Genomic DNA, 121,896 nt, shown 5'->3' with positions numbered 1-121,896 from the left:
GCAGGTACATTCAGTGATATATGTGAATACTGCATGAAAAATCTATTGTGAATAGAGTTAGCTGAAAAGCAATAATAAATTAAAAGCTCATGCCTGGTGTGACGGTTTTACTGCTTGAACAGCGAAAATGTAGTAAGCGACAAATTTTCTTTTTCCTTTAGTAATCATGTAAGGGTGTGAACGAAAAAAAGTCTCGTAAAAGTTTGAAATTATATGCAAAGTCTGTTGCAAGTCACTATGAGCTCTTATTCTCAAATCCTGCATGAATATAGTCTGGCTAATTGCGCATCCTGAGCTACGTTTGTTTTCATCCCCAACCCTCTGAAAGGATAGGTGGTTCTTACTCGCACAGTAGTTCTTTTCAGACAGCAAGTGATATGTGTGTCAAGTGTGGTTGAAATCGGTTCAGTGGTTTAGGAGGAGATGTGAAATATACATACATTCAGATTACGGCTCGGGAACTTCCTGATATCAAACGCGCGGCACACAGTCGGCGTTAGTCATTCTTGGGCGGGATTGAGAAGATTAGAAATGGCAGGACCTAGAGAGGAGCGTGCGTTCGCCGTAGCAACTTACTTTTCCAATGGCCGTTCGGTCATCGCAAAACAGCATGTATTCAGGGAAAAATTTTATATCACGCCTCAAGGTCGTGTTTCTGATAGGAACTCGAATGTTATGTGGATGGACACGATTATGGTTACTGATAGCGTGCAAAAAAAAAAAAAGAAGCCAGGACATTCAAGATCCGCCAGGACACCAGAAAACGTCAAGACAGTAAGACGCGATTTTTAATTCCCCCTTGCGATTTGCTCGCAATCACGCAGTTGCTCTTGAAATTACTGCTCTCACAGTGAGATGAATTCTTCATGAAGACTTGAAATTTCATCCATTCAAACTGGCAATGGTGTATACACTTAACCCACAGAACTGTTTCACAAAAAATGCATATGAAGCCATGACGGAAAACCTGCCTCATGTTGCCCATGTGTTCTTCAGCAGCGAGGGACATTTTGATTTGTCTGTATGCTTGAATAAAAAAGCATACGGTCAGTTCTGAGCGCTATATCCAAGTGATAGAAGAGTTTTTTCTTCCCGAACTAGAAGAAATCGATATGGGGGGATGCCTGGTTCCCACAAGACGGCGCCACGGCTCACACTGCATGAACGTCAATGATACTCTTGGGCGAACACTTCCCGACCGTCTCATCTCTCAGCGGCCAACTTGCTTCCCAGATTTAGCCCCCTACGACTTTTTCTTATGGGACCATCTTAAATTGATGGTGTATACCAATCGTCCACGGACTCTGGGTGAGCTGCGGAACAATATTCCTGCTGCTGTTGCCAATACAGACAGACACGTGCTGGACGAAGTGGACCGAAACTTCCGATTTCAACACTACAATAATTTAGGTTTTGTGAATTTTGTTAAATAAGGAAGTTCTCGCGCCATACCCTATCACACACTTTTAAAATATGTATGGATAATATGTTAAGTATGGCACATAATGTTTTACACGTGTGGTTATAGAAAACCATCGTAATGTGACATGTCTTGTATGTAGCGCTATTTAGTGCATATCAACGATGGTATTTCGTGATAATCTTATAATAATATGACTGTATGATTTATATATGCATATGATCCGTGGTCTAAGGAAGGGTCTACCTCAGGGAAGTCCCTTATCCGTATCACTCTTTATTTTGTTGTTCAAACCCTTGCTTCGTAGTATTGTCATGCAACTACGTGGCTGGACTATATTGGGAAAACGATTCTCGGTCTGCGCTTACGCCACTGACGTCATGGTTTTAGCACGAAATGTTGACGACATTTCAGGGCCCAAGGATGTCTTGGATTCGTTTTGTCGTATTGCTGGAGCCCACATTAATGATCGCAAATGCACGTTCCTGCCATCGCGGGGCTTTAACCAAATAATAAATCCTTGGCCGACGGTGGTCGATCGCCACAAGATTGTAGGTATCATAGTAGATCGCAACCCGACCAAAATGGCGGCACTTAACTGGCTAGAAGTTACGACTCGTGTTCAAGGAGCGATTCTTGAACACGCACGTCGTTCCCTCAGCCTCCTTCGCCAAGGCCGGGTCTTAGACATCTATATTTTCAGTACAGTGTATCATATTGCACAGGTATTCCCGCTTTCCGTGATGATGGCCCGCAGACTCGAACAACTATCCGGTCGATTCTTGCGGCGACGACACATCCTTCGAGTTCAGTATGAAGTGGCGGCCAGGCCCTACAAGCTCGGAAAATTGGATCCTCCTGATATTAAAGTGAAGGAGTCCATCTTATTTGTACGACGCAGTGTCTTAACATGAACACGCCGGCTGGTGTGGCCTGGCGGTTCTAGGCGCTTCAATCCGGAACCGCATGATCGCTACGGTCGCAGGTTCGAATCCTGCCTCGGGCATGGATGTGTGTGATGTCCTTAGCTTAGTTAGGTTTAAGTAGTTCTAAGTTCTAGGGGACTGATGACCACAGATGTTAAGTCCCATAGTGCTCAGAGCCATTTGAACCATTTGAACACGTACACAGGAGCCGTATTAAATTACGAGGTGCATTCAAGTTCTAAGGCCTCCGATTTTTTTTCTAATTAACTACTCACCCAAAATCGATGAAACTGGCGTTACTTCTCGACGTAATCGCCCTGCAGACGTACACATTTTTCACAATGCTGACGCCATGATTCCATGACAGCGGCGAAGGCTTCTTTAGGAGTCTGTTTTGACCACTGGAAAATCGCTGAGGCAATAGGAGCACAGCTGGTGAATGTGCGGCCATGGAGAGTGTCTTTCATTGTTGGAAAAAGCCAAAAATCACTAGGAGCCAGGTCAGGTGAGTAGGGAGCATGAGGAATCACTTCAAAGTTGTTATCACGAAGAAAGTGTTGCGTAACGTTAGCTCGATGTGCGGATGCGTTGTCTTGGTGAAACAGCACACGCGCAGCCCTTCCCGGACGTTTTTGCTGCAGTGCAGGAAGGAATTTGTTCTTCAAAACATTTCCGTAGGATGCACCTGTTACCGTAGTGCCCTTTGGAACGCAATGGGTAAGGATTACGCCCTCGCTGTCCCAGAACATGGACACCATCATTTTTTCAGCACTGGCGGTTACCCAAAATTTTTTTGGTGGCGGTGAATCTGTGTGCTTCCATTGAGCTGACTGGCGCTTTGTTTCTGGATTGCAAAATGGCATCCACATCTCATCCATTATCACAACCGACGAAAAGAAAGTCCCATTCATGCTGTCGTTTCGCGTCAACATTGCTTGGCAACATGCCACACGGGCAGCCATGTGGTCATCCGTCAACATTCGTGGCACCCACCTGGATGACACTTTTCGCCTTTTTAGGTCGTCATGCAGGATTGTGTGCACAGAACCCACAGAAATGCCAACTCTGGAGGCGATCTGTTCAACAGTCATTCGGCGATCCCCCAAAACAACTCTCTCCACTTTCTCGATCATGTTGTCAGACCGGCTTGTGTGAGCCCGAGGTTGTTTCGGTTTGTTGTCACACGATGTTCTGCCTTTGTTAAACTGTCGCACCCACGAACGCACTTTCGACACATCCATAACTCCATCACCACATGTCTCCTTCAACTGTCGATGAATTTCAATTGGTTTCACACCACGCAAATTCAGAAAACGAATGATTGCACGCTGTTCAAGTAAGGAAAACGTCGCCATTTTAAGTATTTAAAACAGTTGTCATTCTTGCCGCTGGCGGTAAAATTCCATCTGCCATACGGTGCTGCCATCTCTGGGACGTATTGACAATGAACGCGGCCTCATTTTAAAACAATGCGCATGCTTCTCTCTCTTTCCAGTCCGAAGAAAAAAAATCGGAGGCCTTAGAACTCGAATGCACCTCGTACATCTCACTCATTTACCTGTCTCCAGCCGGTACTGACTCTTCCCGTTGAAGTTGGACGGATTAATCCTAAATTGCGACATATCCGCGAATACTTTATAATTGTCAGTTTCGTTGGTGCTGATACTCTTTCAAAGACGCATCTCACTACCGGAGACTCCTTATCCCCTGTCGAAATAACTTCGGCAACATCCTGGAAAACTGTCTGGTGTCATATTAGTCTTTCTATATTGCCGATAGAGATTGTTTCGCCATGGCATCACTCATCGTTTGATACTGACTGGCGTCCGTCCTTCCCGCATAGGCCTTCGCATGACTGATCAATGCGACGAATGTCATCACACTGATACCTTACTTCACAGTCTGGTCTGTTGTGGACGGTATCATTGGCTCTGGATTTTTCGAAATCTCGTTTTTCTATTCCGTGGGCTTGAATGCGGCTTTTCGGATGAATTTCTTATTCTTCCGGATGTATCCTTTTTTTCTTCTGTCGAAAACGAATACGATCGTCTGCCTCCTGGATCACTACGATTACTACGTTGTTGGAGGAGGCCACGACCCTGATTCCCTGGTCTTTCACCAGTACCTGGAGACCGCGCATCGGAAGTGGCTGCGGCTCCAACGTTATCGAGCGCCTTTGGCAGATATGCTTTCTCTTGTTTTTAATCGACAAGGTGTTGGTTAAGTTCACCTTTGGTCTTTGATTACTGCCTGTTTCTGATGGCCAATCATGCAAAGTCTTACTTTGTTCACTTTTCTTCCTTATACACATACAAAATAAAAAGATTAAAAATAAAAATAAAAATAAAAATAAAAAATAAAAATAATAAAAATAAAAAATAAAAATAAAAAAATTATTTAAAAGCAAAAAATAGTTTAAAAATAAAAAATAATTTAAAAAATTAAATAAATAAGAAAGACAGCATAGTGAATGCATTATTGTGGCCAAGATAGACACAAAGCCCATGCCTACTACAGTAGTACAAGTTTATATTCCAACTAGCTCTGCAGATGATGAAGAAATAGATGAAATGTATGACGAGATAAAAGAAATTATTCAGGTAGTAAAGGGAGACGAAAATTTAATAGTCATGGGTGACTGGAATTCGTCAGTAGGAAAAGGGAGAGAAGGAAACATAGTAGGTGAATATGGGTTGGTGGAAAGAAATGAAAGAGGAAGCCGCCTTGTAGAATTTTGCACAGAGCATAACTTAATCATAGCTAACACTTGGTTCAAGAATCATAAAAGAAGGTTGTATACCTGGAAGAATCCTGGAGATACTAAAAGGTATCAGATAGATTATATAATGGTAAGACAGAGATTTAGGAACCACGTTTTAAATTGTAAGATATTTCCAGGGACAGATGTGGATTCTGACCACAATATATTGGTTATGAACTGCAGATTGAAACTGAAGAAACTGCAAAAAGGTGGGAATCTAAGGAGATGGGACCTGGATAAACTGAAAGAACCAGAGGTTGTAGAGAGTTTCAGGGAGAGCATAAGGGAACAATTGACAGGAATGGGGGAAAGAAATACAGTAGAAGAACAATGGGTAGCTCTGAGAGATGAAGTAGTGAAGGCAGCAGACGATCAAGTAGGTAAAAAGGCGAGGGCTAATAGAAATCCTTGGGTAACAGAAGAAATATTGAATTTAACTGATGAAAGGAGAAAATATAAAAATGCAGTAAATGAAGCAGGCAAAAAGGAATACAAACGTCTCAAAAATGAGATCGACAGGAAGTGCAAAATGGCTAAGCAGGGATGGCTAGAGGACAAATGTAAGGATGTAGAGGCTTGTCTCACTAGGGGTAAGATAGATACTGCCTACAGGAAAATTAAAGAGACCTTTGGAGAGAAGAGAACCACTTGTATGAATATCAAGAGCTCAGATGGCAACCCAGTTCTAAGCAAAGAAGGGAAGGCAGAAAGGTGGAAGGAGTATATAGAGGGTTTATACAAGGGCCATGTGCTTGAGGACAATATTATGGAAATGGAAGAGGATGTAGATGAAGACGAAATGGGAGATAAGATACTGCGTGAAGAGTTTGACAGAGCACTGAAAGACCTGAGTCGAAACAAGGCCCCGGGAGTAGACAACATTCCATTAGAACTACTGATGGCCTTGGGAGAGCCAGTCATGACAGAATTCTACCATCTGGTGAGCAAGATGTATGAGACAGGCGAAATACCCTCAGACTTCAAGAAGAATATAATAATTCCAATCCCAAAGAAAGCAGGTGTTGACAGATGTGAAAATTACCGAACTATCAGTTTAATAAACGAGGATAATGGAATGTAGTCAAATTAAATCGGGTGATGCTGAGGGAATTAGATTAGGAAATGAGACACTTAAAGTAGTAAAGGAGTTTTGCTATTTAGGGAGTAAAATAACTGATGATGGTCGAAGTAGAGAGGATATAAAATGTAGACTGGCAATGGCAAGGAAATCGTTTCTGAAGAAGAGAAATTTGTTAACATCGAGTATAGATTTAAGCGTCAGGAAGTCGTTTCTGAAAGTATTTGTATGGAGTGTAGCCATGTATGGAAGTGAAACATGGACGACAACTAGTTTGGACAAGAAGAGAATAGAAGCTTTCGAAATGTGGTGCTACAGAAGAATGCTGAAGATAAGGTGGGTAGATCATGTAACTAATGAGGAGGTATTGAATAGGATTGGGGAGAAGAGAAGTTTGTGGCACAACTTGACTAGAAGAAGGGATCGGTTGGTAGGACATGTTCTGAGGCATCAAGGGATCACCAATTTAGTATTGGAGGGCAGCGTGGAGGGTAAAAATCGTAGAGGGAGACCGAGAGATGAATACACTAAACAGATTCAGAAGGATGTAGGTTGCAGTAGGTACTGGGAGATGAAGAAGCTTGCACAGGATAGAGTAGCATGGAGAGCTGCATCAAACCAGTCTCAGGACTGAAGACCACAACAATAACAATAACAACAACAACATAGGTCTGGTTACTCAGCTTCTTTCTTTTGTTTTGTTACTAATAATTATTTAGTTTCTCAATTTTCAGCTAATATTACATGATGATTTTGACTATGGTTGTCTGAATGTTCATGAGCTGCACGGGATTAGCCGAGCGGTCTAAGGCGCTGTAGTCATAGACTGTGCGGCTGGTCCCGGTAGAGGTTCGAGTCCTCCCTCGGGCATGGGTGTGTGTGTTTGTCCTTAGGATAATTTAGGTTAAGTAGTGTGTAAGCTTAGGGACTGATGACCTTAGCAGTTAAGTCCCATAAGATCTCACACACATTTGAATGTTCATGAAAGTACCAAGTCAACATGATGATAAAAAAGGGAGTAGCGTCCTTGATTAATAATCAAAACGTCCTCGGTCCCGGGTTCGTATACCGCTACTGCTTACACTTAGAATAAAAATCAACAGGAATGGCGGCCGAAGACTTCCAGCATAAGAGGTCACCCTCGTTCTGACAATGGCCATATGAAACTGGGTGGACAGAGGTTCAGGGCACTCTCTTGCACTTGGGGTGGAAAAAAACTAAACTAAACTCCACCCAAACAGGACATGAAGGCTCAACGTTACCGACCGGCCGCCGTGTCGTCCTCAACCACAGGCATCACTGGATGTGAATATGGAGGGACATGTGGTTGGCACACTGCTGACCCGGCCGTATGTCAGTTTACAAGACCAACTTGGGGTGGAAAACTGCCCGTAAGAGACGGAATAATCAGGAATGATCAACAGCATAAGGAGGCAGAAGAACATGGAAACTACTGCATTAGTGTGTGTGTGTGTGTGTGTGTGTGTGTGAGGAACAGGAGCTCATTCTTCTTCAAGAGACTGTTCGTCGAACTGGGGACTGCGGACCGCATGTGACCCTATTGAAGCATTCGTGTGGCCCGCAGTACTCAGCTGTATTTTATCCGTTATATACTTCTTGCTCAGAATCTATTACCGCTCTTACAACAAGCTAACAGCTTGTACGGTATCTTTTCCGATTTTTCGTACAACAGGAGAGCTCTTAACCTCATAAGAGTGCTGTTACAAACAGGACCCTAGTTCGAATCGACACCACGAAAATTCATTAACATTATGGGCACACATAGGGAGCAGTGCGCCAGGAAAACGCGAAGAACGGGTGCGTGTCGGCTTGCCCAGCGGCCCCGTCAACTTTGCTGTGGTAGTTAGTGTCAGTCGCGCGCTAAGGCCGTGTCCTATGTGAGCGACAGAAGCGAGCGACAGCTTCAGGCGACAAAACACAACCGCAGATGTAGTTATGGAAGTGTCCTGCGTGAGCGACATCTGTGTCGGTGCCTGTCTCCCGCTGCAACTGGCGACGTTTGTATTCAAACGTGTTTTGATCTTGTCGCTGCAGCACGCGCGACACAAAGCGACAGCCACGTGTCTTCTTGGCAAAGCAGTGGAGCGGACGCGACGGCAGCTATAAATTACTTAACATCCGATTTTAAGAAAACTATTCTGTGAAAAAATTTGATTCTTACGCAACCTATAGCTTGATATCCTTAAATGATAAAGGTCAGAATTTATTTCGTTATTCGTCATAGTTACTGTGGTGCACGAAATTGAGTACATGGCTGCACGAAATTTTTAAGAATTTGCACAAAACCTAAATTATTGTAGAATCACATTGTGTAGACTTTCTGTACAGTTCGTTTAAGGCCATACATTATTGCGTATGAAATGTGTGGTGTCACCGCCAGACACCACACTTGCTAGGTGGTAGCTTTTAAATCGGCCGCGGTCCGCTAGTATACGACGGACCCGCGTATCGCCACTGTCAGTGATGGCAGACCGAGCGCCGCCACACGGCAGGTCTAGAGAGACTTACTAGCACTCGCCCCAGTTGTACGGACGACTTGCTAGCGACTACACTGACGAAGCCTTTCTCATATGCAGAGAATATAGTTAGAATAGCCTTCAGCTAAGTCAATTGCTACGACCTAGCAAGGCGCCATTTATCCTTTGCTATGTATCTAATGACGCATATACTGTATCAACAAGACCAATGTTCACCAATTGTGGATTAAAGTTAAGTATTCCAGCAGCTACGTACTTTTCTTTATAGCATTCATTACGTATCCTGTTTCAGACCTCACGCCATCCTGCGTGAGCTTATAGCGTGCATTTCGGCTTCCTCAAACAACACGGTGTTGGCACTTCTGCCGACACTTCAAAATGTAACCAATATATTTAAACTGTATTTAAAGTTGAGACCGGAATGGTATCTCTTTTCATTCTTGAGTATTGGTTGTTATATACGCGGACGGGTCGCTCGCGTCGCGTCCGAACCTTTCCTGCTCTTCGGGAATCAAGCGGTCGTAAAAATCGTCGTATCTCATAAAGGGTTCAAGATATCGAAACGATTTTTGGAAATGACAGCACGCAGAAAGGACTATTTTATCAAATGATTAACGCTCCATACGTTTTTGTAAACGCATGAGCAGAGCGAAAACAAGACTTCCTATAACTTACACCATGAGGTTTTGTCCAAATTTTCATAGGCAAACAAAGGGAGAGAAACAGGTAAACGGGGTATCAAAGTGACCACCATGAGGTCTAGTTTGGCATGAAAATATTTAACTGTTTGAAAGTAATCAGGGTAATGAACGAAAACTTAATTAATAAGCTGAGAAAAAAACTGAAATAAAGCTGCTTTAAATGAAGTGTCAAAAATGTCATCTGTTTAAGACCTAGCTATGTTTTCCAAATAAAAAGATACATTGGTGCGGTATTTAAATGTCAAAAAGGCTTTCGTCGAATCAAGTACGTCAGGAAGGCAAAGGAGGAGTCAGTAAGATCATGCTTTCTGAATGAAACTTGAAATTTAAAAAATGGAAGAAATCACTCAAATACCTTATGAAATTATTTGTGTAAGAGAAATAAGTAGATCAGAGAAACGTTCTACGTGCCTCTGACTGATGCTCGAAATCATGAACAGAAAATGAGGTGCACCAAACGTTTCCCTTATATTTTTTATTTCATACTTTTAGACAAATCATTACACAAAACGTTTGACTTTCTTTTCAAAAATTTTGTAAGCTTTACTTTTACAGACTATTTAGAGTAAAAGTTTCGGTGTTGCTGCGTTCGTGGCGTGTACTCGTTCCTGTTGTGATTATTAGAATTAATAATGTCTGGTGTACCGTCACAGTTACTAGGAGGAAGACAAGTGAGGAGAATAGAAGTTGCCAAGAAAAATGGGAAGAACAATTTTGTTTTGTAAGTGGACACAAGGAAGAAACTGCTATTTGCTTAGTACACTGGACAATGGTTGAATGAAGAGAGAGTTTATTTCGCGATTACATAAGGAAGCATAGTTCATTTACTCTGGCTTTTCCTTTAGATTCGAGTGAAAGAAAAGATTGCGCATTTAAAACCAGTAATTTGTCGTCAATAAAACATTATGGCAGTAACAGTTAAGAAAAATGAAGCTGTCACGAAAGTATCATACGACGTACGTAAAATGTAAAAATATGCATATTATTTAGTCTTGCAAGTGATTCCAGTACAGACAGAGATTCGATGGTTCAGTTTTCATTGCCTACTTGTGCGTTACTGCACAAATGATGCGATAGTAGAAGACTTCTTAGTGGTATAACCATGACAGGTCATACGAGAGGTTGCGATTTTATGGATGCAATTATCGATTTTGTAGGAAAAAAAGGGCTTACCTGTGAGCAGCTTTAATATGAGTGTGCACAGACGACTGTCTGTCAACTAAGAGCGAGACAATCATTTGGTAGCATTGATTAAAAGGGAATGGAATTTGAAAATTTATTATCCAATCACTACTTACTGCAGCAAGAAAGCGTGACATGTGAAATTTCTAATAACAGATTGAACGACGCTATGGAAACCGACATAACCGTTATAAACTTTATTAGTGCACGAGTACTTAATCACTGAAAATTTAAACAGCTGCTGTGCGAATTGCTGGCTTGTTATGGTGATGATGTCCTACATACTGCTGGGCAGATGGCTAAGCACAGGAAGAGTGTAGGAGCGGTTTGTCAATTTGAAATCTGAAATTATTTTATTCTGACAATGCAGAAGTAAAAATAATGCTTAATTTGGTAATAATGAATGATAGTCACTTACGGCTTTTTGTCCAGTATCACACAAAAATTCAATGAACGTAATTTGGAACTGCAAGAACCAAAAAAGATAATTGGGCACATGACTGACAAAACATCTGCATGTGAAGCCAACCAGCAATTTTATATAAATGAACTTAAAAAAAGACTTGTCTGTTTTACTAACTGTTGTTATGGTCAAATCTGACTTAACTATTGCCGAAAGTATTCACCAAAACGTGGTGTCCAATTTGAAAGAATATTTGGAAGAAATAGGGGGTAAAAAAGCAAACCTGTAGACGTTACAAATATTCGGGGTTGTTTCATTCTTGCCTTTGGCGTGCTGAAGATGACCATCTTAATTTATTCTATCAATTTGGTTTTCATAAAACTTATTTGACAAATGAAATAATCGAACTTCAACCCGACACACAGCTTAAAGCTCAATTTATAGAACATTGTGAAACGCAGTAGAAGGTTGGATTTTGGAGGTGAGTGCCTAACAATTATAAAAATTTATGAGACTGTGCACAGTTTATTTTAACACTATTTCCTTCAACCTGCCTTTTTGAAGCTTCGTTTTCGAAAATAAACTACTCGAAAAATACATCTCGTACTCGGTTGTCCACTCTTTTAAAACACGCAATGAGGACTGCCTGCAGTCCAAACGACGCACATACAGACGAAATAGCCGCAATGTACAATAAGTCACACTAAATTTTTATTTTTGTACATAAGTTTATTTTGTAGTTAGGAATAAAAATCTAGTTTCAAGAACGGAAGGTTTTTTTAATAGCCTTTGGAATGTGACAGATATAGGAAGTAAAGATATTCATCGGCTTTTTGTTATTTTACAACTTTGAGATTAATTGCATTAGAATAAACTTTATGTGACTATATGAATAATGCAACTTAATTTTTTAACGATACATCTGGCTGATCTTGCATAAAAGTAGTTTGAACTCAACTTCACGGAAAAATACACTGATCCCAGACCCGTTTTTGACGGTGACTCAAAATAATCCAATTAATACTGAGTCCCTTCCTTTCCTGCGTCAAGCGACGTGAACATATCGCGATTATGCAGGACTGGTGAAATTTATTGTCACAGGGATGAGGTAGACTGGACTCCGACAGACGCATTGAATTCTTTCTTTTAGTTCATTGAAAATTGGTCAGCAACACTTTGTCATTTTATACACTCGCATCATGGTGGCAGTCATCCTGTGAAAAAGTCGGTGTCGAATCCCCGTCGTTGTGCCACGCTACCACAACGATTATTCTAGTCAGCGCCAAAGTTCAACTCCAGTGGATACGTCACTAAAAACTAATTTTTGTGAAAACAGGACGTGGCAATTTAGAATTCTTATTCCCTATATTGAACGATTTTAATATCACAAACATGGCTGATCACTGTCAGCAACAGCACAACAATTTTATTCGACGGAATGAGGCTCAGCCAATAGCCAATAGTTGCGAACTGTATGTTTTTTTTTTGTTTTTTTTTTTACCAGTTTCGAAAATATATTTCCATTTGTAACTCGTGTTAACGTTTAATTACTTCCAAATGATAACTTTTATGTATCCAGAACCGATAAACGATAAATACTTAGGATTTGCAATTGTTGACTGTACCTGACTCCTTCGCCGAATCAAAAATATCCTGGAGAAATCTTAGTAGGCGCGCGAGAAATGATCCGGTCACCTCAGGGGCAAAGCTGGGCGCAGGAGCGACGTAAGAGGACGTGGGGGGAATATGCTTCCTTTTTCGCCTTCCAGTGCTGGTCGTGTATGCCTTGCATCCATCTGCTGCTATGATATAAATTTCAAACGGAAATAACATGGATTCGTTAACGCGCATATAGAAACAGTCATCTTCAAATTCAGTACATATTTCTAGCAAGAAATTGAAATTAAGGCTGTTGTAATACAACACAATTAATAGAAGAAAAATGAAAATAACATTTGACAGTGATCGTGTCTCATACTGCCTAATATATTTAAATATAAGAGGAGTTATTGATATTAATCAACTCATTATCCGCTAATGCAGACAGCACAACATTTTGTCAGGCAATAACAGTATCACAACTTTGGAATCGCTGAGGGTGGCAGTAATCCGAAACAGATAACAGTCGACCTGGAGTGTCCCGGATCGTGGCAACTTTTAACGATCAGTACTTGGGGGCCGGAGGTTGGGTTGTTTTGGGGGAAGAGACCAAACTGCGAGGTCATCGGTTTAGGGAAGGACGGGGAAGGAGGTCGGCCGTGCCCTTTTCAAGGAACCATCCCGGCATTTGCCTGGAGCGATTTAGGGAAATCACGGAAAACCTACATCAGGTTGGCTGGACGCGGGATTGAACCGTCGTCCTCCCTCGGGGGCCGGAGGCCAGCTTATCGCGCACTTACTGTAGATAGTCTATTGGATACTCATAATGTACTAACTTACGTGAGTTGCCAATCAATAATCTAATAAGATCGGTACATATGCGACCCGAGGTGGCGCCTACAATGTCAATATTGGCTCTCGAGCAAAAACGTTTCACAGCTACTGTTCTAACGCATCCCAAACCTGTTTCATTGGGTTCAGGATGGGATTCTGGACAGGGAAGTAAATTTCAAGAACGTTGTCCACTAACCACTTCCCCCCCGTAAGCTCCTTTATGACAGGATGCACTGTCGTGCTGATAACAACCAATCATCTCCGAACTGTTCCTCGACTGTACACAGTAAACAGCGCTGTAAAGTATGTTGATATACTACCGCATTTAGCGTTCCCTTAAGCGCAATAAGGGGACCACAGCCTAAACACGAAGACCACCCCCAACACCCTGAAACCATCTCCTCCATACTTTCCTGTTGCCACAACACATGACGATCGATAATGTTCATCATTTGCAAACCAAAACCCTACAATCCTACTACCACAGGATATAGCGTGATTCGTCACTCCAAATCACTCGTTTCAAGTCACCTACTGTCACTTAGCACTAACGACAAAACTATGCAGCTTGTGAGCAGCTGTTGGACCATTGTACCCCATTGCGTTTAACTACTTACGCATAGTCTGGACTGCTGGCAGCACTTTAAAACTCAAGAGTGATCCCCTCCGCTGATTTCCTCCTATGTTCCCAACAACCCTCCGCAATGCCTGACGGTCCCTGTCCTTCAGTTTATAAGGTCTACCTGGACTTTGTTTAGCCGTGCTTGCTTGTTGGTTTGGATTTCCACTTCACAACCACATCACCGAAAGTCGAATAGGATGGCTTTAGAAGGATTTAAATGTCCCTGATGGATGAGTTGTTCAGGTGACGTCTAATGACCACTCCACGTTCGAAGCCACTGAGCTCTTCTCCTGTTACTGCTTCTCTGCTGTCAACATAATACGCCTCGCCACCTTTTGTAGTGCCGGGTCTGCCTCTCTCGACTGCTGCTTGTCAGTTCCGCATTGCATAGGGGTGTCCTGCCACTTTTGATCAGATGGTGTACGTGCAATCGGTATAAGAAATTTTTACGAGGAAATTTGTCAGTAGCATTTTCTGTACGTGGAAAGTAACATACAATGTTACTTCTAATTTGTATTATCTCTGTTAACAGAACAAATAAATCAATAAATACTTGGGAAATTTTCGACGAAGTTTTTGCTCTACAGATCGGTCTATTCTATGTAAGTATGCTACGCACTACAGTAATTTTCTTTGTAGAAGCCTTATGTAATTACTTCCTTGTCTGCCTATCTTTTCTCGTAGTTACATTAATGTTCAAATGTATTCATAATTGGGTATTTCGCCTTTTGTGTCTGACGAATCTTTGGGGGAACAATAACTTTCGTCTCAATTTATTGAGTCGGTAATGTTGATAAAGAATAAGACATTTTATCAAATAAAATACTCCTTTAAGCAATCGTCAGTTGTAGGCGCATAACAAGTATTTGGACACACTGTGTTTAATTTTAATAGTTCCTGGTGGCCCAGTTATTGTGTTAACATTGATTGGATGTATCTGAAAACAATGTTGTTTGGTACGAATGAAATTTGTCGTTGAAAACTGTGTGGAGAAGAATTACTGTAACAGTATCTACACACACACACACACACACACACACACACACATCGCGCGCGCGATGTTGGGTGCAATAGTGTGGTGTCTAGGGGTCGAATAGTGTTCTTGTGATAGAAGTAGTGGAAAGCTGAAAAGAGTTACTGCAAGCCTTTGAGACGATGGCACATGGAGCCTCTCATTTGGTGAAGATGTTTGCTGTGGCCTGGACCACTCTGCAATGTGGTGGTTGTCATCTGGGTAAAATATGTAGGGTCAAAGAGGGTGCTCACAATAATCAACCACCACAGCTGCCATAAATGGGTACAGAATGTCTGTATCCATTCATCTCCATGGTGCTCTGATGTGGGCCAAGGAGAGTACCACTTCTGAGATGCCATCTGGTTCTGCCTTCAAGTGGTGCAAATCCAGACTGCAAGGTCTGTTGATGTCAATGCCTGACCATTAAACACGTGGCATGGCCAGAGCATTCATCCAGCACATCCCTTGTTGTGACTTATGGGATTCACTACCTTGCATGTCAAAACAGTAGGGAGCTGTTGGAATCACTGTGGTGTGCAGTTAGTCTATAATGACCTTTGTTCAGCGTAGTTGTCTAATTACTTTGAAACCTATTATTTTAATCAAATTGTGAAGATGTTTAACTTCAAAGCATATTATTGAATTATGAGACCTATTGCAAATTTTCAGTGGTATCCTTTTACAGAGATCTGTTCATGCATGTATTAACTGACAAACTTCCACAGGCAGGGCAGGCCAAGTGAATAAAAGGCCAAGGTGGTAACTTGAAGGCAAGTTTAGGATCCATGAGTCTTATCTAGATCCCCAGGCAGAGGAATGCAAGCTGAAGAGAGTAGTACAGCATAATTTCTCTGTCAGAATACCTTCTGGGAAAAATCATCTACCTAATCCCTAGAAATAGTGTGCCCTACTTTTTTTTATGAAGACATACTTATTTTGAACATGAAGTATTGATTGTGCTGATCAGTGCTGTTTTCTGGGGGAAAGATGGGTGATGCGTACCCCTAAAATTTTTCGTCTACAAAGTAGTTTTTTGTTGTATTGTGTCTTTTGGTGGTGTTTTATAGGTTAAAAAAGTGTGTTCGATAATATTTCCTTGTATTGTTTTGTATGTTGGAGGGTTGATTGGACTCAGCTGATTCATTTGAGATGTATTACAGGTCAATTGAAATGTACGATACCATTTTATTTTATTGTTCAGGTGTTGATTGGAATCGCATGCTTCATTTGATGTGATGTAAACTGAAGTGTTTGATGCCACATTCTCTTGTATATTTGGGTGTTTCTTGATATCGCCTGCCTCATTTCAGTTGTTGTAAAGTCAACTGAAGAGTCCGATACCATTTTTTTGTAGTTCGACATGTTGACGTCATGGCTAAAAGCAGACGGGTGGTATCACACGCTTCTGTTGTAAGTAATTTTCACTGCATTATATTCAATGTGAGTACCCTCAACCTTTTTTTTTTTATAGAAAGAAAGCACTGAATACGATGTATTCTATTCTATTCTATTGCTTGTGCCTTACCCCGGGGTTGCGCAGGGTTGGCCATGGTTATACGGATTTGGCACGTTAATTTTAAGGGGTGGCCGGATGCCCTTCCTGCCGCCACCCCATACCCCCTCACCCCCACCCCCCACCCCCGAGACGGAAGTAGTATACCCCAACTGTCTGCGTGTAATGTAATCCATGGAGTAGTGCAAATGTTTTCAGACGTCTGCGAGCTGTGTAACAGACGGAACGTGGGGACCAGCCCAGTATTCACCTAGTAGGATGTGGAAATCCGCCTAAAAACCACATACAGGCTGGCTGGCACACCGGCCCTCGTTGTTAATCCACTGGGCGGACTTGATCTGGAGCTGGCGCACCTACCCGAATCCAGGAAGCAGCGCGTGAGCGCTCTCGGCTATGCTGGTGGGTTAGAGAAATATGATGTATAAAGGATACAAATTCAAGAAGTGCTTAAGAGGCTTGTATAAGCTGGCACTCACACGCCATGAATGGAGAAGGAAGCTGATGGTAGACGAGAAGAGATGCCCGCGTTACGGATCTCACATTATTGTCCTTGCTTCCGGCCCTCCGCCTTCAGGTGAGGCAAGAGTAGAACACAGCTGGAGCATGTCAGTTGCTGACTGCACCACTGTTGAACATGTGTTACTTCCACATAGTATGTTCTTCAGTAGCTTCACTATCGAGTGGCTAATGCAGATGACACTGAGTCACACCTCCAAGTGGCTGTGTGCTGGCCATATGAAATTTTAAATAGTAAACACATTCATTTCTACTATTTTTTGTTAGGACACTGAGAACACCTATCATTGAATGCCCACACAAATCTTCTTCAGTCTCCTATAAAAATCCTTATGTTTATAAAAAACTCCAGCCAATTTTACACTGATATTTTCTGTTTGCTTATCGAAGGTAGAATCATATAGGTTGGTTTGTGGGATTGAAGGGACCAGACTGCTATGGTCATCGGTATAGGGTAATAAGCAAAATTTGTGTTCTAATTAAAGATTTCTTGGTAGGATGGATGAAGTATGTTATCTTGAATCAGGAGTCATCACCAGATGTAGAAGTAACTTCGAGTGTGTGCAAGGAATGTATGTAGGGACCGTTGCTTTTCATGTTGTATCTCAGTGATGTAATCGACAATATTAACAGGGCTATCACACTTCTTGCACATGATGGAATTACCTGTAAGGAAGAATTATGTGAACCAGCTGAATAAATACCTAATTAGATCTTGGTAAGATTTCAAAGAGGTGCAAGGAATGGCAACTTGCTTTAAATGTTCAGAAATGTTAAATACTGCACTGCACAAAATTAAAAAAACAGTACACTTATCCAACTAATACAAATACCTGGGTGTATCAGTTTGTAAGAGTATGAAATGGACTAATCCCATAGGCTCAGTCATAGGCAAAGCAAATGAGAGACTTCAGTTCACTGCTCCCTGGGGCACTCCCGATGATACCCTTGTCTCAAACACTCATCATGGACAACATACTGGGTTCTATTATTTAAGAAATCTTTGAGCCACACACATAGCTGAACTTATTAAATATGCACAGACCTTCGTTAACAGCCTTCAATGAGGCACCATGTCAAATGCTTTCCAGAAATCTAGAAATATTGAATCTACCTGTTACCCTCTTCCATAGTTCTCAATGTATCAGGCGAGAAATGCGCAAACAGTTTCGCACAGGCAGTGCTTTTTAAAACCACACTGATTTGTGAACATAAGCTTCTCAGTCTCAAGAAAGTTTATTGTATTCAAACTGAGAATATGTTCAAGCATTCTGCAGCAGACAGAAGTTAGCGATATTGTCTGAGATTTTGCAGGTCCATTCTTTTACCCTTCGTATGTACTGGACTCACCTGCACTTTCTTCCAGTTGCTTGGGACTTTGTGCTGGGTGAGAGACTTGCAGTAAATAAAAGCTAGCTAAGGGGCCAAAGCTGCAGAGAACACTTTGTAAAATCAAATTGGGATTCCATCGAGACCTGGTGCTGTATCTGCTTTCAAATCTTTCAGTTGTTTCTCTACTCCAGGTATGCTTATTACTATATCGTCCTTATCAGTGTGTGTCCGATGGTCAAATGACTGTATGATGTAAGAGTCTCCTGTGTTAATGATTTCTTGATTGTGAAATTTAACACTTCGGCTTTTGTTTTGCTATCTTCCACCGTCACACCAGACTGGTCATTGTTATGTTTCGCGCATAGATCTGGGCATGCGCACGCACACAAAAATGCTAACCTTTGCTTGTCATTTGTGTGTTCCCTTTTGAACTGAGAGTGCAACAGCCTCTGCTTCCTCAGCAACCATCAAATTTCATTATTAAACCATGATGGGTCTTTTCCATACTGTATCCACTTACTACACGCATAACTCTCCACACCACACTTTTCAATCTGCTTAAACTTTGCCCATAGTTCCCCTACATCCATCTTACTGGAACAAAGTGATGCCAATTCACTGTCTGAGATGCTAGTAAGTGCTTATCTGCTCTGTCTAGTAGGAACACACTCCTAGCCTTCTTGACCGATTTATTAATTTTCGTAGTCATAGTTGCTATAATGACATGATCACTCTTCCCCATTTCTGTACTGACACTGTTGATAAGGTCCAGCCTATTTGTAGCTACAAGGTCTGAGATATTTCCATTGCATGTGGGCTACCGAGCTAGCTACTCAAGACAATTTTCAGAAAACATGTTCAAAGGTAATTCACACAACTATCTGTCTGAATCCCTCCACAATGAATCCATAGACATCCTAGTTGACACTCGGCAGGTTAAAATCACTTCCAACTAGTATCGCATGATCTCGGTATTTACACACTATTGACCATAGACTTTCTTTGAATGACTAAAACCATAACAGCAGAATCAGGTGGCCAGTAAAAACGTTCAACAATGAACTTGGTTTCACCTACACCTGTTATGTAAGACCAGATGACCTGACTGCCACACACAATTTCAACCACAATACAGACAATACATCTGGTAACTGCAGTAAACACTCCCCCTCCTATGGCCTTTGATCTGTCTTTCAATGTATGTCCTATGACTTGCTAAATATCTCAGAGCTTTCCACTTTGGTTTTCAGCCAGCTCTTGGTCCCAAGATTAATTTGAGAATGAGAACTTTATTATGAATACTTTGACAGTTTACTGACAAAATTGTGACAGTTGAATTGTCTTTATTCTGAATGCTGTCCGACTTCCCTGGCTGCATATCGACTGGCGAGTGTTAATCAGGGCACCTCAAACTACTGCCTAGCCTAAAAACGCCACATGTGCAACCCAAAAGTACTGTACTACCCAAGAAGCTGCTCTTTGTGTAGTGCACGCCTGACCTATCAAGGGGAGCTCTACAGATCCCCACATGATAACGCAGCCAAGACCATCACAGCTTCTACGAAGCCTTTGGTTGAGACACTCCACTGAACTGCAAAGCAAAGGACTCCAATCAACTCTGGGAACGCCGCTGCAAATTGCGAGCTCTGCTTGCAACCCACACGCAAGGCGAGCAGTCTTTACCACCTGTGCCAGCTACCTGTAGGAACTGAGGATCTCTCAGAATCCATGAGACAGGTGTCATTCGGTGTCTATGTTAGCCACAATACGCAGATGACTGCACCCTGCACGCTGAATAGCCACAGGCAAGGTCACGTCCACACCTCAAATGAGACCCCCAGCAAACATACTGAATACACATTGACTTTTTGAACACTACCTGCCTAACGGGCTCACATAATGCAACCCCCCCCCCCCCATCCACCTGATGTTCCTGCTTGGACCCCACTAAAGAAATGGTCATGTGTCCACTCACATGGTGAATGGATGAGGCCAGGCAGCCAGTCTCCATATGGCTGTCCACCTCAAGCAATGCAAACACATTACCACCAGCCACTCACTGCTGTGTGGGCAGCGTCCAGTGCACTAGGTGGTGCCTCGGAAGCAGAGCCCACGGGCAAAACAAGCGACACCTGTGTTCCATGTGACGTGCCAGATTCTCCACCACTGCTGCAGCCTGAGGCAGCAGTGTGAAGGTGACTGACCGTAGCCCGAAGCACGTCAGCTGTTCACGAACTGCGGCCAGCTCCTCCTGCGTCTGCACACATCCTAGCCATCCTATCAAGACCTTCCTTACGAATTTTTACTTTTATTTAAGTAATGAAAGTACAAATATAGTATAGCCTCATATGTACAGCTCTGGAACGGGTTGCAAAGATAAGATGAGACTCATGACAGCGCACACAGAGGTGTTTAAAAAATCTATCATTCCGTGCTCTATACTTGAATCAAACAGAAAGCAGTTCTAATAACTGGTACAATGAGAAGTACCCTCTACCAGGCACTTGACAAAGTGTCAAGGGCTGAAGACAACCTTATAGCTGTAGGAATATGTCATCTGACCAGATTTCAAAAGGCACTTTCTAAATCAGGGACAGCCAAGAAGAACTCTGCTCATGTGAGGCACTCAGGCATGCATGCTAATCCTCCCCTCCCCCCCCCCCCTTGAAGAGGAGAAGTAATTGTTTGTTGTCTGCCTGTGTGCTATGCGCGTTAGTTCGTACAGGAGCTTGCACTTAAAATCATTCAATGCTTTGGCACCTCTGCACAACACCACACCCTATGCTACCCTAATAGCCACTTCATGCATGTAGTGCACCCCTGATTTTCTAAGGGGCTCCTAAAGTTTCTCCATCCGATATCAGAGGTAGAAAAATAAACATCAAATATCACAGAATTGTCCTAAGCACCTGGTTTAAGCCTTCGACTTCGCTCTAAATCAGAGGACTGCGATTGGTTATGGGATCAATGTTACAAAATGATAGCTCTACTTCCATCCCGGGACTGAGGCTAGATGTCTTCAAGTCCGTCAGCTGCCTGTAAGAACTGAGGACAGCTTCTGACTCATGCAGCAAGCGTCATTCATGCCAACTGGAGCCACGATTTGCAGCCAGGTGCACCAAGTAGTGCTCAATCGCAGCCAGTAGAGCCTCCACATCTTTGAAGAATACCCCCACCTTCCCCTTCTTAGCAAGCAGAGTGGATGCTTATCTGCTATCCTACCAGCCTGCAATATCCTTGGGAGACTTATCATCTGTTTAGCATTGGAGTTTCCAATGACACTGTCTCACCCTCTGCTTGTCCACATCTCCCAGGAACATCAACCACAGTCACAACAGGTGAGGCATCCCATGCTGTCCCACATGTAATTTTAGAAGTGAGCATGTTTCAGATCTCACAACCAGTATCCCTTTTCCCCTTCTACGCAGAGATTCATGATCCTGGCACTGTTTGCCAACTGCCAACAAGTAACTGTCAACCAGCTAGGACTTAATAATCTGTAGGCTGTAGGCGCAATGGCATCGGGGATCACGGCTCACATCTGCTATTAGGGTACAGGTAGGTGTAGGTGTGTGTGTGTGTGTGTGTGTGTGTGTGTGTGTGTGTGTGTGTGTTTCTTGGCCTAGAGAAATCCATCCACAGGCTAACTATGATGCCTTCCGAGTCCAGACAGAGTAGCATTTTTCATAGGAGACTGGAGAAAGAGAACGTTAATGTAGTACTTGTTAACTGCGGGAAAGATTCCAGAACAAATCTCATTTATTAACAGTAACAATGCCCTCATACTATTAGGGACAGAAAGCTGGCTGAAGCCAGAGGATAACAATGAAATTTTAAGCTCTGACAGGAATGTTTATTGCAAAGATAGGTTGAACATTAGTGGTGGAGGCATGTTTATAACAAAAAACATACGATAATATCTAGTGAAATTAGTACAGATTCAGAATGAAAAATAATTCGGGCAAATTGTTGAAGGTGGATCAAACATTGACATCATATGCTTTTATAGACCCCTCCCTCAGTAGCAGGAGTGCCAGAACAGTTGAGGGGAAACATGGAGAATATTTCATATAAATTTTCTGGTCGTGTTATAGTTTTAGGTGGATATTCTGACATACTAGCTATAGGCTATGAGACAGAAAGGGTCAAGTGATTAGGATAGGTAGTAGGGACAGACAGTCACGGGAAATTATTCTAAGTGTCATTTCTGCAAATTATCTTGAATAGTTAATCAGAAAACCTACTCGTGAAGACTTGTTGGTGACAAACAGACTGGAACTTTTCAACTCGGCATAGAATACAGAATTTATGATCATAAGCTCATTACAGCATCACTGAATGCACCAATACATAGGAATACAAAGAAAGTCAGGAAGATTGTTCTGCTCAGCAAGAGCAAAACAGGATTCAAATTACCTTACAGGTCAACATGAAAATTTCATCTCCAGCACTGACAATGTCTAGCATCAATTGACAAAGTTCAAGCGCATTGTACAATACAAGTAAGTACCAAGCAACATTGTGAGGAGTAGGAAAGACCCACTATGGTTTGGCAACACTGTTAGGAAGCTGCTACAAAAGCACAAAACTTCACTGCAAATTTAAATATATCCAAATCCTCACAGACAAAGTTAATAAAGTGAAAAATTAGTTTAAGGAAGACAATGTGGGAAGCATTCACTGAATACGAAAGTAAAGCAGTCTACCAACTTGACAAAAAATCCTAAGAAATTCTGGTCCTACATTAAATCAATAAATGGATCAATAGAATCTGTCCAGACACACTGACCACAACTGCAAACAGAGAATGTTGGGAAAGGCTGAAATACTAAAAGTCTTTCCAAATCTCTCACGGTGGAAGATTGCGATGTAGTTCCTCCTCCAAATGGTCGCACTAACAACAAAATGATGCGAGACCGAAATACATGACCAAGGGACAGAATAGCAACCAAAATCTTTCAACAGAGAAAGGCCAATGGACCTGAGGGGACACCAATCTAATTCTACAGAGAATGTGAAAGAACTCACCACCGCCATCTCCTTTTAGCAACAGTGTACTGTAGGGCTATAGAGCAAAGTGATCCTAATGATTGGAAAAATAAAAAAAATAGCACTGGACATTCCCGTTTTCAAAAAGTCATTGGACATATGCATAAAACTGTATGCTTGTATCTCTGACGTAAGTCTGTTGCAGATTTTTTGAACATATTTTCTTCTTCCACGTGACATTTCTGGAGAATAAAAATAGCCTCTATATGAACCAACATGTGTTCCAAGAACAGTGACTGCGTGAAACCCAGCTCGCTCTGTTCATCCACAAGACCCAGAAAGCACTAGATACAGATATCCAGACAGATGCCATCTTCCTTGACTTCTGGAAATTATTCAACACAATCTTGCACTGAAACCTAATTAACGAAACAAGCATATGGAGTGTTGGACAAACTGTGAGATTGGGTTGAAGAGTTTCCAAACAGAGCACATCATGTCACTCTGGGCAGGGAGAAGTCTTCAGATGTAAAAGTAACTTAGGGAGCATGCCCTGAGGAATGTTATAGGACCATTACTTTTTACAAAATTATGACCTGGTAGATAATGTTGAAATTGCATGGGGTTTTTTGCAGATGATTTTTTTATACAGAGAAGACAACAGAAGACCTGCAGAGGATTGACGCTTAGTGAAAACAGAGAAAGCCCATTTATTGTATAGTTATATAATTGCAGAACGATCAGTGGAAGCAGTTACCTCCATAAAGTATCTAAGAGTATGTGTATGGAGTGAGATTTGAAGTGGAACAACAGCATAAAATTAATGGCAAGTAAGGCAGATGCCAGACAGATTCATTGGAAGAATCCTCCGGAAATTGGTCCAACACAGGAAGTAGCTTACAGAACACTTGCTCATTGATATGGAATCTATATGAGATAGGACTGATTAGATGAAATGGAGAAGATCAAGAAGAGCAGTGTGTTTCATTACACGTTCATTTTAATGAAGTGCGAAAGCGTCATGGAGATGCTCAATCAACTCCAGTGTCAGTTTCTGCGAAAGAGGCATTCTGCATCACGGTATAGTCTACTGTTGAGGTTCCGAGAATGTACGTTCCTAGAAGTGTCAACCAAACAAAGCACCCTCTGCCACATACTCAAAGGTGGCTTGTGAAGTATAGATGTAGGTTGATGACTAAGTGCATAGCATCCTGGGATCTTGAGAATATTTTTCCTTATTAATGATTTATCCAGCATACTATGCAGAGAAAGGAAATTCACCTCAAAAATACTCCTACCACAAAAATGTTAGATTTGTTGTAGAGAGTAAGGAAGCAAAACCATTCACCAGGGCTTGTTGCAATATTCAATATTCAGTCTTGTTTCATATGTTTTTTTATATGTAATAGAAGTGTACAAAGAAGCTATTGTGCCTCCTAATACTATGAAACATTCACTACTGGGAACTGCTAACTGCACTGCATACCACAACGAACTCTGATCTCAAGTGAACTTTCATTATTACTTGAAGTTAAAACTACACACAACATTACATATGTAAGCTTCTGGTTTCAATGATGCTTCTAGTTATGTAGAACAGGTTTATTTGAGTGAAGCATACAGGTGAACAATTTTCCATGATACACTTACAAGTTCCATTTTTATTCTGACGAAGAAAAAACTACTGTTAGAATCAGATACTTCTCAAAAATCATTTTTCATGGTTAAAAATAAAGCAACAAAATAAAAAGTATAAACATAATCTTTTTTTCAAATTGAGAACGATATAATGCAGCACCATGTGTAAGGCAAACAATTAGCCAAAGTTCATGATATGCAGCCTTAATTTTCATTCCAGAGACTAAACTAATTATCAAACAATAATTAACTTCATTATTAACATACAATTTTAGAGGATGTTTTCATATACAGTACACAAATATTACCCATCATACACAATTTATTTTCTCATTATTCACCTTATGTTAAAACTCAAATTCAATATACACATGTGACTTGTCTGACACTACAACCATAATATCCTGGTCTATAATTTAACTATACCTGTTCTCTCACAGGCATAAATTTATAAATTACCAAAAAGGAATTTACATTAATGCAGAACATAGTTCTGATGTTTTTAATACCAACAATGCATACTTATTTTCCTGTAAGCACCTACTGTCGCACAGACAATGCTTTAAGATCTGCAATGCACTTCCTTAAAGATTGCTTCTCCTGTTCAGGTGTTATTGATTTAAGGACATTGCTGACAATCCAGCTGACCATATGACGCTGGGCAATCCTCCGGTCTACTGCATCTTTTTCCACCTGGTAGTCCAGCCGTCTCTTCACCTAGTAAAAAAAGATCATGAAATGATAAGTAATTACGGATGCAGTGATATTTAACACATGAAGTGAACACTGTGTGAGTAATAGAACAGGTATACTAGGAACCTAAGCTAGCAGCAGCAAACTTTTTTTTTGTTTCTGTATGCTGGTGCATAGTGAGTAACTTTTGACAGCACTATAGGAAACATGTGAATAAGTAGTAGATGACAATGTAAAACTGTAGTCAACAAAGCTGACTCAACAGAACAGCCCACTACCGTAGGATTACCATTCTTTCTTTGGTCACTTCCAGTCTCTTTCTAGTCTGCACATTTAGTAAGTGATATGGTTTTAAACCCAATGTTTTACCTTTTCTGTCAACACTTACTAATTTATTCCCTTACTTTTAACATCTTTGGCATTGTGGAATATTTCTCCCCATATCATCCTCCTCTATTTCTTCAATCTGTTTTTGATTATTTGCTTAAAATCTTGTCAACAAAAATTGCCTTTTCTTTTGAAACACATTTTACTGACACCACAAATTGGATACATTTTAATAGTTTCATCACAGCTGTCTAGTTGCTTACAGTAACTCCACAACAATTTATTTCCCTAAAACTTATTCAAAAACTAATAATGTATTCATTTTCAATTGTCTCGATATAACTGGACACACAATTCTAACAAGACATTAGAGTCAGTTGACAAGATAGACTGTTTAATCCGTGTTTGCTTTCCAACTGACAGCACAGTGCAATGCCATAAGTACAAAAATATGTGCTCTATTCAAGGTCATTCAAACTTCAGCTCTTTAAGAAATACAGTTGTTTAAATGTAGTACAAGTTCTTGCAGAATGTAAATAATGCAGTGGAAGAGCTGAGTCCTCGACAGACTTTTTTTTTAAAAAAAAAAAAAAAGAGGAAGAAGAATAATTTCAAATGCAACCACATAGGCTGAAAACTGCAACACTGACTATTCATTTACAACTTCTCAATATGATCATCCATTTCCACAATTCTGGTCTGCCTTTTAACAACCGCATGTGTTCCAGTGTGGTAAAATGCACAGTTCTGCTTCTGAAGCCACTGACACATGGACTTTTAAAGACCTTCGAATCTTCAAAGTGAATCCTGTGATGAGCTGTTCGTAGTGGTCCAAACAGATGGAAGTCTGATAGTGTTAGGTCAGGACTGTATGGAGGATTATGTAGTACTTTCTATCCAATTTCCATAATCTTTTCAAGTGGTGTGACAGTTGGCATGAGGCCTTACACTATCAAGCAGAAGAATAGGAGTGAACTTGCTGAAGAGGCAATCTAAGCTGTTTAAGGGTTCTAATGTATTTGATAATTTATTGTCCATTCCTGCTCCAAAAAATTAACCATAATCACAACCTCTGCAGCCCAGAATACCATAGCAATAACTTCTTCAGTGAGTTTCTGTGATGCCGTTTCACTGATTGCCTCATTTCAGTTCAAAATGTGAACACACATTTCTTCTCTGGTCATTATTATTATTATTATTATTATTATTATTATTTCTTTCTTGTCTCAGACGTTATGTCTGGTTAAAAATGGATCAAGTGTGACTTCCTTTTAACTGTACAGTATATGTTACATTGCATTTAGGAACTTTCGGGTAATTGAACAAGTGTTAATAATTACAGATTTCTGTAGTTGTATATATAAGTTTGGATGTAGCTGTATTGCATTGATGTACTGGTGGATATTGTGTGGTATGACTCCTGTAGTTGATAGTATAATTGCTATAATGTCAACTTTATCCTGATGCCACATGTCCTTGACTTCCTCAGCCAGTTGGATGTATTTTTCAATTTTTTCTCCTGTTTTCTTTTGTATATTTGTTGTATTGGGTATGGATATTTCAATTAGTTGTGTTAATTTCTTCTTTTTATTGGTGAGTATGATGTCAGGTTTGTTATGTGGTGGTGTTTTTTCTGTTATCTGTTTATGTTATAATGGTCCAGTACATTTTGTGGTGCATACTTGTATGTGGGAACGTGTTGTTTTATTAGTTTATATTGTATGGCAAGTTGTTGGTGAATTATTTTTGCTACATTGCCATGTCTTCTGGGGTATTCTGTATTTGCTAATATTGTACATCCGCTTGTGATGTGATCTACTGTTTCTATTTGTTGTTTGCAAAGTCTGCATTTATCTGTTGTGGTATTGGGATCTTTAATAATATGCTTGCTGTAATATCTGGTGTTTATTGTTTGATCCTGTATTGCAATCATGAATCCTTCCGTCTCACTGTATATACTGCCTTTTCCTAGCCATGTGTTGGATGCGTCTTGATCGATGTGTGGCTGTGTTAGATGATACGGGTGCTTGCCATGTAGTGTTTTCTTTTTCCAATTTACTTTCTTCGTATCTGTTGATGTTATGTGATCTAAAGGGTTGTAGAAGTGGTTATGAAATTGCAGTGGTGTAGCCGATGTATTTATATGAGTGAGTGCTTTGTGTATTTTGCTAGTTTCTGCTCGTTCTAGAAAGAATTTTCTTGAATTGTCTACCTGTCCATAATGTAGGTCTTTTATATCAATAAATCCTCTTCCTCCTTCCTTTCTGCTTAATGTGAACCTTTCTGTTGCTGAATGTATGTGATGTATTCTATATTTGTGGCATTGTGATCATGTAAGTGTATTGAGTGCTTCTAGGTCTGTATTACTCCATTTCACTACTCCAAATGAGTAGGTCAATATTGGTATAGCATAAGTATTTATAGCTTTTGTCTTGTTTCTTGCTGTCAATTCTGTTTTCAGTATTTTTGTTAGTCTTTGCCTATATTTTTCTTTTGGTTCTTCTTTAATATTTGTATTATCTATTCCTATTTTTTGTCTGTATCCTAGATATTTATAGGCATCTGTTTTTTCCATCACTTCTATGCAGTTGCTGTGGTTCTCCAATATGTAATCTTCTGGTTTAGTGTGTTTTCCCTTGACAATGCTATTTTTCTTTCATTTGTCTGTTCCAAAAGCCATATTTATATCATTGCTGAATACTTCTGTTATCTTTAGTAATTGGTTGAGTTGTTGATTTGTTGCTGCCAGTAGTTTTAGATCATCCATGTATAGCAAATGTGTGATTTTGTGTGGGTATGTTCCAGTAATATTGTATCCACAATTTATATTATTTAGCATGTTGGATAGTGGGTTCAGAGCAAGGCAGAACCAGAAAGGACTTAATGAGTCTCCTTGGTATATTCCACACTTAATCTGTATTGGCTGTGATGTGATACTATCTGAATTTGTTTGGATATTAAGTGTGGTTTTCCAATTTTTCATTACTATGTTTAGGAACTGTATCAATTTAGGATCTACTTTGTATATTTCCAATATTTGTAGTAACCCTGAGTGGGGTACACTATCAAAAGCTTTTTGGTAATCAATGTATGTGTAGTGTAGCGATCTTTGTTTAGTTTTAGCTTGATATGTCACCTCTGCATCTATTATCAGTTGCTCTTTACATCCTCGTGCTCCTTTGCAACAGCCTTTTTGCTCTTCATTTATAATTTTGTTCTGTGTTGTATGTGTCATTAATTTCTGTGTAATGACTGAAGTTAATATTTTGTATATTGTTGGTAGGCAAGTTATGGGGTGATATTTAGCTGGGTTTGCTGTGTCTGCTTGATCTATAGGTTTCAGATAAGTTATTCCATGTGTAAGTGCATCAGGGAATGTGTATGGGTCTGCAATGTAACTGTTAAATAATTTAGTTAGACGTGAATGTGTTGAGGTGAACTACTTTAGCCAGAAATTTGCTATTTTATCTTTTCCAGGGGCTTTCCAATTGTGAGTAGAATTAATTGCTTGGGTGACTTCATGTTGCAAAATTATCACTTCAGGCATTTGTGGTATCATCTTGTATGTGTCTGTTTCTGCTTGTATCCACCGTGCATGCCTGTTATGTTGTACCGGGTTTGACCATATGTTGCTCCAGAAGTGTTCCACGTCTTATGTTTGGTGGATTGTCTATTTTAATGTGTGTGTTATCTATTGTCTGGAAAAATTTCTTTTGGTTTGTGTTGAATGTTTGGTTTTGTTTCCTTCTATTTTCACTTTTTTTGTACCTTCTAAGTCGTTTGGCCAATGCTTGTAATTTCTGCTTCTTTTCATCTAATTGCTCTATCGCTTCTTGTTGTGAGATTTTACCTAACCTTTTTCTTTTTTTTCTGACATTTCATATCTTATAATGTGTGTTAGCTGTCCGATGTCTTTTCTCAGTTTTTCTATTCTGATCTGTAGCCTGTGTTGCCATGCTGGTTTTGTGGGTTTCTTCTGTGTGTTGGTTGGTTCTGATCTCTGCCTAGTGTGTATATTTAGTGTAGTGAGTGCTCCTATATAAACAAGTAGTTGTAACTCTTCCATAGTTGTTTTTTCATTTATTTTGTTGTGTGTGGTTGTGTTGATAGTTTTTATTGTTGTTTCGACTTGTGGGTTATTTGGCGGTCTATGCAAGAATGGTCTAATGTCTGTATTTGTGTCTTTGTATTCTATATATATGTCAGCCGAAATTTTTCTTCTATATCTAACATGTGTGTTACTTCGTGTTCTATTTGTGCTTGTTCTGGTGGCTGTCTTAAGATTTCGTTTTCCTCTGATTGTTTGATTGATGCGTGTTGTTCTTTGTTTGTTTGCTCTGGGATGTTTAAGTCCATTACTGTATTTTCTTCTTCTTCTTCTTCTTCTTCTTCAGATTGCACATTATTTTGTTCCAGTATCTGTTGTACTTGTTGTTTGATGTTTTCTAATTCTGACTGGGGTATCTTGTTATTTTTGATTATTACATGAATCTGACCAGCTAGTCGTTGTTCTGTTAAAAATTTTAATTCTGGGTATCTTGTAATAAATGTTGTGCATACTTGTGATCTGTATCCAGTTGTGTCGGTTCCTAGGTTTGTTGCTTGGTAGTAACAGGACATGAGGTGTCGATTAACTTCATCTGGCCATCTCATCCTCTGCCTTTGTTTTCCTTCTAGGGTGGTTGCAGGAAGCATACCCTGCAAAACACCTCTATTTGGATTTAAATCATTTTCCAGTTGGCTAGCAGTGTCGTTACCATTGTGGGCGGGCATAGGGTTCAAGCGTCGTCCCCGACCATGACGGCGCGTGTCCGAGGCTTCTTTAGTTCTGTCCTGAACCAACTAATCACACTAAAAGGGGGGTTAGCCCTATTAGTGGTTTATTCTTTTCGTCGCCTTTTACGACTGGCAGAACATACCAGAGGCCTATTCTTTTTCCGGGCCTCCACGGGTATTATTATTATTATTATTATTATTATTATTATTATTATTATTATTATTATTATTATTATTATTCCTTTCTCCCAGTAACTCCCCCCCCCCCTCCAAATGGAAACACTGCAAGACCTGGAAGGCAATTGCTTTTCTTTGTCTCTCTATTCTGGTTGATTAACATTCTTGGTATGCAAGTTGAACAAACCTTTCATATGCAAGTTGTGGAATGATCACCACACTGCCTTTACTTGGGTAGGTAATGTGACACAAATTCTCTGCAGCCACCCGGTGGTCACCACGAATGACATCATTGACTGAATGTTGTGTGGAGTCACTACAGACACCAGTCTGCTGTTCCACATTTCGTCATCCCATGCTGTTTTCTCTTAAGCTTTGTTACGAAAGGTCTGTTGTCTAACAGTGCTAATATCCACTGTTGCATCCCAACACATTTTTCAGTCTATCTTGAATGCAAAAGGGTGCTTCACCTTCTGCAATCAAGTACTCAATCACAGAATGCAATCTAATATAAACAGCAATGTGGACCACTTTGCAAGAAACTGCAGTACTGGCATCTGAAGCAATTGCAGTACTGGCATCTGTTAACACAAAGTTACTTCTTCAGTGGATTGGAGAACAAGCTTTGCGGAATAGTGCCAAATTCAAATTTTTCACTTAAACTTCGTTATTTACAAAGAAATTGGAGACCTTACTTTTTGTCTCACTTTTATACATATGAATGACTGCATATTGCCTCACAAAAGTTGCTTCACTTAGAAGAACTCTCATTCTTCGTTTTATCTGAGCTGTTCTTTTTAGATATCCTTATCTTCACCACACTTTTCTCCTTCCATAAAACAAAAATACATTTCAAAGCTAAGGTTTTACAAATCTATCAACAGCAAATACTTTAATTTCATAAACTACCTATGCTCAAATTGCCACCATGTTGAAAGGCAATTCCAAAATGTGAATCTATAATCTGCTAAAAAAACCTCAAGCCATCAGCACACAGAACGAGTCAGCTAACGTTGACATGGCACCCTGCGAGTTTTCTTATGTGTCTTACTGATATTTCTTGTTGAGCAGCCATTTCATCACGTGAAACACGAAATGAGTTCTCCGATATTTTGGCAACATGCAAGGTAAAGTAGAACAAAAGGATGCGAGAACGCTCTCTACGTCACAAGCACAAAGCAAGATGACATACCGTATTTGTCATGTTCAGAAGAAGCACATTTTCTGTGGGTTTTTGTTATACATTAAATGCTATGAATATGTGCTGTTTCTAAGCACCAGCACATGGAATGTCCCGAGAACGAATCACTACTCGTATGATTTGTTGTAATAAAATGATGGAAAACATCATATTAGTATCTGAATTTTCGTATTTAGTTACATTCATGTTATAATTCAAGTGTTATGAGAGAGAGCCGTTTTAAGGCAACAGCACATTAAAGGAAGTTTCATGACAATGTCATTCTTACTAACATTTGTTATACTTGAATATCAATATAATTTTGGCAATTGAAGCTTTTGGAACAGTCTAATATAAGATCTGTGAAGATATGTGTTGTTAGCGCAGCATAGCTGGGTGAAGCACCATGATCTGGAACCGAGTCTGGAATAGTAGAAAATTCACATTTTCTGAAATATTGTGGGAGTTTCCTACGAAACTGACAGAATCAATTTCTCTAATATTTGATGTTATGAAAATTTAAGTGTGCTCTCTGTCAGGGGTTAGTTTGATCATGTGAACTTTTTTAAGGTGATGATCTTCCTGAGTGGTCACATATCTTTCACATTTGTCACATTACATGTTCCGTGATGTTTGAAGTTTTTATTTATGTATACCACAGACAGAACAACACAACTAGCATATGGTCAAGAAAGGAAAGGTGTATTTTAATAGAGCTAACGTAAAAACTGTACAGTTTGTGAGCCAAATAAACCCAACACCTGCAGCTGGATAGTGATAAATCACGTTAAGCAACTCGTGGTGTGTGCCGACAGGGCCATGTGCCGTGACGTGGGTTATGTCGTCTGTGTACACATCAATGTGTGCGGACAGCTTGATGGGAAACAAACCACCAGACCCACTTGCTACATGGAGTAATGGAGGCAAAGACAAGAAGATACGAATTAGAGAATGGAGATGTATGATAGTCCATAAGTAATAACTAGCCACTTTTAGTTCAAATATGATCGACTGGATGGAAGTAAAGCTGAATTAGAAATAGAAGGGAATTAATAGCACAAATGATCCTACAATTAAATAACATGAATGCAGAAAAAATAGAAAGGAGGAAGGTTGTGCATACAAGAATACAGTAAATGTGTAGAAACTACTACAAAATTCTAACACTATATAAGAAATAGAGGTAGGGCTAGTGTGACAGATTAGGACACGAAAATATGTTTGAAAGAAAGATGTCATCCACAAAGCTCAAGGGACTAGCGTTAAGTGGGAGGATCTAAATGACCTCTGTGCTATAGCAGGCATTAAGGTCTTAAGTTATGTTACAGATAATACTGAAGCAATTTAAAGCTGATATTTCTTGTGTGTCCATTAACAGATCACACTATTTCAGTTATACTCCTCCATATACTGAAAGTCATGTAATGAAAGCACCAGCTAATAAACACTAGTATTTTCAAAAGTTGCTCTGCCTCTAATCACATACAAACTATGAGTGATGGGGCTGGAGGAGGAGGTACAGTGTGGTTGCATAGGGTAGGTTTTATAGTGGGTTTAGTTGTAGAGCAGCAACCCTGAGGGAACATTTGTGATCTGAGAAATGTGGTATGGTTTGACAATGTTGTGAAGGTTAGAAGGCTGTCTTAAGAAAGCTGGTAATGTGGTGGAGCAATCTCTTGAGACATTAAAGACATGGGCAATGAGAGGGTGGTGTTGATTAATTAGAAGCTATGCTAGTTGGAATGACGAAGGAGGAGACTGCCAAGCAGATCCATTTGTGGGAAATATTCCAAGATAGTTTGATTAGGTGGAAATATGCAAGGGTTTTAGTGCACAAGTTTAGCAGTTTCGTGCAGTACCAGATATATTTACCTTGCAAAGAAAATGAAAATACCTCACACTTATACTAACAGCCACTTAGGCTTCTGTAACTGCCTCACTAACCTCATCCACAAACAAATTTTCTGTCATGTCTCCTATCTCCCTCTGACCAACATAGTGCCTACTTCCAAATCAGATGCAGTTCATAATTACTTAGCACCACCCAGGTCTTAAATGAATAAACAGATCTCAAGGTTGAACTATCAAGCTATGAAATAAGATCTTCCTCATAGGCATACCAAACCTTTTATTGTTTCCTTCAACCACCCTTCTCAGCTTCACAATGTCCCTGTCAATCTACATGATATTCTCTTAGACCACCATTCCTACTCCAAGGCTGTAACCCCTGCAACCATCCTCACTGTAAAACCAGCACCATGCACTCATCCTCTGTCATCTAGTCCATCCCCACCAATGGCAGATCATGAAACACAAAGTGGGGTAACAAACTACTACTGCTTCTTAACAGGAATGTGGTCATGGCACAGCTTTCTATATAAGGATGAATATAACCAAAATTGTGTAAAACATGAATCAATGAAGAACTGTACCTCAGGGATGTACAGTATCCTAGTGAATGAACACACTTTGAAATGAGGCATACACCTCCTACACCCAATACATAATTTTGAGCTTCTCACGTGGCACTAATTTCCCTGGACTCCAGAAATGGGAACTTTCGTTTTAACACTGTCACCCCACCACCCTCCTCAACCCAAGCTTCAACTACCCCATTCCTTTTCTCACATAATGCCTCTTAAAATTTTATTAGTTGTGTATCACACCCTCTTCATATTCTTTCACTACACTAGTATCGCCATTTTTCATTTTCTATTCCTCTAATTCATCTACAGTTCTCAGTCTGTGCCTTCTATTATAACTCTACTGGAGCTAACAAGTGCTTATTAACTCTGATGTGGTATTCTCTTGAAAGCCTTTTCTGTAATCTTTGACCCCTCTCTTCCTTGTAACAAGAGGGTTATTCTTACCATAGGGTCAATGAATTGCACCCATTTTCAAACTTCAGCAGGTCCTCTTTACTCTCTGAAAAAGGAAGCTATTGAATGCTATGAATGCTGTCTTCAGTTTTAATGTCTCCACTGGCAGTACTAGGAAGAATACTTCCTGTAGGCAAGTCTTGACCAGCCTTTGAATTTAATCTGCATTTATACATCCACAAATTTGTTGGATGAAAATTGAACATTAATTCTACCCACTCACTGTCAAATTCAACAAACAAATAACAGCTACAAATTGGAGGAAAAGCATCTATATACAGTGATTAGTGACATGGGAAGCATACTATGGACTATGTAATATTGCTGTCGTTAAAAAATCATGGGACATCACTTTTGCAAATGTGTGTGACAGCACCAACAATGCTAAAACTAAAGGGAATGACCATATGAAGCTCGCATACTTTGTTAGGAATTTATGTAACTGGGGAAACAAAGCCCTTAAGTAGTGTTATAGGAATCCTACAGATGAATGACGACGACGACTGTGGACAAATGATGATGATGAATGGATGAAGAATGATAATTAAATGTTATGGCTTCTTATAATTCAAGGGTAAAGTAACACCACCTGAATCGAGAATGCAGTGACTGAGGTGCTTACTGGATTGTAATATGCTGGCCACACCAGTCAACCTCTCATCCCAGGCTTTCATACTGAGTTAGTGAAGGCAACACTAAATTACTGGGCAATATAGAATACTTCCTGCGATTTGGAAAGCGATTGCCTACATCTCAAGTTACCAGGCAGCCACATTTGATTATAAAAATGTAGAACCATTTTTCTCTTTGTATATTTTACAAACTATAATATGCTGCACCAGTTTGGGTGTTTCCAGTGATATTTTCAAGAGGCAAATTCAGCACCTCATTGTGAAAATTTAACTACAGTATAACCCCAATCTTACGTTCCCAGAATTAGCGTACTCCCACCACTTACGACATTTTTTTTAACTCCTGTCAAATTTCCTATGTTCGAAATGTCATTTTGCATCACCATATTTTTAATTTTCCCGCGATTTAAACTTCTGAAAAAATGTTTGTGGAGGAAAAAAAATCTGACAAAATGACTATGTTGGCCATCAAGTCGTGTTTACAAACATTACATGGTTAACTTCTTAACACCAGGGTGCTCTGCTCAGAGGATGTGGTGCAGTAAACGTGTGAAGTTTACACAATTCGTGCCATATCTCCTGCCGCTACCAAGCTCTGTAAACCAATGTCCGAATATCGCTTCTGGGTGGTCGAGGTTTGCTACAATAAAGATATCAAGACCAATCACAACCATTTACAAATTGTCTCCACTGTGCATGTGCAGTTTCGTGACTGTTGTGATTGTCCATCACACCTTTGTCTAATCATATTTAGTGTGTTTTGTCATTTGGCCTCTAAACACTAATTGACACCTTCACTCACTCTGCATTGCTCATATGTTTCTGGTTTAAATACAGAAGCACAGTGAGAGTTTGTGTGTTGTGAGACTTATGTACATAACTGAGGCGGCACACTACCTGATAACCTCAAAAAGACAAATACAGTGCAAGAGATGCAGAACAACACACGCAAACGCCACACAAAATACTTATGTACATACACGCATTGGACAATGAGAAAAAGTTCTTGAAACACGTCAAGCTAAGCATGAAAAAAATACGTAACTGGTACAGTGTTTCATCATTTAAATAATAACAGCTGCAGGCTTGCCAAAAACATCGATTATGAAATTGAGTCACACTTTTCTACTTCCCAATGGTTTTCAGTTCCATTCCACCGGTGGTTTTTATTAGATAATAAATCTTTATCAGATAATAAGCAAGTCACTAACAAGTATTTTGATGCCTATCATGTACATATACACACAGTGCAAAAAATGCAAAGGGGTACCCTATACGTAACTTTTACAGTTTAAAGTGTTACTTCCCACATTTCACACTTTCCAAATTTTACACCATTCTTTGAAGTCCCTTGAAAAGTGTAAAAGTGGGGCTTCACTGTATTCAGAATTGATGAAACTGTAGTCCCAATTGCCCCTCACTAACACTCCATCCTGTGGTCGATAGCTGTATTCTGATTTGTGGTGGTCATAACAGGAAAATTACAACATCTCCAGATGGTACAAGATATACTTGATTTAATACAGCACTTATCAGTGACCTGCAGCATCTACCAGAAATAATCCTGACTATCGCATGTATCTAGTTAAACATATTCATCCAGTCCAAAAATACTTATCACAACTTCATTCTGCTATGGTTCTTTGTTGGTTGGTTGGTTGGTTGGCTGGCTGGCTGATAGGGTGGGGAGTGAGGGGGGGGGGGGGGGGGGGGAGGGTGAGAGGAGGTGCAATAATGGACCAAACAACAAAGTTATCAAGTCCCTCAATCCAAGAGTAATGCATCCTGAAGTAGGCAGGTAAGTCCAGCAAAAACCTTTTCTCACCAGGCTTGATCCTATAAGGGAACAGTTGTGCCCAACAACTATATTCATTTCAAACAGTAAAGGATACATCAATCTGACATCTATTGCATATCTACATTTTGGTCACTTTGGGACCATCTTCAGAGTTAAAAAATATGGGAAGAACCAGTAACAATAAGTAAACATGTATGTTTTATTAAATGTAAAGTTGTGTAAGCTTTAAATGTGATCATAAAATACATACCAACAAATTTAAGTTAAAGGATTAAAAAACATATTTTCACACAGTCCCAATGGGACTATTCAGATCAGAGGCTGAGTTCAGACTATGGCCACTGTTTATAGTTACAACACATTTAAAAAATTGTGTTCAGCTATAAAATATGCAGCAGTAACTGACAAAAGCTAGTTCACACAGTTACCAGCATGTATAACTATAAAACATTTGTCACTACTTTTAGTTACAACCACCTGATTTGTTTTATGTACCCACATTTATAGAAGTATAAAATAAAGTAACGCTGCCGAAGTATCATACATGTAAGGACGGCACTTTAGAATGGTATGATGTACACTGAAGCCAGCTGTGTTGCAACTGAACAGTGGCCTAAGTGTGGACTCAACCTCTGACATGAATAGCCCAGTTGGGACTGTGTGCATATACAAATACTTTTAAACACTGGAAACTGCAGGTAGGATGATCAACAGTGTGGGAATAGATAGAGTGCTGCTTACCTTAAAGGTGACACATTAAGTTGCATACATGCACAATCGAAAGACACTTACACAAAGCTTTCAGCCACAACCTTCTTCAGAAGAAAGAGAAACACACCATTCATTCACACGAGCAAGCACACCGCGCGCACACGCACACACACACACACACACACACACACACACACACACACACGACCGCTAACTCTGGCAGCTTGGGCCAGAATGCATCTATCATGTGTGAGGTAGAAGCAGCAATCTGGAGGGGGGAGGGAAGGGCTAGCAGTGTACAGACAGATGGACAGGGGGGCAGGGGGGGCAGTGTCTGGTTGAGTGTGCAGGGACTAGAATTCCAACAGGCACAGCATCAGAAGGTTGTGAGGCAGGATGGTGGAAAAAACAGAGTGAAAAAGGAGAGGAGGGGGTAAAACGGACATGGGTGTTGGCAGAGGGCAGCAAACAAAGATGGTGGGATATGAGAATGGTGAGGTGGTGATAGAACAGAGGGTGGAAACTGCTGGATGGAGATGTGTGAACGGTGTGTTACCGTAGGCTGAGGTTGGGGTAATTATGGGAGTGGAGAATGTGTTTTTAAGATGACTCCCATCTGCACAGTCCAGAAAAGCTGGTGGTGGAGGGGAGGATCCAGATGGCTCAGGTAGGGAAGCAGCCACTGAAATCAGACATGTTATGTTCACCTGCATGTTATGGCACAGAGTGGTCTACTTTGCTCTTGGTCACAGTTTGGTGGTGACTGTTCATACTGGTGGATAGCTGGTTTGTAGTGATACCAACATAAAAAGTTGTGTGGCCCTCCCCCTGATGGGATATGATAAACCTGTGACAGGACTGGAATAGAAAGTGCTGGGTGGGTGGATTGGGCTGCAATCACAAAACAACTTTTTATATTGGTATCACTACTAACTAGCCATCCACCAGGATGAACAGGCACCACCAAACTGTGGCCTAGAGTGAAGTAGACCACCCTGTACCATAACATGCAGTTGAACATACAATGCTAGATTTCAATGGCTGCTGCTGTACCTGAGCCATCTGGGCCCTCCCCTCCACCACCAGCTTAACTGTGCAGATGGGAGTCATCCTTGCAACACACTCTCCACTCCCATAACTATCCCAACCTCAACCTACAGTTACATACTGTCCCCACACACTCCAACTGGCAGCTTCCACCACCTATCTTATCACCACCTCAGCATTTTCATCTCCCACCCTCTGTTTGCTGTCCTTTGACAACACACCTGCCAGTCTTTCCCCACTCCCCCCTTTTTCACTCCATTTTCCCCACCACACTACCCCACAGCCTCCTGATGTCACAGTTGTTGGCATTCTAGTCCTCCACACTGCCAGACAGCACTCCTCTCTCCTCCCACACGTATACTCCTATCTCTTCCCCTTCCCCACCTCCTCCAAATTGCTGCTTCCATCCCGCACGATAAATGAATTCTCACATGATAAATGCATTCCGACCAATTCCAGAGATAGCTATGGTGCGTGTGCGCGCACACTTGCACTTGCTCATGTGAATGAATGGTGTGTGTTTCTCTTTTTCTGACAAAGGCTGTGGCTGAAAGCTTTGTGTACGCGTAGTAACTGTGCCTTTCTGCAACCTAATATGTAATCTTTATGGTAAGTTAGCAAGCTGTCTTTTCTTAGAAGTTTTTTTAACTTACATTTATTGGCATGTATTTTATGACCGACTCTAATCTAATGACTATGCACCTATAAATTTAATATGAGATGATGCCATATTTTAATCGGTTCTTCCCACTTTTTTTGCACTGAAGATGGCCACACAGTGACAAAATGTAGATATGCAATAAACATTACTGTGTCTTATTTATGTACCCTTTACTACTTGAAATTTCTCATCTAGTCAGGAGATTCATAACAGTAACAGTAATAAAGCTAAAACATGAAGGACATCTTTTCCATCGTGAATAATAAAAGCAAGATGAAGGAAATAGGCAAGTCAGCAGAAGGGCGTCCCCAGGGCTCTGCATGTGACAGGCGATATGCCACTCACAGCAGTCCCACGTCCTGATCCATTACAGTCACAAGTGTCCACTGTTCAAAAGAGTGAAACGCCTAGTGTAGTGAATTGAGTTCAACAAGGAGGAGGGAAACTGAATCAAAAATGGCTGAACAGAGTAAAAGAGGGATGAAAGAGTTGCAAAGTCAAAGAACTGGGGTCAGGAGGCCCCAGACCTAGTGATATAGTGCGAGAGACCCCATCCTTAACCACCCTGCTCCGGCTCCTTCTCTGGAGGCTGGCTGAAACAGTCTTGGCTACAAAACAGGCTTTATTTTTTATATTTTGCCAATAACACTTTTCACCTTGTTTAAGGCACCTTCAGATCGGGTGACAACAGCTGCAGAACAAACAAGCTGCCATCCACAGGTGTCTTCATAGGCAAACACCATTGCCAATATATTAAAATAATTGTGGCACATGTACAACAGCATTCTCTCACATGTTTACTTTTTGTGAAGCATTTCTGTAGGCCTGATTCCATTTTTGGTATCCTTTGGATTATGCTATATGCTCTACAAGGCCACTGCACGAAGTCTCAAAACTCAACAGAAGGCATCTCCAATTTGTCTGATGAACCGGTTTCAGGCTCTGTCTCCGGCTGATACTGATCTTCGGCCAGACATGGCTGCTTGTCCTGTTCCAGAGGTTGCCCCTCAGTCTGCAACATCCGGGCGGTCGCAGAGGGTGGGCTTACTGGTAGTTGGGAGCTCGAACGTCAGGTGCGTAATGTGGTCCCTTAGGGATATGGCAGCAAGAGAGGGGAAGAAAACCAGCGTGCACTCGATGTGCATACTGGGGGGAGTCATTCCTGATGTGGAAAGGGTCCTTCCGGATGCCATGAAGGGTACAGGGTGCACCCATCTGCAGGTGGTCGCTCATGTCGGCACCAATGATTTGTGTCACTATGGATCGGAGGAAATCCTCTCTGGCTTGTGGCAGCTATATGACTTCGTGAAGACTGCCAGTTTCACTAGCAGGATGAAAGCAGACCTCACCATCTGCAGCATCATCGACAGCACTGACTGCGGACCTTTGGTACAGAGCCGAGTGGAGGGTCTGAATCAGAGGCTGAGATGGTTCTGCAACCGTGTAGGCTGCAGATTCCTCGACTTGCGCAACAGGGTGGTGGGGTTTCGGGTTCCGCTGGATAGGTCAGGAGTCCACTACACACAGCAGGCGGCTACACGGGTAGCAGGGGTTGTGTGGCATGCACTGGTCGGTTTTTTTAGGTTAGATGGCCTCTGGCAAGTACAGGAAGGGCAACAGCCTCAAAGGGTGTGGGGCAAAGTCAGGACATGCGGGGACCAAGCAGCAATCAGTATCTTAATTGTTAACTGTCGAAGCTGCATTGGTAAAGTACCGGAACTTCAAGAGCTGATAGAAAGCACTGAAGCTGAAATCGTTATAGGTACAGAAGCTGGCTGAAGCCAGAGAGAAATTCTGCTGAAATTTTTACAAAGGCACAGACGGTGTTTAGAAAGGATAGATTGCATGCAATCGGTGGTGGCGTGTTTGTCGCTGTCAGTAGTGGTTTATCCTGTAGTGAAGTAGAAGTGGATAGTTCCTGTGAATTATTACGGGTGGAGGTTACACTCAACAACCGAGCTAGGTTAATAATTAGCTCCTTTTACCGACCTCCCGACTCAGCAGCATTAGTAGCAGAACAACAGAGAAAATCTGGAATACATTTCACATAAATTTCCTCAGCATGTTATAGTCTTAGGTGGAGATTTCAATTTACCAGATATAGACTGGGACACTCAGATGTTTAGGACGGTTGGTAGGGACAGAGCATCGAGTGACCTTATACTGAGTGCACTATCCGAAAATTACCTCGAGCAATTAAACAGAGAACCGACTCGTGGAGATAACATCTTGGACCTACTGATAACAAACAGACCCGAACTTTTCGAATCTGTATGTACAGAACAGGGAATCAGTGATCATAAGGCCGTTGCAGCATCCCTGAATATGGAAGTTGATAGGAATATAAGAAAAGGGAGGAAGGTTTATCTGTTTAGCAAGAGTAATAGAAGGCAGATTTCAGACTACCTAACAGATCAAAACGAAAATTTCTGTTCTGACACTGACAATGTTGAGTGTTTATGGAAAAGTTCAAGGCAATCGTAAAATGCATTTTAGACAGGCACATGCCGAGTAAAACTGTGAGGGACAGAAAAAACCCACCGTGGTTCAACAACAAAGTTAGGGAACTACTGCGGAAGCACAGAGAGCTTCACCACAAGTTTAAACACAGCCAAAACCTTTCAGACAAACAGAAGCTAAACGATGTCAAAGTTAGCTTAAGGAGGGCTATGCGTGAAGCATTCAGTTAATTCAAAAGTAAAATTCTATGTACTGACTTGACAGAAAATCCTAGGAAGTTGTGGTCTTATGTTAAATCAGTAAGTGGCTCGAAACATCATATCCAGACACTCCGGGCTGATGGCATTGAAACAGAGGATGACACGCGTAAAGCTGAAATACTGAACACCTTTTTCCAAAGCTGTTTCGCAGAAGAAGACCACACTGCATTTCCTTCTCTAAATCCTCGCACAAACAAAAAAATGGCTGACATCGAAATAAGTGTCCAAGGAATATAAAAGCAACTGGAATCACTCAACAGAGGAAAGTCCACTGGACCCGACGGGATACCAATTCGATTCTACACAGAGTACGCGAAAGAACTTGCCGCCCCTTCTACCAGCCGTGTACCGCAAGTCTCTAGAGGAACAGAAGGTTCCAAATGATTGGAGAAGAGCACAGGTAGTCCTAGTCTTCAAGAAGGGTCTTCGAGCAGAAGCACAAAACTATAGACCCATATCTCTGACGTTGATCTGTTGTACAATTTTAGAACATGTTTTTTGCTCGCGTAAAATGTTTCTGGAAACCCAGAATCTACTCTGCAGGAGCCAACATGGATTCCAGGAACAGCGATCATGTGAGACCCAACTCGCTTTAATTGTTCATGAGACCCAGAAAATATTAGATACAGGCTCCCAGGTAGATCCTATTTTCCTTGACTTCCGGAAGACGTTCGATACAGTTCCACTCTGTCACCTGATAAAGTAAGAGCCTACGGAATATCAGACCAGTTGTGTGGCCGGATTGAAGAGTTTTTAGCTAACAGAACACAGCATGTTGTTCTCAATGGAGAGACGTCTACAGACGCTAAAGTAACCACTGGCATGCCACAGGGGAGTGTTATGGGACCATTGCTTTTCACAATATATATAAATGACCTAGTAGATAGTGTCGGAAGTTCCACGCAGCTTTCCGCGGATGATGCTGTAGTATACAGAGAAGTTGCAGCATTAGAAAATTGTACCGAAATGCAGGAAGATCTGCAGCGAATAGGCACTTGGTGCAGGGAGTGGCAACTGACCCTTAACACAGACAAATGTAATGTATTGCGAATACATAGAAAGAAGGATCCTTTATTTTATGATTATATGATAGCAGAACAAACACTGGTAGCAGTTACTTCTGTAAAATATCTGGGAGTATGCGTGTGGAATGATTTGAAGTGGAATGATCATATAAAATTAATTGTTGGTAAGGCGGGGTACCAGGTTAAGATTCATTGGGAGAGTCCTTGGAAAATGTAGTCCATCAACAAAGGAGGTGGCTTACAAAACACTCGTTCGACCTATACTAGAGTATTGCTCGTTAGTGTGGGATCCGTACCAGATTGGGCTTTCTGGCAGGCGTTCTTCCCGCGAACCATACACGACTGGAACAGGAAAGGCAGGTAATGACAGTGGCACATAAAGTGCCCTCCGCCACACACCATTGGGTGGCTTGTGGAGTATAAATGTAGATGTAGAACAAGGGCAACTGTCTACTGAGGTATTATATGTATTTTAAACATGAATTCTCATGTGCTCTCAATATTATTTTATCTCAGGACACCACACAATGATCTTCAAATATTGACAATGGTGTTTGCCTGCTAAGACATTTGCACTGATGGCGATTTGTGGGTTTAACACCTATCGTGCCAGTCAATCTGGAGATGCCTTAACCAAGGTGAAACACGTTATTGGCAAAATATAAAATGAGAGTGCGTTTTGCAGCCGAGACTGTATCTCTTTAAAACAAATGTCACTAGTTGCTGTATCATCCAACCAAGAATTGGAGAAAGTAGATTAAAACATGCCAACTGAGAATAAAAACCACATTCAAGGAAAACTAGGAAGCAGGTCACCAACTATGAATCGTTGACCACTATTGGAGGCAATCAGCCCAGAAAGCCTTACTTAGCATCAAGGACCAAAAGAAGAGGGCATTCTACTAAGATATGAGCCATTGTCTGTAAGGCTCCACAACCAAAATGGGGAGAGGGGCCTCATTATACAAAACAGAACAATGGGTTAAACTGGTGTGACTGATGCAGTGATGTCATAGGACTATAGGTTCCTTCTGGGAGCAGTGGAAGGAAGAGCACAATGCAGCAGTGCTCTCCTTAATTGTGCAGTGATCAGATGAGCCAGTAAGCCACCAAATAATAATCTATTTATGAGTAAGCAGAGATCTCATGTGCACCTGCAAATCCACAGCTGGGAGCAAGTAGAAGCTCCTCTAGCCAGTCTGCTAGTTCATTCCTCAGGATATCCACACAACTTGGGACCCAAAGAAAGACAACTCAGCAGGCAACAGAACAAAGATCAGCAAGGTGGTCATGAATAGCTAAGACCACAGGCCCGTGGTTTTTCTTCACATCTTTACAATGTCATCTGAGAGAGTGGAACACTATCTGTAGATACTCGACATTTGAATGATTTGTGCTGTATGCCTGACCCAATAGGCAGAACTGTGCTCGTTAGTATGAATCAATCTAAATCAAATTGCACCACTAGTGTTGCAGGTAAAATAGCTTTCCTGCACGATGTTCCAGTCTTTGCTTTGATTATGATAAATTGTTCAAACAGTGCTTTCATCCACTGTTTTTTGCATTCAACATAAATTTGTACCAATCACCATCTTGTGGTTACATTCCACTAATATCCCAATGTGTCAATAGCCATGTTCAGATGAATCTCCTGGCAGAAGTATGACTAATGCACTGAAGAGAGCACTGTCCAGTATAGGGCACCGGCAACTTAAAGTGACTAAGTTTAGCATAGAGGTATGGATGAACCATGCTTGCTTGACAATGCACTATGTATGAAGTACCAGGTGTGTTGCACAGTGTTTCAATCTGTGAAATAGCACTGAGAGCTATGTCCAAACTTGGAGGACAATTACATTGAGAAATACTGATTTGTGGTTGTGTCATGATACATTTTGCACTATATATTGCACATGTTTAATAAACATGTGTTTCCACAGAAGGTGCACACACACTGTTCACCCTGTATAAATGTTTATCATCTGAAATGGCTTCACAAGCATTCATTACTTCACATTCATTCAGAAATAAGAACAGATTTCACTGAACACTTCACTGTAATTATTCAATTTTCTTTTTCCGTAGCTTATTTCTCAATTCCTCAGTACAAACTTGGTTTCCTCTCCTTTCCCTTAATGAATGCTAATTTGACCAGGAGTGGACCAACTACCGTAATTTCAAGGTAACTACCTCCAAATACATATTGGCCTACACACACACACACACACACACACACACACACACACAAAATATGCAAAATCCTATGGCCATGGAAAAATAATCATCTAGTCTTTGAAGAATAATATTGTTAATAACCTGTTCGTTCCTTGGTTACTAAAATCTCAACAAAGTGATCGCCCACTAGATAATTTGTACACTTATATTTAGATAATTTGTACACTTATATTTAGAATCTTCAATTTTTGTGTGTTTGTGCCATCCAAATCTCTCAAAGTTGGCAAGTCCAATATCACCCACTTATATTTATACGAAGACAATGTGTTCAACAGCCAGCAGAATTGAACATGCATCTCATTACTCCATTTAATGCACTTTTTTTCATCAAATTATACCATATGTGTGCCATCAGTCTTGTTCCTTTTGTTTTGAAATTTATCTTTGTATTGAATGCCAGTGGGTATAATATGAAGTACTCAAATGAGTATTTCCATCACTTGCACGCTTGCGAAAGTGTGGGGATGTAACTTCAAGAGGAACAGGCCATGAAATAAGTCTTATGAAACTAGACTAGTTTTTCTGTGGGCAAAAGAGAGGCGAGTTATCCAGTGGTGTACATCTGCAAAATCAAAATATACTGCTGAGAAACATTTCATACCATGTTGCTGCAATCTGTAATTTGTAACATGCTTTGATATCTCTTAGCATGCTCTGCACAACATCACAACAATGGATTTATTTTCGTACTTATCACACCGTCTAATAGAAGTACTCGTCAGATCATCCAGTGTGAAGCCTTCTTGCAACAATGCACTGCAAATTTCAACTTGTCTCAAACATGCTCATTTGGGTTCATGTTAGCAGATTCCACAAGCTATTACATTTTATGCATTCCTGCCTCCTGGAGGCAGCTAGTCTTAAGTTGCTCAAGTTGCACTTGAGCAGTGTCATTTTTAAAGACAATTTTATCATCAAAATGTTTACTGAAGGGCTGAGTATCTTGTCCCTAAACTTACATCCCCAAATAGTGATGAGATACGCCCAAAGCCCCATGAATGATACCAGCACAAACCATGACAGTCCCACCTCCACACTGCAAACATTTGGAACTACATGCCTGAGATACACTCATCTCACAGCTTCTACATTCTTCTGCAATCATCATATTACAAAAATATTGCAGTCATTTGAGGAAAAACTTTTTCATTCCAGGTGTCCCTGTTCATCTACTGCACATAGCACAGCACTGGGGGCTTTGGTCTATAACACATCGAGGCCACAATTACTTGTGAGGGCAGTTGCAGAATTTCCATTAAGTGACACTGCACATGCTGTTTAAGCTTGACATGACCTTCAAGGCACATTAATCTGAAATGTGTAGATAATCTGCACTGCTCTGTTCACAATTGAAAAGACAGTGCACTCTACTAAACTGCACCGACAATGTAGATTTACTTTTACCTCTATTGCAGACATGGCTGTAAGTAGCAATTTCTTGTGATCCAGGAAGAACTGAAAATGAATTTTTATGTCCAGAAGTAGCAATTGTGCAAGTCATTGAGGGGGCAGCTCAATTTTAACAGTTATCAGGACAGATTATTGCACAACATTCGTGTACCATTACTTTACATTGACACGAACACCACATAAAATTTACCCAAGCAATTTCTGAATGAAACCTCTTCTCAAAGTTAAATCTGCTGATCCAACTCCCCAATCACATAGTTCAAAATGCACACCTAATTACAATTTCTACGAACTATTGTGCACTAATTTGAAGTGCTTTCTCTGCTTCCTGGCACTCAACTTACGGCAGTATGTAGTTCTTAATGGTGACAGCTAACACAAATATAAACTTACCTCATTGTAGACCATCATTTGTCGTTCTCTGAAAGCAGCCTCCAACTGCAAAGCAACATTGTCTTTCTTTGCCTGCATAAGAAGTGTCTGCCCCTCTGCACGCCATTGAGCCTTCTTTTCCTCTTCAATTGCTTCTTCATATGTTCTTATACCAGAATTTCTTGCTTCCTTCCATTCTGCTTCTTCTTTCTGGAAAAACGCAAGTAGAATTAACAAGAGATAACTTGGGAAAGAACTTATCAAATGCTACCCTAGTGTTGAAATCACAGTTCATTGGGAAAATAATCCATTCTAATAAGCACCGTAATCATCAATCCATCTTTTAGATAAAAAGTGTTGCTAATCTTTTGCAACAGAAACATTTAGTTGCAGAAGATTAAAGGCACTAAGACCAGAGTTTAATGTCCTGTTCACAAACTTATTAGAGATTTAGTTCCAACTATTTGGGGAAGGATAGGGAGGGGCACTAGGATTTAGTAACATTATGAAAATCTGAAACTGGATGACCAAATGCGGATTTACACAATTTTCTGAACATTTAAGTACCTGAGAACCAAATTACATATTAAGAGAATATTTATGCAACAGACTTTCTTCTCCAAGTTAAATTCACATTTCAGAATCATGATTTTCACATAAAATACTTGGCAGAAAAAAGAAAACTGGAATTACTCTTTAGTAAACCTCATTACTCAAAGACAGAAGAACACTGCTCTGTAATTGTGACACCCTACCTATAAAATGTTTGCAGCTGTCAGTCAACCAGTATTCCACACCACCACACTCAACATGAAAACTATCAAAGATCAAAGTATCACCATTCACCCACATCATCACGTCAGACCCAGAAAACCCATGCAGTCAAACAACCAGCCTATTTTCCACATATATTGGCAGTTGGACTCCCATTGTTCCATGCTAACACATGATGAAATGAAAACTGTAACAACCTTGTTATGAACAACTAAGTAATGTCAAGTAACATTCGATAATGTTACCTGCATATTCTGGATTCTGAGTTACGGTATACTCCAGAATAAACAAACATTAAAAATGAGTTTTTTGCATGACTCACCATTAGTTTAGTCACACTATCATCGTTTTTGCACATTATGAAGTTCATACTACACTATTGCCTGGGACCAAGGAACACTTTCCTTGAGCTAAAGAATAGGCTGTTTTATTTCCTTGAATGTGAAAGAAGCATTACTACAGAAAAATAAAAATTTCAGGCACAAGTTTAAATTACAAGTAATCCTAAGAATATGAACAGGATTTACAATCTAATACATTGACTGAGAACCTGAAGATGTATTACAATCTTGTCAGAAAATGCCTCTAGGGAGTATAATTTTTTTTGTTCTAGTCCTCAGCAGCTTAAAGCACACAACAGTAAGTTGTATAATCAGGGACAAGTAAAAATCATTTTATTTTATGGGTAATTTCGCGATTTTTTTAGCATTTTTTTGTTATTCCAAGGCAATTTTGGTGTTATTCCTTGGCAGTTTGCTAAACTCAGTACAACTTTGTGCCAAATTTGTTGCTACTTTTCAACCTACTAGATTTAATGTTACTCTTTTTGTCACATCCAGAGTTAAATTTTTCCAGATTTGTTCTTTATCTGCCAGCATCAGTGTCTTTTTTGCCAAATTTGTTCTTTCCAATGTCACTGCTTTTTTGTAAATTTCAGTTTGTTCTTTACCAAATTTGGTATGTTTATTATCAAATTCGTTTTTTCCAATTTCGGTGCTATTTCTGACACGTAGTTTGTTACTCAGGAAAAACACTCATTGTAAGATTGTACACAAATGTCTGCCTTCGTGAAGAAAAAGGCACGATGAAATTTCACGATTCAATAACAATTACGAATATTAGTAAACTCACCCTGAGAATTACATTTTTTATACAGGAAGAGGATGAATTTCGTGAAAATCACAGATTTTTTTTTTTTTTTTTTTTTGGGGGGGGGGGGGGGGGGGGGGGCAGTGAACAGTATTCCAATACATGAACTCTAAAAACTGAAGAGAACTTATTTGTCACACACTTCACAATACAATTGCAAACTACTTTTGCATCATCGTTTAATATTTAGTTTGTTACTAAAAATTTGGATTATTAATTTTCTCTACAACGAGTGACAGAATGATTTATCAATAATTTAACAGTTGTAATCTTAAGGAAATACTGAATGTGATGATCACTCAGTGGCATGATCTCCACTTCAATTCTGTAAGTGTTGCAGCTAAAGTAATGGAGAAACACCACACATCACTTGTCACAATCTGATTTTGGATCATTTTCTTCTGCACCACTAGAGCAATCACAGCAGCCTCTTAGATATGTACTTACATTTCTTTTTGCTGCCAAGGAGACATAACATTTCTAGTTGGTGTGATGTAGGAAAATGTGAGTTGATCAGTAGGAAAAACAAACCCCCTTAATGTTAGGGGACAGCATTAGTAGTGCCCCAATTGATACAGTCACATCATTCAAATATCTGGCCATAATGATACAGTGATATGTAATGAAACGAGCATGTAAAGATTGTCGGAGGGAGGTGAATGGTCAACTTAGTTTATTGAGAGAATTTTGGGAACGTGTTGTTCATCTGTAAGGGATACTGCATATAGGACACTAATGCGTCCTATTCAAAGTACTGCTCGGGTGTTTGGGATCCGTACCATGTCAGAATAAAGGAAGACATCGAACCAATTCGGAGGTGGGCTGCCAGATTTGTTACTAGTAGATTTGAACAACACTCAGGTATTACAGTGATGCTTTGGGAGCTCTAAAGGGGAATTCCTGGAGGTAAGGCAACATTTGCAGCTGACTGCAGAATGATTCTACTGCAACCAACATACATTTCGTGTAAGGACCACAAAGGTAAGATACGAGAAATCAGGGCTCATACAGACACACATAAACACTCACTTCGTCGCTCTACTTGCAAGTGGAACAGGAAAGGAAATGACCAGCAGAGGTACAGGGTACACCCTGCCACACACAGTATAGTGGCTTGCGGAGTACGTATAAAGATGTAGATCTGTTGATTAATTTTGTCTTTCCTTGTTGCCAAAGTTGCTTTCTTATGAACAGGTGAATAATACGAGGCATTATCCAAAACAATGGAGGCTTTGTCATATTTGTAGTAAATGACTTTACAAATTATTTCTCAATAACTATCCTATCCATCTCTTCACAGTACTCACTTTTTTTTGTTACCGAAACATTGACAGTTTGGCATGAAGCCATTCAATGCTCCTATGTGTAAAAGAATTTGCCCTCTTTTTCTTACAGACCCTTGCACTGAACTTCCTGGGGTTTATGTCACTCCACCCTCGATGTAATTAATGACTGGCATTAATCCAGGTTTCACCTAGCCACACAATACTTTCGAATGTCACACCTTTGTGTTCTCCTTCATGGGACTCTGCACCACGATCCAACATCTGTCCTTTCCATCACTAATTAAGTAATGGAAGGCTACATCTTTTAGAACTGTTCAAACATTTGCTGCCTTCAGAAACGTAGCCTTTTTGGAGTGGTTAGCAATTTCAATAACATGGGATGTTGCCTTTCCTGGAATAGTGTTTTTCTGGAAGTCATCCTAAGCTGTCACTTGCTTCACCCTCTACCACTTTTTCCCTGGTGTTTGCAGTCTTGTTGCGCCAGTCTCACCACAATTTATATTGTGCTGGTATTTCCGAATTACTACAACACTGTCCTTTGCTTACTTTCAAAGCTGTTGCACTCCTCTTTACAAACTGAGCAACAGGAAATAATGGCTCACTTTTTGCCCTCTTCTTTCCCAAAGAAGTTCCTCAGTGAATACCAAATTCACGGGCTTTGTTATGTTATGCTTTTCTTCCTCTGTTACATTTTACACATTTGGCTTCCTCAAAACATTCCATTGCACATGGTTTCAAATGAAATAAAAATGAATTAATAAAAAAGCGAAATAACAGCACCAGTTACATGCTGGGAACTGTTACATTTCACACATTATTTTCTAATTGTGGAATCGTGGCTTGTGCAGTCCTTAATCGGCTGGCTTCCAGTCATCACTAGGTAACAAAAGAAATAGGTAATGAATGAAAAAACACTACTGAGTTGCCAATACCAAAGACTGGTCTCCCTTACTATGACAGTCACTTTATTTCATATAATGGACTTACTACTGTCACTGAGTGGCAGTCACACATTACCTCTACTTGTTGCTGGAAACAAGGTGAAGTGCTATTCAGTGAATGACTCACCATTTTTTAAATTATATTACACACATATTGCTTACCAATTTTAGGTAACAATCAGGAGGGAAGGAGGTTGTTGGGGTCACGATAACATGAATGCCAGCTTGGAACACAAACTAACAGGAAAGGAAACCAGCCATGGCCTCTAAGGAACCATTGTGGTATCTGCCTGAAGGCATTATGTATACAGGAAATAACAGAAAACAAATGAATATGGCAGCTGATATTTGAAACCCACTTCTTTAACATAACTCTACTGCCTTAATTTTTTTAATGGACTGCAACAGTATAGTGTAGTTCAACAACCAGTAATATAACATTTTCACCATTTTGAAACTATACATTTCTCATTGTTTCATTGTTCAAACAGCAGCCCATAGAGGAAATTCCCTACTTCACCAGCAAATTAACAGCAGCCATCAAAAAGAAGTACTTACATCAACTTCTGCATCTGCATATGCAGCAATTTTTGGACCCAACTTCTTCACAGCAAAAATAATGAGTATGGCAAATGACAAACCATTGTAATACTCATGTTCCATGATGTATATCTCTTTGCTGCACAAATAGGTTGTTAAACCCAAGCCAAAGACATACGGGCCTGAAATTTTTAGCATACAAATTAGTTATACCCATGCCATGTAATAAAATTTTTTATTTTAAAATAATTCATGATTAAAGCACACAACTTAAGCAGTTTCACCACAACAAATTCTTGCCCAACCTCAGGCACAAAATCACATCCATTTCCAGAGAGCACAAGTAAACATCTTTCTTGCTCTGCCTGTCCACTGATCAATGCAACCTCTACACTCTCTATATTTCTTACTGCATTAAACAGTCCACACTTATTTGATGATTTAAAATTTGATCCTCAGCTGGATGATTATTTTTCTTAGAATTTAGTTAACTGCATCTACAACTGTTCAAAACAAGAACAAATTCACATTATCTGGATTCACATTTGCATTCCCTGTTTAACTGACTGGTTAAACACACCTAAGTTGGAGGAGACAGTAATTTTCAGTAACCCTACATAACCAAATATTATGATAAACATTTAGGTTCACATCTTGTTTGGCCCTCCTTTTCACATTTATTCTCCCCAAAAACTTTTTGGTATAATGCCTGCAAAAATAAATACATTTAAAATCTCATCTTTATAACTGGTCTAGGAGAAGTAATTTAATTGCAAATACGCATGGTAACTTTCCTCATTTTTCCTTTAATGTAGTAATATAACAACTTACCAGGTCAACAATTCTAACGATACGCCCGATTTTATATTAACAAAAATACCATTTATTCAGCGTGTTTATTTTCAGTTTTAATTTTTTTCTGAATTAAATCATATATACTTAGACAGCAATACTAATTATTTTCATATCAATACAGTTTACATTTTTTATAAACCACTAAGAATCTGTGTCCCACTGGATCATGGTACACAATTTAAATATACTCATTCAATGCTGAAACATTGGTGATCTAGTCTCAAGTGAAAGTAGAGATAGTTTACAAAACTTGCACACTTCACATTGATCTCTTTCACAATCTGATTAAAATATGTCAGCTAAGACATCTCTTATTGCAAATCAGAACGTTCCTTTGGAGAAACAAATTCAAAGGTTCCGAGTGTATAAAATCCAAGCAATAATTCTGAACAGAGACTATCTGTAGCTGGGTACTATTTATCGAGTTTTGTTATAAATTAAGATTTTTGAAATCTGGTTGTGGAAGTAGAGAAACTTTAGGCCCTATCTTACTTGCACTTTCTGTGTGAAGCCATTTTTCCACAAAATTTATATTCTGAATTATTGAAAGAGAGGAAGTTCACTGAAATTATTGCAATAAAAGCAGCACTGCTGTGAACTGAACGCTCAAATGCTTCCAAAGGTGAGCCTATAATCTATTTGCCTGTTGAGCATATCTTTCATGCAACAAACATTAACACAAAACAAATATTTTAGAAATTGCACAGTGACAATCAGATCTGTATTCACAGTCCATACACTGCCATCACTAACATTGTAAAGCATAAAGCAATAGTAAAACACCAAAAGCAACATGGTAAAGTCATATTTTTCCATTGTTTCTTTTACACAGCACAGAGTAAATAAACATTTTCTTAGATACAGTGATGAGAAAGAAGCCCTTCTAATGTTCTTTAGAATATGATAATTTTATTGTTGACTTATCTTTTCTGCATATGAGAAAAGACTCACTTGGGATATTTGTTATTTTTGGCCGCACTGCAGCACATTTCAAACTTCTACAATTGTTGTGCCTTTCCAAATATACAACAACTGTGCACAATTTAAGAAAATGTACTGAGCAATCTGAAATTTACTTTCCTTAAAACAGAATAAAACCAAAATTTCATATGAGGTGCCAATGCATTGTGTCACTTCTTAAATTCTCTCAAGTTACAACTCGACAAAATTATAAAAACTGTCGAAGTTGCATAGAAGTTTGTCTTTATTAACTGAAGACTAGGTTTGGATGATGTTTTACTTGTGCAGATGGTTTGAAAAAGAACTGCAAAGGTCCGAAATTAGTCCTCAGTTAATGAAGATTAAATTCTATGCAACTTCAATAATTTTGCTGAATCATTTCAAGTTGCTGCCTTGTTTCCATCCAGCATGCTGGAAGTAAATAGTTTCTGTACATCACCCCCCAAGCTTAGAATTAGCTTTCCTCAAAATTCAATACATCCAGATAATTACAAGAACACTATTTTAAAATCCCAGAGATATTTAAAAGCAATTTTTTAAAGCAGGTAACTGATTATTTTACTATGAATTTAGCAACCATAATATCCTACTTTAAACACTTCAAAGAGAGAAAGACTCTTGCTAGTTGCAAACATGCTTTGGTCACTGACAACCTTACAGACTGAGGACACCACCTTTGGTAAAGGTTGCAAAAATTCGCTGTGTTATATTTGGATAGTTCTTGTAATAAATGAAACTGTTCCTGTTCATCAACAGATATTATGTGACTCCTTGGAAAAGGAAGTTCAGGATGAGGGTATAGGATGATGGTATATGCTATGTGCAAAGCACATAGCCTGGGTATAGTGGCTGTTGGGCGAAACTACCATGCTCTCTCTCTGTACCGCTGCTCTCATATCAGTCTTTCATGCAGGCCTGGTCTTGCTTTCTCTGCTTCCAGTATCCCCTTCTACAAATTACAAAGAAACTTAATAGCAAATACCTGAACTGTTCAACCACAGTTTAAATGATAGTACATTCTACAGCAAATCCAACACCTAATGCCATCCAAATGTCACTGAGCACTTCACTAACATCAAATCAGTGTAATCGTGAATATGCAAAAACTGACAGTTCTTTCAACCAACAGTAACAAAACTCTTACTTCAAATACTACACAATTCATGAACTGTGGCTTTGTGGCTATGTCAGTATGACAAATACTCAGAACAGGGTTAAGTACTATGACATTTCTATGGTTTTTTTTATTTGCTTATTTCACCTCTTGCAACTATTTGCAGGCATGAAAAACGCGAAATTATGTTGTAATTTGATGTGGGTGTTAATCTGTACAATGAGCGTTACACAGTGCAAAGCCCCTGTACTTTCGCTAATTTATCTATAACGTGCGTGCATAATATGCAATAAAATACTCAGAGAATTATATGAAAATGATAGTTGCTACTCACCATACAATGGAGATAGTGAGTCACAGACACACACAACAAAAAGACTGTCAGAAAGTGAGCTTTCGGCCAACAAGGCCTTCATCAAAATTAGACAACACAACCATGCATGCAACTCACACAGACATGACCACAGTTTCTGGCAACTGTGTGTTAGAGAGAGAGAGAGAGAGAGAGAGAGAGAGAGAGAGAGAGAGAGAGAGAAAAATTTCAACGAAGGCCTTGTTAGCCAAAAGCTCACTTCCTCTGACATTCTTTTTGTTGTGACTATCTGCGACTCAGCCTCTCCAGCTCTACTACGTGGTGAGTAGCAGCTATCCTCTTCATAATATTGTTACATCCCATCCCGGATTTTCCATTGTTTGAAAATGCTCTGAGAAGATTACATACAACAGATTTTCATGCAGCTATGCAAGTTTCAAATCTAACCTACATTATTTCTCCTGGGTCACTATTCCATAGACCTCCCGCTAAAACCTATCATACTGCCAGCACAATCAAAATACTGAGGGCACTATCACTCTACCTGTAGGTCATAAAATAATCAGCTGAGTGGCGTCATTTAAAGAGAAAGATGATACAGAACAACAGCACAATATCTATACAAATACAACAGCAGTCAAACATGCACTCAGTCAACACAATTAGTGTTAAATCACGAAACACCTTAACCAGCCACAATCACTTAACATTTTCCAGCCAGTAATGAACACAGAGGAATTTAACCTCTTACCTGTGACTCCAGTCTTTTTGTAGAAGAAAGTGAACCATTCCTCTGGGATGAATCCCAAACGGACTTTGCCTGGAAATTCAGCCCTCACTGGCCGAGGAAAATTTTTTAGGTCTCTCTCTGGGTAATCATCTCTTGCTTCAGGTAAAAGTCCAGAGGCTTTCTGTACACATCTCACATTAGCTAATAATGGTACATGAGACTTCTGGCCTGTAAAATACATTATATACAAAGTAACAACATGTTATTGCTTTGCGTCCAAAGCAATCCAAACACGCAAAATAGTTATTTTGGGAACGACTTTTTTTGTCAATATAATTCACTACCTTTTTCCCTTTGCGCCTAGCACTACACATTTTATTTCTAATGCAAAAGGTCGGTTGCTTACTTATGTGCATAACAAATTTAACAGCTAACAGGCTTGGCTGATTTAAAAACTTAGGTTGAGAATGTAACTAGATATTTCCCATGAGAGAAAACTGAATATCTGAACCGTCACAAGTGGAATGTTGTTCTTTCTCCAAATACAAAAAAAATATTGCAGCCGAGGAAAATTACCACACCTTTGAAAACACAGCGCCCAACTGAACTGAGACATACAATTTACTCAGTTGAGTAAATGTAAGAAATCAAACTCCGAATTCATCAAATTTTGGAAAGGAGTTCCGCACATCAATTACATTATATAAAACGTACAACTTATCGTTTCCTCCCACGAACTGCCGACCACCCTCCCCCCTTTTCGAGAACGATTTAATACCACAGTGGAAGTTGTCAATCTTCTGTCTCACGCAGGCCGTGGGGAGGGGGGTTGCATAATTACTGAAACACATTGGGGGGTTTACCTTGTTCAAACAGTATACTTAAATCTATTCATGTCGCTCAACTGGTAATATTACTCACTGCTCACGGCATTAAACGAATCGTGTAAATTATGATTTTATGAAACAATACTGAAAGATTGATATATTATTACACAACTATATACGATTCCCTCCACCTTAACGTTAACCATGAAAATTTTCTACTCGACCATTCAGTCTCGGTTAGAGCAAGGGATTGCGGAACTCAATAATACTGCATATGCCATACGCGAATAAATCTTATAACAACTGAAAACCTGTGCTTCAAATATAAAGTATTAGAAGAAATACACGATACTTACACAGAACTGAAGAAAGCCTCTGAAACATTGACATTTTCCCAGGTTTGACCTCCTCGCCCCTTTCGTTCACGGCCGGGCCAACATAGGATAGGACACCTACGTAGTAAAATTACACTTGAAAGATACTCCACTACCCCCACAAAAATATCGGTCTGTTTTTTTAATTGCTCTTAATATATACTTTTTATTTAGGGACTAGCTAAAAATATTTAATTTCAGATTAAGCTTTACTCGTCCTAAAATAATCGGATAACGGAACTTATTATTCGTCAAAATACAGTAGGAAATTTAGCTACGTATTATGGTTAAGGCCCGTCCACACGCAACGATCTGTCTGCGCAAATGTCTGCGCACATAACTGTTGCGCAGATATATCGTTGCGTGTGGACAGAAGATTTGCAGTTTTTGCACCAACATGAGGTGTGTGCAAACCTGGAAGTTGGAGTTGGAGGTTTGAGCGAAACGTCTCAAATCTGTGGGTTCAAACCACACCTGCGTAGACAAGTTGGAGCGTGTGGACAGGAGATCGCCGCAAATCTGGCGCGAAACAGCTGTTTGCTCAGTCTAGTGTTTGTATTTGTGCGCACAGGGCATTAAAATGGCTGATACTCTTTAGTGTTCTCGAGAGTTTGTAAGTGAATTCATTGAAATATATAGAAACCACCCATGTTTGTGGAAGATTAAAAGTAAAGAATATAGTGACTGAGACAAAAAGACAGCAGCATACAATGCTCTAATTGAAAAATTGCGGGCAGTTGACGCCTCGGCAAACAGAGAAACAGTCATATATAAAAACAAAATTCGTTGCGAACTAGTTACCGAAAAGAGTTATCCAAAATTCAGAAATCTAGAAGATCTGGTGTAGGAGTAGATCAAGTATACCAGCCAACGCTATGATATTTTGATCTGCTTTGCAGCCGTTCATGTGGAGAAATTGTTCTTCTCATACAAGTATTTTTTCTCGTAATATGAATGGTTACAAGCTTTAAGAGATAATTATAAATTTCGACATCCATCCGCAAATAATTTCGCCAGTCGTTAGGTTCGCCCAGCAGCTCTCGCAGTAAATTTACGTGAGAAAACTGCTTTCGCTTTAGCAGCCACTGTCTACACCATTTTGACCGCTTTCTCTGTTTCCTGCGGTTGGTCTGAATGTTTTTTTCCAACACAAGTTGCGAACACAGACCACAACAGAACTCTCCATCTCTATATTTCAAAATAACTGAATTAAATTTTTGACGTTTACGGGGAGCGTAGTCGCTTGCCACTGATATTTCTTTTCTACACCGACAGATGGCGGGCGAGTGGTAGATTGGGGTTTGTGTCGTGTGAACACACCACATTTGCAGCGATCTTTTGCATGTACAGACATCTTCGCCGATGTCTGCGCAGACAGATCGTTGCGTGTGGACCGGGCTTTAGGATGTGATGTCAGAAATTGTAAATATAGTGTGACTAAAGCCATTTGTTTAAAAAGTGTAAAATGTTTTTCAGAGGCCGCAACTACTGATAAAATTTGTTGATATTCAAATTATTTAATGAAGCAATACCTCGAGACTTGTTACTTCATTAAGTAATTTGAATGTCAACCAGTTTTATGACTGGTAGCGGTTTCTGAAAAACCTTTTCATACGTAGTCATGTGTTTCTTTCGTGTAGTGCGCAAATAAGTAATTATGTGGGTAAGAACAGAACTGTTCGTATAACAAATATAAAACATGTTCACATTAGTATCGATACCAGTTCAGCATATACAGATTTCTTGTCTTTTTTCGGGTTTTCATTACGTGAACGAATGCAACTATACCTGTTCATGTTAACAGTTTTCCATATTCAAGTTATAAATCCGTAATAAATAAGAAAACATGGCCAGGACCAAACAGTCTAAAATAGCATAACAAAACACAGTGGATCCACGTTTGCGAATATAGAGGATACTGAAACAAAAACTGAGAACATATAACGAAAAAAGAAATTATATCACGTCTAAAAGTTTTAATTAGCAGCCACGGCGATGATTTGAACGCCTTGGAAGAGCAGATACATCTTACGAACTACAGCAACCATCACTGGAATGACGTAAAACTGAAAAGTAAGCAAGCACTCCGTCGTCAGGCCACAAGTGGCCCATCGGGACCATCGACCGCCTTGTCATCCTCTGCTGAGGAAGCGGATAGGAGGGGCGTGAGGTCAGCACACCGCTCTCCCGGTCGTTATGATGGTTTTCTGTGACCAGAGCCGCTATTATTCGCTCGAGCAGCTCCTCAATTGGCATCACGAAGCTGAGTGCACCCCGAAAATCGGCAACAGGGCATGGCGGCCCGGACGGTCACCCATCCAAGTGCAGGCCACACCCAACAGCGCTTAAGTTCAGTGATCTGACGTGAACCGGTGTATCGACTGCGGCAAGTCAGCTGCCAAAACTGACAAGAAATACATCAGAATTAAAACTTCGTGACAAATATGTCGTATTTAACAGACATAACGTTTCCTTGGAGAAATTTGAACGTCCAATACCGTAAAATTCATGAACATGTACGGAAATACGACAAAGCCACTTGTTGTGGCAGGCCCAGGTGGTCTACCGGTTCTAGGCGCTCAGTCTGGAACCGCGCGACTGCTACGGTCGCAGGTTCGAATCCTGCCTCGGGCATGGATGTGTGTGATGTCCTTAGGTTAGTTAGGTTTAAGTAGTTCTAAGTTCTAGGGGACTGATGACCATAGATGTTAAGTCCCATAGTGCTCAGAGCCATTTGAACCAAGCCACTTGTTGCGTTATTTACATTTAGAAAGGGGAATATATTTGTCAGGTAAGACTCATGGAAAATGTCATTTGATGATCTCAGAAAAGAAGACAAAGTCAATTACTTTTAAAGGAAAACATCATGTATGTGTGAAATTGTGACTGACAATAGAACATGTAAAACATTTTAACTATTTAGGTTGTGACATCACATATGACTGCAGCCAATGCCTACAAGATTGTTTATGCCAGCTTTCCTACCCTTGCTATTTCTCGTAGCTAAAGTTCTGCCGATTGATGTCATGTTCAATCCCTGTTGTTTAGAGCTGTGAGTATACAATTCTTCTCTATATTGCAAATCTTATGAGTGATATTTTTCTGGTACCATAGTTGTTTAATTTTCTTCTTGAAAAGACAACAGGATTATTGTTAAGTAAATACTTGCATAATAATTGGTTACAGAATGTCCAACAGATTTTTAATAGATTAGATTAGATTAATACTAGTTTCATGGATCATGAATACGATATTTCGTAATGATGTGGAACGAGTCGAATTTTCTAATACATGACATAATTAGGTTAATTTAACAACATACTTAAGTTAATATAACAACTTTATTTTTTTGTGTTTTTTGTTTTTCTTTATTTTTTATTTTTATTTATTTTTATTTTTTAAATTTTTTTCTTTTTTTTCTTAATTTATATCTAAAAATTCCTCTATGGAGTAGAAGGAGTTGTCATTCAGAAATTCTTTTAATTTCTTCTTAAATACTTGTTGGTTATCTGTCAGACTTTTGATACTATTTGGTAAGTGACCAAAGACTTTAGTGCCAGCATAATTCACCCCTTTCTGTGCCAAAGTTAGATTTAATCTTGAATAGTGAAGATCATCCTTTCTCCTAGTATTGTAGTTATGCACACTGCTATTACTTTTGAATTGGGTTTGGTTGTTAATAACAAATTTCATAAGAGAGTATATATACTGAGAAGCTACTGTGAATATCCCTAGATCCTTAAATAAATGTCTGCAGGATGATCTTGGGTGGACTCCAGCTATTATTCTGATTACACGCTTTTGTGCAATAAATACATTATTCCTCAGTGATGAATTCCCCCAAAATATGATGCCATATGAAAGCAATGAGTGAAAATAGGCGTAGTAAGCTAATTTACTAAGATGTTTATCACCAAAATTTGCAATGACCCTTATTGCATAAGTAGCTGAACTCAAACGTTTCAGCAGATCATCAATGTGTTTCTTCCAATTTAATCTCTCATCAATGGACACACCTAAAAATTTGGAATATTCTACCTTAGCTATATGCTTCTGATTAAGGTCTATATTTATTAATGGCGTCATACCGTTCCCTGTATGGAACTGTATGTACTGTGTCTTATCAAAATTCAGTGAGAGTCCGTTTACAAGGAACCACTTACTAATTTTCTGAAAGACAGTATTGACAATTTCATTAGTTAATTCTTGTTTGTCAGGTGTGATTACTATACTTGTATCATCAGCAAAGAGAACTAACTTTGCCTCTTCATGAATATAGAATGGCAAGTCATTAATATATAATAAGAACAACAAAGGACCCAAGACTGACCCTTGTGGAACCCCATTCTTGATAGTTCCCCAGTTTGAGGAATGTGCTGATCTTTGCATGTTACGAGAACTACTTATTTCAACTTTCTGCACTCTTCCAGTTAGGTACGAATTAAACCATTTGTGCACTGTCCCACTCATGCCACAATACTTGAGCTTGTCTAGCAGAATTTCATGATTTACACAATCAAAAGCCTTTGAGAGCTCACAAAAAATCCCAATGGGTGGTGTTCAGTTATTCAGATCATTCAAAATTTGACTGGTGAAAGCATATATGGCATTACCATTACTGCCATAGCAAAACGCATATGAAGCCAAACACACGTTTTTCTGACAAAAACCGAGCATTAAGCATTTTAAGTATACATTAGATGCATTACGCAAATAGTGAGGCAAGGTACAGGCTACAGAATGCTAAAAAGCGTTCTAGCTGCAATTTGCCGCCAGATACTTGAATATACAACAGTTTCTGTCAAGAATCTAACCTTTAACATTTCCAACTGGTATACGTTACTGTTATTGTTTCATTGGAAAGAAATTTGTAAGGAATTATTTCCTTAAGAGGGTATGGAACTTGTTCAATGCAGAATGTAAACGAACATGTACTTAAGGAAATATATTTTTTGTTATTAAAATACCATGTTATACTGTGACATTACACAATTTAATATACTGCTTTTCTTTTTCTTGTTGTGTCAATTTCGGCTGCTTCCTCTTCAGGACATCTAACTGGTACAGTAACACTAGTCGTTGGATGTCAGCATTAGACAAATTCATCATCTCATCCATTTCCATGCTTAACCTGTGTCCTATCGGCACTCACCCAGGCCATGAACGCTTGTTAAACAAATAATCCAGAAAAGCTAAAGAAAGTATTTGTACGTCTATAAGGAGAAAGAAGGACATACAATTCTGTTAAGGAGTTTCAGTTTCAAATACAGGAAAAGAGGGTTGAGGGGAAATCTGATCCTATGTAAAAATCACTTATGAATGAAAATCTTACTTCTAGTTAGTCTTCACATAGAATATGTTATGAGCAGACAATAACAGATGGAGGCTGGGATTCCTCACACCGGCAAGTTAGTCCACTTTACTGTAGATAATGAAGTAATTCTAAGGAATGAGACAAATTTTTCTCATATTCAGGGTATTCACTATTCACTTGTTAGTTTGGGTACAGTTGTTGTCGTCAGTGTGATTTGCTGATCAACTGGTAGTTATGTGGTTTGATATTTCATTTAAGCACAGCTGCATACCACTTAGCTTTCTCAATTAATTTGTACCCTTCAATAAGTGGTAATAATATTTGAATTTATTTTCCATAAAATGCTAATAGTATTTTTGGCCACAGCAACATCATTGCAGTCAATAACACTTCCAGTGATTTGTTGCAGCTCTGTTTCACATTACATATTAAATGTGCCACATTCTATGTATGTAGAATCCAAACAATTAATATTCGTTAACAGGTGCTTTCTGTTTTATCACAGATGTAAGTTACGTGATTTAGAGCCACTGTCATTAATCAAAATTCACTTAACTTTTGTAATAATGAAGGTTGAGTGTTTCTCAGTGACACACACCATGTCATTTTAAAAAAATGAGCATTATATGGATTACTAACTCTAAGACTTACTTTTTTAGATAAGTATGCTTTATTAATTTTTTAACAGTGAAATGGTGATCCTAAAAATACTAGCTGAGGATATGCCAGACAAGTGGAATAATACAACTTGTAATAAGTCACTGCTAATACCTTTTTAATTTATCAACAATATTTCTTTCCTCAGTAGATTAGTTAATAGAGTTACTATTTTATCTGATTGGAATTCCTGTCATTCCAGAAGAGATTGAATTTGTCTAAATGCCGACCACGACAAAATGTATAATGGAGTCTATAAAGAATGCTTCAGTTTTTACTATAGAAACTACATTCTCTCTCTTCTGACACTGTCTGCTGTGTCAACTATAACCTCCACTATCAGAGGCAAAAGTCCGGCCATGCATGATAATAGAAAAATGCCAGCAGTCGCGTTGGGTCAGGTGAACAGTAATGCCAGTTTGCCGGAGACAATAATACCAACAATGACTCCGATTACACTGTTCCTTACATGTAGACAATTAAAGGAAATATACTGTTTTGTGTACACGATATTGTAGCCGTAAAATTCGCGCATGCAAAGGGATCAGGCTACGTCCATAACCTCTATAGTTGCGCGCTCTCTGTCATGAGTGTCAGGAGTGAAACGACGAAACAAAAAACGTTTTGTGACCCCTGTGGTGTCGGTACGTGGTGGGAACCGCACCCCCAGTGCCAGCCTTACTGCGCCACTGCATCTATGCTATCAACAATATTCTCGTCTTGTGTAGAGCAAGACTGACGCTCTAATGTATACTGATATGTCCATTAACCAGCCATTTCCCATTCCCATTTCAGCATGAACGATAAAGTTCTCTGGCTGATGGCCTTAGCCATCATTTAACGTTACCTTAGAAACAGCCAGTCAAAGAACGAAAATTAGGGGGAAAACCGTATATTCGCATCTTTTTGTACATTGGTGTCATGAAGTGTTGTAAGGAACATACTAAATATCACCAACCTATGGGATGTGTGTGGGGGGCACTGGAGGGGACAGGCATTTAACAGTCACTTTTTTGGGGTATATAGGGACACAGGGACGAATATGGACAGCAGTTCATGAAAAAGTTTTATTTGTCACTAACTCAGTTTGAAATTATGTGGCTGCAATGAAATCTGGTGTCAAAACCACCATATGAGTTTCTTTCTCTGACATGGTTGGTTATTATCATCTCTGAATCATTTCAGAAGCTGGCAGCCATGTTCAAACTCATCAGCTGTTTTTGTTGTACTTATTTCGGCTGGAATACTTTTGCTGTTCTTGTGACATACATTTGTGGAATCATTTCAAAAGTCTCCAGGTAAACATAATTACTATATGTAAGACACATTCTCAGAGATTTACACTACAATTGCGTTTCTTGTGGAAACTATAAAATATTCACTTATGCTGTAACTTTTTTTACATCCAGAGGTGAATAGGGGCAGCATGGTTAGGAAGTATCAGTCTGATCCCAGAGGCCATCAGTAGGGGGACAAAGTTCGTTCTAAGGGTTTTGCTAGTGCAGGTTAGCAACATTCAGGGGTAAGTATACATTCAGGGACGAACCTGTTGTTCTCTTTTCATTGATAGGTTCTCAACCTATTGTTCTGTGAAGTGGATTATAGTCCCCTAGGGATAATCTGTTCAGCTGAGAAACCTCCCCCTTCCCTCCACCTCCTCCTCCCAATCACTCCAGAAATCTCCAACCCTTCCCCCTCCCCCTTGTTGATATAGGTACGCTTTCAGACCTGTGTTATTGGAATAACCCCTTCCCACTCTATGAATTTGATTGACTACTTAATTAAATTTATCAATTAATTAACCCTTCCCCCTCTGGTAAATCCTCCAACCTTCCCCACTACCTTTGGAACTTGGTGGCTCAGTTGCAGGAGAGGAAAAATCTCATGACAGGAAATTCAATGATATAGCAGAGGGTATACCGTTTATTTATATATATAAAAAATCAATTTGCAGGCGTTGGATCTCTCTTGCTCATCATTCTCTGCTGTTTGGGAAGAAGCAGATCTTATAAAATACATCAAAAAGAAGTAATTAAATAGATCGCATTTTTTATTCCGATTGCGCAAAGAATACTGCCATGAAAACAGTCATCGCATCTAGTTACATTGTTAAAAAACTTTCAATTGCAAAGCACGCTAAGTCCACCACATACACAGACCGCTTGAGGTTCCACAGAGTGATGTATCCGTGAGCAATTGTGCTACGCGCCGGTGTCCAAGAGTGGCTGCTTGGGCACTGCAACTGACACACCGGATGTCAAGCTAATCCCCAAACAAAAGCATCAGGTGGTGACAACCCTTTTGACACCCGAGAAATTCCTGTCGAAATGCCTGCTCTCTCTATCTTGTCCTGATGCGTACCACTGCCAGAGCTGCATGCTCTGTCGGTCGTGGTCAGACCGAACCGCAAACAAAGCAGCATTTACCTGGTAAACCCTCAGCTGTGATGTCTTGGAAATATCCTGTCACTCTATCAGATTGACTGACTAGTTAATTAAATCGATATCCTTTGTGTGGGACAATTTTTTCTTCCTTCATAATGATGGATACCAGGACTGGAATATTTGGCGATACTGCAATGACCTGGTTTCCAAACCCTACAGGATTTTGCCCACCCTGCCTCCTATCGGTGGATACTGACACAGTTAGGTCATTTGGCTGGAAGTCCAACACGTTGGAGGTACCTGAAAATTTCAGCCGGCCGAAGTGGCCGTGCGGTTAAAGGCACTGCAGTCTGGAACCGCAAGACCGCTACGGTCGCAGGTTCGAATCCTGCCTCGGGCATGGATGTTTGTGATGTCCTTAGGTTAGTTAGGTTTAACTAGTTCTAAGTTCTAGGAGACTAATGACCTCAGCAGTTGAGTCCCATAGTGCTCAGAGCCATTTTGTACCTGAAAATTTCAAATTTCACCTCAGTTGCATGCTATGTCCTTAAGCAATTTGTGGGAGGGCTGGACAGATGCGTGGTCACATTACAACTATTGGAAACAGTAAACTGACCAATCGGGAATTTGACGTTTTTAAAAGCATTATAAAATTCGTAAACTGATCCTCTGTGCAACGTTCTGAAGGAGGAGGAAGGGCCTACCACATGATAGGATAGAGACAACAACAAATACCGCTGCAAGAAAGAGTCCACTGGAAGGTATTGAGAAGCACTGAAAACGACACACTTAAAGGACGATCCAATCCACAGTAAGAAGTTCTTGTGGCTAGATTTCATAAATCGCTATGAATCGGAATTTGACATTGCGTTTGAGTGTTTGAAGCACTATAGAATACCTAAATTGGTTCTGTCCGCTACATTCGAAAGGAGGAAGGCCCACTGCATGATAGAACAGAGACAACAGCAAATATCACTGTAAGAAAGAGTCCACTTGGGTGCATTGAGAAGCACTAAATACGACACCCTTAAACTGTAATTCAATACATAGCAGCAGTAGTAGTAGTTGTTATAGACGTCAGAGATCCCTAAAAACACTCACAGTGTGCCCGTCCCCTCATACACCGCCAGCACCGACGTTCAGAGGTCGGTGAAAATTACCACTACGATCACAGCCGCAGTCGTGGACGCGTGTCTATGACACAGTACACCACCCCCGGCCAGGGAGGGCGTCTGAGGTTGACTGGAATGGTACGAATTCGGGTATTATCAGTACATCCAGCGCAAATACCAATTACTTCGAACCTTCTCTCAAGCAACGCAGACACGTCCGCTTCTGTCGCGCTCACCCAGCACACTAGAGTGGGCAAAAAATAACGTAACTGATAGGAATAACTGGTTACTGAGAAGTAACGGTTACTGCGATAACCGTTCCTCTTATACTGCCAGTTATTTCAATAACTGTCTAGTGTGAACAGTGCCTCGCACCATCTGTTGACCGAAGATCATACTATGCTTTCGCGTCAACTCATCAGAGATCTGGCTACGAACGAAGGAGAGGGATAGACGATTTGGAAGGCGTTCTGTAGGCCATGGGAATTAATGTGAGATTGCGCGCCATCTGTTGATAAGAACTGTGTACTAATTCATGCGCCTTCGTTACTTTAACACAAACAATTAAATAAAGTTAATGTCTGAGCGGTGGCTGATAGCAGCTGCAGTACAGGCATTAACAAGTACGGTCGTTCCCTTGAGCCACCGCCTTATATGTCAGTTTAGCTTGGGCGGGTAGTATAAAGAGAGTTACCATAAGGAATTCGAACGACTATGGAAATAACTGATAAAGATCGGTATTTTTCTCATCGCCACCTCAAACACTGCCCTCCCTCCTTCCTTGCAGTCCTTGCCATCCTCTACAACATCATCCTTGCCACTGGCTTCTACCCTAACCTGTGGAAAACCTCTCGTATCCTGATGTTCCCAAAAAACATCCATCTGATGCCTCTTCCTATCATCCTATATCTCAACTCAGTGTTCAGCAAGCTCTTGAAATCGATTCTTATCCGGCGCATCCATCACCACCTCCGCCGAAACCACCTCCTCCCCAACACCCAATGTGGCTTTCGACCTTCCTTCTCTGAAGATGACCAAATCCTATGCCTCACTCATCTGAGGCATCCAGCTTAACTCCCGTCACTCTTCCATTTCTGTGTCCCTCGACCTTGAAAAGGCCTACGACCGTGTCTGGCATCCCGGTCTCCTGTTTAAACTCCAAACCTACGCCCTTCCTGTCAACTACATCCGTCTGATGGCCTCCTTCCTCTCCTGCCGCTCCTCCTACGTTACCACCCATACTGCTGATTCCCACACCTTCTACCCCTCTGCAGGTGTGCCCCAGGTCTCCCCCCTCTCCCCTCTCCTCTACCTCCTCTACATGGCAGATATGCCCCAACCTCCCCTCCAGTACACCTCCTGCAGTATGCCGATGACATCGCATTCCTTGCCCTCGCTCCTACCCTGAAATGGTCCCAGTGCCTTCTCCAGAATCACCTTGACCTTTTTGCTGCATGGTGTAACCAGTGGCTCCTGAAAATCAATCCTTCCAAGACCCAGGCAATCATCGTAGATCATACCACTCGCTCCTTCTGGCTCCTGGATTTCTCCCTTACCATCTGTGCCTGTCCTGTCCGCCTCTCACCCATCCTCACCTACCTTGGCCTCACCATCGACAGTCACCTCACCTGGATCCCTCATCTCCACTCCATCCAATCCAAAGCCCACAACCACCTCCAACTCCACAAACTCCTCTCTGGCCAGACATGGGGTTTGCACCCCTCTACCATCCTCCACACCTACAAATCCTTAATCCGTCCTGTCCTCTGTTATGCCAGTCCCACCTGGATATCCGACCCCCCCCCCCCAAATTCTATAAGTCCCTCCAGATCCTGGAGTGCCATGCACTCCGCCTCACCTTCCGTATATGCCTCCCATCCCCCATGCAGATCCTCTACGACCTCATTCCTTTCCCCCATCTGCTCCTATTCCTCTAACATATTCGCATCCTCTACACCTCCCCCAGCCTCGATCCCCCTCACTCCCTGGTTGCTCCTCTCCTCTCCAATCCCCACCCTCTGCCACGCCTTTACTGATGTTTCCCCCCTACCCTCCATCTGTACACCCTTCATCTCCCTTCCCAAGGTGGCTTCCGTCAACTCCCCCTCCCGGATGATGCCCTCTGGCCCTCCATTTATCCCTCTTATCAACTCTGATCCTCACCCCCCCTCCTTTCTTCTGTCCTTTCCCCAGGCTCCCTCTTCCCAACCTTCCATCCTGTTTTCTCCACACCTAACCTCTCTCTGCCTCCCTCCCCCCCCCCGCCCCGAGTCCTTTTGTATACCCCTCCTCAGCCTTTCCGCACTCCCTGTCGTGTCTGCCCAGCACCCGCCCCCTCTTATGGGTCCTTGTCCTCCATTCCTCCATTGGCTCTTTTCCCCCTCCCCCCACTTCGTTTCTTCCTCTCCACCCCCCCCCATTCCTTTCCCGTCATCTGTCCAGGTTCCCCCCATCTGCCCTCGGCTGTGGTATACCATATTTGTGCCACTTTTTTATTAGTGCAGTGTTCAAGTGAATGTTCAGTGTTGTGCGTCTTTCCAAAGTGTTGCGAACAGAAACCATGCTGTCACTGGGTGTACATTTTATATCTCTTGCAAACAGAAACCAGACTGTCGCCGTGTTTTTTTAATTGTTTGTCTATTCTTTTACCTGTCTGCTTCATATGTATTTTATTAACATCATCAACCCTTTGTTCTATGTTGCAAGTTCCACGATTTTCCGCTATTTTACCATTTAAGTCACCGATTATATCGCCTGCTTTTATTACTTATTATCTTCACCTTTTTAAAACAAATTCTGTGGGCTGAAGAGCGTTGTACTAAGCTGCTGCCAGCCCGCCCCCTTTAGGGGGAATCGAAACTCAATAAAGTAAAAAAATTTTTTTTTCTCTAGCAATTATCGTTATTGGCTCACAGTTCTCGTTCTCTGGCAGTTATCAGGCTACCACTACAGGTAACCTGGAAGTTGGTAATGGAATAACTGTGTGTCTGTGTTCCTGACTCAGTGACTCCAGCCGTAGACCCCAGTGATATTTCCAGAGAGGATAGTTACTGGAGTGAACAAATATTTTCGTACTGCTTTGGAAATAGCCGCTGGCCATCGTGGATGACAAATAACATGTCAGAAAGTATAACATAATACATTTGAATATAATAATTATTATCCTCATCATTTGTCAAGAGATTGTTAAAATATGTGAATATATTACAGTAACTGCTAATATTTACAGAATTGAAACACTGTCAGAATAAGACACAGTTAAGCACTTTTAATAAATTTGTCATACACAGAATACCTGATCTTGACTGTTACGACCAAGTGTTGTCAAAACTGAAATATAACAGAATTTTTACTTAAGTTGGTCTAACAGTCTCTGTTAAGATATTCGTCTACAGAGTAGAAGGAGGGGTGAATGGAAGCGTCCGGTTCCACCCATCTGCTTTGACATAAAGGTGTTGTGGTGTGTGAATGTCATTACGGCACGGTGTTTATGTGTTGAATGTGTGTGTGTGTGTGTGTGTGTGTGTGTGTGTGTGTGTGTGTGTGTGTGTGTGTTGGGCTGGCTGATCTAGTTTGCAGTGCTGGAATTTGCTGGAGGTAACTAACCTTTCTTTTCTAGTTGTGCTGTTTTGTGTATTTTTGGAGTATTGAATGTGTTTTAATTTATGCAGGGATGTTTGATTTGTGAATTTTTGAGATTGTGGTTTTGGTTTTATTTTTTGCAGTTGTAGGTGTTGGTTTTTTGGCATCAGTAATTGTGGTGGACCTATATAGGTCACCAGAAATGACCGATTCCCATTTTCATAGTTGTAGGTGTTGATGTTTTGGTATCGTCATCTGAGGTTGACCTATGTAGGTCAAGGGAAATGTCCGATTCCAATTTTCATACTTCTAGTTGTGGGTATTGGTGTTTTGGTATGGTCACCTATGGTTGGCCTATATTGTTCAAGGGAAGTGTCGGATTCCTGCAGATTTTGTTGGTGTAGCGTAATGCTGTATTTTTTTCCTTTTTGTTCTTCATTTTGTGTTTTGGGATCATGGTGTGTTTTTTTTACTAGCTTGTCCTCACCCTAAATCCCCCATCTTCCCGCGGTTGTCCCATTGGTTTGATTGTATTTTTGGTGGGAGATGTTATTGTGTTATTTTTTTTTTTTGCCATGTGTATGTGTATGTAGAGATGTCACAGACACACTTAAAATAGCCATTTCCGGCGTATTGATGCCGTCCTGGGTCAAAGCAGACGGGTAGAATCAGACGCTTCTGTATCAGAAAGTCTTTCAAACACTCTGTAAACCGTGATTTATCTGAAACCAAGTTTTAAATGGTTGCTGACTTGCTAGCAGTTTATTGAAAATGCATGCTCCTGAATATTGGACCCCTTTTGGACCAAGGTAAGTGAATTTAGGTCTTTATGTAGATTGCTGTTCCTATTTTTAGTACTGATATTATGTATTGAGCTATTGGTTGAAAATACTTGCAACAAATTTCATTAAGGAATAAATATACTAGGAAGCAGTGGTTAGAATACAAAGTTCGTCGAACGAGTTCCTAAATGATGTTCTTGAATTTATACCACAAACGATTTTTATTACATGCTTTTACATGCGAAAAACTTCTGCTCCGTTTGATGAGTTACCACAGAAGATGATCCCTTATGAAATAATAGAATGAAAATATGTAAGCTTTTCTATATTTATGTCTCCTACATCTGACTGATTCTCACTGCAAATACAGATTTGTTTAGGCACTTCATCAATTGTGTGGTATGCCCTTCCCAGCTGAATTTACTATCGAGTTGTAGTCCCAGAAATGTACTACTGTCAACCTTTTCGATCTGCATGTCTTCATACGTTATAAATATGCTGCAGCTGGAGAAATCGAGCAGTTTTCCAAATCTCACATAAAACTTGGTTTAGCGTACTCACACTTTTCCCAATAAGACATCTTGTACAGGACAAGAGTAAACGAATCTGTCACATTACGTATATTTTTGTTGTATTACAAGGCTGTACACTTATTCTATTAAGTGAGCAGCACAAGAAATTAAGCTTCGAATTTAACCTACAGTATTCAGTTAACATATTACTTCATACTTAAAAATGCACATTGTTAATATTTTACTTAAACAGTGCTCTGGCGAAGTTCCGCGTACTTCCTGTTGCAGCTGCAAAGATAGTATTTCTAATAGCGACCGATAATCTACACACATATAATATGAAACACTATTAATCGTTCTAACATCAACTAAAATGTACCTGGAGTTAATAGCTAAGGTTATGACATGATTCATACAACATTTCTGCCATTTCACACTACTCGCAGGTATACTGATAACTAAACTGATGGATTCAAACTATGTCGTTATTTAACTGTCACCCCATCGGAGTATTCGTTATTCGGTAGCGAAAAATAACTTGACAGTTATTGATAACCGTTAAAAAAACGGTTATCAAAGAATAACTGGAACTGTGATAACGGTTACCCCAGAATAGCCGTTTGGCCCACGTCTACAGCACACTGGTCACTTCGCCAGCTCTGGCTGCCACAGGCAAGATCAGACAGGTCGGCGCATTCCTTGTACTCGTCACAAGCTGAGCTAATCCGTTACTTCCGATTGCCGAATCCTTGTGACTGCCGCTGCAGCCAGCCGCGGTGCACTGCGAAACGAGCAGCTGCAGCTTGGACGTATACAGTAGTTATAAACATCTCCACCCCGACGTAGATCCACCAGTTTACAAAATCTGCTTTACTCTATCCGAAGTAGCGCTGTTGTTGATCATATACCTCGAATTTCTCACGTTAAATGTAGATTTCTTCCTTTTACAGGATCTATTTTCGACGACAGAAGAAATCGAGGCATACACGCTTCTTCACATCGCTACAAGTATCGTTACTTGTTATGAAAATCCTGTAACAGTATAGCATAGGCTACATTTCCTCTAAGCATTTTCTCATCAGGTACGAAGAAATCTTTTCTTGTCAGTTACGTCAAACATCACAAACCTAGAATATTAAACTCATTTCTAAATCATAATGGAGTGCTGAGATCTACCTCCATCACAGGACACCTTCTCATTTTCGAACTCTCTCTTAAAGATAACCAAATGTCTTGTAATACACCAAGTCTTTTAAGGTAACAGCACAGAGAAGTTGTAAATTTAAGATTTATACTATGTATCACTTTATAAATATGGCCTAATAGATCAGATTTAATTACCATTTTCGTCTGTTTCTGTGTAGATGAGAGATAGAAATATAACTAAAAGATATCGCCACAATAAAAAAAAAAAACGCCCGATTACCGCTCCCACTCCCGAATCATTTCCGTGGTGCCCTAGACATCGCCTCCACCCGCCAGGCGGTATGTCACTGACATCAAATTGATAGGCTAATTACTTAAATTGATCATGAGAGTCACTTTGCATGGCGAGTAATTTTTCTTTTTCAGTAATTGGATTACATTCAGCAGGTAGTTGAAATAGGAATCCCTGGACGGAAGACGATGTTCTCTCCAAGGAACATTATTGAGAACCGTCATTTGAAGCTAAACACAGAAGGATTGTACGGCAGTCAACACACATTCCGCATAAGGACCTCGCTATTAAAAACACGATTACAACAACTATGTTATCCCTGTATAAAAAGCGGTCTTGGTTTTAGCGACACACACAAGAGTCGCTGACAGCGTTATGCTTTCTAGTAGAAATTCTGTCTGTGATTTGAAATCAAATCTCCCTATTCAACCACATGCTTGCATTGGATCTACTGGAGATGTCTTTTAATGATTACAGCCACTGCTGAATCGTATTCGTGCCGCTCTTATATCTCGAAGTTAATCATCTTGTTCTAAAGTATCTGCTACAGCAAAACTCCAGCGTGGCTTTAGACAGTCCCTCTGCGTCTTTTAACTGTTCCTCAGTCTGTGTCCCGCCCTACCTGAAGCTTCGTCCATGTGATCGTCCCAATTTAAGTCGGAATTGGGCAGACGTCGGACAGCGCTATATCGAAGACCTCCTGCAACCCATGGAGAAACAGTGTTAGCTCAGTTAACGCGACAGGACCGCGTTTTGACGACTCGGTGGAAATGGGGACATTTTGTCGTAGCTCCACCAACAGTGTATGATGTGTAAGGTCAACGCTAAAACGAAGCTTTCTCTGCAACATGAGGTATTATAAAAGACAGTACAAATAGTTGCAGTGGTGTTTCTTATCAGGGAAATTAGAAAGACATTCTCCGTCATCGTTGTTTAATACCATCCAACAGAGATGAACTACAAACTATAAAAACTCCGCTAACATCATCCCACAGAGAACTTGATAGGATATTACTGCGTCCCTCTCGTCACATATATCGATAACAAATAGCGTCTGCATGCTGGCATCGAGCATATGTGTAATATACAGGTACTGGTTCTTTGGAAAAGGTGGCTAGTGATTGAACTCACTTCCACAAACCAGTGTAAAGTTTTATCACCTGTATTGTAGGAGGACCATATCCCACAGGCTATCAGTTGCAAAAGAGGGTTCCTGTGTTGTTGTTTGATACATTGTGTTTTTTCTACTGTCGCACATTCAAGCAATGTATGACTACAGCTACATACATAGCCACCATTTTGTTTTTTCACCATGACTTCGAGGTCTCTGTCAGGTGCTAAACCAAAATTAACACATTTCCACCCATTTGCTCTCACAGAAAACTAGACATCGCACAGTGTAAATTATCCTGCTGCTGCTTCCACAATACACAGGACGAGTAAATAAAAGACAGGGGCGTTTAGTTGTTAATCTATGAGGATTATTTGTTTCAGTAAATTTTTTACACTACAAACAGTAAATGTTACTATCCTGAAGTACTGATGCATAGCATGACTCTCCATTTATATAGGCGGAAAATTAAATAAGATTTAAATTATTGTTCCATTCTATCATCATTATGTAACTCTAAAATAAGTTCAACCAAACATGATTAATTTGCCTTAAACAGGTAGAATTTTAAGTGATTGATTTAGAGTTATAAATAATTTTTCTTTAATTTTCATTTCATGTAATGGATTATTGATTGGCGTTGGATATAAAATTTGTAATTCATCGTAATTTATCTCATTTTTCAAATCAGTAATTGACATATCACTATATGTATTGGCCCCACATAAAATAATTCTCTTGATTTTTATATTGTATTCAAATGTATATTTCAATATTTCATCACTCTAACAAAAAGAAATTTCAGTTTTTGTCTGTCATACATTCTTTTCTGAAGTTTACTTAACAGTCTTAGGTATGGTGTTAAATCTGCCTTTGAGAAATAATTTGTAAATCTTTTTCTATTTCCTTTTTTGTAAAGTAGTTAGTTACATCATTTTTATTATATTGATTAATTTTTTCAGTAAGTTGCTTAGAAGTGACATAATATCTGAATTGTGTTAAAATACTTGTATATTCAGGTTTTGTAACATTCTAAGTACTGTTTAGTAACAGACTCATAACCATTTACTGGATCATATTGTCACAAAAGAACCTTAGTAACATCGTGGTGTAGCGGTTATGATAATACCCTGTTGCATTGAAGGTCATGAGTTCGAAACTCACTTGAACTGTTAGGTTTTAATTTCTATGTTCGATTGGAGTACATTCTAGAAGTATCCACAAATAGCAAGAATCATTGTACTGGGATGTTCTGTTGCTGTATATATATTATATGTGTTCTCGCTGGAGGAAGTTCGCTCCGCGCTCTTGCATGTGCAAGGGCTGAATAAACCTTCGTTAAGTGAAGTTAGTGTTCGTCATTCATCTACTTACACCTTCCTCTACGTGGCATTATTCTGGTGGAGGCGCCAGGTAGTGGAACTTGGGATACCTTACATTATCGATGACACAGTGGCTCCCATCAGGCCACGACAGAGCCGCCGTTTACGTGGCGAGAAACCAGAGCTCGATCCATATTCAACAGATTACAATCTATCGGAGACAGAAGAAGAAGAGGACGTCACGATGACAGCAACTGTGTGCCACCACATGAGAGATCCTTCCGGGTTCTCTAGTGACGATGGCCAAGATCCAAACAAGTGACTGAAGGTATATGAGCGCATAGCCAAATTTAACAAATGGGATGACACCATGTGTTTGGCTAACGCATTTTTCTACTTGGAGGGCACTGCCAAGTAGTGGTATGAGAACAACGAGGAGAAGTTCACAAGTTGGCAAGTATTCCAGGCGAACTGCGCAAGTATTTCGCCGACACACAACGACAGAAGAGCAAGGCTGAAGATAAATTAAAGTGCAGGTCACAGCGTCCAGGGGGAACGACAGCATCCTACATTCAAGACTTCTTGGAGCTGTGTAAAATAGTGGATCCTCGAATGAAGGAGGAAGATAAGGTTGCACATCTCATGAAGGGTGTTGCTGAGTACATGTATCAAGCCCTACTCCGGAAGGAGGTTTCGACAACAGACGACTTCATAAAATGTTGCCAGTAATCAAGACAACGCATCAAAAAAGAATTACACACAAGAAGTTTGAACGGCTTCCAAACGTCGCATCGGTTCTTTGTCAGATAATGAGAGAGGAAGTTCAGAAGGCACTTGGATTGCAAGGCGAGCAAGAAACCGAGCCATTTTAAGAGGTCATAAGGGAGGAAGTAGAACAGACATTGAACCCAATCTCTCGGCCTTCATTTCCTTTTAAAAACGTAATAAATTCGAGATCCAGGAGAAGTTACGTTCCTACAATGCCGCATGAGGAACCTGTTTGGACACCAAGGAAGAGTGATGTCTGGAGGACCCAGGATAGCCAACCAGTATGTTTCGACTGCGGACGACCAGGACATGTGGTGCGCTATTGTCGAGAAAGGCGGCGGATATTTGATGACACCCGCGCCAGAAGCCAGCAGACCGATCTTAACCGACGCCAACTCTGGGACGACGAAGATGAACAAGAAGATATGGGTGCAGGATGACGTAGGTCACCATCGCCGCAAGCTAGCCGCTGGAGAGGACAGTCCCCAACACGCCTATCAAGGTCTTCATCGCCGTTTAGAAGCTCCAGCCGATCACCTAGCCTCCGCAATCTGGAAAACTAAAGGGTGTGACCTTCCTTGGGAGTGAGGCCGCCGAAGAGAAAAATCCTCCACCATCGATCACTACAAAAATTATAGGAAACTACGTCGAAATCCTTATGGATGGCCACCCAGCCCAAGCTCCTGTGGACTCTTGAGCATCATATTCAGTCGTTTCGGAGAAGTACCGTCGCCAGTTTCAGAAAACCGTATTCGTCGACAGCAAAACATCTCTGCTGAAGGTGGCTAATTGGAAATATGTAAAACCTACAGCAAGATGTGTCATTCGTGTGGGTATGAGTGGCCATACACAGCCCTTAGAATTCATTATCTTACAAGACTGTAGTCATGACGTTATTCTCGGATGGGACTTTTTGAAAGCTTCTCAAGCAATTATAGATTGTGTTCGCTCGAAGATTATGCTAGACGAGATGAGATACTGTGGACAGGAAGATGCGCATCCAAACGTGTGGAGACTATGCGTGCTGGACGAAGTGGTCATTCCTGCAGTCAGCGCTAGAAAGTTGGCTGTCATGTGTCATGTCATGCTTCAACCCATGGATCTTGTAGTGGAATGTAAGAGAAGCATACCACTGAAGAATAACTTGGTAATCCCAGCCTCTGTCATCTCGTTTAAGAACGGATTCGGTGAATTGTGGATAGTTAACTGTCACCGAGAACTGCAGATCCTGCCAAGACGCATGTGTGTAGCAAGCACTGAGCCGTTAATTGCAGAACAGCTGAGCGTCATAGAAACATCCGATGCCGAATCTGTGGGCGAAATTAGCGCTACCACTACAAGACAAAATCTTCTAGCTCAACTATCACGAGATCTCACTAACGAAAAACAGAAGAAGCTACTTGCCATTCTTCAAGAGTTCTCTGAATGCTTCAATCCACAGGTGAAGAGCAAATTAGACAAAGCAACGGTGAAGCACCGGATTAGCACTGGAGACCATCACCCAATAAGCCAGAGAGCATATCGTGTGTCAGCAACGGAACGTCAAATAATTCGCGACGAGGTAGAGAAAATGATGAAGAATAACATCATTCAGCCTTCGCAAGGCCCATGGTTGTCACCAGTAGTTCTCGTCAGGAAGAAGGATGATAGTTGGCGCTTTTGTGTTGATTACATCTACATCTACATGGATACTCTGCAAATCACATTTAAGTGCCTGGCAGAGGGTTCATCGAACCACCTTCACAATTCGCTTTTATTCCAATCTCGTATAGCGCGGGGAAAGAATGAACACCTATATTTTTCCGTACAAGCTCTGATTTCCCTTATTTTATCGTGGTGATCGTTCTTCCCTATTTAGGTCGGTGTCAACAAAATATTTTCGCATTCGGAGGAGAAAGTTGGTGATTGGAATTTCGTGAGAAGATTCCGTGGTAACGAGAAATGCCTTTCTTTTGATGATATCCTGCCCAAATCCTGTATCATTTCTGTGACACACTCTCCCATATTTCGAGATAATACAAAACGTGCTGCCTATCTTTGAACTTTTTCGATGTACTGTGTCAGTCCTACCTGGTAAGGATCCCACACAACACAGCAGTATTCTAAAAAGAGTACGGACAAGCGTAGTGTAGGCAGTCTCCTTAGCAGGTCTGTTACATTTTCTAAGTGACCTGACAATAAAATTCACCCTTTGTTTAGCCTTTCCCACAACATTTTCTATGTGTTCTTTCCAATTTAAGTTGTTCATAATTGTAATACCTAGGTATTTAGTTGAATCTACAGCTTTTCGATTAGAGTGATTTATTGTGTAACCGAAGTTTAACGATTTCCTTTTAGCACTCATGTGGATGACCTCACACTTTTCGTTATTTATGGTCAACTGCCACTTTTCGCACCATTCAGATATTTTACAGGAAGCGTAATATGATAACTAAAAAGGGTGTTTACCCCCTTCCACGAATTGACCATACACTAGATTGTCTGAAGGGGGCTAAGTTTTTCTCAACCATGGACATGTACTCAGGATACTGGCAAATCGAAGTAGATGAGGCTGATAATGAGAAAACTGCATTCATCACCCCTGAGGGCCCGTTCGAGTTTACGGTAATGCCGTTTGGTTTGTGTAATGCACCAGCAACTTGTGAACGAATGATGGATAGTCTTCTAAGGCACCTGAAGTGGACGATGTGTCTTTGTTATTTAGATGAGATTATGGTGTTCTCAGAGACATTTGATGAACACATAAAAAGACTGAGGGGCATTCTTAAGTGTCTCCAACGAGCTGGACTGAAACTTAATCCAAGAAAGTGCGTCTTTGGAACAAAAGAAATCAAAATACTAGGGCATCTTGTGTCAAACGAAGGTGTGCGGCCAGACCCAGAGAAGGTGAGTGCCATAACGGAATTTTCTATTCCTAAAAGTATTAGAGATGTGAGAAGCTTCCTCAGACTGTGTTCTTGTTACTGTCGTTTTATCAAAGGCTTTGGTATCAAAGCCAGGCCACTCAGGGGTTGTTAAAAACCGGTGCCAAATTTATCTGGGGTGGTGCTCAACAAGATTCTTTGAATGTGCAGCGAAAAGCTCTGATGACTGACCTTGTACATGGTCTGTATGATGTGAGTGCACCTATAGAACTACACACAGATGCCAGTGGGTATGGAATCGGTGCTGTTCTGGTGCAGATTTCGGATGGAAAAGACAAGGTTATAGCCTATGCTTCTAGGGCACTTACAAAAGCCGAGAACAACTACTCAACTACAGAAAGAGAATGTCTTGCTGTGATCTGGGCCATGTGCAAATTTCGACGGTATCTCTATGGAAGGCCATTCAAAGTTGTTACAGACAATCATTCACTTTGTTGGTTGACAGGTCTTAAGGATCCAACAGGACAATTCGCAAGGTGGGCGCTACATCTTCAAGAGTATGACATTACCATTGTGTACAAAAGTGGGAGAAAACACCAAGATGCCCACTGTCTCTCAAGAAACCCTGTGCAAGACCATCAAGGTTTCGATGAAAATAGTGACTGTCTCGCTGCACTCCAGGATCTCTCTGCTGAGCAGAAGAAGGACGCCAAGATATCTCAAATTATGCTTGCCTTAAATCGGTCAGAGGATGTGAAATGACAATTTAAGGTAGTTAATGGATTACTTTGCAAGAAAAACTTTGATCCGTTTGGAAAGAGGTGAAACCACTGATTCCTAAACACATGCGCTTAGATGCTCTACAGAAATTCCATGACACACCTGAGGCCGGACATTTACGATTTATTAAGATATACGATAGAATCCACAAGAGATTTTTCTGGCTAGGTTTATTTAGGAGTGTCCATCACTATGTGTCACACTGTCGAGAGTGCCAGAGGAGAAAGGTAGTTCATCAGAGACCACCTGGCCGACTCATACCAATTTCATCAGCCGAGACGCCTTCCCAGGGTGTTGGGATTGACCTCTTAGGACGATTTCCAACGTCTGCTAGTGGCAATAGATGGATTATTGTTTGCACTGATTATCTGACGCGCTATACCATTACAAAAGCCGTGAAAACAGCCGAAGCATTCGAGGCAGCCAAATTCATCGTAGAAGACATTGTATTAAAACACGGTGCCCCAAGGTTGTCAATTACGGATCGAGGAAAAGTTTTTCAATCGAATCTTGTGATAGAGATAAACCGTCGATGCAACATTACTCATGACATGACGACTGCCTACCATCCGCAAACTAACGGGCTTACTGAACGCCTTAATAAGAACTTGGCCGACATACTGTCAATATTCGTCAATGTTGAGCAGAGCGACTGGGATGAGGTGCTACCTTTCGTGACGTTTGCCTACAACACCGTCAAACAAGACACCACGAGACTTGCGCCATTATTCCTGGTGCATGGGCGTGAGGCGACGACGACAATGGACGCTGTGTTTCCGTTACATCCTGATGACGTGGACGACGACTACATCGGGCAGGTGTTAACCAGAGCTGAGGAAGCTCGGCAGTTGGCTCAACTTCGCACGCTGCAGGCTCAAGAAAACGATCGCCGAAGGTATGACGTGAGCCACCACCCTGTAGTCTACTAGCCTGGTGATCTCGTCTGAATCTTCACACCTGTAGGAACGTTGGTCTCTCTGATAAGCTCCCCAGGCGCTACTTTGGATGTTATAAGGTTGTAAGATAGTTGTCTGATGTTACTTATGAAGTTGAAGATTTCGACCCCGACACAAGACGACGAAAGATCACAGATACGGTCCACGTCCTTCGAATGAAGCCCTTTAAGCTCCAGGGACAGCCAACAAGCGGAAAGGAAACAAAAACGTAGCGGCAAGGGAATTTATAAGAAAATCACCGCCAGGGCGAACATCAGTCATCGGGAGTCGGAGTACGCAGGACCAATGACTCATTCCCGGACTAGGACGACGTAACACCGAGATGGTGCTCGCTTAAGGAGGGAGCAATGTCACAGAAGAAGCAGAGTAGCAATGTGGTGTAGTGAATATGATACTAAACTGTTGCATCGAAGGTCGTGAGTTAAAAACTCACTTGCACTGTGCATATTTTAATTTCTATACTCGATTTGAGTACATTCTAGAAGTATCCACAAATGGCAAGAATCATTGTACTGGGATGTTCTGTAGCTGTGTATATACTGTATGTGTTCTGGCCGGAGGCAGTACGCTTTGTGCTCTTGTATGTGCAAGTGCTGAATAAACCTTCATTAAGTGAAGTTAGTGTTCGTCATTGATCTACTCACACCTTCCTATATGTGACAATATTTATTCGCAATTCTTCTACCTTTAAAATCAATATATCCTTCTGTTACTTTAAAAATGACATGTAATTCTTTACGGAAATGTTTAATTAAACTTCCTATTTTTTGTTTCTAATTCATTTTCATGTTTTCTAAATTTATCTGACCATTAATTGGATGACCTTCAGGCTGTTCTTATTTCCAAAAGATGTCCATTTATCAAAGTCAAAATATCATTAAACTTGTAATTCATCCTTAATAGTTTTAAAACAAATAGACACAGATGTCCACATATTACCAAATCAAAATTCTGAATTCGCTGTCCATTACAGTACAACCCACTTGAACTGAGATATTTAACCAATTATTTCAGAATATTTCCACCAAATGAATGAAATAGAAATTTTTTATTATTACTCTTATAATAAAAAAAGGCCAGTGAGTACCAGGATGATCAGATGTATCTAAATTAACTACTCCACATTCTAAATTTTTTGGTTCATTAGCTAATTCATGAATCATAAAACGCTATGAAAATTATTAATTTTTAATTGTTTAACTAGTTCTTCAGCCTCAAAATTAAATAAAGGATTATTTTACTGCCTGTTCATTTTTTCGAATTTTTTTTACTCCTTTTCCTTTCTTTTCCATTTTCAAATTATCTTTCCTGTTCTTCCAATTCTGCTTCAGCTTTTTTCTTATTTATAACTGCATTTGCGATTGTTGCAGAACCACCAGCAAGTGAACCAGTATTTGCTAAATAAGGTAATGCAGCTAATAGTAATGGAAGAAATCTACCGTCATGTTCTGTTAGTCCTTTACTTTCTTTCTTTTATGTTAGGTATTCAGTAATCTATTTCACAACAGGAATAGTTAATGAAAGAAGTAAATTTCCACCAGTTTTTTCACTTTCATTTGTACATGAGTTAAAATGGTTCAGTACTATGTAATTGTTCATTATTTAATTTATTTTAATTGATTTTGGGTTACTCTTGCCACTTGGTAGCAAAGTATAACCAATTGAAAAGTTATTCATTTATATAGATAAAAATTTATAAGGATTAATATTTTTACAGTCCCCAACCATTTTCGTCTACTTCCAAGACAGCACCAGCTGAAACAGGATGAGGATTGTGTCCCATTCCTAATTTCCTTTTTCTATACATAATGCCTCCAACTGCAGTTGCAGCTATTTTTTCTTCTAATGAAGCTCCATTTGCAGCTTCTTTCTTTTGCAGTTCATTGAAGTTCTTTATCAGCTTGATGTTTAGATTCTAAGTCTTTATGATCACGATAAGCAATATCATGTTTTTCACAAGCTTCATCTAATTTATTTTTTCCTGGATCATCCTTTGCTAATCTTTCTTCTAGTTCAGTAAAAGGTCCACAGTACAAATATCCTGGTAGATTCATCTCTGGCACTGGTAAATTATTTAAAGCCAAATTTACTAATCCTTTACCATATTTATCACTTTTCTAAAATGTATGTGGTAAATTATTCAAAAATCTAATCAAATATGGAATTACTTTAGGATGATCGATTATGAAATCGTTAAATTTATTTGTTAACATCTGAACTACGCCGACTTCTTCATTATGATAATTTTTATTTCCAGCTGCTTCTTCACCATGAGTTACTGCTAATCTATCAATTAAATCTCTAATATGACTCATCCAAATATATTTGAGTGGTTTTTCTGTATATTTTTAAATTAAACCATCACCTGTTTTTGCATCCGAATAATCTGAAGAAACTGATGATACTTGATACTCTTTTGGGAAATAGATGTTAAATATTTCATTTATCAGTTTATTGTATTTTGTACCTATACTTGACTTTATTTTATTTGGATTAGTTTCAGAATATAATACTCCTGAAAGTACAATACATCTGCATAATTTGGTAAATAAATGGAATCAAGTTTTTCTGCTTTTTAGTTAAAGGATTCTTTAAACCATTTCTGTCTTTGTATTCTTTTCCACCAGTTTTTAATTTATTGCCATCAAAATCAACTGGAAAACGCATAACAAATTTAAATCTATCAACAGGTCATAATCTAAAAGTTGGATGTTCAGTATGATTCTTTCACCAACATTTTTAAACATATCCTCTTTTATTTTTTTGACATCATCCTGGCGACTGCCATAGCTGTGTTTAGACTGCATCTCTTTTATTTTTTTATTGGCACCTTTGTTGTCTTCTTCATATTTTTTCAATGCAGCTTGAATTTCTGATTCACTTAATGTAAAGTCATACTTACCAGGAATATCATCAGACCAATCTCCTAGTTTTCTAATTGGTGACAGATCTTCAAATTCTTCTAAAGGAGGATATTGATGACAAGGAACCATTTGTTTTACAACTTCTCTGTTTTATTCAACAGCTTTCAAAAAGTTATCACCTAATCCTTCGATTCCTTGTTTATCTTGTTCAATTGCATCAGCAACTGGTTGATATACTTTTTTATATTTTTCATATTCTGTTTGTGGTTGTTTTTTCCAAAGCTTTAATTTTTTGTTCAAATCTTCAGCTTTTTTCTATATTGTTTAGCTTTGTTAACAATTTCTGCATCATGTTTTGTGAACATTTGTTAGAGATGAAAAAACATTAATTAATCGTTTTTGACACGTAACATTTTTGTTTAACTTTATGTTTAATGTTTATGATTATGTTTAACATTTATGTTGTTATGAAACTCTATATTTTATTTCTGAACTTACCATCATTCGATTTTCAAGTCATGTCTGTTGTAAGATATCCAAATTGATTATTCCAATATTTACTACACATTTCTTTAAAATCATCAAACTTTAAATCACCACCAACAAACTCATGATAAATATGATTTAAATTTGTGTCATCTTGTCTAAAAATATGATAAAATTTATATTATATCTCACAAATTGTTTTGGTATTTTTGAATAAGTTTGAGCTAAATAAATACAATCTATTCCTCTATGTCTTCCTCTAATAAAATATTCTCTAACTATATCTTGATTTTTAAGAATAAAATCATCAGATACAACAACTGAATTATCTAGACATATAATAATTTCTTCATTATTTTCAATAAACCTTGTAAGTTTTTCCTTGTGCTAATCTTCAATTTTTCACGTATTTTTTTATAAATTCTTGATATTTTGATTGTCCTAAACTTTTTGAATAAATATACAAATGATTGCTTTTATTCCAATTCAATGATCCTAGAGCTAGAATACAATTGTTGATCAATAGTGTTGTTTTTCCACAACCACTTGGTCCTATAATTGCACAACAAATAGAATCTGGTAAAAGTTTATCATGTCTATTTTTTATTTCTATTCTGGAATTCTTATTTTTTGTTTCCAGTCTGTGATTTATTTAATAAATTTTTAATTGTAAATGGGTAGATTATTTTAGTCAAGTAAAAAATCAGCTATTCTTAAAAAAAATTAACTGTTCCAACAAGAAAAACTTATAGAAATGTTTCACTGGTTGCTTTTTATTCAGATTTTTTAACTCTAAATATTACATCGAAAAATAATGAACTTCATATCAAAACAAATGAAGTTTTAAGTAGAGTTGTTACTGAAATTGATGTAAAATTATACATGGATATAAAAGTATATTAGGATTTAATAATCAAATTACTGCCCCCTAAAAAACTGTGCTAAAGATTGAGATTTTCACTCTGCAGCGGTGTGTGCGCTGATGTGAAACTTCCTGGCAGATTAAAACTGTGTGCCCAACCGAGACTCGAACTCGGGACCTTTGCCTTTCGCTGGCAAGTGATCTACCAACTGAGCTACCGAAGCACGACTCACGCCCGGTACTCACAGCTTCTGTAAAGTTTGGAAGGTAGGAGACGAGATACTGGCAGAAGTAAAGCTGTGAGTACCGGGCGTGAGTCGTGCTTCGGTAGCTCAGTTGGTAGAGCACTTGCCCGCGAAAGGCAAAGGTCCCGAGTTCGAGTCTTGGTCGGGCACACAGTTTTAATCTGCCAGGAAGTTTCTGTGCTAAAGATGTTCCTAAAATTATTCCATTCAAATTAGTTAATAAAATTGTTATTTTTGGCTGATGGCATATTTGTTAAAAATACTGATCATTTTCATAGAGAGACTAATATTACTGTTTCATTTAAACCAAATACTGAATTTGGAAGGCCAATAATTTATGAACCACATTATCTTATAGATGTTACTATTTTTAATCCTATTCAAGATTTAAAAATTACTATAACTGATGAAAATTATACTTTCATTGACTTTAATGGTGCTTATGTAGCAGTTATTTTAAAAATGTCCTAGTCACAGACTGAAGTCTCCTTTTTCTGACGCAAATAATTTTTTTCATTAGAAAATCATGAACAAAATTGAGAGTTATCAGTTTTACTCATTCAGTGTGAATGAGAAAACAAAAAATAATTTAAAAGGAGCCAACAAGTTACAGGGACTGAACTAAATATTGATGATGGATGGCTTCACCCAAATCATACGTAATTATACATTAACTTTAGAACTGTTATAGCTAATCCAGATGGAAGGAATAAGATTAACCAACATACAACAGAAAATCCAATACAAATAAATCAATAATTATGTGGCAAATCTGCTTTATTTTGCGACCATAAAGAAAGGAAATAATATTTTATCTAGAATCCAACATCATGTTATTTCATCAACAGCTATGTTGTATTTAACTTCATCTGTTACTGATAATATAGCTTGGAAAGACATATTCTTAATAAAGGCAAAATAAAGATCAAGAAAAACGAAGTACTTTATCCATTATCAATGTCTGGTGGAATTTTTAAGGATTATAAAGAAACTATGTGGGAAGGAGATTTAACAATAATTTTTACTAGGTCTTCTAGTTCTGGAGAAGCAATTCTTAATTGGCCTGATTATAACGATGCTGGAATTGAAATTAAAGACACACTTTCTAAAGAGGGAAAAATTGTAACAGAATCGGTGGAAATTCGTGTACCAATTGTTAAAATGAACCAAATTACGAGTTAGGACAAAGAAAATATTCTAAAAGTATCTAAAAATTCCAATATCTTTTTTATTAACTACGAACTACAGTTGTCGCAGGATTGAGAGGCAAGAAAATTTTCAGTCTAGATAACATAAATTACTACAACTCAGTGGACTTTGATATGCATATTTCATATTTGTTACATTTCAGACAAATTTAAAAAGTAATCAGTTACTTGACTCTTCATTATTTGACCACATTAATCTACAGAATATGTTTATATAAAAATGGAAGAAACGAAATTTTCCCACAGAAAATGTGGAATAGTACTCCTCCAAATATTTTCCTCAAAGCATACGACACATTTCTCGATTTTAAGCGAGTTACACTACTCAAATCAGACACTGACATAACTCTATATAATTTCATAACGAACTATCCTATCTATGAAATTAATATGACTCGTAAAAAGAATACTGTATGTTCCCAGAAAAGAACTACGAAACTTTGTGCAACTTTTAATGAAAAAATTCCCACAGATACTTTAGAGTATGGTAAGAAAATTTAACTTACGGTGTACAGCATTGAATATTTACTGAAAAGTTTTAATGATATAAATGAATGAAAAATTAGAATATGTTAAATAAATATTAACAGCCTGTTTGCATTTCATTTTGAAGTATTTTCAGAAAGAAGGAGAAAATAAAAACTGAAAAATGTAGTATGTCAATTTGAAAATGACATCCCGTTTAGTCATAGATTAAAGTCAGTAAAAAAATGTATTTGTTCCTACTAGGATTGCCATAATCTCGGAATCCAAAACCAGGACAAAACTTACGGTCACTGTAGCCGATCAAAGGAAATAAGAGGAATAAGGAGTCCTGATGCCCATAAGCAAAGGGAAATGTGCATTTAATTAATGATCCAGAGTTTAGGAAGGACTGCTTCATTAAGAAAGCATTTATTACAAAAAATAAGAATATGCATTACATTATTCAGTACACAAAGTTCTATTGTCATCATTTGAGTTTTTCTTATACCAATCGTATTTCTCAGAACCTTGAATAGATGAAAGGAACTTAATCTGGTTCTCAATCAGTTCATGCAATTCACTGCAACTTACATTTTTCATATTGTACTGTATTTGCATCATTGCATTAACTGATTTTACTGTTAACCTATTCCTTTCTTCTGTCCACTGAGAATTCGTGAGGGAAAAGACTCTCTCTATATTGGCGTTATGACTGGGATTGGAGAAATAAAATTCCACAATTTTCAGCAACTCTGAATACTGCTCACTAGAAATACAATTATGAATGAACACCCATTTCTTATGTGACATCATATTCTCAAAACTTTCATCTTTGACCTCCCCCAAAACACACTTTAATTTCAGTACTTGGTCAAAGAGAAGGGACTCATTCAATTTATAGCTTGTGTTTTCATGCATCCACTTGAATGTCTTTTCAACCCATTGTATCGACAACTCGCAATCTCGCAAATCGAAGAGGATGTACCGTACACCTGAGCCTGACTGCCCATTGTTTCCATGTCTCGAAAGCTGTTCTGTTCTGTTTGGATTTTATATAATATGAAGGCAAAGAGATAACATATTGATGCTTCTTTGACAGCAATTTTTGAAATTACCGGAAGTTGACTTCAAATCCAGCAAATGTCGCGGACATTTGCCTTTTAGGCCCAGACGTTTTCATTTACCCTAAAATCGTGGACTGTTCGTGCAATCCGTGGGGTATGGCAACCCTAGTTCCTACTAAATTTTATAATCTTTAAATGTGCATACCAAATAGCTAAAGCAGTGTGGTGACTGTCTAGAGGAAAAGAATATTAATGAATTAAATAAATATAAATATTGAAAAGATGGATATTGCTGGATCTGTAAGGAATGTGTATCGAGACATCAGAAAAGCAAAGTTACATGTCAATGTGGTAAAACTGTAAATGAGACTTATCTCAAAAAACATAGTCAAACAATATGTCATAAAAATCTTATAGCTGCTCAAGAAGAAGGGATTAAAAAGTTAATAGATTCCTTGAATTCATAATAATTCATTTTATTAATTTTCTTACATACAAATTTTATAAACCAATATTAAATTTTATTTTCTTATGTTCACCTCCTGTATGAAAAAATAATTATTTTTGAAAACTGGTGACATTTATGCGAAAATTATTTATTGTTATTAATTTTTCTAAGTGAGTTAGACCTGAAGAGTTGATTATAGTAGATCCATTTAGTAGGTTCTAGACTAGTTTTCATTTACTAGTGGAAAGAATAAGTGAAACGAGTGATTTTCAGGAGTAAATGAAAAGTGAGCTAGAACCTACTAAGCAGATGTACCGCTGCACACTACATTCCACGTCTTGTGAAGGAACAGAGCAAGCCAAGTCTGTAACTGCTTTTCAGTGAACACTGTTCTGCACAAATCTTCCTCATGACACCCATCCAAGTGCACAAGATCTCTCCACATGCGCTCATGTCTAGGAGTTTAGCGTCCTTTATCGCTGTATAGTAGATATGAGAGTGATTTTGTGACATAACAGACGGTGATGTAGAAGAAACGTGTGGTTTACGAATGATGGAGCTCCAGACGGATGTAATTTGAAGCATTTTGCGTAAATAAACTGCACTATCAATTCACAAGTATTATTCTAGTGTCTGGGGTCAGTAACAAAAAGGTCTTGGTAAGAGAGAAATGATTGTGAAACATAAACACATCCATTCCTAAGTCAACACGGTTCTGTACTTAAAAAACGCTATAACGCTAGTGTGGTGTGGCCTCCGACGTATTAGTCGTACAGAATGCAACGCTGTTAATATTCCAATGCAAGAAACGTATCCCCAGTGCATGACATACCTCCTCTGTGCAAGTTTCTGTAGAATAAAATATGGTGACAAACTGTCAAGTGATAAAACTGCTACCATGCACAGCTAAGAACACCTTTGTACCACAAACACTACATAGGTCTCCACAGGTGTATGAGACCTACTGTATACTAAGTTTGTGCCCGATTACAACCTGAAAATTATGATATGCTCACAGCAGCCCTATAAAATGATCATCGACAGTCGAAAAGGCGTTCAAAGGAACAGTGACATCTTAGGAGGAAGTAAACACCACGATTAGTAGCCATAGGAGATGTAACAGTCTCACTGCAGTTTACCACCGCCCCTGGTAACCTTTCTCTTGCACACGTAAGTCATGGTCCAATGTTATGCTGTGATACTCATATGCGGGATAATACTGCCATTTCGCCTTTATGTCACGTCTCCAGGATGCCTCATCTCTCCGCTATTAAGGTGTATATATGTAGAAGCAGTCTATTTTCCTCCAGAACACGAAATGTTATTGATTTTGCTCAGTACTTTTTTCATGGTATTTGTCTTATGTATCCTCAGTTTCCTAATTTTACTAGGTTTTCGCAATTTTATATAGCTCATGGTATTTCCTTCAATTTTTATGTATCTCACATCAATTTTTCCTGATTATACCAGGTTTGCCTCGAATTTTACCTATTTTATATTATCTTCCATGCTTTTCCCAAAATTTTCTATTTGTATATGGTCATGTTGCCGACATACTTAGGTCTTGTTTGATTTTATACAAGAGTATCTGCAGTTATTATACACCAGCCTATTAAAAAGTCCTAAGACTTGACCTCTTCCCAATGATCCACTTGCATTAATTTAGGATAGGACGAAAATGAAAAGTATAGTAACAGTCGTTTCGTACCTATGACACTAAAGACCCGATATACCTCCAAGATGTGGCAGAGAAATGGCCTACTTTGCACACATATTCGTTCATCTAGAGGAGGGTACCTAAACAGGTTTTCCATCAATGGACATGTTCCATCACACACGATATGGAAGTCCTCTGATGACTGTGGTTTGGAGAAGTATACTATTAATGATCACATATAGGAAGTACTCTATGTCACATACAGAACATGCAGTTGTATACGAGTCGATAGCATGTTATACCACACAACTGATGCACCCCTAGAGAGTAAGGGAAAAAATTATAGAATGTGTGATAAATGAGCTGCGGCAATGTCTCCCTCTCTCCCTCTCAACTGATCACTCCATCTACTTCCTATCAGTAGTGGGGCAAGGGGGGCACCAGTGCATTTTGTTAGTGCAGGTTGCCTACATCAGAGGCAGATATGCACTCAGGGGCAAACGTATTGTTCTCCTTTGATTGACAGGTTCTTAACCCTTTGTGTCACACAAGTACTTTTGGACTTTATATGCGCTGAAATTTGATGCTATCCTTCTTTATTGCATTACTGGAGCACATTAAAAATGTTTAAAATTTTTTCGATTTAAAAAAAGTATTCATAGGTGGTTTCACTATGAAACCACTGTAATGCATGGGGTTGTTCATCGTCTTTCAAAAACCAACTAATTTTTAATTTTCAATATTTTATTACACTGATGTTACATTTTCTTTCATACATATTTTTTTTATCAACTGATGCCCACAAAAAATTTTTGTTTAATGAAAAATTTCAAAGTACATTACATACAACACTTGTTTTCTACTTTTCATGATACTCCAAAAAACAGTTTATTTTATCTGTTAGGCACAATCCAACATCACATACTTTGCGTGACGATCTGGTCCTATGAGGCTCCTTTTATGAACTACAATTTGCACAGCTTTTTGATTTGCTATGAACAGGAATATGCAGTTCATTGGATTGTCTTTTATCGACAGAGACTTTCATTCTAATTGTCTTCTTAGATGATGATGGCTGGGAAGGCAGCATTTCTCCTGCCAGGAGAAATGCTGCCTTGCACAAACAGACCCTCAACCACTAGTATCTTAAAATCTTTTAATTTCAGTAGTGTTCCTCCACTTTTTATTTTATACACTCCTGGAAATGGAAAAAAGAACACATTGACACCGGTGTGCCAGACCCACCATACTTGCTCCAGACACTGCGAGAGGGCTGTACAAGCAATGATCACATGCACGGCACAGCGGACACACCAGGAACCGCGGTGTTGGCCGTCGAATGGCGCTAGCTGCGCAGCATTTGTGCACCGCCGCCGTCAGTGTCAGCCAGTTTGCCGTGACATACTTAGCTCCATCGCAGTCTTTAACACTGGTAGCATGCCGGGACAGCGTGGACGTTAACCGTATGTGCAGTTGACGGACTTTGAGCGAGGGCGTATAGTGGGCATGCGGGAGGCCGGGTGGACGTACCGCCGAATTGCTCAACACGTGGGGCGTGAGGTCTCCACAGTACATCGATGTTGTCGCCAGTGGTCGGCGAAAGGTGCACATGCCCGTCGACCTGGGACCGGACCGCAGCGACGCACGGATGCACGCCAAGACCGTAGGATCCTACGCAGTGCCGTAGGGGACCGCACCGCCACTTCCCAGCAAATTAGGGACACTGTTGCTCCTGGGGTATCGGCGAGGACCATTCGCAACCGTCTCCATGAAGCTGGGCTACGGTCCCGCACACCGTTAGGCCGTCTTCCGCTCACGCCCCAACATCGTGCAGCCCGCCTCCAGTGGTGTCGCGACAGGCGTGAATGGAGGGACGAATGGAGACGTGTCGTCTTCAGCGATGAGAGTCGCTTCTGCCTTGGTGCCAATGATGGTCGTATGCGTGTTTGGCGCCGTGCAGGTGAGCGCCACAATCAGGACTGCATACGACCGAGGCACACAGGGCCAACACCCGGCATCATGGTGTGGGGAGCGATCTCCTACACTGGCCGTACACCACTGGTGATCGTCGAGGGGACACTGAATAGTGCACGGTACATCCAAACCGTCATCGAACCCATCGTTCTACCATTCCTAGACCGGCAAGGGAACTTGCTGTTCCAACAGGACAATGCACGTCCGCATGTACCCCGTGCCACCCAACGTGCTCTAGAAGGTGTAAGTCAACTACCCTGGCCAGCAAGATCTCCGGATCTGTCCCCCATTGAGCATGTTTGGGACTGGATGAAGCGTCGTCTCACGCGGTCTGCACGTCCAGCACGAACGCTAGTCCAACTGAGGTGCCAGGTGGAAATGGCATGGCAAGCCGTTCCACAGGACTACATCCAGCATCTCTACGATCGTCTCCATGGGAGAATAGCAGCCTGCATTGCTGCGAAAGGTGGATATACACTGTACTAGTGCCGACATTGTGCATGCTCTGTTGACTGTGTCTATGTGCCTGTGGTTCTGTCAGTGTGATCATGTGATGTATCTGACCCCAGGAATGTGTCAATAAAGTTTCCCCTTCCTCGGACAATGAATTCACGGTGTTCTTATTTCAATTTCCAGGAGTGTATATGTTGTAGGCATTCACGATAGTGACGTTCAAGAAATGGAAAAATATTCTGTGCCACCAGTTCTTGCTTCTCCTGTCTAATTCATAAGTTGATTTGAGCACGTGTGCTTTGTCAACATAACCCACTGAAGTATTGTTGTCACATATGACTTTTGGACATTTTATTGCTTCCTGAGAGCCATCTCTTTTTCTTTGGTTCACTGTGGCTTCTTGGTTTGGATTATGGACGTTTCAGAGAAAAATAACAGGTTTTTTGTTCCTCCATTTAGTGCAGGTTACTCCCTCCCAGTTCCTCCACTCTGATTCCCCATGAGTATAAGATTTGTCCGATTTAAAATCTTTTGGCAAGTATTTCCCGACACTTTTAATTGTGCTACAGGCATATATTTTATCTAATAGAAGGTTTTGTAGAATGGAACTGATGTAAAATAGTTGTCTACGTAGATTTCATAACGCTGACCTATCAGCGATCTTGTCAAATCAGTAACAACTCTCCCACCTAGGTTCTTTTCTACCTGGGTTCCATTTTTCCCTGTGTAGATTTGAAATTAACAAATATACCTCATTTAGTCCGTGCTTACCCACACATTGTAACCCCTTTTTATGGGTTTCTGTGGCATATACATTTTCATAAATGATCGCTCTTTGAACTTAATCTTGACTCGTCAATGCTGTGTTTCATAGATCGCTTGTAACAATTTTTGTAGGTTGTGGAGAGAGAATTTAGCAATGGTCGTAATTTATATAGTTTTTCAGCATCTGCTGATCCCCTCTGTGCTTGTTTTTTCGTTGTCATTTACATGTAAATTAGAAAGGCGCTACACAAATCTATTCAGTAGCATTCTTTGGGTAATGTATTCATCCCGCAATACTGGGAAAGATGACCAGTGATCCCTAAAACTAGGTTGTGTATTTACACCCGTAAGTAAATTAATACCTAAAAACACTTTCATCTCACCTGTATTTGTAGGGTGGGGAATGATACCACCGTCCTTTTGCATAGCATATAAATTTGTCTGATACACTATTTCCTCCAATGTGTGAGTCGTAAAAAGTTCAAGGAAAAAGTCAACTGGGAAAGAAACATTATCGAAATTGGGCGAAAGCCTAGTTTCCTCCACAAAATTTACATGGTCATAATCACCGAACTCACGTGCCCACTTTGGTTCTGTAAAGTCCTGGGTGAAAGGAAGAAGTTCACTGACAACAGCTGGAGCTTCAGAAACTTCTTTCTCAGCTGCTAAAGAAGTAGGAGCGTGGGGGCTTCCTGTCCAAGGGCCTGAGTAATATCCTTCAGATTACCATGTTCATCCTCTTCAGATTCTGACAGTTCTGACAAATCGCTTGGAATATACTCAAAAAGTAGGTTGTAGACAGTAGCCTCATCTAATTCCGCCAAGGTGTATCTTTTATCCATCTAAATAGAGGTAAAAGTTAACCCTTTGTGTCACAGTGGTTTCACTGCAAAACCACTTTTTGCTGCTGTAACTCTTCAGGCTTTCCCGGCGAGATCTTGACATGTGGAATAACCGGGTCTACTGCCGGATGTTTGTGTCGCTCTGGCACAATATTTCGGCCACGTAACTCGTTGCTTTCTTCAGGTGCTACCTGAGACTGCCATATAGGAGGATCTTGTCCAGTATTTATGCCCAGAGGGTGCTGGGTGCTCTCTCTGCCATCCGCGCCCGCCTGGCTCTGCTTGCAATGTGTTGTCTCTTCCTCGGTGGTCAATGAGTTACGTGGCCGAAATATTGTGCCAGAGCGACACAAAAAAATAGACACTTTTTGCTGCATTATAACTTACTGTGTATAAGAACAGAAGCTTTCTATGGTAAAGGTATCATAATAGCATAGTGGTTTTGCAGCAAAACTACCAACATTTATGCTTCTCATTGTTTCAAATAATGTGCTACATTCAAACTTTAGACATATCTTCAATCTAGAATATATTTCGTAGGGCCTACAAAAATTTTACTTACATTGAATAAAGTACAGATCTGAATAACGCAAAACAACGTGTCTGAATCATAATATGTCGCACTTTCACCGAAAACACGCGTTGAATGCCGGTTCCCGCTCGCAGCATTGCTCTTTCAAGATTTGTTGAGTCAGTTAATCGAAAATCCGCTACAGTGCACCACAAACAAGGTTGAGATGGTGGTTTGACAGTGAGTCACCTATGCCGCAAATGGTTACCTATTGTTCGCCTTTGATTGACAGGTACTTAACCTATTGCTCTGCTAAAAGGATTCTTCCTTTTGATTGACAGGTACATAAACTATTGGTCCTGTGCCCCCTCCACCTCCCCCACCCGACCCCTCCCCCTTATCTGCTACAGGTACACTTCCAGGTCTGAGTTATTGGAATAGCTCCTCTCACTCTTATCAGTTTGATTGACTGCTTAATTAAATTGATCAACAGAAAATGGCGGGCAGTTCAAATTCCATCAGGACAATGCAACATACCAGCGCTACCTCGACTAACCTAAGAAAAGGCGGGAAAAAAGGGCACTTGGGCTACCTCCACTAATGTAAGTCATCCAACTGCCACCTCTTCCTAGGAATTGGATGGAAAAGAAATCAGCCTGTGCTGAGCATAAGTCTTTATTTTCCATACACTGTTTATTTAAGCAATTAGAGGCAGTACCTCGATCAACTGTGTTCACACCGAGGTCCAGAGACCAACTGACCTAGTACATAGTACTGCCACCAGAGGGCACTGTCTTCCATTCTGTGACGTAATCCAAGATGGCGGTCTGGTGTGGGGAGGCGGGGGGGAATGGCAGGAAACAATGTGATCGCCATCGGGTCCGGAGTCCAACTGACCTAGCACACAGTACTGCCACCAGAGGGCACTGTCGTGCATTCCATAACGCAATCCAAGATGGCAGGGAAAATGGGGAGAAACAGTGTGTTCACCAGGGGGTCTGGGCCTTGTACACAGTACCACCACCAGAGGGAACTGTCGTCTGTTCCGTGACATAACCCAAGATGGCTGTCAGGAGGGAAATGACTCAGCCTGTGCTGGGCTGCTGGAGAGAGGAAGGAGTATACCTTATTTATTTTGGAACAATTTATTTAGGGATGGGTTTGAGATAGTGTATTTATCACAATCACGCAAAACACACTCTCTGACATGCTTGTGGTCACGCCACACAGCCTACAGACCTGTAAACCACTTGTAAATTGCCGAAATAACGCTCTGCAGACACGCAAACAACTCCTAAATTACCAAAATGATTTCAGTACACAGCACACAGACATGCAAACTCCTCCTAAATAATACAGTATACTGATGTGAAGACATGAAATCAACTTGTAAACTGTCCACATAATGCATAGCACAGCCTACAGACCTGCTCAAAAAATAATGTAACAGACATGCAAACAACATGCGTAGGCACCGCCTGCTGCCCCCTGTCCACTAGACCATACAGGAGGCTACCTCACATGCTCCCAAAAGTCGGAATGCACCGGCAGCCCCGCGATGTGACTCGGCTGTTAGCTGCCAAGCCACACACAGGTGCAGCTGTGCGGGATTAGCCGAGCGGTCTATGGCACTGCAGTCATGTACAATGCAGGCTGGTCCCAGCCAAGGTTTGAGTCCTCCCTTGGGCATGGGTGTGTGTGTTTGTCCTTATGATAATTTATGTTAAGTAGTGTGTAAGCTTAGGGACTGATGACCTTAGCAGTTAAGTCCCATTAGATTTCACACACACACACGCACACAGGTACCTGTTCAGGTCCCACCAGCATGAGGTGACGGCATCCCTTTCATACTTGACACCACAGAAATTCCTCTAGAAATACGTGATCACTTAGGCACCATTGCTGACGCAACCTGACAGGAACAAAGACCTATTTGCAGAATGCAGACGCAAATTTTGTTGGTATTGGTATTAGCTGTGGTGTAGTAGTATTAATACGAGTAGTTGCTTTCTTAATAGGCAGAGAATTTCGATACCATTATTTTTAGTCCTTACTTAGGTCTACTGGTGTAACTGAACATTGGTAATGTAGACATATAGTTTTTTCAGTAAATGTAAAATTTTACCATGAGTGAGAAGAGTGGGCTCTGTCATAGGTTTGTGAGTAGTGGGTTATGGTGTGGGATTTGTTCAAAGTATTTTCATTGGGAGGAATGTAGTGGGCAAGCCAGTGGTCATTTTAGTGAGATACTCTCGTGGGAATGCAGAATCTGTAGTAGAAATAAGTTGATAGAGAAGCAGGAGCGTAAGATCTGTGCCCTTCGGATGCAGTTACAATTCACAAAGAAGAAACTAGATAGGTTGAGGAGGGTGAAGGGTGGTGGGGAATGGGAATTGGCACTTGGCAAGAAGGTAGCTAGGAAGAAGAGGTATTCAGACAGTTTTACTTTGCGTATATGCAATTGATATGACCAACTGTCAGAGCTGAGTGGAGAGGAGCCTCATGTACCTGTAGATGTAGAGAACATGCAGCAGTCCTCAGCAATTAGGAGGCCTAAGTTAGCCGCAAAGTCTAGCAGAAAGAAGAAGGTTCTGCTGCTAGGTAGTTCTCACGGTAGAGGTGTGAGCCAGCAGTTGCGGGCAGTGTTGGGGAGTGAGTACCAGGTCACCAGCATTGTGAAACCTAGTGCAGGGTTGGCTCAGGTGACTGATAGCATAGGGGATTTATGTAGGAATTTTACGAAGGAGGGTCAAGTAGTGATAGTGGGTGGAGGAGGGAATGGTCTCAATAGGGACGGGGAATGTGATGTAGGTGGTGACCTGGTAAAGATAGCTACTCAAACTGGTGGCCCTAATGTGCATTTCGTGTAACTGTTTCAGCATCATGATCGAGCTCACCGTAATGCGGCAGTTAGGTGTGTTAAGTGGGGCTGTAGAGGGTGCTGATCGCAGAGGGCATGGGTCACATATCAGTGGTGCCAGTTGGGTCTATCAATAGATTGGATTTCACTAGGCATGGCCTGCACTTCAATAGGTATGGGAAGGGGATGCTGGTTAAGCTTATAGGTGACAGTGGAGTGGGTGGTGGTGGTGGTGGTGGTGGTGGTGGTGGTGGTGGTGGTGTCAATCATGGAAAAGTTCCTGTAGTAGTTAAAGGAAGTCCCTCTAACTAAGGGCTCGCCTCCAGAGGATGTAATGTTTCCAAGTAGAGAAGGAATTAGCATATTCCATCAAAATATAAGAGGAAGTAGAGATAAAGTTGGTGAACTGCTTATAAATGTTGACCACGAAATTATTGGTGTATCAGAGCACCACTTAAATAATTTGACAATTCAGAGGCTTCCTTTACCAGGATATGGATTAGCTGGCTGGTTCTCAAGGCGTCCCTTGCGGGGTGGGGTAGTGGCTCCGTACATAAAAAACAGTATTCCATTTGAGTCCGTAGATGCATCCCGACACTGCACAGATCAGATATTTGAATGTTTTGCTGCAGTAGTTGAATTTAGTGAAACTAAACTTCTAATTGTTGTTGTTTATAGGTCCCCAAACTCCGACTTCAGAGCATTTCTGCTCAAGCTAGAGAGGGTTCTTGATTCACTTAGTAGGAAGTACCAGAAACTAGTTATATGTAGCGACTTCAATATAAATTTTGTATATGATGGTGCAAGAGAAAGGATTTTGGTAAATCTCCTAAATTCATATGATCTGATGCAAACTGTGTTTTTTCCAACTAGGGTGCAGGGGAACAGTACCACAGCCATAGAAAATAGTTTTATTCATTCTTCATTACTAGATGGGCATTCTGTTAGTAAAAGTGTGAATGGCCTTTCAGACCATGATACACAAATTTTAACACTAAGAGGCTTTTGTACTCAAACCAAGGTCATATTTAATTTCAAACTATGTAGGAAAGTTAATCCAACAGCAATAGAGAGTTTTTTAAACCTTGTCAAGGAGCAAGAGTGGCAGGATGCTTACAGTGCCGATAACATCGATGATAAATACAACGCTTTCTTTATCACGTTTCTCATGCTCTTTGAGAGTTGCTTTCCAATAGAACATTCTAAGCAGGGTACTAGCAGTAATGGGCAGCCCAGGTGGCAGACTTGTGCGATAAGGATATCATGTAGATCAAAGTGGGAATTATATCAAAATGTTAGAAGTTGTCACAATCAAGCTACAGTAGCCCATTACAAACAGTATTGTAAGGTGCTTAAAAATGTTATCAGGAAGACAAAGAGTAAGTGGTATGCCAATAGAATAGCTAATTCACAGAATTAAATTAAAACCATATGGACTGTTGTGAAGGAAGTGTCTGGTCAGCAGCACAAGGTCGATGGTATAAAGTCAGTTCTCAGTAAAAATATTTCTGTTACTGATAAATCAGATATATGTACAGTATTTAACAATCATTTTCTGAGCATTGCTGGTGAATTAAATAAAAATTTAGTCTCTGCAGGAAAACATATAACTTTCTTGGCAAATGCCTTTCCGAGACTGATGTCTGAAATACTCCTCTGTGATACGGACAAGAGGGAGATCAAGTCAATAATTAAATCACTGAAGACTAAGGACTCTCATGGTTATGATGGAGTGTCTAGCAGAATATTAAATTACTGTGCTGCACATGTCAGCCCTGTATTTAGCCACATTTGTAATTTTTCCTTTAGGAATGGTCAGTTTCCTGGGCGATTAAAGTACTCAGTAGTAAAGCCCCTTTATAAAAAGGGAGAAAGGGATAATGTAGATAATTTTAGACCAGTTTTTATGCCATCAGTGTTTGCAAAAGTCATTGAAAAGGCTTTGTATGTAAGAGTAATTGATCATTTTATATCACACAATTTGCTATCAAATTTACACTTCGGCTTTAGAAGTCGTTTAACAACAGAAAATGCTATATTCTCTTTTCTCTGTGAGGTACTGGATGGGTTAAACAAAAGGTTTCGAACGCTTGGATATTTTTTGATTTAACTAAGGCATTTGATTGTGTTGATCACAAAATATTGCTCCAGAAGTTGGACCATTACAGAATATGGGGAGTAGCTCACAATTGGTTCACCTATTACTTTAGCAACAGGCAGAAAAAGGTCATTATTCACAATGTTGATAACGGCTGTGATGTGGGGTCTGAGTGGGGTACTGTCTGGTGGGGGGGAGTGCCACAGGGATCAGTGTTGGGGCCACTCCTGTTCCTTATTTATATAAATGATATGCACTCTAGTATTATGGGTAACTCTAAAATATTTCTATTTGCTGATGACACTAGCTTGGTAGTAAAGGATGTTGTGTGCAACACTGGCTTGGTTTCAAATAGTGCAGTACATGACCTCAGTTCATGGCTTGTAGAAAATAAACTAACTCTAAATCACAATAAGACTCAGTTTTTACAGTTTCTAACACACAATTCATTAAAAACTGACATTTTAACTTCACAGAACGGGCATATGATTAGTGAAACTGAACAATTCCAATTTCTAGGTGTTCAGATTGATAGTAAGCTGTCATGGAAAGCCCACATTCAGGATAGTGTTCAAAGACATAATACTGCCATTTTTGCTATTCGAACAGTATCAGAAGTGAGTGATCATTCGACACGAAAATTAGTCTACTTTGCTTATTTTTATTCGCTGTTGTCGTATGGTATTGTATTTTGGGGTGACTCTTTCCATTCTAAAATGATATTTTTGGCTCAGAAACGGACGGTTTGGGCAATAAGTGGTGTTAGTTCATGAACCTCTAGTCGACCTCCGTTCACGAGCCTGGGTATCTTGACATTGGCCTCCCAATATGTATATTCCTTATTGTCGTTTCCTGTTACCAATATTAGTTTATTCCCAAGAATAAGCAACTTTCACTTGGTTAATACTCGGCAGAAATCAAACCTGCATTTGGATCGGACTTCCTTAACTCTTGTGCAAAAAGGTGTGCAGTATACTGCTGCAACCATTTTCAATAAGCTACCACTCGAATTCAAAAATCTTAGCAGTAATCCACGCGTTTTCAAATCGAAACTGAAGAGTCTCTTCATGGGTCACTTCTTCTATTCTGTTGAGGAGTTCCTTGAAAAATTAAGCTGATTTTTATTGTATTGCTGATTGCGTTTACTTAAAATTATGGACTGACTATTTTAAGGTTCATGGACATTTATTTTTACCTGTTATTACATTTATGTTGTATTGCATGTACTGACAAGTTCTATGACCTTGGAGATTTGCTCCTCAATTTGGTCCTACGGAAATTGACGAGTAAATAAAAAATAAAATAATAATGGGCGCACGCGTCGATACCGCCGTGAGCCACCGCTGGATGCAAACCAGTGCGAACCTTCACTCTCCCACCACTGCCAACGGCATGTCAAAGTCACCTCTACAGTTAAAGTTCTTTGAGTGTCATACTGACATCACATGTCTATCTAAATAAACGCCAAGTCATCCTCCGGGAAGTATTAGTTCGCTGTTCGGTCGACTAGAGGACAACACGGTTAAGTCAGCTTCATTCCTACACTCCAACAGGTCTCTGCATTTGGACGGCTCCTACAGTTAACGGGAAACGTGAATCATTCCCGCCACAGGCGCCGCACGCCAAGCACGCATAGACAGAATCGTGCTAGGAAAAAAACCAGCCTCATATATATTTTATCCCTGTACTTATAACTAAATGTTACGACTGCGATCTCAGTTGAACGACATTCGACAATGAGAAAAGTATCGTAATACACCCTGCTGATGGCTGTGGCTCTGGAAATAGAAATATCGAACCCTTCTTCTGACCTGACATACTCTTCCCTTTGCTATCACAGTACTCCACTTCAAATCCATACCTTCCTTACGACTGGACATAGTCATTTCCTTTGCACATGTCGAAACACAAACACATACTTTATAAGCCTGATGCTCAAGGCGAACCTATCATGCACCCCCAACTACTAAGTACAATACTTCGTCAATAACCGGTTGCTGGCGATACGAAATAATACTGTCCGAAAATCAACCACTGGTGGGCATGTCTCATAAATTTTTCTTGCGAGTGCTACCACCACGTCTTAGAAAGAGAGATGTAATCGTCTTACAAACCACTTTATGTTAAACAAAAACATATTATTATCACAAGCGGTCTTAGTTCTACAGGTGCAAGTACCCATGTTACAAGGTATACCAGCTTTATAAATCCACATACGCCATTACCTATGGATGACGTGGTTTTTCCAGACAAATACCGTGACACTGAATATAGACGGTGATCGCCTGAGTGTATATTATCACAGCAGCAGTGCAGTTACACGTCGCCGATGGTGCACCCTCGTAATAAAATTACCGAATTTTGAAAATGATTTGGCTAGGAAGCGTGGTATGGAACCGGTATTTACAACCTCTTCATGCTGCTGCCACTAGATATATCTCCAGTATTTGTAACTCATTCTGTCTCAGTGCCATGTCAGGGGTTCTGCGATATATCCACTGAGTTATAGGCGATGATTGATTGAGAAGGGTCACAAACAGCAGTAGATGGTGTGATGATTGAGGTTGTAAGAAATGTACAGTAGCTTTTCAGATCTCTAGTGCTACGCTTTCGGTAGAAATGATGTCTATGATTTGGAATAAAGTCTTTCCATTCAACCACATACCTGCATTGGATCCTATGGAGAAGTCCTTTAATTATTGCAGCCACCAGTGAACCATATTTCTGGCACTCTCATATCTCGAAACGAGCCACCTTTCTCTAACCTATCTGCTACAGTAAAATTCCAACATGGTTTTAGGTACCCCTATGCATCTTGCAACTACCCCTCAGACTCAGCACTACCGCCCACACATCTTTGTGCATGTGATTGTTCAATGTAATTCGGAACTCAGAAGAAGTCAGAGAAAGCTGTATCTGTCACCTTCTGCAACCCTTGTAGAAACAGGCTAAGCAGAGTTACTAGAACATAACTGTGTTTTGACCATTCTACAGAAACAAGGCCTGTTCCTGCAACATGAAGTAGTATAAAACATAGTACAGGAACTGGGGGAAGGATGTGGATTTTGCTACTGCATTGTGGTGCTTCTCCAAACTACAAGCAGGTGCTACAGATCCATATCCATCAGACCTCATTCACGTATATCACCCCAACAATCTATCATCGTTATTCTGTTCCATCCACCAGAGAAAAATTACAGACTATAAAAGCTCCACTAACTTCATCCGATAGAGAACTCGATAAGATTTTTACCGCATCTATCTCCTCCCATATATTCCAAACAAATACCGGTTGCATGCCACCTTCGAGCACATGTGACGATCCTATTAAATATACAGGTATTGATCCACTGCACGGACCAGTTTTAAAGTTTCATCACCTATACTGTAGGGGGCTGACCGCATCACACAGACTGTACTGTATGTCGCAAGAGACGCTCCCTGTGACCCTGTGTTGTTGTTTGAAACATTGTTTCTTTCTGATGTAACACCTTTTGTACACTGACATACACTTTGTTTTTTCGCCACGACTCCGAGGTCTGTGTCAGGTTCTAAACTGACATTTACACGCTCTGATCCATTGTCTCTCGCAGAAAACTACACGTTGCAAACTGTAAATCATGTTGTAACTGCCCCTACCATAGCACGCCGCACACAGTGGATGATTTTACTTAAAAGACAGTTACAACACAAGGAAGTTGGAAGAAATTGGTGGCGATGTGGAGAGTTTCCAAACTGCTGTCCAAAATTGAATGATGACCTCTCCATTTAAACTCATCTGTCACAGTAACAGAATAGCTGGTGACTCCACATTCCATTTCAAATGATTCCTCATATTGCACTCATTGTTTAAGAGACATCAGACCCGAGACGGTGTTGTCCCTCCACCGAAACTGTTTCTCCAACTCAAACAAGCGAGGTCAGTCAGTCATTATGTGGTAACCAACAGCATACCAGTGGACGGATAGGATGGAAAAGACACCACCGATAAATGAAATAATATGCATTAAAGTTCCAGAATGAGATTTTCACTCTGCAGTGGAATGTGTGCTGCTATGAAATTTCCTGGCAAATTAATACTGTGTGCCACACCAAGACCCGAACTCGGGACATTTGCATTTCACGGGCAAGTGTTCTACCAACTGAGCTACCCAAGCACGACTCACGACCCGTCCTGAAAACCTCAATTCTGGCAATACCTCGTCTCCTACCGTCCAAATTTCACAGAAGCTCTTCTGCGTAACTTGCAGAACTGGCACTCTTGGAAGAAAGGATATTGCGGAGACATGGCTTAGCCACAGTCAGGAGGACACTTCCAGAATGAGATTTTCACTCTGCAGCCGAGTGTGCGCTGATATCAAACTTCCTGGCAAATTGAAACTGTGTGCTGGACAGATACTCGATCTCGGAGAGTTTATCTTTCGCAGGCAAGTGCTCTACAAACTGAGCTACCCACCACGACTCACAGTCCGTCCTAGCAGCTTCAATTCTACCAGTACCTCGTCTCCTACCTCCCAAACTTCACAGAAACTCTTCTGCATACCTTGCAGAACTAGCACTCCTGGAAGAAAGGATATTGCGGAGACATGGCTTAGCCACAGATTGGGGGACGTTTCCAGAACGAGATTTTTACTCTGCAGTGGAGTGTGCGCTGATATGAAACTGAATGGCAAATTATAACTGTGTGCCCGACCGAGAGTCGAACTCGGGACCTTTGCCTTTCGCGGGCAAGTGCTCTACCAACTGAGCTACCCAAGCACGACTCACGACCCGTCCTCACAGCTTCATTTCTGCCAGTACCTCGTCTACTACCTTACAACCTTCACAGACGTCCTTCTGCATACCTTGCAGAACAGCCGGCCGGAGTGGCCGAGCAGTTCTAGGCGCTACAGCCTGGAGCCGCGCGACTGCTACGGTCTCAGATTCGAATCCTGCCTCGGGCATAGATGTGTGTGTTGTCCTTAGGTTAGTTAGGTTTAAGTAGTTCTAAGTTATAGGGAACTGATGACCTCAGAAGTTAAGTCCCATATACTCAGAGCCATTTGATCCATTGCAGAACAAGCACTCCTGGAACAAAGGATATTGTGGAGACATAGTGTAGCCAGAGCCTGGAGGATATTTCCAGAATGAGATTTCCACCCCGCAACGTAGTGTGCCCTGATGTGAAACTTATTGGCAAATTAAAACTGTGTGCTGGAACGAGACTCGAAATCAGTACCTTTTCCTTTTGCTGGCCAGTGCTCTACCAACTGGGCTATCCAAGCACGGCTCAACCCCCGTGTTCACAGCTTCAATTCTGCCAGTACCTCGTCTCCTACCTTCTAAACTTCACAGAAGCTCTTCTGCATACCTTGCTGAACTAGCACACCTGGAAGAACGGATATTGCGGAGTCATGGCCTAGCCACAGTCTTTGGGATATATCCAGATCGTGATTTTCACCCTGCAGCAGAGTGTGCGTTGATATGAAACTTACTGGTAAATTAAAACTGTGTGCCTGTCCGAGGCCTGAACTAGCGACCATTGCCTTTCTCGGGCAAGTACTCTATCAACGGAGCTACCCAAGCATCAATCACGACCTGTCCTCACAGCTTCAATACTGCCAGTACCTCGTCTCCAACCTTTCAAACTTTATAGAAGCTCTTCTGCTTTCCTTGCAGAACTAATACTCCTAGATGAAAGGATATTGCCGAGACATGACTTAGACACAGCCTGGGGGATATTTTAAGAATGAGGTTTTCACTGTGCAGTGTAGTGTGCGCTGATATAAAACATCCTGGCAAACTGAAACTTTGTGCTGGACCGAGACTCGATCTCTGGATCTTTGCCTTTCGCGGGCCAGCGCTCTACTAACTGAACTACCCAAGCACGACTCACGACCTGTCCTCACAGCTTCAATTCTGCCAGTACATCGTCTCCTACGTTCCAATCATCACAGAAGTCCATTTGGATACCTTGCAGAACTAGCACACCAGGAAGAAAGGATATCGTTAAGACATGGCGTACCCACAGCCTGAGGGATATTTCCAAAATGAGATTTTCACTCTGTAACGTAGCGTGCGTTGTTATGAAAGTTGCTGTCAGTTTAAAACTGTGTGCCGATTGTGACTCGAACTTGGGACCTCTGTCTTTGCGGGCAAGTGCTCTACGAACTGAGCTACCCAAGCACGACTCACGATTCGTCTTCACAGCTCCAATTCTGCCAATACCTCGTCTCCTACCTTCCAAACTTTACAGAAGCTCTTCTGCATACCTAGCACTCCTGGAAGAAAGGATATTGCGGAGACGTTGCTTAACCACAGCCTGTTGGATATTTCCAGAATGAGATTTTCACTCTGCAGCGGAGTGTGCGCTAATATGACTCCAGGAAGGAAAAAAAAAAAAAAAAAAAAAAACTGTTTGCCGGACCAAGACTCGAACCAGGGTGGGACATTTGCCTTTCGCTGGCAAGCACTGTACCAACTGAGCTACCCAAGCACAACTGACAACCCATCCTCACAGCTTTACTTCCGCCAGTACCTCGTCTCCTACCTTCCAACCCTCACAGAAGCTCCTCTGCATACCTTGCAGAACTAGCATTCCTTGAAGAAAGGATATTGCGGAGACATAGCTTAGCGACAGCCTGAGTGATATTTCCAGAATGAGTTTTCCACCCTGCAGCGGAGTGTATGCTGATATGAACGTTCTTGGCAAAGTAAAACTGTGTGGCGGCCCGAGACAAGAACTTGGGACTTATCACTCTCGCGGGCAAGTGCTCTAACAACTGAGCTACCCAAGCACGACCCATGACCCATCCTCACAGCTTCAATTGTGGTAGTACCTTGTCTTCTACCTTCCAACTTCACAGAAGCTCTTCTGCATACCTTGCAGAACTAGCACTTCTGGAAGAAAGGATATTGTGGAGTCATGGCTTAGCCACAGGCTGGGGGATATTTCCAGAATGAGATTTTCGCTCTCCAGCGGGTTATGCGCTGATATGAAACTTCCTGCAAATTACAATTGTGTGCCAGACCGTGACTCGCTCTCGGGACCTTTGCATTTCGCGGTCAAGTGCTCTAAAAACTGAGCTACCCAGCACGACTCACGACCCGTCCTCACACCTTTACTATCGCCAGTCCCTCGCCTCCTACGTTCCAAACTTTACAGAAGCTCTCATGCAAACCATGCAGAACTAACACTCCTGAAAGAAAGGATATTGCGGAGACATGGCTTAGCCACAGATTGCGGGATATTTCCAGAATGAGATTTCCACCCTGCAACAGAGTGTGCACTGATATGAAACTTTCTGGAAAATTAAAACTGTGTGCCAGAACGAGACTCGAACTCGGAACCATTGCCTTCCGCTGGGAACTGCTCTACCAACTGAACTACCCAAGCATGAATCATTACCCGTCATCACAGCTTCAATTCTGCCAGTACCTCGTCTCCTACCTTCCAAACTTCTCAGAAGATCTTCTGCATACCTTGCAGGACTAGCACTCCTGGAAGAAAGGATATTGCGGAGACATGGCTTAGCCACAGATTGGGGGACGTTTCCAGAATGAGATTTTTACTCTGCAGTGGAGTGTGTGCTGATATGAAACTTAATGGCAAATTATAACTGTGTCCCGTACCGAGAGTCGAACTCGGGACCTTTGCCTTTCGCGGGCAAGTGCTCCACCAGCTGAGCTACCCAAGCACGACTCACGACCCATCCTCACAGCTTCAATTCTGCCAGTACCTCGTCTACTACCTTACAACCTTCACAGAAGTCCTTCTGCATACCTTGCAGAACAGCCGGTCGAAGTGGCCGAGCGGTTCTAGGCGCTTAAGTGTGGAGCCGCGCGACCGCTACAGTCGTAGGTTCGAATCCTGCCTTAGGCATGGATGTGTGTTGTGTCTTTAGGTTAGTTAGTTTTAAGTAGTTTTAAGTTCTAGGGGATAGATGACCTCAGAAGTTAAGTCCCAGAGTGCTCAGAGCCATTTGAACAATTTGAACCTTGCAGAAGAAGCACTCCGGGAAGAAAGGATATTGCGGAGACATAGCGTAGCCACGGCCTGGAGGATCTTTCCAGAATGAGATTTTCACTCTGCAGCGGAGTGTGCGCTAATATGAAACTTCCTGGCAAAAAAAAAAAAAAAAGAAAACAAACTGTTTGCCGGACCGATACTCGAATTAGGGTGGGACCTTTGCCTTTCGCGGGCAAGCATGCTACCAACTGAGCTACCCAAACACGACTCACAACCCATCCTCACAGTTTCAGTTCTGCCAGTCCCTCGTCTGTATTTTTTTAGTGCCTCCTATCTCTCCTTCTAGCCCTTCCATTCGGTCTCCTTCATGCGCCTTCTTCGGCGAGCTTCAATGTCCCATTTTTTTTTATGGGTTATGGGTTATGAAACTGAATTGCATTTTGAAGACAATGTTAGAAAATTGTAATCCGAGTAGATTACCGTGAAAATAACTCTCTCTATTATACTGTTGACTGCATTAACGGAACAACATAATTGACAAAATGTCCGAATAACCACAAGATGACATTGTTTTTTTTTATGGTAGAAAGGATACTTCTTCTTCTGGGAAGAGTATATCGTGTAGTGTGATCTCTCTTCCATCGGTCCGTTTGAGAAAAGCGACTTGCAATACAATGTCATTCCAAATATTCTTGTATCCATTACAGATGAAACGATGCGTTAAGGCGTCCAAATTGTGACATTTTTGGCACACATTGGTTGCATGTAGTCCTGTTGAATACTGTTTTTCATTGGTACTAATTATGTTGTTGACAACTCTGTACCATGACGCTTGCACTTCCGTAGTCAGTGATTTGTTATTTATATTAGTCCATATTTTTTCCCAGTTTTTGTTGGGATACTTGAGCTCCATTTTATTTTGGTTTTCGCGTGATTGTAACTTCTCTACTATATATTTACTTGTCCTTTTATTTTTGTCTGTTAAAATGCATGTCAGGTAGCTTAATTCTACATAAAAATCCTTAACATGCTTTAGGTTGTAATTTATGTTGTGAACATCTACTGGCGGCTGCATGCTTCCGGGTTTAAGAAGGTCAAATAGAGCGCCAGTTATGCTGTTCGGCTGCGTCTCTATATAAGTTTTAGCGTTATTTTAAAGAAGAGGGCAGTATTTTTCCTCCGAAGGTCTGTCAGCCCTAGGCCTCCGTTTTCGGGTCTCGATATAGTCGTTCCTACTGTTACTCTAGAAATATGGCCTTTCCATACTTATCGACAGATTGTGCTCATTATAGATTTCGCTATGTCTGGAGGTGTTGGTAAAATCTGAGCGACATATGCAGCTTTCGAAAGAACTGCACAGTTTATTAGTTTAATTCTTTGCTTGATATTTAAGTCTCTCGTTTCATGCAGTATTAAGCTGCCTCTGATTTTTCCTAATACCTGTTTCCAATTAGCAGCCGGTATTCTTAATGGGCAACTGTAAAAAGTTATGCCCAAAGCAGTGTGACGGTTCACCCTATTTGCCCACGGTAACTGCACATTGTCAAGACCCTGTAAATTTAAAAAGGAACTTTTCGTTTCATTTATCCTCGCACCAGTTATCCTGCTATAAAGCAATAACTTGTCCGTTAGCTGTGCACAGTCATCGTCGCTCCTTACTATAACTCCCACATCGTCAGCGTATGCATTTGTAATCGTCTTCAGCCCAGCTGTTGTTATGCCTTCTAAGGTTACGTTCAAAAGCCGTAAAAGGGGTTCCAGAGAAACCACATAAAACAACATGGACAGGGGACTTCCCTGAGGAACTCCACTAGATATCAATACTTCATTAGTATATTGTCCATTGATCGAGATTTTGGTTCGTATGCCTCTGACGATGTTCATTAAAACCGCTAAGTTGCCATCATTGAAACCTATGTGTTTCAAGGTTCTGAACAGATATCCGTAGTTGACTCTCTCATACGCTTCAGCAAAATCAGTGAAGGCAATGCCTCCATTCGCTGACGATGATGAGAAAATAGAAATAATGTCTCGATATTCACACACAGTCTTAAAAATTGTACGTCGGGGGAGACACGTCTGGTGGCATCCAATGACTTTTTCTAAAATCGGTCCCATCCGTTGTTTAATTACACCTGCAGCTACCTTATAATCTGAGTTCATTAGATTGATCGGCCTCATTTTAGTAATATCATTCGTGTCCGTACTCCTTCCCTTTGGAAGTAGTACAGTTACACTTTCCTTGAAAGCAGCAGGAATTTCCTCTCCCCTCAAGACGTCATTTACTGCTTCCGTGAATTGGGAACCTATTAGGTGCCATAAGGTCCAATAAAACTCCACAGGCAGGCCGTCTGGGCCGGGAGACTTCGGTGAAAGTGAAAATTTGATTAAATCATAACCTCGTCATTCGTAATTTCTAACGTTAAACCTCTGTTCTCCTCCTCTGTAACAACTGCCTCTATTCCGGAGTTCTATAAAAACTCTTCTACTGAGTTCTCGTCAGTAGCATTTCCAGAATATAATTGCTGAAAAAATCTATGTGCTTCATTTAAGATATCCCTTTGTTCTACCGAGCGAGGTGGCGCAGTGGTTAGACACTGGACTCGCATTCGGGAGGACGACGGTTCAATCCCGCGTCCGGCCATCCTGATTTAGGTTTTCCGTGATTTCCCTAAATCACTCCAGGCAAATGCCGGGATGGTTCTTCTGAAAGGGCACGGCCGACTTCCTTCCCTAATCCGATGAGACCGATGACCACGCTGTCTGGTCTCCTTCCCCAAACCAACCAACCAACCTTTGTTCTATCAGGACTCTGTTATCTTCCGTTCTGAGGCTGGCAATAAAGTTTCTTCTTCTGTTTTTTGTGTTGTATCAAGTGGTAGATGGAGGTGTTTCCTGCCTCCACCGTCGTTCTAGTGTGTGATTTGATTTGTAATCACTGCAGATGTACCCTCTTGATACTTATCATTTTGGGTTTAAAGTTTTTAATATTGATAAAGACGTCCTGAGACATTGGTTGGTCGTAAAGGTCTCTTAAGCAAGAGTAGTAAAACTCCATTGTGTGCCTTGACCACATTGCCCTTTCTTTGGCGTAAGATATCAGCACTGCTCTTATCTTTTTCTTAGCGGCCATAGTCCACCATTCAATAGTTATTCTATATTTAGTACGCATCCTTAAAACAGACTGCCCAGTTTCTTGCATCTTAAAAGCTAGAGCGTTTTCAGAGAGAGTATTGATATTTAATTTCCATAGTGGGCGACCCCAATATGTCTTTTGCCTGGTTAATTTGATGCTGCACCTCACTCCGAGGTAGTCAGAGAAGGCAGCTGATATCACCTCGATACTACTGACTCTGGTGGCTAAAGTGTGGGTGACATATATTCTGTCGATTCTGCTCTGTATAGCACCAGTGATATACGTGAAGCGAACCAGCGTCGGATATTTTATTTCCCACGCGTCAAAACACTTCATGTTGGTGACCAACGCCTGCAGTTCTTGGGAGAAGTTAAAATTTGGTCGCTGATCCTTTTTATTTAAAACGCAATTAAAATCTCCACCAATGACAATGTCTGCAGGGTTTTCTTGGAGTAGAAATAAAATGTCACTTTTAAAAAAAGCTGCCCTCTCTCATTTCACGTTGTTGCCTGATGGTGCGTAAAGGTTTTTAAAGTGGTGTTAAAAATTTTGCAGCTAATTCCCCTGCCCGACTCTAAAAGGCACACAGTTGTCATCTCGATCCCTTCTTTAGCAAGGATGGCTGTTCCACACGCGTTTTCTGGAGCCACATTCAACACCTCTTTGTACCCTGAAACATACATTTCTTTGACATTAACTTCCTGCAGGAAGGCGATATCTGCATCTGACTGATACAGAAAGTCCTTCAGTGCAGCTACCTTTGCTTGACTCTGAATTTTGTTTATGTTTAGGGTGGTCACGTTATACGTATGTTCCACTGTGAGACGCTACAAGACAGTAAATAGAGGACACGTTATTGGAGCCGCGTATAATAAATTCTGTTTAGATGTATATAGTGTTACTTTATTTTTATTCCATTGACGGTTTTCCTTCTTTTTTCTTTTTTTTTCAGAGTTCAGTGTGACAATTTTTAATAAAAAAAATTCTTCCTCCAAAGCCCCTTCCGCCCCCATCGCACCGGTCTCATCCGCCTTTTCGTCCGCCCAGTTAAATCGTGGCGCGGTGATGTCGTGCCCATGTCCTTGTCCAAGTCGGGTTTCATTGTCCATATCTGATGTCGTATTGTCATGCAAGGGTTCAAATGTTCCGTGTGGCGTGTCAGCCCGTTCTTGTTTCTTGTTCCGATACGCTTCCTTTTGTGTATCTTCGTCCATCTTTTCGGTCTCCTGTATCTTCCTCAGCCGCTCTCTTAAAGGAGGGGCCAAGTTCTCTGCAGCTTGATGTGCTCTTCGTCTCTTTTTATTTTTTGATGATTTCGGTGAAATCGCTGGTGAAACCTTTGGCGAAATTCCTGGCGACTCCATGGAAGGTCGAGGAGAAGTCACCTGTCCCGCCTTCGTGGCAGAAGATTTTTGAGCTCCGTTAATTTCGGAGTCGGCCATTGCTGCTGATTCTACGATACGTGAGATGGGTGGTGTCATTGGTTCGTCTTCTTGCGCCATCCCTTTTCCTTTGACGTTTCCTGAACCTGTCTGTGGTGTCCTGTCATCTGTGTGGTTGTCAGTTATTTGTTGCATCACTTCCTCTTTATGCCAAGTTCTCTGCAGCTTGATGTGCTCTTCGTCTCTTTTTATTTTTTGATGATTTCGGTGAAATCGCTGGTGAAACCTTTGGCGAAATTCCTGGCGACTCCATGGAAGGTCGAGGAGAAGTCACCTGTCCCGCCTTCGTGGCAGAAGATTTTTGAGCTCCGTTAATTTCGGAGTCGGCCATTGCTGCTGATTCTACGATACGTGAGATGGGTGGTGTCATTGGTTCGTCTTCTTGCGCCATCCCTTTTCCTTTGACGTTTCCTGAACCTGTCTGTGGTGTCCTGTCATCTGTGTGGTTGTCAGTTATTTGTTGCATCACTTCCTCTTTATGCCCATCCACTGCAGTTCCCTCTGGGAACTACCGCTTCGTACTCTACCATGTCTACATCAGGTATTATCGATGAAGCTTGTCGCTCGTTGGAAGAGTTGTCAGACTCAGTGGGCAAGCGCGGTGCGCCCTAAGTGACATCATTACTGGCCAGATTCTGATTGTCATCGTTAGTCAACTCCGCGGTGCTTCCCGTTTCCGTGCGCGCGTCGGAAGGTCCCGCCTGCTCGGCCATATTCTGTTGATAGGGGGCCCGGTTAGCTGCCGCGGCAGCGTACGTCACTTGCATGCTAACAACATGTCCTGGGACAGCCGCCTCGTTAGTCGGTAACTGAGGAACACGCCTTCTACTGCACTCACTTCTGACGTGCCCTGTGGCGTTACATAACGCACAAGTCCGTGGCTGCCCATCATAAATTATGAGAGCGCGATGGCCACAGATATTCAAGTAAGGAGGGATATGTCGTAAGAGCTCAATCTTAATCTGTCTAACTCCATTCAAAACCGGAAACATATATTGCTCCGACCATTTTTCTGCAATATTAGATACAACCTTACCATAGGGCTAAAGAGCAGCATTGATTGCTCCGGCAGTGACCTCGAACGGCAGTTCGAAAACTCTCACTGTTCGAATGCCTAGCCCAGCATGAGAAACAAGAACGTCAGTAACGGCTCCGTCTGCATGATTAAATTTCGTTTTGCCACCAATCTTGTCAACTATCGAGGAGCACAAATCAGAGGAAATCAATTTCAAAAAGACAGAATTGGAAACAAATGAAAGATGAACGCCAATAATTTCGTCTCCTGTGATTTTTACTGTTTCTGAAAGCCACCTTTTGATCTCAAAAGCCTTTGGTCTTTTGCAGCTCCAATCGAAAGTGAATCTAACCGTATCTCTTCTTTCACTGTTACTTTCGTTCATTTTGTCATTTTAAATCACTGAAAGACGCAAAGTAAACAAAACGCTTCTTCGCGAAAGAACTTGCCCCCCTTCTAACAGCCGTGTACCGCAAGTCTCTAGAGGAACGGAGGGTTCCAAATGATTGGAAAAGAGCACAGATAGTCCCAGTCTTCAAGAAGGGTCGTCGAGCAGATGCGCAAAACTATAGACCTATATCTCTTACGTCGATCTCTTGTAGAATTTTAGAACATGTTTTTTGCTCGCGTATCATGTCATTTCTGGAAACCCAGAATCTACTATGTAGGAATCAACATGGATTCCGGAAACAGCGATCGTGTGAGACCCAACTCGCCTTATTTGTTCATGAGACCCAGAAAATATTAGATACAGGCTCCCAGGTAGATGCTATTTTTCTTGACTTCCGGAAGGCGTTCGATACAGTTCCGCACTGTCGCCTGATAAGCAAAGTAAGAGCCTACGGAATATCAGACCAGCTGTGTGGCTGGATTGAGGAGTTTTTGGCAAACAGAACACAGCATGTTGTTATCAATGGAGAGACGTCTACAGACGTTAAAGTAACCTCTGGCGTGCCACAGGGGAGTGTTATGGGACCATTGCTTTTCACAATATATATAAATGACTTAGTAGATAGTGTCGGAAGTTCCATGCGGCTTTTCGCGGATGATGCTGTAGTATACAGAGAAGTTGCTGCATTAGAAAATTGTAGCGAAATACAGGAAGATCTGCAGCGGATAGGCACTTGGTGCAGGGAGTGGCAACTGACCCTTAACATAGACAAATGTAATGTATTGCGAATACATAGAAAGAAGGATCCTTTATTGTATGATTATATGATAGCGGAACAAACACTGGTAGCAGTTACTTCTGTAAAATATCTGGGAGTATGCGTACGGAACGATTTGAAGTGGAATGATCATATAAAACTAATTGTTGGTAAGGCGGGTACCAGGTTGAGATTCATTGGGAGAGTGCTTAGAAAATGTAGTCCATCAACAAAGGAGGTGGCTTACAAAACACTCGTTCGACCTATACTTGAGTATTGCTCATCAGTGTGGGATCCGTACCAGGTCGGGTTGACGGAGGAGATAGAGAAGATCCAAAGAAGAGCGGCGCGTTTCGTCACTGGGTTATTTGGTAACCGTGATAGCGTTACGGAGATGTTTAATAAACTCAAGTGGCAGACTCTGCAAGAGAGGCGCTCTGCATCGCGGTGTAGCTTGCTCGCCAGGTTTCGAGAGGGTGCGTTTCTGGATGAGGTATCGAATATATTGCTCCCCCCTACTTATACTTCCCGAGGAGATCACGAATGTAAAATTAGAGAGATTAGAGCGCGCACGGAGGCTTTCAGACAGTCGTTCTTCCCGCGAACCATACGCGACTGGAACAGGAAAGGGAGGTAATGACAGTGGCACGTAAAGTGCCCTCCGCCACACACCGTTGGGTGGCTTGCGGAGTATCAATGTAGATGTAGATGTAGATGTAGATGTACTGACCTTCGTAACATCCACACAGCCGCTGTCTACGCCAGCCCTCCTAACGCTGCCGCCACACGTCCGTCCAGCTCTGCGGCCGAGCAGCGAATGAACCAACTGAGCTACCCAAGTACGACTCACGACCCTTCCTCGCAGCATCAATTCTGCCAGTACCTCGTCTCCTACCTTCCAACCTTCGTAGAAGGTCCTCTGTATACCTTGCAGAACTAGCACCCATGGAAGAAAGGATATTGCAGAGACATGGCTTAGCCAAACCCTGAGGGATATTACCAAAATGAGGTTTTCACTCTGCAGCAGAGGGTGCATTGATATGAAACTTCCTGGAAAATTAAATCTGTGTGCTGGATCGAGACTCGAACTCGGGACCATTACCCTTTTTGGGCAAGTGCTCTACCAACTGAGCCACCCAAGTGCAACTCATGACCCATCCTCACAGCTTCAATTCTGCCAGTACCTCGTCTTCTACCTTAAAAACTTCACAGAACTTTTCTAGATACCTTGCAGAACTAGCACTCCTGGAAGAAAGGATACTGGGGAGACATGGCTTAGCCACATCCTGGGGGATATTTCACTTAAACAATGTTTTAAGTGCCAATCAATCAAAAGGAAGGACCCTTTTAGCAGAATAATAAGTTAAGTACATGTCAATCAAAGGAGAATAATAGGTTTGCCCATGAGTGCATACCTGTCTCTGATGTAGGCAACCCGCACTAACAAAATGCAGTGGTGCCCCTCTTGCCCCACTACTCCTATCGTATGTTTAGAGGGAGATGGCTCTCTTTTTCTGGAAAGCATCAATGACAGCAGTCATCTTGCATGTATTGCTATTACCTCAATAGACATATAGTAGAATGTTGCCATACAGCAACTGTATGTTAGCTGGAACGGCAAGGTTGTGATTGATGGAGAGTTCAGAGAATCACATTCTGTAAGAGAATAGATTGCTTCTACATATACACACTTTAATAGTGAAGATAGGAGGCATTCTAGAGACGTGACGTCAAGGCGAAACGACAATATTATCCTGCATGTGACTAATACAGCATAACATCAGACCACGACTTCTGTGTGCAAGAGGAAGGTTACCAGGGGTAGTGGTAAACTGCAGTAAGACTGTTACATGTCCTCTGGCTACTAATGGTGGTATTTACTCCCATCTAAGATGTCACTGTTCTTTTGAATGCCTTTTCGACTGTCAACGAACATTTTATAGGGCTGTTGTGAGCATGTCATAATTTCCGGGTTGTAATCGAGCATGAACTTAGTAAACAGTAGGTCTCATACACCTCTGGAAACATATGTAGTGTTTATGTTACAAACGTGTTCTTTGGTGTGCAGGGTAGTAGTTTTATCACTTTACAGTTTGTCACCATAGTTTATTCTGGAGAAACTTGGATGGAGAATGCATGACATGCGTTGGGGATACATTTCTCACATTGGAATATTAACAGCATTGCAATCTGCAAGCCAGCCGGTGTGGCCGAGCGGTTCTAGGCGCTTCAGTCTGGAACCGCGCGACCGCTACGGTCGCAGGTTCGAATCTTGCCTCGGGCATGGATGTGTGTGATGTCCTTAGGTTAGTTAGGTTTCGTAGTTCTAAGTTCTAGGGGACTGATGACCTCGGATGTTAAGTCCCATAGTGCTCAGAGCCATTTGAACCATTTTGCAATCTGCGCAACTAATAGGTCGGAAGTCCTACCGCTCTAGCGTTAGAGCGTTTTTCAAGTACAGAACCGTGTTGCCTTAGGAATGCATGCGTTTATGTTTCACGAACATTTCTCTCTTACCAATACCTTTTTGCTACTGAACTCAGACACCAGAACAATACTTGTGAATTGATAGTGCAGTTGATTTACGTAAATGCTTCAAAGTACGTCCGTCTGGAGCTCCATCATTCATAAACCTCACGTTTCATTTTTATCACCGTCTGGTATATCACCACAACACTCTCTTATCTACTATTCTCCGGTAAGGGGTGCTAAACTCCTCGACATGCGCGCATCTGGAGATATGTTGTGCACCTGAATTCGTGCTGTGTGTGAGATTGGTGTGGAACAGCGTTCGCTGAACAGCATTTACGGACTCGGCTCGCTCTGTTCCTTCACGAGACGTGGAATATAGTGTGCAGCGGTCTACTTCTGGTCAGCCGCAAATTAAATCGGCGACAGTGCTGCAAGGAGCATTAGTCAAAGACAATGCGAAGAGATCTTTCAGTCTCTAACTTTATCCTAAGAACGCGAGAATGCTCTGTGACTGCCATCTGCTTAGGGAAAGATTGGCTTTTGTAATCGTAAATTATGCCCTAAGATCGAAGTGTTAGAAATATGTAGATTGCTCTCTGGTATACTTTGGTGCATATGTTCGAGAATTAACAATGAATGGACGTACTGCATAGTCATCTGTATTCGCAGTGGCACTCGCAAAGTAATGGAGGGGTGGTTAACGATGATACAGGAATTGGGAATCATGCTGTCGTGTCATGGGTCAACGTTGAAATTACAGAAAAAACTGGTAAAATTGCTAAAATTGATCAAACTATCAACTATGGTGTTTATTACAGTTCATCTACGGCGTCTTTTCCATCCCATCTGTCTACTGGTATGCTGTTGATTACTACATAATGATTGACTAACATTACTTGTTTGAGATGGAGACAGAATCTTGGTGAAAACAACACCTTCCGAGGATGGCCAGCACTGAAACAGGGATTATGTACATGACTGCAATATTAAATATTGAAATGTAACTTTAAATGTAGGGGTCATCAACGAGGGATTAATTGAAACGGTATACCTAGACATCTGCTTCAACGTCACTGTGAAAGATGAGTTTAAATGTAGAGGTGATCAATCACCCTCGGACAGCTGCTTGAAAATGCCCCACAATGCTGCAAAGCTCTTCCAGTTTCCATATGTCGCAATGTCTTGTGCATTTTTTTGTCAGTAAGATACAATGCTCCTGTCTTTTATTTCCTTGATCCTTTGTATTGTGGAAGCAGCAGCAGGATAATTTACACAGTGCGATATCGAGTTTTCTGTGAGAGCCAATGGATGGAAATGTGTTAATTTTGGTTTAGCACCTGACGCATACCTCGAAGTCATGGTGGAAAAATAAAATGGTGGCTGTATATGTAGCTGTAGTCAGACACTGCTTGAATGTGTTACAGCAGAAAAAACAATGTATCAAACAACAACACAGGAACCCTCTCTTGCAACTGACAGTCTGTGGGATATGGTCCTCCCACATTACAGGTGACAAAACTTTACACTGGTTTGTGGAAGTGAGTTCAATCACTGGCCACCTGTTCCAAAGAACCAATACCTGTATATTTAATACGATCGCCACATATGCTCGATACCAGCTTGCAGACGCTATTTGTTATCGATGTATGTGAAGAGAGGGACGCAGTAATATCTTACCAAGTTCTCTGTCGGATGACAGTTCGTAGTTTATCTCTGTTGCGTGGTGTAAAATAACGATAATAGAATGGTTGGGTGAGGGACATTAATGCATCCTGAGGGATCCAGATCTCCTTCGGACTGCAGTATCTGTATGTAGTTTGGAGACACAGCGCAGTGTAGTAGCAAAATCCTCGTCCTTCTTCCAGTTCCTGTATGATGTGGGGGTGTTCACTGTAGTTATTTGTACTGTCTTTTATAATACCTCATGTTGCAGAGAAAGCTTGGTTTGGGCGCTGACCTTACACATCGCACACCATTGGTGGAGCTACGACAAAATGTCCCCATTTGCACCAAGTGGTCAGAACACGGCCTTGTCGCATTAACTCAGCTAACCCTGATTCTCCACGGGTTGCAAGAGGTCTTAGATATAGCGCTCTCCGACTTCTACTCAGTTCCGACTTAAATTGGGACGATCGCATGGACGAAGCTCCAGGGAGGGCGGGGCAGAGACTGAGGAACAGGTTCATGCAGACGGACCGTCTAAAGCCACGTTGAAGTTTTACTGTAACAGGTAGGTTCGAAAAAGGTGATTCGTTTCGAAATATGAGAGTGGCATGAGTATGATTCAACAGTGGCTGTAATCATTAAAAGATGTCCGTGGTATCCAACGCAAGTATGTAGTTGAATGGGGAGACTTGATACCAAATAGCGGACAGCATTTCTACCAGAAGGAGTAACGCCATCAGCGACTCGTTTGTGCCTGCAGAACCGAGGCCGCTTTGTAAACAGTGTGACGGTTACATAGCCGTTGTGATCGTGTTTTTAATAGCGTGGCCCTTAAGCGAAACGTGTGTTGCTAGCTGTAGAATCATTCTATGGTAAGTTTCAGATGTCGGTTCTCAATAGTGTCCTCGAAGAGAATATCTTCTTCTCTCCAGGGATTCGTATTTGTACTACCTGCTGAAAGTAGTCCAACTACCGAAAAAGAAAAATTACTCGTCATGCAAAGTTACTGTCATGACCAATTTAATTAATTAGCCTATCAATTTTATATCAGTGACATACCACCTGGTGGGTGGATGCGATGTCTAGGACACCACGGAAATGATTCGGGAGTGGGAGCGCTAATCGGGCGTTTTTTTATTTTTCTTTTATTGCGGCGATATCTTTTAGCGATATTTCAATCTCTCATCTACACAGGGAGAGACGAAAATCGTAATAAAATCAGATCTATTTCGCCGTATTTATAAAGTGATACATAGTATAAATCTTAAATTTAAAACTTCTCTGTGGTATTACCTTAAAAGACCTGGTATATTAAAAGACATTTAGTTATCTTAAGATAAAGTTAGAAAGTGAGGAGGCATCCTGTGATGCAGGTAGGTCTTAGCACGCCATTATGATTTAGAAATTAGTTTAATATTCTAGTCTTGTGATGTGTGACCTATCCGACAAGAAAAGATTTCTTCGTACCCCGTGAGAAAATGCTTAGAGGAAATGTAGCTTATGCCATACTGTTACAGGATGTTCACAAGAAGTAACGATACTTGTAGCGATGTGAAGAAGCATGTATGCTTCGATTTCTCTTCCTTCGAAAACAATCCCTACAAAAGGAAGAAATCTACATTTAACGTGAGAAATTCGGGGCATATGATAAACAACATCGCTGCCTCGGATTGAGTAAAGCTGAATTTTTTTAAACTGGTGGGTCTATGTCAGGGTGGAGATGTTTAGAACTACTGTATACGTCCAAGCTGCAGCTGCTCGTTTCGCGCCGGCCGAGGTGGCCGAGCGGTTCTAGGCGCTAAAGTCTGGAACCGCGCGACAGCTACGGTCGCAGGTTCGAATCCTGCCTCGGGAATGGATGTGTGTGAAGTCCTTAGATTAGTTAGGTTTAAGTAGTTCTAAGTTCTAGGGGACTGATGACCTCAGAAGTTAAGTCCCATAGCGCTCAGAGCCATTTTTTTGCTCGTTTCGCAGTGCACCGCGGCTGGCTGCAGCGGCAGTCACAAGGAGTCGGCATTCGGGAGCAACGGATTAGCTCAGCTTGTGACAAGTACAAGGAATGCACCAACCTGTCTGATCTTTCCTGTGGCAGCCAGAGCTGGCGAAGCGACCAGTGTGCTGGGTGTAGAGGCCGTCATCTGTCGCCGTATTCCCGCTCGTTCTCGTAAGCGAGACTAAGCAGCGAGAATGCTGCCTGCGAGATTATCGTGTTCCGAGAGCGCGGTCTCGATAACGAGGCGACCCGACACTCTCGGCTGGCCACCCCGCAGCGCCGCCGGTCGCATGGGACCGTTCCGAACGCGGATCGTGCTGTGTGCGGCTATCCGAGTTACAAGTGTACTAGTAAGGAACAGGCACGTGTGACATGTCACAGTTGTGCTGGTATGTATGAATGCATTTTGGGAGATTTAAGACACATTTTGTTCGAACGAATCAAAACTGAGACATTCGAACAAATCCAGTCCACGTAATTACAAAAGTAAAGCTGCCAAAGCCGACTGAAAATATACAAACCACAGCAACAGACATAAGAAAAACTACAAAATGCCGGATCCACCTGTTGCCAACTCTGAAAGAACCTTAACATTACGATGCTTCAACTCAACAAAGAGAAATGCGTTACGGAATGATGTTCTGAGGTAACTCATCACTTAGAAAGAAAATACTGATTGCACAATAGAGAGCAGTAAAAATGATATGCGATGTTCACTCACCGAAATCATGTAGGCACAATAACTTCAAGCAGGTTGGCATTTTAACTGCGCCGTCAAAATACATATATTTGCTACTGACATTCGTTATAAACAGCCCATCACAGTTTGAGAAGAACAGTGTTGTCCATAGGGAGAACACTAGAGGGAAAAAATATCTTACCCATTGTTAAAGCTGTCAGTGGCTCAGAGAGGAGTTCAATATGCAATAACAAATATCTCTGATTACTTGCCCAATAACATAAAATGTCTGGCAGGTAGCAAAGTAAGTTCAAATCTAACTTAAAAATTAAAATGTCTGGTAGGTAGCAAGGTGAGTTTTAAATCGAACTTAAAATTACTTCTCCTGGACAACTCCTTCTCTTCCATTGAAGAATGTCTATTGAAAAGGTGGTAGCCAGAGAAAAAAAAGTCGCTATTTCCACATCATTTCCATAAAACA

At 40.7% G+C, this 121,896-nt stretch overlaps 1 protein-coding gene across 1 annotated transcript; it reads right to left on the bottom strand.

Annotated features, from left to right (window-relative positions):
- Positions 1 to 24,976: 24,976 nt before the first annotated feature.
- On the bottom strand, positions 24,977 to 57,671 carry LOC124555612 (ATP synthase subunit b, mitochondrial-like). Its single transcript, XM_047129581.1, has 5 exons — positions 57,516 to 57,671; positions 56,354 to 56,560; positions 52,379 to 52,542; positions 47,692 to 47,880; positions 24,977 to 25,744 (listed from the first exon to the last, which is right to left on the bottom strand). The coding sequence occupies exons 1-5, from the start codon at positions 57,547 to 57,549 to the stop codon at positions 25,568 to 25,570; spliced, it is 771 nt and encodes a 256-aa protein (XP_046985537.1). The 5' UTR covers positions 57,550 to 57,671; the 3' UTR covers positions 24,977 to 25,567.
- Positions 57,672 to 121,896: the final 64,225 nt, after the last annotated feature.

Source organism: Schistocerca americana, chromosome X (genome assembly GCF_021461395.2).
Source record: "Schistocerca americana isolate TAMUIC-IGC-003095 chromosome X, iqSchAmer2.1, whole genome shotgun sequence".
NCBI lineage: Eukaryota > Metazoa > Arthropoda > Insecta > Orthoptera > Acrididae > Schistocerca > Schistocerca americana.
The sequence above is the reverse complement of the archived record's forward strand: the minus strand, read 5'-3'. Positions and strand labels throughout refer to the sequence as shown.

What these genes read in the sequence shown, in the direction of transcription:
- LOC124555612 (XM_047129581.1), bottom strand. Translation starts at nt 57,549, where the DNA reads ATGTCAATGTTTCAGAGGCTTTCTTCAGTTCTGT. An exon ending in CAAAAAGACTGGAGTCACAG is followed by an intron (nt 52,543 to 56,353) that starts GTAAGAGGTTAA and finishes TAAAAATTTCAG; the next exon opens with GCCCGTATGTCTTTGGCTTG. An exon ending in ATGCAGATGCAGAAGTTGAT is followed by an intron (nt 47,881 to 52,378) that starts GTAAGTACTTCT and finishes GCGTTTTTCCAG; the next exon opens with AAAGAAGAAGCAGAATGGAA.